General features: G+C 44.3%; 4 protein-coding genes and 1 non-coding gene across 18 annotated transcripts; 2 read left to right on the plus strand and 3 right to left on the minus strand.

The window, feature by feature from the left end:
* Window positions 1-10,594: 10,594 nt before the first annotated feature.
* On the plus strand, window positions 10,595-17,423 carry CD40LG (CD40 ligand). Its single transcript, XM_066339859.1, has 6 exons — window positions 10,595-10,881; window positions 12,641-12,778; window positions 13,994-14,036; window positions 14,335-14,391; window positions 14,673-14,735; window positions 16,615-17,423. The coding sequence occupies exons 1-6, from the start codon at window positions 10,726-10,728 to the stop codon at window positions 16,980-16,982; spliced, it is 825 nt and encodes a 274-aa protein (XP_066195956.1). The 5' UTR covers window positions 10,595-10,725; the 3' UTR covers window positions 16,983-17,423.
* A 3,592-nt stretch (window positions 17,424-21,015) lies between these two features.
* ARHGEF6 (Rac/Cdc42 guanine nucleotide exchange factor 6) lies at window positions 21,016-59,504 on the minus strand. Of its 5 annotated transcripts, XR_010745805.1 has the most exons (23): window positions 59,008-59,504; window positions 57,929-58,012; window positions 50,655-50,739; window positions 45,937-46,064; window positions 45,319-45,520; window positions 42,717-42,787; window positions 41,457-41,551; window positions 40,705-40,800; window positions 39,775-39,897; window positions 38,352-38,490; window positions 36,427-36,486; window positions 34,151-34,297; window positions 33,214-33,300; window positions 32,172-32,250; window positions 31,171-31,304; window positions 30,786-30,911; window positions 28,028-28,048; window positions 27,127-27,220; window positions 25,926-26,015; window positions 25,120-25,219; window positions 24,258-24,312; window positions 22,458-23,346; window positions 21,016-22,329 (listed from the first exon to the last, which is right to left on the minus strand). XR_010745805.1 is itself a non-coding variant. In XM_066339224.1 (22 exons), exons 1-22 carry the CDS (start codon window positions 59,170-59,172, stop codon window positions 23,206-23,208), a joined length of 2,322 nt encoding a protein of 773 aa, XP_066195321.1. In that variant the 5' UTR covers window positions 59,173-59,504; the 3' UTR covers window positions 21,016-23,205. The 5 variants fall into 5 exon arrangements, 4 of the variants coding, with proteins under 4 accessions (XP_066195321.1, XP_066195322.1, XP_066195323.1 ...); XM_066339224.1 differs by having other exon boundaries at window positions 21,016-23,346; XM_066339225.1 differs by lacking the exon at window positions 28,028-28,048 and having other exon boundaries at window positions 21,016-23,346.
* A 7,479-nt stretch (window positions 59,505-66,983) lies between these two features.
* RBMX (RNA binding motif protein X-linked) lies at window positions 66,984-78,904 on the minus strand. 8 transcript variants are annotated; one of them, XM_066339130.1, is made up of 9 exons: window positions 78,812-78,904; window positions 77,414-77,540; window positions 77,109-77,215; window positions 71,511-71,682; window positions 70,324-70,440; window positions 68,416-68,530; window positions 68,162-68,287; window positions 67,982-68,085; window positions 66,984-67,477 (listed from the first exon to the last, which is right to left on the minus strand). In XM_066339130.1, exons 2-9 carry the CDS (start codon window positions 77,520-77,522, stop codon window positions 67,170-67,172), a joined length of 1,158 nt encoding a protein of 385 aa, XP_066195227.1. In that variant the 5' UTR covers window positions 77,523-77,540; window positions 78,812-78,904; the 3' UTR covers window positions 66,984-67,169. The 8 variants fall into 8 exon arrangements, with proteins under 8 accessions (XP_066195227.1, XP_066195232.1, XP_066195226.1 ...); XM_066339135.1 differs by having other exon boundaries at window positions 67,982-68,070; window positions 77,414-77,543; window positions 78,812-78,898; XM_066339129.1 differs by having other exon boundaries at window positions 77,414-77,543; window positions 78,812-78,898.
* LOC136374678 (small nucleolar RNA SNORD61) lies at window positions 77,289-77,362 on the minus strand. Its single transcript, XR_010745957.1, has one exon. It is a non-coding gene; the product is annotated as a small nucleolar RNA SNORD61 (small nucleolar RNA).
* A 3,465-nt stretch (window positions 78,905-82,369) lies between the features above and the next one.
* On the plus strand, window positions 82,370-108,467 carry LOC136374162 (transmembrane 9 superfamily member 2-like). 3 transcript variants are annotated; one of them, XM_066339401.1, is made up of 17 exons: window positions 82,370-82,572; window positions 82,944-83,011; window positions 84,345-84,438; window positions 86,021-86,148; window positions 86,373-86,502; window positions 87,457-87,584; window positions 88,754-88,865; window positions 90,999-91,078; window positions 91,967-92,075; window positions 94,996-95,128; window positions 96,231-96,350; window positions 96,506-96,563; window positions 98,839-98,998; window positions 99,655-99,806; window positions 99,915-100,026; window positions 100,444-100,615; window positions 107,833-108,467. In XM_066339401.1, exons 1-17 carry the CDS (start codon window positions 82,456-82,458, stop codon window positions 107,898-107,900), a joined length of 1,941 nt encoding a protein of 646 aa, XP_066195498.1. In that variant the 5' UTR covers window positions 82,370-82,455; the 3' UTR covers window positions 107,901-108,467. The 3 variants fall into 3 exon arrangements, with proteins under 3 accessions (XP_066195498.1, XP_066195499.1, XP_066195500.1); XM_066339402.1 differs by lacking the exon at window positions 84,345-84,438 and having other exon boundaries at window positions 82,510-82,572; XM_066339403.1 differs by lacking the exons at window positions 82,370-82,572; window positions 82,944-83,011 and having other exon boundaries at window positions 84,435-84,533.
* The last annotated feature ends 33,394 nt before the right edge of the window (window positions 108,468-141,861 follow it).

A 141,861-nucleotide genomic window follows, 5' to 3' on the forward strand; every position in this document is an offset into this window, starting at 1 on the left:
GATGTATGAAACCTTCAAGGGCTACTCATGAATGCTGTACTTTAATATCCCCAGGACAGGTATGGAATTTCAAGAACATTTAATTTCCCATGCAGAGTTCTGGCCTTTTTCCTACCTGAGGCATAATTTTATAAATTACTCACTGGCACCTTCCTACCCAGCAGGAACCACTACACTGCAAAGGGCTCTAGTGGCGGCTGTTAGGGAAGAAATTTCCTCCTTATTCTGGGATGGGGCAGAAAGTTGTCCCATCCTATGAACACAGATTACGCACAGGATGTCAAGAGGACATGGCAGCAGAAGTTTCCAGGGCGTATTGCTTCTCCTGTGCCAGGCAAGAAGGGTCCCCACCCTGTGGTATGCCCCCACCTGTGTGAAGGGCTTGTAAACTATGCTTCTTCTCAAGTCTGGAGAGATATATCTCAGGGTTTTGGTAAATCTGTTTAGAGCAAAGAGTGATTATCCACATCTTTTCTGTATGATAGTGCCTTTGGCCATCACGAAAGAGAACCTGGAGAACTGGTGTGGATATCAGCGGGGACAGTGTTTGGCAACTCCTGAAATGGGCTAAAAGGACATAGTTTGTCTTAGAGATGTTGATCAAATCTGGCCTTTCCATACAGCTCTTTCCAGGCGCTTTGGACCTCAGGCTCTATTCTCCTGGGAGATGCCTGTCCGTCCTCACCATACAGGGTGGAAATACTATTTTTACATCTTCTCCTTGTGGTCCCAGGTATGTGAAGGAAGGTGATGTGAGAGCTCTGGGTTTATACAAAACACTTTCAGGATTATTTGAAAACGGGCTCATTCTCAGAGACCTGAACCATGTGCTTCTACCCTCTAGGAAAGCTCAATGGGTTTTCTTTCATTGCAGACCAAGAGGTTCTTTCTTGGTAAAGTCTTCTGAGGCTGCTTTAAGCAGTAGCCAGTGCTCAGGAAACGAACCTGGCAAACATTAGAAGGAGATTGTGTAATTGCATGGTTTTGTGGTTCATGATAGTTTTTCATGGGTGGGCACTGTGGTGTGAACCTACTTTTGGTTCCACTGAAATTTTTTTTTTTGCCTTGCAAAACTTTAAAAAAACCCTGAGTCCTCTTTTCAAAGAAAGACCCCAACAACCACTCCAGAGTCTGCATGCTCTGCTGTTATGAAGAGATTTTTTTGGTAAATTTGGCTTCCTGCACCAAATCCAGGCTGTGACCAAGAGACTGTCATCATTATATATTAGTGCAATACAGCTTCACAGCTATGTGCTTGTGGCAGCACCAAGACTCAGCATTTCACTACATTATTAGTAGCTGTAGTGATTTCGCTCAGTTCTTGGTAAATTAGGGTGAATTCCTGGATGAGAAAGCCAGGAAGGGCAGCCAGGAGCTGCATTGCAAAGCGGAAACTCAAGGGTAGCTCGTGGGAGGGGTGAGACCTTGTGGTGGGTAGACCTTGCTGCCAAGATGCCCACCCAGAAACTCAACAAGACAGGGGAGGAAGGTTATATGAAAAAGTTTTGACATAAGGGCTTGGATATTTCTCTGCAGTTACCATCGTGTCCAAAACAGACTCATCTTGGGGAAGAGGGGAGGGGGGGAATATTCTGCCTATCCTGCAGCCTCACTTTGAGATACAATACACTCTGAAATTACATTGCTCTGCAGATTATTGTTGGCATAACGATTATTTTCTATATAGGCTGAATCTATTTGGCTGTTTATATCTCTGAATCTTTACCCAGCAACAGAGATGCCTCATTTCACCATTGATGAAACTGAGACCAGGTGACTTATCTAAGGTATCATAAACAACCGGACACAAGTAGCAAGAGAAAGGGAATGTCCTGCAGTCCAAATCTGTCCATCTGTATGACCAGACCCCAAAGGCAAACAGGACCCACATTCTGGCTGCCTCATGGCCTGTAAAGGGATGTAAGGAGGCTGATGCTGAGGGAACAGATTAGGATGTGCTCTAGGTTTGCATTCTTTTCTGTCCAACCACTGAACCTGGTTTCCAGTATTGTTCCCCCGATTACTGTTATAGAGATGACAACACGATTCTTATGTGGGTAGGTTTTCTTGTGGCTCAGCAAAATGGTGATTGTTGCATGTTCATTTACCCCTGCCTGAACATGGGGGAGAAATGGTCCATTTTTCTCTGTCCTTAGGCTTAGTGCTTGTAGTGCATTCCTTGAACAGGGTGTCTAGGGTTTTCCTTTCACTGTGTTTTGCAGCAAGTGGCCATTCCAGCATTCAAGCCTCTCTGACTGCATCACCTCTGTGTAATACTTCTCTCCAGCTGTGCAGGGGGGTTTAGGCCAAAGATTTTCCACTTTAAAATAAAGTTGCTTTTCTGCTAGAAGAGAACTACAGCTCTTGGGATTTGGTAACTCATTCAAGTGAGTGAGAAAAAATATGTCCAACAGCCAGGGCTTATTAGGGACGTGGTCTGGAAAGAAAAGGTGTGGCCTGAAAAGTATCTATGTGTCCCCAGGCCAGGTCTCATCAGCCGAAGTAAAGGGCATGGTTGTTCCAAGGGGACATGGAGATGTGCTGCTGGGGACTCTGGATGAGCCTGGGCACCAGCAAAGAAGCTGAAATCCAATGGCCCTGCAATCTGATGTGGTGATCTGGACCTGTAAGTAGCACCCACCCACGAGGTGTCTGATTTATTATGCATGAGTTATGTTTGCAGGAGTCTTCTTCATGAGAAACTTGTTCCTCTGGTGTGACTTCACCCTGGGGGACCTGCATGTGGATAATCATCTTAGTTTGGGGGGGGGTTGGTGTTTAGCCCCATCATCTTCTGAAACAGAGAGCTTGAACAAGCCATGTTTCTCTGGTTTTTCTGTACAATTTTTTCCCATCTTACAGGAAAGCTCTGGCAAGGATGAGGCAGCTGACACATTCAGGGATTTCCAGCCACCAGCTCTTCATAGCCTGAGTAGGATGGGGGGCTCTCATAGCCTAAGAAGGTCTGGGCATGGGGATCCAAGAAGGGCTGGTGCTCTGCGAGTGCTACCTGGATGCACCTCTGGCCTCTATGGTAAATGTGAGAAGAGCTGAGGTCTCTCAGCCTCCGTAAATAGACAGTGAGCTCCAAGGATCACCTTGTGTCTGCCAGTAAGAGCCTCTGGTACCTAGAAACTGTAGCAGCTTTGCTCCCAGCATCAACAGGATGCAGGAGCTGGGGCTGCAGTATCCTCCTGGAGATGCCCTGCTTGCACATCAGAGCCTTCCTGGCTGTGATCCACCCAGGGTGGAGACACCTCTGATGGCTCTGATGGCTGAATGTGCTGCTCAGATGTCTGCACTCAGCCCACAGTCAGGAGTTCCTACAAAAGGGAGGACTTCTGTATGTGGGTTGTCTATGTTCGTTTGGCCATAAGCAGAACCAGCTAAGAAAGGTCAGTGGTCAGCCCAAACCCAGACCTTGCACCTCCTCTGGTCATGGTGTCAGGGCTGCCAGGCTGGCTTGGGGATGTCACTTATTCTTCCCTGCTGTGACTGCCAGTGTTTGGGCTGAGCACACACTGAGCCAGCCCTGCTCTCATGGACTGTGGGGAAAGCCATTGTGCACCTGGACAAGACACTCACCAATCATGAGGTGCTGCTTCCTTGCAAAGGAAACCTGCACCTGAGGTCTCTTTGGACAGAGGAATTCCTAAAACATGAGTGCTTTATGAAAACCAGACTTCCTCTTTTCTTTAAGCAGCTCTTGTCCCTGGCATCAGTAGAAAGAACGTTGTTATGTCAGCAGCAGCTTTTGCAGCTTTACTTTGCTCTTTTCCCCACAAAGCCCTTTGCTCTGCAGCCTGAACTTTGACCTCATCCCTGGGTCACTGGGCAGGTGAAGCAGCATGTGAGGAAGAGTGCAGGGCTTCTCTGGCATCTCCTGTAGCATCACATCCCAGCATGGAGACCCTTCATTTTTAGCCACAATTTTCCAGGTGGCTGTGTGAGGCAGGGATGGAGGTATGGATGGGGCAGGGAGAGGAGCTGGAGGAAAACAGTAGATGGCAGAGTTGTTCTCTGCTCTCTGCTGTTCCTCTCACAGGTTCACAGGGATTTTATGGTAGATTTGTTACCAAGATAATGCCCCAAGGCTGGAGATATTCAGCCTAGCCAAGGAGAAGGCTGGGTCTGGAGCCAGGGTGAGCATTCCCACATAGCCCGCCAGTGCCACAGCTGCAACAGGAGTGGAAGCATGAAGGGAAAGGCTGCATGTGATGCCAAAATGACCTGCTCAGAGCACCCTGGCTTACAGCTCCAAGGCAAAAGGGCTGTGTGACATCACTGTAGTGTCTATACATGCATGGAAGGCAGCACTGCTCTGCTTTTGCATTGCTTTGCAAGAGATTCAAGATTGGTTTGGCTGCCTCTGACTTTGCATGAAGTGTCTTAGTTGGGTTCCCAGCCTGACAAGGATGCATGCAATTTTCCACCGGAGCACAGATTCCTGCTGCTCCTGGCACTGCCTTCCCCATGGGGTTGGTTAGTCCTAAGCATGGTGCCATTGCCACCATGGCAGCTCAGGTCAGAGCAGTGTTCCTTGTCTGCCCATCATACCTTTGGCTGCTCACCCAGTCTGGCTCATCTCCTGCCACTGACAGCAGTGCCACTCTCTCCTGCTCACCATCTGTGTGGCCCCAGTGGGATCCTAGTTATCTGGACACTGGAGCACAGTCTTTGGGGTCCAAAGATTGACGAGGAGAGTGGAGAAATGACAGCAAAGGCTGAAAGGGAATGAGTAAAGAGCCACAGATGTGACTCCCACAGTGGTGAAGAAAGCCCTATGATGAGAGCCCTGTGGAGCTCAGTGTGTAAACTGTTTGGGGGAATATGAGTAATTTGAACTTATATTGCCTTGGCAGGGGGATTGTGGTGTGATGGAGGGGGCCAATGGAGAAGAAACAAGCCAAAGATTAAACTAGTGGCTGCAAAATCTACCTCGAGATATTACTCTGGTCAGCATCCAGATAATTTGCTGTGGGGTGTGTTGCTTTACAGCCCCAGTGGAATAACCAGGCACAGCCACCCCAGGACTCAGCCATGGTGAGGGCTCACTGCAAACCTCTACCTCTGGAGACAGGGAAAGGAGAGAAAGCCTGAGTAGAATGACAGCTGGTTGAGGTCGTGTCTTACCCACCTCCCAGGACATGAACCTACACAAAATCCTTGGGAACCCATCTGTCCCAGCACTGCACATGGCATCTCCTCCTGGACTTTGTGAGAATTGTGAAACTGTCTATGGGGCACAAAGCCTTTAACCATTGCCATGTCCCAGTTAGTGGCCAGGGATCCTTGTGGGATGGTGGGAGCTGAGGTGGCTCTGCTGTGGCAAGGCTGGATAGTGGCAAGGTTTGTTTGTGGAGCCCAGCAAGTGCTTGGAGCCAGTTGCAGTCGTAGCTGCCAGGGCCTGAGCCCCACAGTGGTGAGAGGAACGGCAGAATCCTCCCTCTCCTGCCGAAGCCTTTGGTTTGTTTTTGTGTCCCACACGGATGCTGAAGGGGCAGTCCCGTCTGCCTTTTGTCCCGACGGGGCAGGCAGGGAGGAAGAAGAGATGCAAAGGTGATGTAGGACCCTCCCCACCCACCCAACGCGCCGCGCCGTGGGAGGCAGCGGTGGCACTGCCGTCCCTACAGCCTCCCCGGGTTTTGCTTTCCCCCACTCCTCTCTTCTCCTTTCACAACATGAAAAGGCAGAGCCTCGCAGGGGCGTTTCTCTGAGGTTTTGATGGGCGCAGGCCCCTGCACCCCGTGCAGGGAGAGCAGTTTTCAGCATTTGACCGAGAATGAGGGAGGCACGGGGTGTTCTGCTGCCTTCCGCCGTGACTCAGGCAAGAGGGGCTTGTTTGGCAAGGCCGCGGCTGTGGGCCTCTCCACACTGGCCTCTATTTTTAGGAAGCAGGGAGAAGTAGGTGCAGCCTTCACAGTAAGAAGTTTCTAGTGGCATTTGTGGTTTTGCAGCTATAGCAAAGCTCAGCATCAGCAGTTCCGAAGCCAGGTGCTCTCTGTGGTTCAGCACAGCAATGCTGGCATTGTCACCCAGATGTGGCATGAAAGCCAGATGCCCTTTGGGGCCCTCTGTCTTTTCTGGGGTCACTGGGGCTTGTTTCTTTGCTGTTTCCTGCTCTCCACCCACCTCAGCCCCCTAGGGAAAAGCCTGACTAGGGGTGCAACTGTGGATTGTACAGAAGGCGAGGGAGGAGAGGGGTAAAGAGGGAAGGAGCACAAGGGGCAGTGACCCTTGGAACAGGGCTGCTCAGAGCACCCACTGTTGCTCTTTCTCTACTGTTCTTTGCTGCTCTGGAGGATGGCAGAGAAGATGTCTGGAGGAGCAGATGTCTGCTCACATCTGCAGGGAAAATGCAGTGGAGATGATACCATACATCTGATCTGATCTGCCAGCTGGGACCACCTGTGTTCACATCCACTGGAACTTGGAATTTTGCTCATCTCCACATGGGTTTCTCCATGGCTGAGCTGCCTGCCATTGCCACCATGGCGGCTACGACCAGCATATTCTGCTCTTTTTTTCCTCGGGGAGATACTTTCACAAGCAGTGACAGGTTTTTCTCTCCCTGAAACTGCTTTTTGCTGCTCTGGTCTCCAAGAATTTTCTCTTATTCGTACTGAGGTGGATAATGAGCAGAAACCGCAATGCAACCCTTCCTTCTCCGGATGCTGATGATGTTTTCCGCAGTTCTCTGGCTATTTCTTTTCACTCTTCCTCTCTGATGACAGGGTTATCCTGGAGACGTGAGAGATACAGGAGAATGAAAAATGTAAAGTGAAAAAGCAAGTGGCAGAAAAGTTCATATTGCCCGTCTGCCCTTGGCCCTGGGCTGAAGGGACATAATTTAGGTTTCTCTTGTGGATTCCTTTCTGCATCCCTCCCACAGCATTGCAGGCAAACTCCTTTTCTGACTCATAATAAAATCTTCTTTTTGAGTGTAGTTTTCTTAGCATTGCACAACACCCAGCTTTTGTTAATTGTAAATACCTAGTTGGGCAAGCAACACATTTTTAAAAGCTAGTCGAGAAACCACAGCGGGCACCCAAAAAAACCCAAAAAATCACTCTCTTCTCAGCAGCTTTCACCTTGCTGCCTTCAGAGATGCTCCCAGCCCTTGAGAGAACACAAGCGCAGGCAACCGGATATTTTCTCAGTAAACAAAACTCAGAACCCTGACTACAAACGGAGACAATTTGCTGATCAGCGGAAATACCACAACTAGAGCAACAGGAATGCAAGCAATGGATCACATTTTCCCATTGTCTCACCCAGAGCTTATCTGGCTGGAGGAACTGTGCCAGTTTGGGTTCACAAGTAGGTGGGCATGGTTACGTTCAGAGAGTTTGGTGGGAGGTGAAAGAAAACCCAGTTGGTTTCTTGGTGATGGGCTTGTCACTGGGTGAAGATGTGACTTCATCTTCCCCAGGATTATCCTGTGAAAGCAGACTCTTCCTTCTGGTGTTGGGTCCTCTCTTCCTTGCCCATCATCTCTCTGGATCATGCCCCACTTTCCCTAAAACTATGTTCCCTGCTCTGCTATGCTCCCCCATGTTCCTACAGCAGCCAGACAGTCAGGGATATCCATCCCCCCAATCCCTACTATCCATGTGATGTGGCAACAGAGCATGTCCCAAGGGGTCAACAATCTCACACAGGCTGCAGCAGGTCCCTGGGTTGCCTGGGTCTGAACAGCAGTGGTGGCAGAATGGCTCACTGGGGGTCTGCCTGCCACAGGGCTTGGTCAGCTCCTCCTGTCTGATCCAACACTGCTGGCAGAGCAGCCATGGTGGTCTAGGTCGAGGCAGAGAAGCCTCAGGACTGAGTGCTGCAGAGTGGACAGCTCCCGAGGGTTGGTCCTTGCCAGCTGCAGCAGCAAGGGCCTGGATTGCTGGTGTGGAGCAACGGTTTCCTGAAGAGGAGTTGCTGCTGCTGAACCTCTGCCAGGATACCCACTGTCATATTTTCCACCTGGTTTCTCCCATCAGGGTGCGGCCAAGGAGCAGCTCAGTTTCCTGGTTTGCAGCACATGCTGGCCAACTGGTGATGTTTTGCACTGGGTACCCAAAACAGGAGCCTTTCTCCTCACCAAACCAGTCAGCCCCTCCAAGGCTCCAGCCTCCCCATCAAGGTGCGTGTGACAAGCGATGTGCTTGGGCTTTTCAACATTTCCTACAGGTTCTTCTCATTTCAGTGAAGCACGTGGCTATACACACGTGTGTTTGGAAAGGTTTTGTCTGATGGAGAAACCAGGCATCAGGAATAGCTGTGCAAAACCTCTCTGCAACACTCAGCACTGTGGTTTCACACATTACTGGCTGCCTCTGTCCCAGCACATTTGGGAACAGTATTAAGTGATGACTTGACATGTAATTTAGTTTCGCATGTAGTGACTTCACCCAGATGTGTTAAAGGAAACTCTAAAGAGCCCTGGAAAATGCTGGTGAGTGTGATGGGGCTAAAGCAAAGCATGAGGGCTTTGGGGAGCTGGTGCTGCTCCCTACTGTGACCTCATGGCTGTCTGCTGTCTGAGGTATTATTGGGAATTTTCAAATGGCTTTCTGCCAGTGGAAAAACTTGCCATGGTAGGGACAATACACAGGAGCTTGATATCAGACCAGATGCATGAGAGGAGGCCAGGCTTGGCTTGTCCAAAGATTATGGCAATTTTAAGACAAAAAGAAATAAAATCAAGAACTTGGCAGTGGCCCCAGGCCCTGTGTGGGCTTGGTCCTCTGCACAGCAGAGCCGCAAGCCTGAGGGACCTGGTCCAAAGCTCAGTTGTGCTGAGGAGACCCTCTTGGGGGCACAACTAATGTATCCCCAGCACCGTTTGGGTCACCTTGCTGCTACTGGGAGGACACTGCTGAGGAGACTGAAAAGCCCTGGTGAGCTGAGCAGCAAGGCAGCCCTTGGATGGTCAGGGTGTGAGGGCAACCCTCAGAGTACAGGCATCCAGGGGGATAGACTCCAGCAGCTACTCCCTCCTCTAGAAGGCAAAAGGGGGCTGACCATGGAGCTGACAGCCTCTTCCCAAAGGATGAGCCCTACCCCTCACTGCAGAGGTGTGACAGTCCCGGCAAGCTGAAGGGTTACATGACTCCAAAACACCAGCCGGGGCTTCACACCTGAGCTGTCCTCTTCCCCTGTCACTCAGTTGCTGCCCACAAAGACCCTGGAGCCATCCACACTTGTGATTAGGATGTTATATTTAGTAGCAAAGTGACCTGCTAAGGTCAAACCCTGACTCAGTTGCAGAAGTGTTTGTGCTTTGTTATCAGCATTTGCATTTGCAGCTCACAGCACCTTAACCACACAGGGCAGGATGCGGGAGAGAAGGCAGAGAGCAAAAGCAGATGCTGGACTCCATCTTGCAATTCTCTAAGCAGCTCCAAAAGGCACTGTGTACCTTCCTCTCCTAGGAGGGTGCAAGCAGGACCTTTTCAGGACCCTCTTGCCTTGGCAGGATCCAACCTTGTGTTGGCTGTGCACATCTGATAAGAACATCTCCTCTAGCACACCACATTCAAAGCGGTGATGGTTGATGAAGCCTACAAACCAGTCCCCAGCCCTCTCCAACGCATTCGTGCAGCCCCCCTCCTCTGTGTCCCAACAACCCCCCAAATTCATCCTCTTTACATGGAGAAAATGAGGTCTCTCCCCTGTTGGAAGCAATGAGGACCCCCTGGTATTTACTGTACATTTTTTTAGCAGTGTCACATGTACTCATGAATGTTGGATTGCTGAAGAGCTGGGGGCAAGACCTCAGCTCCCTGCAGCCAGCTCAAGAAGGGTCAGGGTGCTGAGGGGACATGGGTTTCTCAAAGTTGCTTGGCAGTGATGATGGGAGGTCAGAAGCTGTCAGGAGTACTTGGCATTCCCAAGAGCCCTTTTTATGCCTACACACATAGATACAGGTAACAGGGATCAGGAGGGCAGGGTATATGAGATGGCTTTTGCCCTTGGGTACAGGGTGAGCCCCTCACTACGGCATGAAGAAAACTGCTTAAAAGCTGTCTCTCCAGACTGATAGCCAAGCACGAAACCCAAGTCCCACTGTCAGCTGAGGTGCATGAAAGCTGTGCCCACACCAGGGTCACAGTGTCTGCACATATGATCCCTTCTTCTAGATCATGCAGCCTACCAGGTAGAGCCGCCATCCATGGGGAGCACAAGGGAAAGAAGAAACCAGCACAACCCACCTGTCTCCACCAAGCATCTTCACTGCAGAAATCATCCTTCTCTTAGGGGAAATGAAAAGCAAAAACATTTTTCCCCTTTTGAGAAACAACCAAATTTCTGAGTGCTTCCCAGCCCCTGGCAACCCACAGTACTGCTCAGCAGCTCTGTACTTCTATCCAGTCTTCATTTCTTTTAAGGCAACTTGCCACAAAACTTTTATCCACAGCAGTAAAAAAATCCCCACCAGAGAATAATTTGGAGTGATTCAAGGGCAAGTATGAATATAAGAAATAAGAACCTCTCTCTGTTTCTGGTAGAGCAGTAGGAAAAACCATGGAAGTGCAACAAAGTCTAAGCAACTTTTTTGTTGCTGTTGTTGTGGGAGATGGCAGTGAACAAACCTACCCACTACGAAGAGCTTTTTCCAGGAAGTGTAGGTTGCTGTAGCCTGTATCCCCTGAGCAGCAGGCGCTCGCTCTACAGTTCTCATGCTACTTGCAAGCAGCACATTTAGAGGAGCCCCAGCAACGTGCACAGAGGATGAACGAACCCTATGGCCCTGAGGCACCCCGTCCCATCAGCAGTACATCTCCTGGCATCATGAAAATGTTCATGGGCTTCCTCACTGTATTTATTGTAGTGCAGACCATTGGGACCGTGCTCTTCTGTTTGTATCTTCACATGAAGATGGATAAGGTAAGCGGAGAGAGAAGGTTGTCTCTGTCTCTGCTGGATTGCTGGCATGGTTTCACTGCAGGTCTGGTGAGATCTGCTCACCAAGAGGATGAACACAGTGGAAAATGGTGCTGACCACTGAATGGAGATAGCAGTATCATTTATCACATGCATGTTCTCATTTCTGCTTTAGTTTGCCAGAGATGTATGTGGGAGAAGAGATCTGCTCCCTTTGCTAACAGAAAGAGACATTAAGAGTAAACCTGGCAGCTGATGCCTAGTCTATGGACAAGACGGTGTGGTTTAGACGTGCAAGTGGCTATCTTAGGCTTGGTGGTGGTTTTCCTGATTTTGTAGCACTTATTAGCACTGTGACACTAACTAAGAGGCTGAAAGGTGCAGAAATGAAATTTTCTTTTAGTGTTCTGGCGATTTTACCAACATGTCCCTTCAGACACTGGCTTTCAGTTTAGGGAAGAAAAGACTGGACCTTAGTACTTCCTCAGTTTTCAAAGGTATACACTACCAGTGATCCTGTCCCATACTTGGGACAATATGTACCAAAAAATTAAAGTCTGGAAAGTTGTTCTTGAGGTTGGTATGGCTGCAGCTGCACTGCATGATGCCTAAAATTACCAATCTAAAGCTACTTTCCTTCAAGCAGAAACAACTGCTAGCTAAAGAAATATGTGCCTAAAATCTAGACTGCATGTTTCTTACCAGATACAATGATACGGTGGATGTTACTGATTTTTACATGTGTCATTTCAACTTAAATTGAAATTTAAGTGTGTGGTTTCTGATCTACAAGAGTGAAGAGCAATGTTGAACTTAGGGGGGCTTTAATATCAGGGGGCTGGAAGGGGACTTCGCTGCATGGAGGTTGCAGGCTGTCCTGTTGGTGTGTGTAGAGGGAAATGTGACTGCAGGGGGACATGGCTGAGGATCAGAGGCAGCTGAAATGCAGTCACAGATGCAAGAGGATTTCAGTTGCCTTTAGAGCTTATGGCAGGGCTTCAGATCTGACCCTCCACATCCTAGTGCTGCGTGTGCTGAGCACTCTGCCCGGCTGTGTGTCCTCATGTCCAGCTGCACCTTCTCTTTACCACTTAATTGAACATTAGCTTTTTACAAGGAACAAAAACCCAATGAAACAACAAACAGGTGTAAATTTAAAAATCAGTATTTGGATGCATTTAATTATTTTCTTACTGGCTTTCTGATTTATTTTTTTAATCTGAAGATCTTGGCACAATTCAGCCCCAACCCACATGTTTTGTTTAGCTGGCAGTGCTTTTAGTCAATAAGTGAGCACATAAAACTTAAAGCCCCTCTGTGTGGACAGGGCAGTGAGGGGCTGAGTGAGCATCCCAGCTGCCTTCTGGGGCCACTGGGGAAAGAGATGCAAAGCCCAAGCCCCTGAGCCACCTACTGGGATTTCTGTGCCTTTAGGAAAAGTCAGAGGTGGACATTAAAATTAATTATCAAGGTGATAGAAAATAGATCCTGAGCAATCTTCTCTCACATAGCATTGTCAGTCAGGAGAGCTCTGTGGGTTCAGTTCTCAGTGGATGAGGGCACAGATGCTGTGCTGGGTGTCTAGTGAGAGCTCTTGTTGCCCACAGTTTGTCTGCCCACCTCATCCCAGTGCTGAACATCCAACTTTGAGCTGTCCAGCGTGGATTTATTACTGACAGGAATGCAGTATGTCTCTCCTGCCAGCTGTTGCAAGTTTCCTACTAACATCCCATTGACCCTCCCTTCTCTCCCCTGTCAACAGATGGAAGAGGCATTGAGCTTAAATGAAGATTACATCTTCATGAAGAAAGTACAGAAGTGTCAGACAGCAGAAGGTCAGAAGTCGACATTATTGGACTGTGAAAATATTATAAAGGGCTTCCAGAACATCCAGTGGAAGGTACATGATGTTGAGTGGATAAAGATTCCCCTGAAGTGGGAGAGGGGCTCCCAGTCACACACAGAGCTTCACCTCAACCTTTTTTTTCTAACCATGCTCTTTACTTTAGGGCTGTGTAGCACATGCCCCTTTTTATACTGTATTTTTTGCACTATATTGATACGATTGAAATTTCTCATTGATTTTTTTCCTAAAATGCTCTTGATCCAAGCTCATCCTCCTGCAACTTGCCATGGTATGTTTGGAGCTTGTGGGCAGAATGGAACTGCAGTCACATTGGCTCTGCTCCCTGATTCTGGTCTGAAAATAATAGATTTTCTACTGTCTGGCACCTAGCTGCAGTCTTGTGCTGGGTGGCTGTGGGGATGCTCATGGCCATCTGCCACAGGGAGCACTTTCCCACCCACTTTGCCCAGGTGTCAATGGCAGTGCAAGGCTTGGGCCAGGAAACAGAGCTCCTGCCAACCAGTGAGGAGGTGCATGAGGGTGCTGTGCAAATTGCCACCCCATGGACTCAGGGATAGCATCTCTAGTTGCAGCAGTGGCTCCCCACTTTCAGATGCAAAAGAACCATTTTGCATTACAGAATCTTCCTGGAGTGGCTGAGGCTTGCCCAGCCAGGGATGAGGTGCTCTCATGCTGCTCAGCCCTGAATTCACTGCTTAGTGAATTCACAGTGGCTGTGCTGGCCAGAGTAGACAGGAGAGGAACATTACTTCCTCATTGTCACTGTCTGATGACAACAAATGCCTCAGCTAAACTTGCCTTAGCTAAACCTCCAGGTTAGCAGCAGTACCCAACAGACTACCAAAAATTATGTCTGAGGTAGGCCATGCTCAGTAGTCCTGAAAACCCCAACTGCAGGATAAGGATGTGCATTGGCAGCACTTGCAGCATGACTCTCCCACATGAAAAGGAGTTTTTTTCTTGTTTGTTTACCTTATTGTTTTCAATAAACTTTACCCATCATCTTAACTGAATAAAACCTAAGACCATAAAGCCTACAAACTCCCTGCTACAAATAGTCCATGGTCATGTGTGAAGCTGGGGAAGGTACAAGAGGGGGTCTCTGGTTTTGGGGATCCTTTGTCAAGAGCTAGTAGGGCTGTTCGAGCCAAACATCACCAACCCCAGCAGCAACCAGAGCATCTTTCATATAGAAGCTTTCAAAATCATTGTTTTTGAAAAAAAAGTGTATTTTTGTTGTTGTAACAGGACAGACCCTTCAAGGAGCAGCCCAAGTTTGAAATGCAGAGAGGTAAGTTTCATGGTGTAACTAGTGCACGTTTGGCTGCTGTGGCAGGAGGAGTTCCTTGGCCTGGGAAGAGGTTTTCTTCAACAGTGCAGGAGTTTCTCAGGGTATGGTGTGGAGGCATGGGATGGGTTGGGGTTTAGAGCATCCCATGCAGATTGGACTGAGCTTGGTGTGGGCTGGCAGAAGGGAACACTGGGCACTGTTGTCTCCCCAGAGCAGGCAGTTCTGGGTGCCAGAGTAGACAGTCTGAAGTTGTTGAAATTGAACCCAAAATTAATCCTGTGGCCCTTTTACATGGCAGGTCCTGAGCACCATGAGCATCCCCATGTGACGCACAAGAATGAGATATCTGTGGCAGGTAATGTGTTGGCATATCCAGGTCCTGTTCCGATGGCAGGCAAGGTGTCACTGTCTCCTCTGCAGGCTTCATCCATTAGAGCTTCACCTCCGGGGCACCTGCAGGTCTTTGCTGAGTGGAGGCTGCATCCTGCCTCACTCAGGGTTGGGGTGGAATCTGGAGATGATGTCTTGGCCTGTAGGGAAACATTAAGGGAGGGAAGTGCTGCAGTCCCTGCAGAGGAGCACTGGAGAAACAGTGGGTAGTAAGGCATCAATAACACTGGCCTTTCTAAATTGCAGTAGAGAAGAGGGAGCCAATTGCAGTTCACCTGGCAGTTCAGCCGAGCAACAAGGCAGGCTCAGGTAAGACAGACTCACTTGGTCCTACCTCAACGAGGGAGCCAGAGGGGCACAGCAGTGTGCATTCCCAGGCCTGCCCTGTGGCACTCGAAGGGTAGGGACAGGGACAGAACAACTCCAGCATGAAAGTGTGTCCCCAAAACCCAGCAAACCTGCCAGTGGTCACATTGCCTTGTGCACTTGTGCCACATGCAGTTTGCACAGCCCAGCTGTCCTCAGTAGCCCTGTGTGTGCCTTCCTAGAAATGCAGCATGGGAGCATTTCTAATCTTCCCAGGGTTTTTTATGAGTTGAAAACTTTTTATCTTTGTATTTAAGGAAAACAACCCCTTCCTTTTCTTTTGTTTTTAAAATGGATCTGTTTGCTCTCCTGGTCATCTCTTGCTGAGGTGGCTGCCGCAGGAGGACTCTGCTCACATTTGCATCTGCCGATTTAATCCTCTTCTCACCTGTAATGGTGCTGGTAGCAATACAGGCTAGTTGCAACCTAGGGCTCCAAACTGCTTTAGTCATGTTGCAAATATTCACAGCCATGGCCACATCAGGTTTGAGAAATATATCTGAGTCCTTTTGCATTTCTGCATCCCACTGCATTGACTGTGCCTGCTCTCGCTGCTCTGTCTCCCAGCGTAGCCTTAGCTGAGGGACTTCTCACAACAGCAAGGATTACCAAAGTGAGTATGAGCTTGCAAGGTCAGTCACTCCATCTGGCAAGGATTTCACAATCTGAGTACTTCTGAATTAATTCTGGAGTAACTGACAGTAATCGGCAACTGCTCTTTCCATCTCTGACGCGTTTCACCCAGAGCTCAGTCTACCTGTGGAAAGCTTAGTGTTAGATAAGATCAAAGAAGTAAGAAACCCACTGTGTTTTAAAACTCCGTGCTCAAGCACTTGTGGAGCCTGTAAAGCAGGGTCCAGAGAGCAGCAGTTGCCTGGAGGTCAACTCTGTGTGGGGAAACATCTCTGTGGGATGCTTGGTCAGGGCCCATGGGCTGCATGGCTCTCCCAGGACTACCCATGGCACACTGTCTCTGGGCTGGAGCAGTTGAGCCCATTATTCCCCTCAGAGCTGAGTTGGCCCCTCCGGCTGCTCTTCTAGATATCTCTATAGGCTGGGGAAGGCAGAGGTCCAAATTCCAGAGGTCATAGCTGAGCTCATCCCCTACAGCCATGGCTTCCAGGTCTCTATATAGGCTTATCTGCACCAACTACATGAGCTACCCTGATGGCGCCAAAAGTCTCCCAAAATCCATGGCAGCACCTGATCTGCACGGGCATGGTACTGGCAATGGGAAGCAGCACTCACTGCATTAAGCCCTTGCAGCTCTCTACCCAGTCAGGGATAACTGTGCAATGTTAATTTTTCCTCCTTGGTAAAGTCTCATCGGAAGCTTGAGAGGATGAAGGACTCTGGAGGAAAGGCAGCCCCCATCTTGGAAAAACTGGGATGGGAGGCTCTGAAGAGCAGAGTTGCAGCATATTTTGTTAGTACTCTAAGGGCTTGGAGGGTGTCCCACTGAAGTCTATGAAGGCAGTAAATGGAAGGGGCACAGTGTTTGATCTGTTGTGGTAAACACAAGCAATCTTCCTCTTTAAGCATTTTGACCTAGCTGAACGAAGGAAGCTAAATGCTCCTCTACTTACATATTGAGTCAAGGCTGACAAGGCCAGAGATCAGCAACATGGCTTAAACCTGCTCTAGCCTTGGGGAAAGGTCCCTGCTCCCTTGGGCTGGGGCTGTGTCCTGGCCTGGGTACCCCACTAACTGCACACAGACAGACAGAGACTTTGAGGCCACATGTCTGTGGGTGCCCCCCCAAATCAGCCTGCCAAACTGGAAGTCTCCTCTGAGCTCACCTGCCATGCTTCTCTCCCTACAGTGCTGGAGTGGAAGGAGACCATGTATGGCCCCACAAACAGCTTGATATCCAACAAGGAGGGGAAACTGAAGGTGGAAGAAGCAGGGCTCTACTACATTTACTGCCAAGTCAGCTTCTGCACCAGGAAAGTGCCTTCGGCACCCTTCACCCTCTATATTTATTTGCATATCCCTAAGGAGGAGGACCGGGTCTTGCTGAAAGGACAAAAGACACAGAGCACCTCGAAGTCCCACTGTGAACTCCAGTCCATCCGTGTCGGAGGTGTCTTCAACCTCCGGGAAGATGACATGGTTTTTGTCAATGTGACAGACTCCACAGAAGTGAATTATAACCACGGCAACACCTACTTTGGCATCTTCAAGCTGTAGTGAGGAAAGGGCTGTCCTGAGCTGGGAATCCAGCCCAACTTTCTTGAGCAAAGTGCCTTTTCCCCCTTATTTATGTTCCTCTGCCTCTCTATTTTTCTTGTTTCTTAATATGTATATTTTGTTATTTATTAATGAGGGCCAAGGGGCCCTGAGAACTCAAATGGAACAAAGTTTGAAGCTGTTATTGTTAGCTCTCAGAGTTTTTTCTTTTGCAGCCAGTGATTTGGTACAAGCTGGTGTTGTGTGTCAAGGTCCACCACACCCCACATTCCTGGCAGGGTCGATGTCCCTGTTATGTCACAAGAGCTTTGTTTACCAAACTCTACCATCAATGTTTCTTTCCTAGGAACTAGGATGGCTCAGGGCACTTCAGCCAATCTGGGTTCGTACATATCTCCAGCATCAATCTGCATATAAACATAAATGGAAAAAGATAAAAAGGCTTAGGAACAGAGATCAGTAAGCCCAGCACTGTCTTTACATGGTAGCTGCTGGTGAGGCAATGTTGCTACCCCAACTGTCTGCTGTATCTGGAGAACCCTCTTTTTTCCATCCATGCTTGTCTGTGAAAATCAACCAAGTTCCTCAGAGTGCCACTGCCTTGGCTGGGTTCATACTTGGTGGCAGTTGCTCTGCACCAGAGAGATGAGTGGTGGCTGAGGGAGGACTGCAGATTTTAAGGCAGAGAGAAGGTAGGGCACCAGTGGTGGTCTGCTCTTGGTGAGCTGAATCTGTTCATCAGGCTCCTCCTGCCTCTGCAGGCAGAGGAACCTTTGTCACTGGACAGTTTCACTCCCCTGTGGAAGGGGCACTGGGCACCAACATCAAAACTGGAGCTGCATCTTCTCCTGAGACCCCCTCCTACCCAAGGAGGAGGACCAGGAAAACACAGGGGTGGCAGAACCACCTCCTTCTTCCCTCCAAGGCACATGTGCAGAGCATCTTCTGGCTCTCCTCAGTGAGAGCATGTCCACAGCGGCACTTCTCCTGGAGCTCCAGGAAAGCAGGACTGTGCAGGTGGGCAGGAACCCCCTTGGGCAGGAGGTACTTGGGTATCACTGCACACTATGGTCTTTCCAACCCTATTCTCCAGCTTGGTCTTCAGGGAAGGTGATTAGGGCACAGGGATGTTGATGCAGCACTTTAAAAAACATTTGAAGATGACACACATGACAAGCCTGGAGTTTTTGGTTATACAAGTCACACTTTGAGTGTTAAAGTTTGGAAATAATCCTGGATGCCAACAGGTTTGCAAATGCAGGAGCTTCCAGGACAGGCTTCAGGCTTTGTTGTGCTGGAGGCTGCAGGTCTAGTCCTGACACGGTGCCCAGATTCTGCCACTGGTGGGATAGAAGGGGCATTCTTTGCACAGCTCATTGCAGAACTGGGTGCCCAGCACAGCTCCCTCCAAAGTCAATAGAGCTCAGGGACTGTGTGGTTTCACTATAATTTAGTAAGTATTTTTTGGCCGTTCTCCAAGACTGCCTTTTTTAGGGGATGGATCACTCTTATCTGACATCTTGTATTTATTTAACTAAACCCATCTTATATTTGTAATCATAGACACTGAGTGCCAGAGGACTGTGCATGGCTGTAGCTGTGTTTTGCAACATAATTCAGTGTTTGTGGTTCTCCCTTCCACAGTGTGGGGTTTCTTCCACTGATCACCCCACAATTAATACAATTTATGAATTAAAACATAGGTGGCTCTGTATGTTTTGAACACTGCTCACCTTTCTCAGCCCCAGGCAGAGATTTCACAGAATCCTGTTTGGGGTTTGGGGACCAAGAGGAGTGGCACTGTGGGTCACACTGGGGACAACCAGTCCCAGGAGCCTCCAGGGGCTGCCATTCCACCATGCTCCTTGAGGCATGTTGAGGTGCCAGGGCCAGGCAGAACTAGGGACATTTTGGCAGGAGAAGGAAGCAGAGAGTCCCTGTCCTAGGAGGGCAGTGAGACACCAAGGCTGAAGACCCCAGCACAGCTGTGAAACAGAGGGGTCAGGACTAGTTTTTACACGATTTAGGACACCTGACTGAAAGAGTATTATTCCTGCCTGTCCTAAGATCATGGAACCTGCAGAAATGTCTCTGCTTGGGAGCAGAGGGATGGATGGAGCTTTGGAGCTGCACATGCTGCATGTGGGGCTGGGCAGCTGCTGCCTCCCATGGTGCCCCATGGTGGTGTGGGTCTGACCACATCCCCTGCTGCTGCTGAAACACAGCCAGCCCTGAGGGCTGGGCTCCTAGAGGCAGTGCTGAGCAGCCTGAAGAGCCACAAACCTCCATGCGGGAGGTGGAGGTGCTCGGTCACTGTGGAGTGTAGCTGGAAGCTACAGGGGAAACCAAAGATGGTGCAAACTGGCATGGCCTGAGACAGGGGGAGAAGCTTGGAGTGAGTGGGTGGGGAGGAGAGAGCTGTGAGGGGCATGTGTGTGGCCAAAAACCTCCAGGAGTGGAAAACCTGTTCATCATGGGGAAGGAGAAACTGTGATCAGTGCACACTTTGAAGCCTCCTGCAGCCCCCAGCCTTAGTGGCCAGGAGCACCTGCCAGAGCACCTGCCAAACGACTGAGCAGGGATCCAGGAGCTGCAAGTTGCATGGTTGAGGAAAATAATTAGAGAGGGGAGGAGAAAAACAGTCATTAAACAAGTCCATAAATTCTGCAGCAAGGGCGGCAGATGCCAACTGTCACCTCCCCTGCCTGTGGGCTGCCTGGCCAACCCTAGCCCCTGCCCACACCACTGCCTTTTCTCAGGCTTTTGTTTCTGTCCTCTGTTCCTTGACTTGCCAAAAATAGCCTGTGGGATTCAGATGTGACGGAGTGTGTGAGAAGAGATGTGATGCAATTGCTGCCATCCAGCCGTGCCCTTCTCCCCCAGCCCTCCCTGCTGCTGGCACTGTTTCCTCTCCCAATGGAAAGTTTAAATATCATCAATACACTGATTTTTCCCTTGATATGAGGCCTCTATGTTAGTTCTCAGGTTATGGATTTTACCACTTCCAAACTGATTTTTGGTCTTTCAGAGTTAAGAAGGGCTTGACAGGGTGATGAGTTTACATCAGCAGGACTGGCACGGGGGTTGATGGATGAGCAGTTGCAGGAATAAGCAGCAGCATAGTCATCTGCTGGAAGAGGTGTTTGCATGGTTCAATACACACCGAACTCACAAACAAAAATATCTATATCTATATCTATATCTATAGCTATAGCTATATCTATATCTATAGCTATCTACTAGGCTGCTCCAAGTCCCATCCAATCTGGCCTGGAACACTTCCAGGGATGGGGCAGCCACAGCTTCTCTGGGCAACCTGTGCCAGGGCCTCGCTCTCACAGGGAAGAATTTCTTTCTAATATACCATCTAACTCTGCCCTCTGGCAGTTTCAGACTTCAGTGTATTTACATGATGTACCCAAGGCCACTGTTTCATTTTCCTCCTGTTAGTTTCCTACTCTAAGTGCTGTTTGGGGAAGGATGGCAGGGTCCAGCCCTCCTGCCCTTGATCCTCCACTTTTGCTGTGGGCTGAGACTGCAGACAGAGGCACATCTTTACCAAAGACTAAAAAAACCCCAGCCTGCAGGAGATGTCATGTCCAAGTGGTGGTAGACCAAAGGAAATCCTGTCACCACACCTAATTGCCAGAAAAAAAAAAAAAACCAAAAACAACGCACACTAACTTAAAAAAAAATAAAATCTCAAACAGGCAGGAAGTTCACTTACATACAGCAACTGCCTGGTGCAGCAGAGCAGTCTGCTCTCCATAAAGCATCCTTGTGAACAGAGTCCACGTAGGGTTTGAGGGATGGAAATTCATCTCCTGCCCTGGGACCAGGTGCCCTTGGCCTGCTGCAGGTCTGGGCACTGGTGGGATCAACAGTTCCAGTGCCAGCATCACCTTTCAGACCAGTATTCCCACCAGTAAATCAGAGTTATGCAGCTGCCATGGCATTCTGAGGAAATCAGGATGCCCACAGCAAGCCCTGGCTTTGCTTTCATGGCGGAAACAGAGGAAGCAGCTCCAAGGGCTAAGAAGCAACTTATCCTTCTTTATTTGTTGAAAATGTCAATTAAAAAACTGTTCAAAATAAAAACATGTTAGAAAAGTTGAACTTGCATAAGTAGTTTACAGTAAATAAACCTACATGACAAAGATACACCGGAAGGCAGCTGACACAACATCCATCTAAAGACAGACTCACTGGAACCTATTTACAAAGCACTGTAAACAAAGTAAATATGGAAACTTTGCTGTCCATCTGGCATGGCTTCTTTTCCTTTTTATTTTATGTTCTTGTCTTTTTTTGGCTTCTAGCTCTTGACAAAAGCTTGTTCCAGAAAGTCCCAGGTGTGCCCTCCATCACATTACATCTCACAAACATGCATATGTACGTAGCACTGGTTTCAACTGAGCCTGGGGGCAGCAAAGACACATTTCCCCCCTCTCCCTGGAGTGTCAGTGACCCTTGGTTTGTTCTGCATGTCAGCAGCCCAGTCCCCAGCCCAGCCTGGGGCAGGCAGCAGGGCCAGGCAGTACCCAGGGGTCTGGGCATGGCCTCCCTGAGCAGCAGTAAGTGCAGCATAGGTCCAGCTCCTGGAAAACTATTCACAAGCACACCAGGGCTTGACTGCTGACCAAACCACTCAGCTGTGTGCCCAGGGAGGGATGTGCCATCCAGCTGGGATGCTCTGGGGATGGCAGATGTAGCCAGACCTCTGTTTTGCCCTAGAAATAGCTTAAAGAGGGTTTCTTATTACACTCCTTGAGATGTTTTGGAGTCTACATCTCCCAAAACACTATTTGCAATGTCCTGGCTAAATTTTAATGGCAAAGAGGGAGTTGTAATTATTGCCTCTGTTATGTCCTTCACAACCAACATAATGGTGCAACTGTAACCCTGGGACCATGCTGCCCTGTGAGATAAATAAGACATCATTAACAGAAAGTTATTTTTATAATGCTGTTAAGGAAGGAAGGAAAACAACAGTTCTAAACTAGGGTATAACACCAAATAAGAGCTGATACATATGCATGTTGCCTGTGTGCTGTGTTTGAGGAGCTATGCAGGGATCTGTGAGGGTGTTGCACATCCTTGCTCCAGGAGCATTCCAGCTCTCATCAAAGCATAAATACCTTCCCTATCTCAAGAGGGAGTTCCTATTCCCTAGCAGAAAGCCCCTGTGGGGCAGTGTGGGGAGAAGTGGCCGCTGGCTACATTCCCAGCCCTTGAGAAGGAGCAATGGAGAGCATAAAGTGGGCAGAAGGGAGCAGGGGACCAGCACATTTGGGGTTGTTTTTTGTTGTCAAGCAGTGTTTACATTTCATATGGAGAAAAGCATGTCCTGCAAGAGGAAGCATAGCAAAATTATAATCTCCTAGGATACCTGGACACTCGCTGTGAAAACAAAGCAGAGGGTAAGAATTCTACATCATGCATAAGAAAAGGGATGGGGGACAGAACAGCAGTTACCTGTTGTGCTAATCACGAGCTGTAAGGAGGCAGCACTGTGCAAAATATCTTCCTATGTGCTCTGACAGGTGCTCCAAATCTGGCTTCCCCAAGGAGTTCAAACATCTTCATGTTAATTGCACATTTTAATCAGTATCAAGGCCACACAGGAACCACAGTATTGCTGGGCTCTAGTTCGCTACAGTCAACTAATGGGGAAAAAGAAGATGGATGGGAAAAGCTTCCCCAGGTATGATTATCTGAAAAGAGGAGCATGGTGCTTTTTTTGGTTTCTGCTCAATGCCACCTCAGTAATGTTTTCATTTAATAAATAGGTACTGGTGCTTTTGGAAAGAATGAAAGCATTAAAAAGTGCTTAAGCTTCTTCTAGGACACTGATGCCCAAGCCTTTGTGAGCAACAATCACTAGCAGAGTTTATATTTGCTCCCAGTAGCAGGTACAATGAGGTATTAGTTGCTGCAGATGAATTGTGAATCAGGGACCACTTGCTTACTGGTTCAGTTGTGATTGATTGTTTCTGCTTTATCTCCCCAATGAATGGAAGGAAAACTATTATTTTCTCTATGAATTTGGGTTTTTGGGGGGTGTTTTTGGTGGGTTTTTTTGTTTTTGTTTTTTTTTTTTTTTTTTGGTAACAAAATACCCCAAACCAACAAAATAAGGAGCAAGAAGAGGCAAAGGATCCTGTTCCACTTCCCAAAAATACACCTGAGGTCACACACCACTGCCAGCAGCTTCTCCATGAATTCAGGCGATCAGGGATGACTTGCGTCCCGTGTCCTCCCTGCCGCACTCATCTGTCTGCTTCAGTAGCCTTCTCACCAGCTTCTCCAAGTCCTTCCTGGATTTAAGCTCTTCCTCCAAACACTGTTTCATCCTTTTGTTTTCCTGCAAAGTGAAAAACATAGAAATAAAGATGCAGTTAATGCCCATGCACTTTATGCAGTGAGGTACTTCCCTGCATCTGCTGCCTGATGCCTCAGACATGATGAAGTAACAGAGTCATTTGATAGGAGTTTGTGAGGATGAAGAACATAAGTGGATCAAACCACAAGTAACCCAAATAGACCCTTACTACTTCACAGACCTCCACAGAAGTTCCCTGACTTCGGGCAGGCAGAAACATTCTCTCAGAAATCTAATTTTAGCTTGTCCTGAAGAGCCCTTTTCTCCTCTGATGGTTTCTCCCACTTCCAGACTTGGGACTGGAGGGAAAAGGACATATTTCCTCTGAGTGTACAAGAACTGGTGTCCACCAGACCTCTATAAAATGAATGGTCAAGGTGAAAGGGCTTTTCGAATAGGGGGAAAGTTTCCTGTTACCACAAAGACCAACTACTCCTTCCCTCTTGCTTTCTCTGGCACGCATACATGAAAGATGACAGGAAATGTCTCCAGCTGTGCAAGGGAAGGTTTATGTTGGATATTAGGAAAAGTTTGTTCATGGAAAGGTTTGTTAAACCCTGGAACAGTCTGCCCAGGGAAGTGATGGAGTCATCACTCCTGGAAGTGTTCACAGAATGTGTGGGTATGGCACTTCAGGACATGATTTAGTGGTGAACATAGTGGTGGTGCTGCCTTGATGGTTGGACTACATCATCTCAGAGGTCTTTTCCAGCATTAAAGATTCCATGATACTGTGATTCAGGGAGGTAAACCAGAAGAAAACTAATGCTCATTCAGGAATTTGCAGGACTGGACCAAGATCAGCAAGACTTCCTGAACAAGCTGAATATGACCCAGCACAGATCGGTTGGCTTTCACTCAACTCCCAGGACAAGCAATCCCACCCAAATTACCTGCTTCAGTTCTTTGACTTCATCTTTCAGTGCATAAACTGTGTCAACAAGGCTTCTGAAAAAAGAAATTAAAGAAAAAAGAAATCAGAGTTGGTGTGCAAGAAAACAGTGACAGCATGGGAAATGCTGACAGGAAAGCTGCATCCAGATTCTGCTTCCCAAGCATCAGGCTGCTGCCTGTGAGGGGACTCTGGAAACACAGCCCAGGAGCATTTATAGGCCACTGGTCTGAAACTCAGGGCTCTTTTCTCAAACCTCAATGCTTTGAGTTATCAGTAAAGGTCTGTGGCTTTGGCTTTCTTGTTTATGCTATAGCAATAAATAGCAATGACTTTAAAGATGGAAATGCCTGACAATCTTTTGTAAAGCAGCCTTGATTCCTTGAGGTTATGCTGCAAAAGGTCAAACCTGAAAGGAACACAGTGACTGGCCTGGAAAGAGAGAGGCTCAACACAGTCATCCAGAAGTTACAGAACAGGCTGGGAGCACTCACAGACAGTTGCCAGGCAGGCTCCTGTGAGGCAGCAACAGCCCAGTACATCAGTAGTTAAATAGTAAGAGCCACTTGTTTGGTTCTGTCCTTGCTGGCCCCATTATACTACATCTGGATAAGCCATAAACCAGGGATCCAGACTCCCAGAGGGATGCAGCCATGTCAGTGCAGCTGGGAAAGCAGCTCTGTCCTTAAAAAAGACAAAATGGGAGTTGAAATTGTCTGGTTCTTTGCCAGAACTAAGGCAGCAGTCAATGACACCAGGCCTGCTCCTCTGTGGAGACACAGAAAGAGAGATCATTGCTTTTTAATGCCCTTCCAAAAAGAGATACAGGGATCGATCTGTAAGTGGAGAGCAGCTGCACTTACTTTTCCTCCATGACCATCTGGCCATTGCTTCGTGTTTCCTCTATGATGATTTTCTCTTCCTCAGGAAGAAGGACTTGGGGGATGGAGTCTTTACGGGAGCCTGTGTACAAGAATTATTCATGGGGGAGAAAAAGGCGTAATCTTCTCTGGTGCTACATCAGAGACAGAAGCTCTCATTCTTCCTGCTCCACCATCAGCCTGGGGTAGGCTGGAGATGTCAGCTACATCCCACTAACCCAGAGCTACAGCAGCAAGCGGAAAATTTTCATGAGTACTCATTGCATGTGAAGTTACATCATGACTTATAAATGAAATCACTTGACTAGGGCCAAGAGCCCCCCAAAGAACTATGACCTCTCTTTTCTCTATGTAGCATTATTTGAGAGTTCAGTGATTGAATTAGCTGACATTTCACCAGCAATGATAAAGAGTTGTATTCCCAGAGCTGAAGATGTTCATAAGAACCTATCTACCATGATGATAAGTTGTTCTTAAACATGCAGCTGATTGAGAGATAATATTCATGCTTCCTTTCTAAAGCTATAAGCAGCTTCAGATTATCATCAGGTAATCACTAGTGAAATAGAGTGTCTCATCTGCCCTCCTACCTGCTTCATTCTTTGTGCTTAGAAGAAAAACAATGGCAACTAAACCACTAGGTAGATAAAGCTTCCTTATCTCAAAGATTGAACACTGGTTTCCTAGCATGAGCCTCACTGCTGTATGATGCAATATCTGTTTTTTCCCGAAGGGGTTATCAGTGTTGTGGGCAGAGTGGGAGCTAAACAATGTGGTTGTGTGCCCACCTGAGCTGAGAGCTTGCTGGAAGCCTGCCCCAGTACAGTATGCCTCAATCACCTTCAGGATCTGAGCATCCTCCTCCAGAGCAGCAGTACCTGCAAAACAATGCAAACAACAGCAGGCACAAAAAGCAAGGTACTCTAGCGTTGAATCTCCTAGTCTTTTCTCCCAAGTCCCTTAAGAGATCATGCTGTTTCTTTGGCTGACTGCCTCTGGGACTTTGACCAATCTGTTTTGAGGTCCTTTACATTTTCTGGCCTTTGTGGCATCAAGCACCATGACCAAATGATGTGAAAACTCATCTCTAGCTAGTAATCTTGGTAAAACTCAGGGGGTGATGCCCTACTTTGTGCGCAGGCAGCAGCGGGAGATGGGCAAGCAAAGCAGCCCTAGTGTGGGAGGTCTGGAACAGCAGCACCAGAGCAGGACTTTGGAACATAAAGTGTTAATTTCCAGCCTCCACTCAGTGCCGTCTTCTCAAGGGAGAGAGATAATCGTGGAGCTGTGCATGGCAGCTGAACCACAGCTGGGTGACCACAACCTTTTGTGTAAAGCCCCCAAGGTGTGCCCCAAGTGGGCTTTAGGAAACTCTCAGCACACCCCTCTTTGCAGGTGAACACCCCTCTTGGGATGGGGACCTTTTAGTTTCCTGATTCCCCATGGACACTATTCAAGGACCAGGTAAGGGTTTGTCCCAGCTGTCCACCCTATTTTGGTTATTCTTGATGTGCAATTTAATGCAGTTTTTAACTACTTGGAAGCAGTTCATTGGCTTCATGAATCCAGAATAAGATGACCCACAACCCATGACCTCCTGCTAGCAATCATGAGGAGGATGGTGGTGTGTCTGGCAGTCATAACTGGGAGGGGAGAGGGATCTGTCAGAAGTTGAGGACCAGTGCACTTCCAGAAGTCTCCCGTGCTCAGGAGAACATAGGCTCACAGTGAGAGCATCCTGTCACATCCTGCACTGCAAGAAAGGGTGTTTTTAAAGTCCTGTGGAGATCACGGAGAACACAGAAATCTCCAGAAACGAAAGTAAAATAGAATCACAGAATGGTTGGGGCTAAAGATCATTTAGTCCCAATCCCTGCCATGGGCAGGGACACCTTCCACTAGAGCAGGCTGCTCCAAGCCCCATCCAACCCGGCTTTGAACACTTCTAGGGATGATGGGGCAGCCAAAGCATCTCTGGGCAACACTTACTTTTCCGAATAACAAACTCTTCATCAGATGGTTTTCTCTCAGTTTTCCTTTTTGGAAGAAACTTCTTCATTGTTTTTGGACTTTTGCTGGAATCCTACAGAGAAAGAGACTCATGTGTTTAACCAGAACGAAAGGCAGCTGGAACAGTGGAGCAGCACGGCTGGGTGCAGCTACCCATGCTACACACAACACGTTAGAGAGCTACAAAGCAGACAGTGACAAAGTTGGGGAAGATGATAGTTTTCACCCTTCACATGTACCAGCTGTGACCCACTGCTCTCTGGAACAGCAGCTGGAATTGCATCTGCAGGTTTGGGCCAGGACAGGCTCCTCTAGTAAGTTCAACTCTTCTCCAAAATCCTTTAACCAAAAAATTCAAATACATTCATAGCTCTTTTAGTCTGCTTACCAACTCTGTGGTCTGTGCTAGAAAACCCTAAAATGTGATTTATTTCACTGACTTGATTTCTAATATAAAAGAGTTGGCAAATAGCTCTGCTTCTAAATTCCCACAATTTGAGAGTATAAATCCCACACAGACATATACATAGAGAACAGACAGACATACACAAAGTTACTGTCTGCTATGACTCCATGAGTAAGAAACAAAAGTTTTTATCTCCTTCACTCAGTTAAAAGTCTTGCTGATTTTGAGAGAATTACTGTATTAGTAGGTTACATGCAATAAGGATTTAAAGAAAAGGCATGCCAGGAGGGTTAAGTACCATAACACTAAATCCTTTCTGAGAGTTATGTCAAAATATATTTGCCAGTTGTTACTGACTCTGATAATAACTTACTGATACAACAAGGCAAAGTTAGGGTCATGCAAGCACAAGACGCATTAACAGGAACAAGCATTCTGTGCCACAATAAGCCAAAGAGATGTATCTACCCTTACCTTTAAGATATAAGACATCCTCTACAATGAATATGCAAAGAAAGAGAAGATGAGTGTGAGAGACTGATGATTTTTATCATCAGGTCCATTAAATCCACAATTCTAAACCACACTTCAATGTTAGTCCTGCGATTAATGCAGCACACCCTCTGTGCTGGTTTTAAAGCACTATCAACATGCAAAGGAGCACCTTGTCATGCAAAACTGAAAATTTACATGTGAGATGCAGGGTGAATGGGCATTAATACACTCTAAACACACAGAGAACATGCCTCCTCGGTTAGTAGTGGGTGTCTGTGGATGCTGGTTGCCTAAACAGGCACTGAAAACTGCAGGAGCCCCGTGTGCCTGGCCCCATCCAAGCCCCAGGGAGTACTCAGGGTCTGTGCTCAACACCAGTCATAAGGGCCCCAACCCAGCCCAGTCAGGATGCCAGGATGCTCTGCCCACTCTGGTGACAAGCTCCTAGGACTCTGTCTGCTCAAAGGGGACCTTCCATCCTCGCTGAAGACCTGACCATGTCAGGCATCAGCACTGCAACACCTCGCTGCTCCATTGGCAGGGATGGGGAGCTCCCTGCACATCCTGTGGAGGATTCTACTTCTGCATCCCATACCTGGGATGTTTGATCCAGGGAGCCACTAGGCTCTCCTCCAGGTCTCCACAGCAAAGTCCTGAATGCTGATGTTATAAAGCCTTCACTTCATGCAAAGCAGCCAGTTAAAAAAAAGTAGTAGAAGAAACGATTTTTAAATCTTTTTCCTTTGCTAAACTGAATCCAGACACAGTACTTTACCCACACAACTTACCTGTTCTGTCATTTAAAATGATTACTGGAAACAGAACAGGAAAAATGACCCAATTTCAGTGGAAATAACAAGAGTGAGGTGCCATATACAAGCAGAGTCTGAGGTTTCCTGAGCACAGCTGGGTACAAGGAAGTGTGCAAGACTGTGCCATTCCATCCTACACTACGAGAAGACACGTAAAGTAACACTGGGTGTCTAAAAATCTCTACTCTTTCAGTCAACCTGTCTAACTCACTTCCCTGCAAGTAATCTTTAAAATTTGTATTCCTTCATTAGATCTTCATTATAGGAAGGTGTTTGCATGGAGCTGTCAGCATTGTTTATTTTGTGCTCTACTTGACATTAAAAAAATTAAAATACAGGGAAATAGGGAATCTGTTTAGTGATTAAGCATTCCGGAGGGAGAGATGAGACAGATGTGGATCTGCTTGGGCCAGCAGCCAGACTTATTCCCATCTGTCCTCGTGAGCTTGTATCCATGAGTCTCTCCCCAGGCTCAGGCCGGTCTGACTGAGTATCAGGCTGTGCCTGCCCAGCTCTGCTGGACATGTTGGCCTCTGGGTTTCTACTGACATGGTCAGCACAGCTTGCTCCCACAGAAGCCACATTTGTGGTCCTATGACACCTTGCAGGATACCACCCAGCATGCTATCTCCCCCTTGAGACTCATGGCAGGCTAGGCCTCTGTGGCAAAAACCTCCCCCCTGGTTTCGACACAGAGAGTTTAATTCCTGCTATGAGTGGCAGCGGACAAGAAACTGCAAAGGACCGTGCTATTAATGATATCACTCAATCTGTGGTTTTTCCCACAGAAAAATTTCTCTTCTACCTCAAACCTCTACCTTTTAATTCACCATGCAAGCAAGGAAAGGTTTAGCCCCCATTAGGAATTTGGAACATGCAAAGATTATGGGTCATTTTCAGTCTGCTCAGTTGGTATTTAAAAAATTTAATTCCCAAATGTGTTACTTTAAAAATTCTAAGAAATAGATGCAACAAGATGCAATGAGGCTACTTAAAATCTCTACCTGGAGCAGCAGACCCACAGTCCTGCCAGCTGCCAGACTCTCCATCCCTAAGTGTTGGGAGGGCTAATGGGGTCCAAGCCCCCTCCCTGTCCCCATCCCCATTGGGGCAGAAATACTCCCAGGGCTGCTGTACCAAGAAAGCAGCTGACTCAGATCCAGAGTGCTCACTCAACAAGGGGAACGTTACCTCAGGTACTGGTGAGTAATTCCAAAAACTTACCATGAGGTAGGGAAGGAGAGCATTACATTAGTGGTGCAGGGTGATACCAGAGCTAGGCTGTATTTTGGGTTTTCCCACACCAGCTCCCAGGCTGGGATTCCTGCAGGTGAAGCCATCCCTTAGCTGCTCCACCCCAGCAAGACATTGCTGTGCTAAAAACCCGGGTGGGTGGCAAAGGAGGGTCAAGCCTCACATCCTGCTCCAGCCACCAAAGTGGGGTGGAAGACACAAGAAACATGGGCAGGTGTTTCGCCTCTTCCTCATGGTGCACTATTGCTTCTCAATCCTGTACCACTGAGCTGCTGCCACAGCTGGAACACATTCCAGCAGGGAGCAGGCCCCTGTCCAGGCTCAGACCATGGCAGGAAAGGAGCTCCAGCACGGCAACTGCCAAAAGACAGGGCTCAGTGGGACACCCAGCTGTGGGACTGGTCACATCCAGCAGCTGAGGGTGCTGGCCATGGCAGCCAACAGCAAACATCCAGTCTGCACACACATGTACCCATGAGTTCTGTGTAGCACAAAGCCTGGCACAGCGACCAACATCCATCACAGGACTGAGACCAGACTGGCAGAGTCATTTCTCTCAACATCCCCAAGAACCTACATTTCTGTGCCCTTGCTGTGGGATATGAAACCTGGACACAAGGTCTATGGATTGTGTGAAATCAGGGTCCAGGACAGGCAGGTGGGATTATTACCTCTTTGTAACTCAGTGCTGCTGATGGTCTGAGTGGAGGAGCAGGACGGAGGCAGCTCAAGCTCCAGGGCTTGAGGATTTTTGGGGGTTCCAGAGGCCCACGGATCTGCCCAGCTGAACTAAATGTCTGAGAAAATAGATGAGAAGCAAACCAAGACTGTTACCCATCAAACAAGGCAGAGAAGTGGAGGGGGATGGACCAGCGTTAAGATGCTGAGACATCTAAGTTGCAACAAAAATAGGGCAGGATACATGTAAAATGGTACAAGCACAACACGGTCAAAAGCAAACTGCAGGATGTGTCGTTACAGCCGTCATGTTACCTCAGTGCCAGGTACTGCTGAAACAGAGAGCTCAGGCAGCAGAGGACAGGGGGTGACACTAACCGAATGAGGGCTCCAGGACTGTGTTTTGGAGACGGTGCTGCATGTCCCTTTGGTCAGCCTTTGCAAGTGCTCAAGCCATTCGTGCAAGTCCTGGCTGGTGCTGCAGGACACAGTGATCCGTTCCATCATGTTCCCTGTAGCCGAGGGTTAAAGAACTGTCTTTAGCAAGTGGTAGAGACTCAGGAGGAAACACGGGGTGAGATCAGCTTGGCACAGCAGGAAATGGCTCCTCAGTTTGCAAAGCCCAGTGGCTCCAAAAAGGCCAGGGAAAAGACAGAAACAGAAAAGCGGAATCATTAAGGTTGGAAAAGACATCTAAGATTATCAAGTCCAACCATTAACCCAGCACTGCAAGGTGCACCACTAAACCATGTCTCTAAGAATCTCACCTGCAATGATGACGTGACTGCCCGTCCTGCTCCGGGCAACCACTGACAGTACAGGAGCTGCAAGAAATGCTAGTGGAACCGGTGAGATGAATGTGTGAGGTTTATTTAATGTTGAACGTCATTAAACACAACGCTTCCATGATTAACAGGATTCTGACACCAAACCACCAGTGCAAACAGCTGCACAGCAACCCAGGCACTGAGCATGAAATGACTGTGTACAGCCACAAGTAATGAAATAAAGGGGAAAATGGGATGAAAGCTCCCTGATGACTAGAACCATTAATCTGTCAATAAATGAGGTACCCAGAGCTACAAGGGATGGCTACTGGGTACAGACAGGGCACACCAGTGCAGAGCAGTGCTACTGGGCTGAGAGATTTGTCCCATGCAAAATACTATGGTCTCCAACTGCAGGCAGAGGCAGAACTCCAGGGAACTTGGAGGAGATTGCCTCAAGTAGGACAGAGGTGCTCAGACACTCAGACAACACATGGTAAAAGAGCAGGAGGAAGATCATGGTGGGGGGTTAAGGGGAAGGACGACCAGTATTTCCAGTGGCAACTGTTGTTTGCACAGGGAGGACTGCCCCAGGCAGAGGGCCCCACTGACCTGTGATTTCAAACATGTGCTCATTCCCTTCAGCATCTTCCAGCTTTGTCAATGTCATTCCTGTCAAAGGCAGCTTTCCCTGGGAGAATTGAAGAGCAGTCAGTGTCTGCAGGTGTTTTTCTGCTTGTTTCTGCTGATTCCTTTCTCTTTGGAAATCGTCAATTAAAATTAATTTGTGAAAGCTTCAGACTGCATGAAGAGTCTCCCTTAATGTATGGATCTAGATTTCCCTGCACAATTAGGTCAAACCCCGGAGATGAGGCTCCCATGACAATTGAGTCATCCCTGCCTCATCTGCCCCCCTTTCCCTTCATTCAGTGCAAATCTTTTTTACAGTCAAGTCAGAAGGATCAACTTCCCCTGGCTCTTTCTGAAAGCTTTCCCCTCCCTCTGATTTGCATGCCGAACTGCTTGCTCACCTTACTCCCACCGATGGGTCAAGTAAGAAAACCCAGCAAAATATTTCCCAAATCTTTCTCATCTCCCTTGCTATGACAAATGACACATCAAAACAAGAGCATGCTTTTCCTGGCAGTATTGATGGTTTCAGACAGCTGGAGAAAAGCCAAGCCCTCAGCAGCCATTGGATGGTATGGAAAATGGTAAAGCACAAGAAATGCAGTGTTATACATTGTACCTCAGGAGGGGAATTTTCATGCTCTTTGCAGTGGGCTTTATGAATATTTTCCAGAGATGGCACAAAACTGAGAGCCAGCTGGCTGGTCAAAACTCTATAGCTAAGTCAGGACACCTTACACACACCCCCCACTCTCAAGAACAGCCTGTAGAACAACAGGTTTTGAGGTTTTACCTTCTTTTTTTTCCCCCTAATTTCACAGCATTCATTTACCACATGCTGCTTAACCAGCTATTAGGACAAAGGCATTGACTATGATGGCACATGGTAAGGCCAAGTCCTGGTCCCCAGCCTGGGCATCACAACAGAGAATCTGAAGGATGTAGAGGACTTGAATTTGACAAGAATGATCAGATTTGTTTTTTTGCACCGAAGACCTTGCAACTTCAAACTACGAATGCCTACCTGATAGATGAACCCACTCATCCGTGGGCTGGCAGACAGCATCAGCAAAACATTGGAAAATAACAAGAAATACCGCTCCTCTTTCTCCTGAGGGAATAAGAATTTAGGTTAGTCCAGTCTGCAATGCATCAGAAGCACCTGCCTCTAGCAAACTGAACCTGTTGCAACTGGAATTCCAGCCTGTGAGACCACCTTCAAAGCAACTATTCTGGCTTTTTTTTCCTTACAGCATCTCATTTATGCACCAGTTTTCCCTGCACAGATTTTTGTCTGCATCCTGCTAATCCTCTTCCAACCATTGCAGAGTGCCTCAGAAGGCCTTATGTCCCCCAGCACCCCACATCCTAAACAAGAAAGGGACTTCAGGAGTAGATGCTGCACAGGTTTGTTTTAAAGGTCTTGCCTTCCCAGGGACCAGCAATTCAGTGCTAACAGATACTTTCCACACAGAGCATGCAGCACATATGGCTTTAGCACCACTGGGGAAGGTCTGTGTCAGGCACTGGTGCGGTGCATTAGGACCAATAGGACAGGAATCACTCCAGCTAGTTCCAAAGCACAGTCAGCTCTGGGATGAGGCATCAGAGCAGCCCCTGTGCTGCACACAGGACATTTTCTAGTCACTCTCATTTCTCAGAGTAAGTCACAGGGGAAAAAGAGGGAAATTAATTTGCTATATGACACCAAGATACTTCTTTCCTTGAAAAGTGTGTCACCAAATGCCTGAAGCTAAGCCTACAGGGTGCCTGACTCACTCCAAAGACATGCACAGTTCCATTGCACAGCTCTTCCTAAGGTAAAATTATTTATTAGCATTATTTGTCATCAGTCTGTAATGGAGAAGCAGAGGAGCTGCTGCCTCACATCACTTACCCCGGGGAGCAAGTAGGTATTCAGACACAAGGTCTTTAGCCAGCAGAAGGAGCACCACACTCACCTCACTTCCCCCTGACTGCACCATGACCTGGGACATGTAGATGACGTTTCCCATCATTTTTATGTCCTCTCCTTCCCAGCGCTGGATGGATTCAGAAAGGATTTGCAACTCAAGTTGTTTTCTCTTCCTCAGCTCCTGGCATTGCGACTAGGAATCACAGCAGAGCTTTGTCAGCTGAAGGGCAGGAGCCAACCCAAACCATCCCAGTTTCATAAGCAACACTCACACAGCCTTGTGGGCTGAGGGATGGTCATGTCATGGATCAAGAAAGCCTGCTTTGGCTTTTTATTTATTAAAAAAAATCAAATCTTAGTAATTTATGGACTATTGATTACATTCAAATGTCCAGGAAATTGCAAACTGCACTGAGTAAACTTTTCTTTCCAAACCAGCCCTACCTCAGAGAGTTCAGGGTGACAATTTCCAAATCAAGACAGCTGCACAGTTAAATGTATCTAATTTTGCTACTGCTTAGAGGGATTTTACCCATTTTGTCCAAACAGCAGAGTTGAACTTGTAGCACTGCAAACTCCCCACAAGTAAGATGGGTGGATATTTTCTAACCAAAATCTGGGAACCCAAAAGCAGGACTGGGCAGTATTGTAGGTTAGCACAAAAAAGAATCTTCTGAAAATACTGTAATTGAAAAGAATGGACCACTGCTGAGCAGCTGGGGACTGAAGAAGCTCCAGGGAGCGACCAGTCTCTCATCAGCTCTCAGCAAGAGAGGACAATGCTGACTGAACAAAGTCTTGCAAATCCAAGCAATACTTTCTTTATCCGACCCCTCCATGAACAGGGAGAATTTCTGCAAAGCCAAACCAGGGGCATTTTCACCAACTGCTTTTTTTTTCCAAACCCCTTTTCCTGACAGAGATTTTCCTCCTTTCCAATTCATTGACTATGCAGCACTTCAAAGAGAGAGGCTGCACTGGGTCTACACAAATGTATATGGTCTGAAACCGCATACATTTGAACCAAACTGTGGGAGTTTACTCTGGTTCTACAACAGTTGTACATTTTGATGGCTCCCCAAGTGTCCAAATCCAATGTTTCCAGGATAAAAATCCAAATATAATCCACAGGAGTCCATCACAGTCTGTGCAGAGCCACCGCTGTGAATCACAGTGGCTCCTTAGTCCCTTCCCTGCCTTTGCTCGGGAATATTCCTCGCCCCATAACATGATCACATGCCCATCACAAGAGGCACCTCTTCCAGCCTAACTTCAAATCCACACTAAACCTCTTTAGTTGTGTCATAATGACATTAAATTACTCATCACCCAAGTACTCATTTCAAGTAAAACGATCCAGCATTTACAAGATTTCGTAAAGATTAATGACACCTTGTAATTTAAATGAGTTATTCCCCTACTAGCTTCCAGAATAAATGGAAAGAGTGCTGAGCTTCTAAGTAAACGTAACATGATTACCCTTTCCTGTTTTCTATGAACTTTCTCCTCCCATCTTTTATCTCCACTGCTAAACACTTGCATCTGTCACAAACGTGTGACAACTGTTGTGCTAAAGGAAGGAAGCTGGACTATATCTGGAGTAGTTACAGTGAAAGGTTCTCTGTGGCTACAAAGCAAGAGAGACTAAAGCATTTTTAATAACCGATAAAAGCTTTTCCAGGTAAAACCTTTGTGCACATGGATGGCTTTTCTCCCTCTGTTTCAATTCAGTGCAGCAGAACTTTGAGGGGTGCAGGCGACAGAGTTCACAGAAACAGGTTTGCTATCTCTGACTCATTCCTTCTCTCTGTTCCCACACTGATTGCCACGGCACCTGGAGCCACAAATTACTGGAATGTGGTCCAAGTCTCCTGATGCCTGTGGAGCAAACCGCAGCGAAACAAAGAGCTACCCCATGGGCTCAGAGGGGAACTTCCCATTGGCACCAGCATTGGGGTCAGTCACAGCCAGGCTACCCTCTCCCTCAATGAGCAAGAGGTGGTCTAGTTTCAGGTGGCAAATGATTAGGGAATGGAGGCAACAGGAGATGAAAGGGACCCTGCTGCCACCACGGTCCACAAGTGGCTTTCAGTGATAGAGGAGAAATTTGGAGAGCCACCATCTCTGCTCCGGAACCATGGAGCCACTGCGCAGCCAGGACCAGCTCTAGGCTTGAAATGTGAAATTAAGTTTCTTTGTAACCCATATTTTCCATTCAAAAAGACCTTTTATCCTAATGAGGAGACAAATGTCAGCCTTGACTCATTCTTTATGAAATGGAGACCCGAAATGGAGTGCTCTATTTTAAGAATTGCCACCTACCACAAGGGACTTGAAGGATGTGACAGCTTTCAAAACATCTTCATGATCTGCATGCGCCTCCTAGTGAAGGGAGAACAAACTTCTCAGCCATCAGCAGCAGTGGCACCCACCCTGAGCATCACCCACAGTCCCAGGACACGCAGGGCTGAGCATACAGCATGGGCTTCAGGAGGGGGTCGAAGTCCCCCAGGTACCTTCCTCACCATCCACTTCAACATCGCATGGCTAAAGGCAGCTATGCAATTCACTGATAATGAGGGAATTAATGAGTTTAATGAGTGTGAAGTGGTCAGAGCAAAAGTAGGTATGACTGGGCTTAGAACAAATCTGACTTGCAAAGAAAAAAATTCAGTGAAAACAGGCAGTGGTCCAGGGTGCACCTTCAGGAAGGAAACGGACATTGACGTGCCAGATATTCCAGCCACTGCCCCATCAAGGGTGGAAATCCACCAGCTTCCAGGGATCTTCACCTCTGAGCTTAAGGGAGGGCATGTCTGAGCAGAGAGCTCTTGGGCCAGGTAAAAGCAGAATGGAGTTCCTTATCTCTGACCCAGCTGTACATTAGTGCTCTCCCAGAATTTTCTCCTGGATCCAGGGCCCTGCTCTTCAGCACCAAGTTCTCATACCAAAGAAATCGTCAGGTGTCCAGGGTGTGATGGAGCTGTCCCTGCAGCCTGGGATTTCTCATCGGGAATGTGGGATGAGTGGCTGCCCTGAACACACCTGCCCCCTCAGTCAGCTCTGCAGCAGTGCAGGGAATGCTGTGGTGTACATCCACACTGCTCATAGCCATCCTCTTCCCACAGCATCACAGCTTAAACCTCAGCCTGACTGATTCATGCAACAAAACTCCCACACCCAGCTTAGAAACGAAGCGAAATAGGTGACGTGTGTGTCCCTAAATCCACTGCTGAATTGCCTGCAAAGAGCAGGCAAAGAGCACAATGCATATCCTGCAAGGAGCACATTATCCCTGCATGGGTATGGTGGCTGTAGCCAGGCTCAGCTCAGTCCCTGCAGCTCAGTGCAGCCAGGTGAGAGGATACAGGTAGGTCTGGAGTGTGCCTACCCCGCAAGCTCTCATGCCCACTCCTATGCAGGAGTGTCCCTGGCTCAAGCATAGGAGTTTTAATCCTTTGGCTTGACTGTAGGTCATGGATAAGTGTGCTGAAATAACTGGCACTTAAAACTGGATGAGGGGGAAAAGTAAGCTAGCTTAAAAACAGACTGTTACTTCTGTTTTTTTCAGCCCCTTGCAGCACCCCTGAGTTTTCCCTTTGTTCAGCTGGAGTGCACCAGCAGTGAGTAGCAGAGCTCTAATAGCAGAGATCTCTACAGTCCCTGGGGCAAGAAATGTCCTGAAGCAGACCTGCTTCTTGCCAAGAAGTCTCTGTGCCCCTGGCTGCTCTCTCCCTGCTCCCAGGGACTAGCTCTCCACCTGTGTCTGTGCTGGCTGCCAGATCCATATCTGTGCAGCTTTGCCACCACCCAGGAGCACAGCCCAGGGGCAAGGGGTGGGAATGTGCCTTTGAGCCACAGGAGTGAGTGGCCAGGCTTAGGAATCTCATCAAATGATAACAAAAACACAGATTTATTCTCAGCTGTGCAAATAAACAGCAGCTGCAGCCCAACCCTATACTCTGCCTTCACTTGTGCTGGAAATGGCCCATCTTTGAGGAAGGGCTGGGGTGAAGAGCAGGCAATGAGTTTCCACATTCCTCAGACTCTTCCACCAGATTCTCACTTTTAATCTGAAAGGTGAATAATGTCTGAGGGACATGGGAGATCTCCTTGGAGACATAGTGAGTACTTTTAGCCACATGATGCTCCAATACCAAGAGGCAGAGATGCCTCTTGAAGCTCAGGGAGCAGGTCTGGCAGCATCAAGGGGCAGAGCCTGCCCAGCAGCCCCACACCCCACCTACCTCCATGTGCCTCTCCAGCTCCTGCAGCAGGGTCACATATTTATCCAGCCTCAAGAAGGGTTTGCTGAGGCTTGTGGTCAGGATGAGGATGCCTGGACTGGCCGCACCCTGGCTCTCCATGAACTTCTCCAGCTCATCACTATAAAAGAGACAACAACAACGAGCTCTCAGAGCTGAGGGCTCTGTTTTGCTGCCTTCCATGATCTGCTGATGGCCAGGGCTCTGCTCTGAGCTGGTGTAGTGCCTCTTTAAAGGCAGCACAAACTCTCCTCTGAGCATCCCCAACCCACCACCAACTCCATGGAGCAGGCAAGGAGCTTCTAGCCAAGCAAGACCCTTATCCCCTGGAAAGCAGGAGAGGATGCTATGTGGCCACAGGTGTTGGAATGCACAGCCCCTGGGGCACACTGGTGCTAGCCACTGATCCCCCAGCACAGCCAGGGCCAGGTGTCTGGTGGGTGGGGAGAGGAGGAGGGGGCTGCACAGGCTCGTGCTGTGCTGGAGGAGGCTGCAGCAATGCTATGGGACCCTGCTGGAAGCTGTGATGCAGGTCTTTGCTTGTACATTTCTCCAGAGAACATGGCTTCTGTGTGTCAGCACATTTGCCAAAGCTGATTCTTGGGTTGATTTAGGAAAAGGAGTCAGACTGAGAAATTGCATGGAAGAGTAATTCACTGGAGCTAGGCTTGTTGTTACATTGAATTAAAGCTGGATTTCAGCAGGTAAGTAAATACATTGTGAGTTCCCACTGCAGAATGGGAAGACTTAAATACTAGGAATGTGGTGCTGGCTTTCCCACCATTGCAGAGAGGACAGCTAACCTGCATTAGGAATGACACAGTGGCAGCATCTTGGCTTGGCACACTTTTGAGCAGGACATCACACAAACTCAAGTGTCTACTAATGTGGGTCATGTTGAAGAAAGGTGTTATTAATGTGATTTACCAGTGACTCTGAAAATCAACCATTTGGTTGAATAGAAGCTCAATTAATAAACTGGGTAACTGGATGACTCAATGACCATCCTCCTTCTGCAGAGATGTGCCCTCCACCATGGTGCCACAGGGGAACACCCTCCCATCTGTCAGTGTGTGAGCACTTGAGCACTGGGTCTGAAACAGCATCTGGGTCCTTTAGCAAGTAACAATCACAGAAGATGCTATTGTCAGAGCCAAGGCTGCCTGTTTGACCCAAGGTGGGAGTCCTGTATGTGCAAAAAGGGCCTGTGAGATCAGCTCTGAACATGGGCAGTGTGAAAGAGTCTGAAAGTGCCTGAAAGGCCCTGCTGAAAAGCCCAAAACCACAGCAGTGGGAAATATCCTTGCCCTGTTGTCAAAACACAGGTCAACAGCCATGCCAGGCCAAGTACTAATAACAAAAGTTACCTTTCTAAAGGAGTCTGAATGTCTTCTCCATCACTCACCTGTGCTGTGTGAGGACATTCACTGCTGAGGGATGGTTAGCACAGTATGTCAGGTACAGGGAGCGGAACTGGGGCATCAGGCTCATGAAGCAGCCTCCCACACGCTGCTGGTTCTCGGGGAGTCTACAGACACCAACACACCACCCACATTAGGCTCTGCAGCTGCACCCTGCAGCCACAGCATCTCTGGAGATGCCCAGGAACTACCCACTGCTCAGGGAAGTTCCCAGGTCATCTCATAACTGCAGCACTGAGCAAAACACCCCCCACACCTGCCACCTGGGGAGGACAAAGAGGGGGACTCTCACGTGGGTCTGGGCTCTTGTGGTGCAGACAGTGAGCATCACAACCCATTATCAACCTCAGACAACCTGTGACTCAACCTGCTATGTATCACCAACAGGACTACAGTTGGGATGATGGGGATGTGGATGTGCTGGAACTAGGGGCAGTGCAGGGGTGGGTCCCACTCTGGGCTGCCCATGAATATGAAAGACTGAGAAAGAAGGAGAAGCCACAGCCTGAATATTCAGGCTTTCCCAATCTCTTTTCAGCCTTTAGCTAGGGCTAAACATGTGTGTCAGCTTCCCTGCAGGAAATTATCACCTCTAATAATTTGCTCTTTGCTCCCTGGCAATTCCCATCTTCTTGCCTGGCAGATCTCCCACCCCGCATGTGTCTGCATCTTTGGATTAGGCACACTTTTGTTCAGCTCTAGTGACACTCTTTCAGCAGAAGCCTTAATACCAGCAATGTCAGAGTTCCTTCTACCTTCTCTTCTGCCAAAGCACTGCCTGCCACCTTTCCTCAGCCCTGTTATTTTCTTCTATATTTAAGAAGTCTAAGAGGAACATTAATGAACATGTCATTCTATTACTTTTAGCTATAGTTGAAAAGCTTAACAACCTCAGTGCTATGACACAAACTTACTTTGCAACTTCTTCCAAGGCTTGGTTCAGTGTTTGCTGAAAAGCAGAGATTTCTTCCATGTTTCCCAGCAATGCCATGATGTCCCCAGCGCTGAGCCTACAAGAGCCACATTGCCAGTCACCATCAGAGAAAAATTGCTCTCAGGAGCATCCTGTTTTTATTTATCAGCAGCCCTTCCAGAAAGACACAAAAATATCTCCTTCCCTAGATACAGCATGGGACAGAACACAAAATTCATGATCTGTGAGCTACAGACCACAGTCTCCTGAAGACTTCTGCTGTCAAGGATTATCTTAATTGGATTTTAATCACTTAATCCTACTAATCTTCTCAGACCTTTAGCTGTCTAATAGACATAGACAGATGGGATTTCAGCCAGAGGTGGGGAGGGAGGTAAGTGCACAGACACGGAGTTTTGTCTTCAGAGATTCATGCCATGGGTTTTCCTGCAGGAGGAGAGTCCTACAGATAAGGGCTTCTTTGTTCCTTGAGTGAGGTTGGATGTTTCCAAAGCTCACGTGTTAGTTTCTGTCATCCTAAGAGTCACTCTCATACCACCCTCATTTTGGCCTACAAGGCTGAGGGCATGAAAAATTTTCCCACACGAAGATTTTGGGAAGGGAGAAGTGACTGAAATACAGAAGCCTTAGAATACCACTTTCTAATCTCCCCTGACTGGACAATCCCCTCTGTCCATGACACTCTAAGGCTTCCACAATGTTCTCTCCACCTCAGATCCCCTTATATCTTACTTATCATAAGACTGGAGGGGTCTTAAGTAAGTTCCCAGAAGTGACTGTAGTTCCTTTGCATAATCTCGTTCTGTTTCCAGAATATTTTGCAACACCTAGGGTGAGAGACAGAGCACTGAGGAAAGATCTTTGCACTAGAAAATTAGTCAAAAGAACACAACATCAGCTTCCAAGACTGGAAAATCATGGAAGTGTATTTTAAATCCAGAAATTACATTTCTTAATGCAGAACCCAGAACACTCAGGAAATATCTGACCTGGTGGTCAAATATTGAGATTTTACTTTGCAAACTTGGGGAGGGCCTGGAAAGCAGGTGTTAAAGGCTGCACCAAGGATGGCTTCTGTGGCACACCTCGTTTGCCACTTTGGGGAGGTAATGATCTGGGTTTGGTCCTGCTAGCCCATCTCAGCAGCTAGTTTGTCTCTGGCCACACAGCAGGCAAACTCAATGCCTGCACACTCCCAGTCAGCACTCCAGTTTCTTACTGTGGAGACAGTGGAGGTGGTTTCCAGCTCCCTGGACACACTGTTTCTGCTTTGCTTGAAATACATTTAGACATACTGATGAGCAGGATTAAGCTCCAGCACTGAGAACCAGGGATGCTCACATGAGGCCTCCTCACTCACTCACACCACAGCCTGGATACAGGGGGAAGGTAAAGCCTCTGCTTTGCCAGATCTCCTCACTTTGGCAGCAATATGCAAAGGAGGGGGCGTTTCCCCCACCCCTTCTGCAGCAGAAATTCATGGTCTGGCAGGCTGTGAACCTGCTCCAAAGCCAAGGTCAGTTACAAAGGCAGGCCATGTGCTGTGGCAGCTGCCCATTCTCTGAGGGCTGCAGCTGCTGGCAGAGGCACAGGACAGGCACCTTGGGGTGTAACACCTCTGGCCAAACCCAAGAAAAAGGCCAGAGCCCTGATTTGGCTTGCTTACATTGTGACATTATTTCCCCACCTTTATCAACAGGAAATGCTGCCCCTCTTCCCCTGAACTGATCTGAAAACTGCAACCTCTCCTTAATTATCTCAATTGTCTGCTTCAAGTCCCTACTTTTGACATCTTGCAGCCACTTTTATTTGTGGTTTACAGTCTCAATGGCCTAGAATCAAGGTAATGGAAACAGCTGCATTTAAACAGAGTCACATCCCCAATTGTTACAATTTTCTTCAATGATTTTTAAGGGAAAGAGCCAGAAGATTAATAACATAGTACTTATTAAAATGTATGATAAAATGTATGATCAGCACTTTAAAACTTACCACAGGGTAATAATTCTTTGTCAGCTGAGTGTTTTCTAGCCCTTTCAATGCTTTGGGAGAGAGTGGTTTATCTGTACAAAAAAAAAACCCAGGAATAAATTACAGTGCACAGCTCTCATTATTCCATCAGGAAAAGACACCAGCACATTATGTCCAGCAAATGCAACTTCACCCTTGTGACCACAAAACTTCAATTGCAGGGTTTGTTTCCCTATTTCATAAAAAACTAGAATAAAACCAGTGGCATGTACAACACTGACAGTGACCAAGCAAGTCACATCAGAAGCGTCATGCATCCTCTGCCAACCAACATCCAGGTTTGCCCCAAAATCCCTGGCAGAAGCCCAGTATCTGGCAAAGTTTGGAACAACAGTGTTGCTTCATCTGGGCCACTGAACTTGGCTTTAAAACTGGGTGTCTGTCAGAAATGACAGATACTGTGGTTATTTCCAGATGATTCACAAGGCACTTGAAGCCAACCCCAATCAATATGCTGACCTCCCATCCCATAGTCACTTGTGATGAGAAATCTTTCTCTGAATGAAGGTAGATTTAAATGAAAAGCTCACAAAACCCTGGAACAATTCTCATTCTGCATGTGATAAATCTCTGTGGATGCCACCAGCACTGTACATATGTGCATACACACACACGGACAAATCCCTGCTCCAATTTCCTTCCCTAGAGAAGCCCCTTCCCTTTCAGCAGCATGGCTTTCCCAGTAACACCAGCCCCCTCTGGACTGGGACAGGCAGGCAGTGCAAGGTGCCACAGTCCTAGCCACACTGCACATACTGGAACAGCTCCATGCCACATGGAGCAGCCAGGCTCTCCCGGCTCCCTGCAATCATTCACACAAGGCAATTACTTTCATACTGATAGAACAGGAGAAACTTGAAATTGGTAAATTTAGCCTCTTTATGTATTGTCTAATTATTGCCCTTGTAGTGCTTCCTGTCGCTTCCAGCTAAAGGCTCACAGGAGCTCAGCTCCACAGTTATGTCACAGAACCACAGAACATTTCCACCCAAAGGGCACACCTAGGATACAGCAGAGGTATGGACACTGCTGAAAAACAAGTAACTCCATTCAGAATGACAAGTCTTACACTGTGTAGGTGGGAAAAGCAGCTCCCTGTCAGCTGCAGCCCCAGCAGCACTCCTGGGGCAGGGAGGGTTTACTGATGGTCCCTTATTCCTCACTTGCAATATGGACAAATCTCCTGACGACACAGACATAGGGCAATGAACCCTCCTGCCATGTGAAATGGTGAGAGGATCTGGAGGGAAACGCTCCGCAGACAGAAAAATCTGATGGGCTCTTACATTACGATCTACAGGAGACTGGCCCTTCACTTCAGTGAGGTACTGTCATGTCATGCAGCTCCCACCTGACTTTCCCTATACAATTCAAGTTTGCTCTCCTTTGTTTAAAACATCTCTCTTCTCCCCACACTGAGTTAATTAGTGACTCCTGAGTTGTGCCAGACAAGCCTTCAATCCCTGCTGCAACTTCCTGCTCCAGCTCTGACATAATTTCCCAGAGGGAAACAATGGGAGATGAGATATCCTAACAATGATTTTTTTAACTTAGAATTAAATAAAAAATTGAAATTATTCTGAGCGCTAAATAATGAATTATTTTTCTTCCCTCCTTTGCTTTATTTTTGCAAAGGTAGAAGCAAGCATATCTAACAGGCTGCACATTTTGCAGATATTTTGCAGACCCCTGCTGGCATCTCAGTGTTTGAGGCCAGAGCAGATCCTGAGCCACAGAACCAGCACCAAGCACACAACTGGTCTCTGTCTATGGTAAGTCCTCAAGGCACATTAAGGAGTTAAGTTGAATTTTGCCAAAAAATAGTTTAATCTCACACAAATGCCTGGGTAGAGGTGAGCTGCTTGAATGGACATGTAATGCCACAGGGCAGTTGGCCAGGGGCCCCACATCATCATCACTCTACGTCTTGGTACAACCACACTGCAGAAAATGTTAAGGACATGCAAGACAAATAAAGACAGATATCATCAGACAGATCATCCCCTCCCTCTTCCTTTCAATATTGCAGCAGAAGCATCTGGGGAAAAATGTACTCTGTGAAATCAGCCATAATTATGGACCAAAACAGGGACCATGCCCTGTGGCCATGCAGTTTTTGTCAGATTCCACACTGTGATGGTGAGCATCCATTCCATTGATGCCTGAAAAGCCAGAATCAAACACAAATACATTGCCTGACCAAGGTCTCTAACAAAAAGCTAGTTCTGTGCTCAGACACTGGAATGACCTGTTGGTTCCCCAGGGCAAAGGGGACCCACATCCATCTCTGTCCTCATCCTCTGACAATATACCTGCTTCCATGCTGCTGGGGCTTGGGGGCAGAAAGAGAAAGGCACAATGTGCTGAAAAAGAGGGTGAAGCAGCTCTCAAGCAATTAATCCAAAATGCTGCGTGTTACCCTTCCGTTCATCCTTCCATTAGCCCAGCTGCCTGAAGTACACAAACGGTCCCTAATAAATAGCAGCAATTTCCCAAAGGCGCAAGGGTCCTCACTGCATTGTGCCACTGTCATTCAATCAGCCCTTGAAAGCAATTTGCTTACCAGTGGATTTGATTTCTCTGACGTAGTTGCTTGGGAACCAGCCTGTTTTTCCATTCAAGGTGCCTTCCCACCAGCCCCCTTCTTCAACTCGGGTGACATAAATAATGTCTCCTTTGTTAACAGAGAGCTCATCCTCATTGGTCTGTTTAAAATTGAACCTGGCCTTTACCACCAGCTGATGACTGCCATTCTCGGTCATCTCCTAAGGCAAGAAACGTGGAAAAACATCAGTAAATAGCAAAAAAAAAAAAAGCAGAAACCATAAGGACAAGCCATTGTTCTTCTCTGTTGTGACAGCTGTCTTCTCAGTATTGCTCTATATAACAACTAGTAATATCTTGCCGTTGTGTAAACTCTCCCTTCAGAGAACCACAAGGTCCCTCCCAAGCATAAATTTAGTTTCCCATTGCAACGGGTAGCAGATAAGAATCGCTCTTCTCCTGTCACACAGAGAAACACTGCAGTCTGGAGAAGCTGTGGGACTCTCTCCAGCTGAGACAGCAAACCTATGATGGAGATCAGGAGAGAACAACCTCTGGTGTTTACCCAGAGGTGCCAACCACACTCCTCTACCCCCAAGGCCATCAAACCCACGACCACACAATAAATAAAGGGTACCACAGGCTTGGACTGCCTCCGTAACACCCTTGCTGACTGGGGAGCTGTGCCGTTGGAGTCACTCTGGGCGTCTCCAGCCGCCGAGTTAAGAGAGGACAGATGTGAACATGGCCTTTTTGAGAGCTGATCTGGGGAAATAAAACAAACTCAAAGTTTTACCCAGCTGTCCACCATCCCTCCACATCACAGCAAAGCAAAGAGTAAAGCCCATAAAGGAAACAGGAACAGAGCATAACAGTTCAAAGAGCATCTATCAGAGAAAGACAGCCAGTGCATCGCATCTGCAGCATGGGTACTCCCAGCCAGCAGTGAGGGTGGTTTTCTGGGCTGGGATAACCCTTCAATCATGGAAGAAGTTGAACTGCATCCCAAGGCACTCCTAGGGTGTGCCAGCTCTGCAGCCACACATCCAATTGCAGTATTTCTTTGAAATCCCCCTTTAAACTGTAGAAAGGTAGGACAGTACTCAGTACTGTGATTCCCCACTGGGAATGTTTCTGAAATCCAAGTAAGCACTGTTGAAGGTGTGTCAAAGTTTAGCTCTCCAGCGAGTGCTCTTAGGTCACCTCTGCAGCTGCAGTGTGGGCTATCCCACTGAGTGGGGAAAAATGCTGAACAGTTGGTCAATACAATTGCTCCTCTGTTTAGAGGAGTCCTTCTGGGTTCATTATCCAGCTGGAAGAGGCTAGGAATAATTTGATTGCTGTCCATGTTGCCATTAGTCATGTGAGAGAGGTTTTCAAGCCATGCTGAGGAAGGACAGGGGTGTCATCCCCAGGAGATGAACTGCCCATGGAAAGGCTCAGATCATCCCAGCAGCTCCTGGAGCTGCCTCCTTCACACAGAGCTCCTTGCTTTGCAAACCAGTCTCTTGTTTCTGTCCCCACCTGATGCTGGAGGCAATGCTGCTGCTCTGACACATCTGTTTTCATAATTAGTGACTTGTTTCTATATTAATACTGAAGAAATTGCCAGAGGGTAAAAAGTTTCCTGGTCCTAACTGTGTAGAGACTGAGTCAATAGCCTCGTTGCTAAGAGGAGCTCCAGCTCCTGCAGGATCTGGCAGTGCTCAGCCCCTGAATCCTGTTGTATGCTGCAGAGGCATAAAAACATGGGATTCAAGCCATCCAGCAACTCCCAGTACTTCACTGCTACTGTACCCCACACCACACTGTGGGACATCACTCAGATCACCTCCTTTCTGTGTTCCCTGGTGCTCAAAAGACACAACAGCAGATATTAACATTTCAGTAAACTGTGAAGGATTTTTAAGATTGGTCTTGTAGCTTCTCTTCAGATTTTAGAACATTTCTGTATTCCAGAGCTGCAGTTTTCCACCTGCAATGGGGACTTTGCACGTCCACGGACCTCAAAAGCAGAACAGAGCAGTCTGCAGGGATCCCTGTGCTGGGTGTGCATGTCCCTGGACCACATTTGGAGTTCTGCCTTGAAAACACTGCAAGATGAGAGGGTGGCACAGCCATGAAATGTGCACAGAAATCAGAAAAAGCAAACTCCAAGGCTGCTTTTCCTCCATTCTCCTCCTGTCTGAATGTCAGCATGGAAAACTCATTCTAAAGGGGAAGTTTGGTAGGAGTTACAGGAACCCATCTGGGCTTTTATTCTCCCCAGAGGACTTTTGTTTCAATAGGAAAACACCTCATTCTTACACTGGACCTAGAGCAACAGAAACGGTGAGCTCTTGGGGAAGGGACTTGCTCTATCTCTCTCCCACCCCTTGCACAGTGGGGACCAGGTCCATGACTACGACTTCCAGGTGTTGCTGCCCTACAAAGCCCAGTCTAGCCAGTCCAGGCTCCAGCCATGGACAACATCCATGGTAAACCTTGTGTGCTGTCATTGAGTCAGTTTTCTCTCTTGCCCTGCTCGTTACACAATTGCCTGACAACTGCATGGTGATTTCCCAGCTTCCTGGGCTGTAGCAACTGCTAAACCTCTTCCCATGTAAAACCCACTTTGCAAACAGAGTGGGTTTTTCTCTCTGAAGCATCCTGATATTTGAGCAGGAGTGGTTTTGACTGCTCTTGGTGACTCAGAGGCCAGGGGCGTGGCTGGCTGCCAGTGTGGGATATTCTTCCCCTGATTCCTTCTGAAAGGGAGGGCATAAATCCTGAGACCAGACTTCGCTTATTCGAGTCTTCAGCCACAGTCATAGGGAAATTACTCCATTACAGTAGATTTTATGACTCTCCCTGCCCCTCCCAATCTTCCAAAGCTTTTATAAATATCTGCAGCAACCTAGAAACAAATGTAAAACTGCCTTTGACAGTTTGGCAGTGAAGCGTATCATTTATATTGCATCATGACAGTGTCCTATTTTATGCCTGGTCCAGCACGGAACACTGCTGCCATATGTTGCTTAAACTACGGTTAAAATAGCTAGGTTTTCTGCTCACATTCCTACACTATTTTTGGCAGATAAGCCTTGTCTGATCCAGCACAGCTGGTTTTCCTCCCCTGCCCTCTCTTGCAGACAAAAGCATCAGGCTCTGTATTCCTGTGTTTTGATGAACAGCTGCTGAACTACAAGTTTATCCACTACAAATGATGCTTCCAGTTATTGGCATAAAAAGACCCATGAAGACACGAGGATTTGGACTTCAAATGGATGATCAGAAATACATTCCCACAGCATTTCCTTAGCTGACACCTACTTCCCTCTATCTCCAACCAGGGTGTTGGGATGCAGCAGTGCTGCAGTGTTGGGATGTGCAGGCATGTCAGAGCCTTGGTGGCAGCAGTAACTGCAGTAGCTGGTACCAGGTTTTTCCTGATGCTCCACTCAGCCCATGGCCCCTGGCAAAACAGACAAACTGGACCATCTGCAGTGGCAGTTTGTAGGACATAGGCTCCTGCTCCTCAGGAATTTGGCGAAGCCACCAAAAAGTAAATGTTTGAGACATGTATTTATTTTACCCTGTACTTTTCCCAAGGGTACTCTCTGCCTGAGCAGCTAATTATATCGAGGCATTGCGCTTTTTAACATTTAAACACAGAAAGCATATGTTCAAACAGATGTTTGCCATGAAACCAAGAGCATCCCAGCCTCTCCATAGCCTCGTCAGTAACATATGACAGGAACTATTTCCCAGCAAAGCCTTGTCCCAGGATGAGCTGGCACATGGGTAGCTGGAAGGATGGAGCTCGGGCGGTAAATAAGGGGATGGATGTGCAGATGGCACTGCAGCCTTGCCACCCTGTCAGCACACACCCCATCACACCCCTCCAGTCCAGTAACAGGAAAGGACAGAGGCAGGAGAGTTTCTCTCTCCTTTTGCTTTCAAAACAGTGAAGCAAGTATCAACACAACATAATAGCAGCACTTGCAGAGGTTGCTCCTGGTCGAGGTAACCTACATTTTTATATCCCCCCCCACACTGAACTGCAAAAGCTGCTACACAGGGTCAGTGGGTGCTGCTGGTAACTGAGTGGTGAGAGGCTGGGAGGAGGTGCTGGGGCTGGCTGAGGCCAAATTCCCATTCCCAAACTTCTATGGAGTGAGCTCTCAGCAGAACTGAGTCCTGGCTGCAGAACAGCAGCCTCAGAACCTGAACTTCTTCAGAGCAGCATTATACACAGAGACACACACACACACATGTACGTGTGTACAAATCATGGGGGGTGTGTGTGTGTGTGTTTACAAATATACATTATTATTATTATTAATATATTATTATAAGAAATATTATATATGTTGATGTACAATATAGACATGATAATTTATACACCAGTTTATATAATGTATAGGCAAAATGCAGTAAGACAAAAGGAAAGCCTTCCCATGAGAGGAAAGTAATGAGTTTTCATTTTGAAATTTCCTCCTTTAAATGATCTCAAATGTAACCTGCAACAGGGAAACGGAACTCCTCTCCTGGTGCTGGACTTTGGTGGGTGTGCAGGAGTCTGTCCTAATGACCTGTATGACAAGAGGCTGTGAACTCTTCCCACCACCAGGCAGACTGCTCCTCATCACCTCGGAAAAGGGACCCTGATCCCCTTACCTCTCCCCAGAGCAACTGTTCTCTGTTGAACTACTCCTTTCGCAGATTATGCTACTGAATATAATTTTAAAGCAATCTGTACGGAACAGCTACATATCTGGGATGAAATCAGGATGAGCTGATTTGTTTTGCTTCAGCAGCCTACTCCTGCTCCCAGAGATACAGGACAAGCCAGCAGCCTGATTCCCAGATCCAGGAGCCTACTCCAAGGAACCAAGGAGAGGAGAGAGAGAAAAACATCAATACAATTGACTGAGCAACTAGCAACAACATTTGTTTTGACATTCAGGAAAGGTATTAAGCAGATGGAGCTGTTTTTCTCTTCAGCTCTAAAACACACTCTTTAAAATCTGATATCTGCCTTTTGGAAGGTGCATGTTAATTTACATTGAGGATCTCTTATGCTGACCTACTTTGAGATCCCTTAATACTTAATGCTCAAAACTGAGCATAGGCCCCTCAGTGTAAACTGAGCTCTGCAGAGTTCACACAGCAACTCTGAAACGTCACATTTTAACCTAGAGGTTGTAGAAGCCTGAAATGCCAATCCCACCATCCACCATCAGTGCTGGCAGCACAATTTGACAAACCTCCAGAAATCACCGTAAAGTTGGAATTAACAAAAATTAAAAACCAGCCCTGCGTACACATGAGCAATTTTCTGAAAGGACAACAGAAGAACCCTGTTTTTCTTACCTTCAGTAGCTTTATTTACAGCTGTTAATGTGCTCAGGATCTTGGAGAACTGATCTCCAGTGTACAAATCATGTGGGTCAAATACCTGTGAAAGATTAATTCAGTCAGTTGAGCCAAAAACATCTCACACTGCCTGCTGGAGCCACCCATGGTACTGGGGGGTGACAGTGAGCATTAGGCAGCCCCCATGTCTCTGCAGGGAAAGGGTGTTTATTCAGAGCTGACAAGTCCCATTCCCTTTACAGCCAGAGAACTCCTGGGGCACCACTGGCAGGCAGCGTGGGAAGGGCAGGGGAACCCAGAAGCACTTGGAGTGTAATGCTGGGAACAGGGAAGGAATCAGTGCTGTCTGCAGAGCAGAGACAACTCTGAAAATCACCGAGAAGGTTATTGCTGGCCTTGAGGAAGGAAAGATTTTGTTGCTATTTTTGTAATCGAAAGCTGAAGAGATTGAGGCTGTACATACAGATCTATGTATAAACACACACATATTTTCCACAGCAGAATTAACACACTAGGAATTTTTGCTATTGTAATACATAGTATATTTACGCTTTTTTATAGGACCCAGGTATCCTATATACAAAAATTTCACGCTAAAGAATTTGGTGTTGTTTCTCCTCAGTGGAGAAACAGAAATACATGGTTAGCAAGGGCTTGTTTTCCATTACTGATAACCTGAATCTTGCACACTTCAGAAATCACCACCAGTATAATGAGGGGCAGTTTGAGTTTCCAAAACATTTCAACTCTCTCTAACACCTGAAAAATGCTCTCAACTTCATACAGACTGTACAAATCCTACCATTAACAAAGCAAAGGCAAGAGATACAAAAAATCCCTCCTGTTGGGACCATGTCACTGTCTCTCATCCCCAAATACACGTCTTGCAGATGGAGATGAAAGAGGCACCAATCCACTGAACAGGAAAAATGATTCTGAAGCCCTCCTGGCAGACACTATCTAATTACAAACACTTCCAACACACTAAAGAGTGTATCTTACTAAATAAGGACACAAGTCTTAATTACTTTAGGCCAGTAGTGCTCTTTAAAACAGCCTTTTCTTGCTTTCCACACAGAGCTCCTTGAGTATGCTTGGCATATTTCAAATAGGAAGGGGAGTGTCCTCTCTCACAGCCCTAGATCCCTAGATCCTCTCCCACAGCAGCATCTCCTCCTCTTAACAGACACATCGAAGTCCAACACGGACAGTACAAAGGCTGCTCTTTGTTGAGAATGTTTTCCAATTGATTCAGCTACTCAGTACCGAGAGACATGCTTTACCCTAAAGAAATTTGATCCACGCTTAGCATGGGGTCAGTTTGCTGTCACTACAAATATTAAAACCTGTAGCTCTGTTCGCATCAACTACTCTGCACATTCCAGGGATGTACCCACCTACCTTGGGCTGCTTCTGAGCTGATCTATCACCTGCACCCACTTGGGTTTGCTCCTTTGGACCATGCAAGTCCCATCCTCTCTGCCAGCATGGAACCAGTTTTCCTGCCTGTTACAGGCAGTGCTGTCCACGCATAGCCTTCAGCCCTAAGCACCAGCGTTCCCATCTCCGTGGAAAGGGAGACAGTAACAGAGAGCCCGGGCCTGCGCTGATCCTGCTGGCAGCTGCTGGAGCACGGAATATTACAGCTGCACAAGGGGAAAGTAAACAGCCAGGCTGGGTTGTTCACGTGCATCTCTCTGGTGTGTCATTTTCTCAGCCATACCCTTTTCCTTTCAATTCAGTAATTAAAAAAAAAAAAAAAAAAAAAAAAAAAAAAAAAAAAAAAAAAAAAAAAGAAAGTTCTGTCTTGAATTAACACTTCTTTTTCCTAAGGAGCAAAATACTAAAACACATCCCAAATCCTTCAATGCAAAGAATAATCCTGTAAGCTCAGAGTCATCAGGATGACAAAATCCAGATGAAAATGGTGGGAAGAAAGATATGCAAAAAAACCTAGCACAAAAGCAAGTAATAACATTTATAACTTCTTCATGGAGAAATTGTCTGGACCAGCTACTGTGGAACAGTAGCGATGTGGAAACCTCTTCTGGGTCAGTTACTGCAATGTAAATATACTCTGCAGCTTGTTCCAGAATAAATTTCTCATACAGAGAAGTCCTCATTTATGAGCTAAAAACTACTTTTCCCAGCACAATGCATCGATAATTCCATTCATAACTAAAAGACAAGCTGCAGATAGAAGACAAATAGAAGCAGAAAAGGCTTTTTCACTTCTAACACATGGAAGATCAGGTGGATGTAATTAAAACCGCGTTTAAATCTACACCTGTCATCTGACGATCTCCAATAAAACGCTATTCTGACTTGCCGAATCACAGACTGCGGCTCCCCTCGGAATAAAGCTCCGGCTGCCTCGTCAAGCATGGCACCGGGCAGGAGAGGCTCTGCACTGCCGCACCGCCAGCCTCCGCCACAGGCAGCGAGGGGACAAGAAGGAGCTTCGCGACCAGAGGAGCGCCCGGCTATTCGGGAAGGACAGGAATGGGAGATCCAAACCCGGGTGCGGCTAGCAAGTTTGGGCTAGCACCCAAAATCCCAGTCCCGCGACGGGAAGTGCAGAAAAGTTAGAGGAAGCCGGGTCGTGTTTCGAGTCTGAGCTGTCCGCACTTGGACAACCCCCGGCAAACCCCCAGGTGGGTACCAAGCCCGAAGCCCGACGCAGCCGCGACCCCTCCAAACCTGAGAACGGGGGGCTGGAGCTGCCCGTCCCCCCGCGATGCGGAGCTTCGGGCGCTCGCTGACCCGGCTGCTCCCACCGGACCTGCCTCTGCCTCCAGCGGGAGCGGCGGCGTGGCCGGAGCTCCGCCAGCATCGGCGAGACAGAAACGGGCGAGCGGCGGGAGCGCCGCTGCCCTCGCGGAGAACAACCACCGCGCCGGCTACGGGAGCTCCGCCCGGGCGCCGACACCCCTTTCCGAGGGGACAGCCCGGGAGCTGCCCGGAGACACTGCTGCCGAGCGGGCAGGGGCAGCCGCGGGCCCGGGGGATGGAGGCGGTCGGTACTCACGGCGGCGGGCAGGCGGGCGCGCAGCCCCGGGGCATGGCGGCAGCGCGGGCAGCGCTGCGGAGCGGCCGCTGCGGCTCTGACCCGGAGCCGGATCGCGGCGCGGGGAAAGGAAGGGAAGGGGAAGTGACAGGCAGCGCCGCCGCCCCGCTCCGCCCCGCCGCCCGCTGCGGGACGCGGCGCGGCCGTGCGGCCGCGGCTCCCTCCGCCGGCCGCGGGCGGGAGGCACCGGGAGGCCCCCGGGAGAGCGGCAGGCAAAGAGCAAAGAGATGGGAAAGGGAAGAAATGGAGAAGGAAAAGGTGACAGAAAAAAAAGTAAATTAGGGAGAGGAAGGCAAAAAGCGAATTAGGAGAGGGGCAGGGCGGAAAGGGAGGAAAAATTAAAAGGACAGGAAACGATGGGACAAGGAAGGAATACCCGATTGGAAGAGTAATTGCAGTAAGTTTGCGCCACTGTGAAGAAAAACACTGCAGAAGGGCCCATAGATGAGGCACAGTTCAGTTGAGGCAGTGACATGTATCCTCTGCTGCCTGTGCCCATCTGTTCGGGGACCATTCTCCTGCAGGGAACAAAAAAATCCCCAGATACTTCAGCCCACCAGCAGGCTGCAGTGTGGACGAGGACTGAAGCAGTGCACTGATACCCAGGGAGAAGCCCAGCAGTAAGTCCCAACCCCATGCAGGGACACCCCACAGACTTGGAGCCAGGGGTCTCTGGGACACTGGGTCACTCTAAATTCAGACAGACCCATTCTCCAGGGGTCGTGCTGGTTGGTGCTGGGCAGGAGCTCTCACTTCTGACGTTATCCAGCTAGGAGAGGTAATGTCACTTTGGAGTGAAGCCAAAACAGCAGGTTTTGAGAGTGCACGGATGGGGAGCTGAGGGTAAAGATTTTTTACCTGCTCTCCCCTATGCCGTCAGTACAGGTAGTTTGTTGGAGGTTGCAGGCACCTCCAACAGCACAAATAACCTCTGTTATTTGGTCATATGGTAATGACCCTCTGCATACTCTATGATCATTCTAGCCAGCAGGATTTATACCAGCTATTGATTTATCTTGTGTATACTGTTCTTAGTTCACAAAACTCAGACCTTGCCAGAAGTTTCATAGTTGTTATTAACAATAAACTGCTGCTGCTGAATTAAGGTCTTGTGCTTCTTCAGCAGCAAATGGTGCTTAGCTATTCATTTGCTGTTGTTATGTGAACACCGGTGTTAAGAGCAAAAGCAAAGTTCCCATTTGTGTCCTCAAGAACAAGCTAGGCCAGTTTTCTCTTTCATCATGATCTCTTCCCTGTCTCTTCTACACTAGACTCCACCTGGTCATCAGGACAGAGCCCTTTGTTGTCCTCTTTCCACCTCAACCCACCTGCATCCAGCTGGCATTGCCTTAGCAGTGCTCACTCACTGGACCAGTTCATGGATCAGATGCAGAGCTCAGATGTTGAACCCACAGTGTAAATGAAGCACATCCAGGATTCCTGCACTGTTCCTCAGTCTAAACCATGAAAGAATCCTCTAAGGACACTTAAGCTCCAATGAAATGCCCATGTGTTTTGTCTAGTCCGTTGTCTCAGCAGAGCTGGATTGACAGATTTCTTGTAACTTGGATCAAATTCTAGCACTGAAAAGCTATTGGGAAGTTTTAGACACAGTCTCATTGTTTCACCTCATTACAACACTTGCCCGGTTGAAAGGATGGAGTGATTTCCCTACTTGCCATCTTTTATAAGTAACACACATGAAACTGTAAAAGATTTCAGGTTTCAGTCCTGGGCTGAAGCTAAAGAACAGTTTTGTTATTTATACTCTGACATGAGATGGATTCTTCCAGCTCACATCTCCAGACTGTAGAATGGCTTCAACTTAATGGAGCCAGCTCATAGCAGAAAGGTCAGTGTGTCCTTCTACCCCTTTGTCCAAAGGTTTCACTACTCGTGTAAAGCAAGAGAAGTTGCTGTTTGCCTCACTGTGTCTTTCTTCCACTTCCTGAGTTACCAGGACAACAAAGGGTTCACTGTGGCATTTGGAGAAGGGCAGAATTTGAGAACCATCAGGGTTTGATTTTCATATCCATGGTTTGGGTAAGCAGCAGGATGGCTGTCACAGAATTCAAGTGTATTAAGCCCAGACCTTTCCTGATGTTAGCCTTTCCTTAGGCTATGTTGCTGAGGCAGAAACAGAAAGCAGAACCGTATTCTGTGCTCATGTTCCTTTTACCTAATACCTGATCACTGCAATTTAAGTGCTGATATATCTTGGAAGCAGAAGGTTTTCTCTCTTTTCTGATGCTCCAGACACACTTCTAGAGAAACTGTGATGCAGTAAACCCCCTCCTAAAAGGCACTGGCCCTCACCAAGGCAAACTAGGGATCAGGCATGAGAGATGATCACCCATAGGAATGCTGCTTAGAGTCTCCTTGTCAAGATGTTCCAAACAGAGCAGCTTTTAGAAGGAACAGATGGCAGAGGCTTTGCTTGAGAGGACTCAGAAAAGCTGGCAACACGGGAAAAGAGTCGGAAGGAAGCATAAGCACTCTGCCTGTGCCATGTCTTGCCCACCATCTCAGCTGTCCTACCTTGAGCCTTCTGCATGAGGTTACAGAGAGGAGCTAGGAACAAGAAAAATTCATGTCTTTGCTTGGCGTTCTATTATGACAATACTTCGGAAAAAAGGGATTTTTTTCTTTTTACTGCAAAATTTAAACTCAAGCTAGGTTTGAGGTTTTATCCAGCTTTTGAGGTCTCCTCTTACAGCAAACAGGAGAGGCACACATGAGCATGAGGAAAGTTACTGAAGGCTCCAAATATTTCAATGAAGTGGGTTATAAATCAGAAGAAAAAAGATGTCGGAAACCTTCAATTTATTAAAGCCAAGGAAGAAAAGGCACGTGGAGGATCAGAGGAACACCTAGAGATGAACACACCATTTTGCCTGTTTTGAGTAGCTGAAAATTGTGGAGTGTGACTGCAAGATTGCAGAATGAGCTTTCAAAGGTATGAGATGGCACTGCACAACAGGTGAGGACTGTTCCCCTGCCCTACTTTTAGCTGTTTAAGTTTTATATTTTTAAAAATATTTTCCACCATAACCATTTGATCATTAGTTTGCAAACAGAAAAATAAGCTCTCAGAAAAGTGAAGGAAATCACATGGTCAGTACCAGAAGACTGGCAACAACTGATTTCTGATGTGATAGGCCTTCAGGGATTATAAATATCTCTCTCTATATATATGCTCTTCAACTGTGCTGCTGTAGCAAGCTTCAAGAAATGCATCACTGGGCAACAAAAGACCAAGGAGACAGTTCTGGAATGAGCACATTTTCATGCTGATTAGCTAAAAGACTATGAAGAGAAGAAAGGCCCTTTTCTTGTTTCGACCTTCAAAGGAAAAAAATGCAGCAACAGAGCTATTGTGGGTTGGACTTTTCTCACTGTGATGCATGTTCTGTATAATGCCCAAGGATGCTGTCCCTGCTTCTGGCAGACTTTGTCTTCAGAATATTTTTTTTTTCCAAAATCTTGAGCATATTTCAAACAAAACAGTGCTGACACTTAGTTACAGGTTTTTTTGCTGTAGGAATTTAAGTGTGACACAAAAGTCTTTAGATAGTAAAAAATTTGATGGCAAAAATAATTGAACTCTGAAGTGATTAATTTAGACTCTGATCTTGCAAATACTAGCTATGGTTAAGCATAAAAATCTACACAGATAGGATCAGAAACAATCACAAAAAAGGCATTTTTTTACTTCATTAGAGTAATTTTTTTGTGTGTAAGAAACAATTTAGTATGTGTCCGGCAGAATCTTACACAGCTGCAGGGGATGAAAAAATAATACAGTATTAAGAATACTTCACCTTCCCATTAAAGCAAGGCTAAAACATGCAATTCTTTGTAAAACCCAAAACCAAAACAAAACAAAACAAAAAAAAAAGGAAAAAAAAAAAGAAAAAAAAAAGAACATGTCCAGGCTGAAGTCTATTTAAACAGACCTCCTGTTACTGCTGCTGTGTGCTTTATCTTGGAAGATGAGAATCTGTTAAACTCACAGTAAATATACTGTTCCCAAATTCCCCAGACTGAATATTAATCATCCATGTTCTGTTTTATGTTATTAATAAATCAAATTCCTCAAGATGAGGAATTGATACCAACCTTCTCCCTTTGATATTTGGCTTCTTTTCAGGAGGCTGATCAAACTAGCATGTTACAATAAAAGAAAGGATCTAAGTTGACTTACCTCCACTTTCAGAAGTGCACAGCCTTTCAAGAACTCTTGAATATTACTGATGCAATCAGCTTCATTTTTAGGCTCCAGGCAATACTAAAGAAAGAAAATCCACGGCTCTCATTGCATTGCTTGTGCTGAGAAGGCCTGCATGAATATTGACATGTGCCTTTTATACTGAATTAGGGAAGCTTCTTCAGAGGGCGGGTGGGGGTGGCAGGCAAGCTGTTGAAGCAGTAAGAAAGCCACTGGAGGAAGTGATGCACACACAGAAAACGGTCGGCATCTTGTTTTGAATGCCAGCATACGACAATGCCCTATGCGACAGTGGGAAATTGGATGACCTTTAACAACATGCTGCCCCGAATCACCACATGTAAGATAAGGAGCTAGCAAAACTGATTTCTGCATAATGAAAGGCTCCTCTTTTATAGGGTGAAGAACCTGTTGTGTTGTTGGGGATTTTTTAAAGCTTGTGCGTTGCCAGTTCCTATCTCTCATTGGAACCCTTCCCTTTTTTTTCTCCTTCAGATTCTTATCACACTTCCGGACTGTGAATACAAGCCTTGTGAAACTGTAACAGGAAGCATTCACATGGCTTCAGTACCAATGGATTTGCTGGTCTTGGAACAGACTAAATGGCACACATGGAACGGTTGTTTGCTTATTCCTGTTCCAATCTGCTTCTCCAGTGCATTTCCTGACTAACAAATCATTTTGCAGTAAGAGTTCTGAAAAACTGAATGCTTACAGTTGTAATTAATTGTATTTATGTAAATACTGATACACTGCATATCCTTCTATTCAAAATCAAGATATTCTCATCTCTGGTAGGCCGAATATTTCCTGCCACTGACTGAACATGTGTGAGGCAACTGTAACCTTGCAGGGTTGTTTTTTTTTCTGGATGTAGAAACAAAATCAAAGAACTAAAGCTACAATCATACTTGGCTCTCAATTAGAAACTAAAATGTAAAACACCTCTTTGAAGCTCCTTTCATTTACAAAGAAACTAGGCCTCAGAATGCCCAGGGCAGAGTTTCACTGAGCAGGGCAGTCTCAGGGTAGGGAAATACATCAGAAAGCATTACCTTTTCTGCAGATCCCGGAAGCAGCCGATTAATGAGTTTGCAAAGCACAGTTCCATCTTTCAGAGAAGTTTTCAGGAACCCCTCTGGATCATCTACTATTTTCTTAGGGGAATTTAAGACTCCTAGTGAAATAAGCCAAGTTACAATCTGTTCTTCTGGATTCATGGCGGAGAGTTCTGCCACCAGCGCTGTTCTCCTGTACAACAGAGTACTGGAACCCACATCCGTGATTACATCTTCCTGCTGCAGCTCAAGTGTGAAACTACTTTTTTTTTTTTTTCTTGGTACAGAAACTAAATCTTAGTAACTCCTTTTAGTTACTCTAAGGTAAAAAACTGTTGCTAAAACAAAACAGTTTCTAGCACTCATCAGGAGACAAGGAAACCAGACTGTTAACTACATTTTTGCAAAATTATTGAAAATGCATGTATTTTATATGACTAGTTATTACACCAAAAAAAATATGTCACTTAAGGACTTCCTCCTTGTGGCAGCTGACACCCTATCACCAAGTACACTTGGTCTTAAGGTTATTGCCCAAAAGAATAAATTTCTTAATTCTGTAAATAACTATGTATTTACAGTGTTAAAACAAATCCACAATGGTGATGTTTTGGAAGAGTGTCACACTAAATAGAGAGTTCCAACTTTATGTGGCAAACCTAACTATTAAAATTGCCTTTTGAGTTAGTCTTTTCTTTTGTCAGTTTTGAAAATAAATTCTGATCATGTACTTCACACATAAATAATGCTTCTCTTCAACTGCTGTGTTGAAGAAGGTAAGCCTACATATAATCCAAAATGGTCATCTAGAAGATGATAATCTCTCAAAACAATTATCTGGATAATTTCAAAAAGGTCAGGAATTTAAGTATCCAAAGCTGAGAATAAAATTCACATCTATTTTGTCTTACTAAGATGTCCCTTTCCACCACCACTTCAGGATCCACTCAAAAGTAGTTTTCCACCCTGCCCAGGGCAGTATTAACCATCACTATTTAGCACAGCAAGTCAGAAGAGTCCAGTCATTTTTATAATTGTCCTTTCACCAGAACAGATGGAAAATTAAGCAATTCTGTTGATGATGAACATGGCTTGAAGCAATCCAACAGGAACAAAGTATCCCAGAGACCAGAATTTCTTGGTTACAATGTTCTGAGCTAATTCCTACCCTGTTACTTAAAACAGCTGTTTTCAAGAACCCAGTGTTACCAAACCACTTATGATTTAAAAGGTTGAGAAAAACAGAGGAGCAGAGGGATGAATTTTACAGAGTACATGTGCATGGCTTTGCCTCCACTTTGCAGGTCTTATGACTGGTACTGGCACCTACCAACAGACCAATTTTAAAAGCCAATAAATCAGATCTGTTTAGGGTTAGACAGAATTCTGACCTTTCTCAGGACTTTGGGATGAGTTCCAGGTCGCTGTAGTGTGGAAACACTCCTAACACATGGCTGCAGGCACTGAGAATAAAGTGGGCTACAGGTCAGTCACAGCGCACTGCTCTTCGGTGAGGCCCATTTACAAATGCATGGTATTTGATAATTAGGACTAATTGGCAATTCAGTTGCTTTGGGTTTTTTTCTAGTTGTCATGAGCACTACTGCTTTTGCAGAAGGAAATACATACAGTATCCACTTTCCTAACTCTTTACAAATCTGTAGGTAGCCAAGACAACTACTAACGCTCATTTATCAATGGGAACATGCATTTGGCTACATAAGACACCTCTGTCACCTCATCAGAACGCAGAAGTTTCTGATGTAAAGAGAAGTACTTTGAACACTGGGAGAGTCGCACACACACTTCATTGAAGTCAGCATTACAAACCCGAACACCTAAGTACTTCACCCACTCCCTCCTCCAAAGGAAACCTTTGGTATAGACGGGTGGGTTTAGGTTTCTGATTATTTCACATGCAGCTGCTGCAGACAAGTACATACTAAAGTCTGCAACAATTAAAATACTTTCCACATCTGGAACACTTACCAACTGCTTGAAAGACATGCAGGTATGGATATTCAAAAAGTCCAGAAATGTATGGACTTTCTGATTAGCCACTTCAATCCCAACCTCACATCCTTTAGAGTCCTTTCTAAACACATTCCAGCTTGTTTACCCACTCCCACACCAAAAGCCCCTAAGGAAGGAATGGTGTCTAGTCTGGTCTTCAGAAAAGCTTCACCTCTGGTTATTTGCTGACAGCAACAAATCAAGTGAATTATCGATCATTTCTTGCAAGGTCAACTTGGTTACAAATACTTATTTATGGCCTGATTTATACTAGTGATGATTAAATAGTACAGTGTTTCTTTAAAAGGGGCAAAACTTTCCTATACCTAACTACAAAGTGATTCTGGCAGCATACACATCAGAATATCACATGGCTGGGAGCAAGGTAAGAACAACAGTCACATGTTCAGAAACCATTTTCTGAGTGGTTCTTCTCAAAGTCACATATGTTTAAGTAATTCACTCTTTTTTTCCAGCAAAGGGAAAATACTTAACCACAAAAAACAGCACTGGAGTATTTGTCTGCTGCAGAATCTACTGATAGATTTTAACTGGTAGCTTTCAATGATGGAAGTCTGACTCTGCATGAGCAAATACTGTAGATCAGGGTACATTCTAATTAATTAGGATTTTAGGCAGGCAATGATCTTTCAGTAAGCTGTCATTTTGGCACTGGACTTCAGGCCAGATGATCCCGTTCAGCCTGAAAAGCAGCACTTAAGACTATCAGCTAATGCTGAAAAAGGAGTCTGAAAGTACAGAACGTCACTCCTTCTTACAGGACAGATACCGAGATCACTTTTTAACAATAACCTACCAAGATGGAACACCAGCAATCTTTACCACCATCCAAGTGTCTCTGGGTAAAACATAAGTTTTCTTTTTAATTAAAAAAGAACAAAAAAAAAACCCCAAACCCATAATACTTGTTAACAGTGAATTTATTTGCCCTGGGAAATACTGCAATTCTACCCACCTGCTACACAGATTTACTCCTAGAATCCGCAGCCTATAACTTGAACCGATATCCTTACCCTACATGTAAAGTTTTAAATCTGGAGACAAGGTATGCATCCTTTTTCTTCTTTAGCTACTCACTGTGAACTGAGGGTTGTTTAAATGAGGTCAGTTTATGTCTATCACAAAAGTCACTTTAAATTTTATTATCCATGATTGTTTATGAGTCTTCTGCACGAAACACCAATGCCTGAGGATTCCTCTCACACACTGACCTATCAACGTGTATGTAAGAGAAAAATGCATCAAAATCAAGACAAAGTTTTGAAGGAAGCACCTATTCCCAAGAGATGTAGTGCTGTCCAGTGTATACGGAGGAATGCTAATTATTCTGGTCATTCATCACTAACTTTGTCTTAGTACACCAACACACCTCTCCTCTCATCCAGATAGGGACAAAACTGTTAATATAATATAGGCAGAACTTTTTTTGGTTTCTTGGTGAAGTCATCTGCATTCAAGAGGACAAAGACTCACTTCTATGTAACTTGCTCTTTTTATCAGCATAAATGGCTAGCACAGACATAAAGGGCAACCCAAGTACTTCACTGCTGCAGGATGTGTGTGCAATGTACAAGAAACCAGCTAACTCTGGACTGCTGGGAAGTGCCAGCTACGGCAGGCTGTGGTTGGCTTCCACCAGGAATTTATGTTTGTCCAAGAGATCAGAAGTGCTACTTTCAAAAGCAACTCCTGAATGCTTACACAATCCTCTAGAAAATGGTGGGCAACACTACACTCAAAAGTGAGGCTGTATCAGTTGTGACTTGTTATTCTTCGCTTTTTCCAATGCATATCCACTGCTGCACTGCCACCTTCCAGTCACTGTAACTGGAAAAAGGAAATGCAAGTTAGTACCCTTTCACAAGCCAAGAGACAAAAAAGTTAACTATCTTTGATTTTATTTATACAATTAATACACTTGGATTATCTGTTCCAACAGTACGAAAGAACATAAATAGCTAACTGCAATAATGAAAATGCTCTGAAGACAAGTTGTATTAAGGCATACTCCCTGTATAACACTGTCTCCAGGGCAGGTACTAAGTACTGCAATTCCTGCGTGTATTCCCCCTTCAAATTCTACCCACCAGAAAAACCCACAAGCTCTTGGTAATCTCAGAATGCTACTCAGGAATTCTGTGGTATCTTGGTATACATATACTGATACTAATCTCGAAGTAATATTGTGCTATAAATTAAGTAAAACTTGTAATCAAGTGAAGGTAAACAGCTGGCAATTCCAATTACACCGTGGTTTTCCAAAGGATATTATTACCTTCCTTGCCACAAGTTAAGGTCCGTTTACTGTTCCCTTAACATTGCTACCATGCCTGTTAAGAATCTGGAAACATTTTGAAGCTGAAAAGAAGGCTGATAAGAATGCACTTTTGTCTCTAATACCTGTATTTATTACAACATGGTCACAACAGATTTACCAAACTGAAACAAAGCACCTGTTTTTTTTTTAAAGGGAAGCTTCTTCACTTTTCCCTACTTAAGCTTCAGCTTTCACAGCTAACTGAGAATTGAGGTGCACACACGTGAAGTTTAAAATGTTCTGATACAACCTAAACGATGATTTGTCACTATCTTTTGAAGTTCCTAAAATGCTGCATATTAAAGACAGCATTTAGTCTCTTCATTAGAGGATTCAAGACCTGGATTTGGGTCAAACTATAAATCTAAAAACTGACTCCTGATGGTTTTTTGCAGGTGGATGGCGGAGTGAAGGAAATGCTACTTCTAGACCTATTTCCCTAATCCACTTCAGTGACACACTAGTACTTACATCAGTGGTTTTTGAATGAAAAAGATTAGATTTTCTTAACCTTTAGAAACACTTACTGTGAAGTGTCCTTTCAGTAAGTCTCAAATTTAAATATTTCAACAGTCATGTCTTCAAAGGAAAACAAAGACAAGTACAGCATTTGCTGGCTGAAATTTTATCAAGTGTCAGGGGAAAAAAAAAAAAGCTGCTAGGGCAGTAGTTTTTGTTTTGCTTAACTACATGCATCCCCTGAAAAGAAAACACTTGTGATAATTCTCTATTTTATATGAGACACAATCCAGTACCTTGAAGCAAAGTGTATTTTTCCCTAATTATTAAGGTAACAGCAGCAATTTATCAGGAGTATTTATAAAGCATTACTGGCATATTCTGAGAAGGGCATTGCACAGTTACTGAGTTACTGGTACTGAGACTCTGTACAAGGAGAATGAATTGTAATCCAACTGAGGCTACAAACATCACATACTATACAACAGAACCTATCCTTCCCACAAGACCGGATTTCCCTGATAACAGTGACCACCTGTCAGATAAACCAACTGTACAAACTACAGCTTTTTCTTTGTCCCATTTGGAAGTTAGTTCTTGAAAGTAGAATTTGAAACTCACAGCAAAATAGGTCCTTACACTTACACTCAAGAATTACATAAAAGAGTATACATGCTTCTTTACATAAATGCTTCTCTCTGAAAAGGTAGTTGCTCTTATCCTTTACTCTCTACAAAATTTTATCAAATTCTGCACACACTATAAGTAATTTACATTTTTTTAACTAGTAATTATTTAGTAGAGAAATTTTATTTTCCAGAAAGCTGGATTAGCATGACAGCCACTACCACTTTTTCCTCATGAGTTTTCAAACAGGAAAAAGCCCCACTTTCACATAAAAACTGAAGACAGCTGCTCTTGAATCTTCTTGAAAAATAATTTTAACAGGGTAAGCTTCAGAGCCATAAAACACAGCTGTTAAAACCATTCTGGAGGCACCTGAAGTCTGCAACTAAATCCCAGGACCTGTGCAGAGATCAATTCCTAATCCAAGGTTATACCCAGTCTCATTGTTCATCCTCCGTATCTAACAAGACCAATTAAATGTCAATACTGACATTTATTATTACAACTCTGATTTTTATTGTCTGCTTTTACATACTCAGCAGTTTATGCCACAATTTGAAGTACAATTGTAAACACTGTACCCAGATTGGCTGTGTTTTTGAATTTAAGTAGTGTCTTGCTGCCATTCCCAACCTGGTTCATTTACAAAGCTTTCTTCAGCCTCCTCCTCTGAAATTTAAACGGAAGTCAAAAACAACACTTAGCCATGAAGAACATTGATTCAAAACTACAAACACCATGACCAGGAAACTTCCTTTCAGCTATTAGATTGCTGTAATATTTACCTTACATATTGCTACAGGCACCACTCATGTCTGCCATCAACACAGATGAACCAGTATTATTTCAGCGGTATCTTCTACAAGTTATCCCCCTGCAATTAAGAGAAGATAAAACAAATGGAGAAAAATGTATTTTACAGCACAAGTTAACCTACAGTAACTGCCCCCATTTCAAAACAGTGGCATAAGTTTGGTTAGCAGATTATTATTCTGTTCCAAGTTTTTGCTACTTCTTTAAATGGTGGAGATTCACTGCCTTAGAAGGGACTGGAATGGCTTAGAGAGAAGGTTGCATGGCTTATGGATTCTCATTCCTTTTCAGTGGTGCACTGCCATGTTAAATCCATAAGTTGAACGACAAAATTTACTGAGGACTAAACAGTAGTACAAAGGTTTTGGGTTTGTGGTTTGGTTTTTTTTTTTTTTTTAGTTGGAGGTCTTCACGTTTACTATATTCAAGAGTATCTTTTGAACTTCATGGCTTTACCCGAGTTGTAACCTGCCACAGGCTCTGCCACGTGTACTGGGTATCCCTGCAACGCAGTGTCAAAATAAACAGAGTCAGGCATCCAACTAAACGTCAAGTTTGCATTTCTTGCTTCCAACTACTAATAGTTGAGCTGATACTTGTCACCCTAAAACAACTCCTGATTTCACAAGGCTTAAATTTTGTTAATATGCTGTATATACAGCCTCTTTAAGCATCTTCACTGAGATATACTGGTCACAAAATAACCCCTCCTCCCCACCCTAGATGGCAGGCAATATTCTGTCTACAGTGAACTGCATTACAGCTTTAGTTTCAAAACTGGTGCCATAAATGGTTTTTTTTTCAAGAATTGTTGAATTTGGAGAATTTTTAATGCATTGGGGAATTTATTTTCCTTTTTTTTTTCCTTAATCTAGACAGCACTTCCATTGCCATGACATGCAGCTCATCTTACTGTACTAGAAGAAGGTAACTTGTTTCAATTTTGACTTAGACTGAAAAACTAGTTTGCTTTGCTTACCATCTTTGCTGTTTCACAGGCATTTGATGCTCTTAATCAGCTGTGGAATGCTGAAAGATTCACTTATTTTAGGAAGCCATAAGCCTTTGAGAAGTTGGAGAGAAAGACTTCTTTGCTTATCTTATTTTCTCCTTTGGAATCAAAGATGTTCCTTTAAAAGTGAAACACTACAGAGTTGCAAAAATTTGAAACAGTATGAGTAAGCATCGTTTTGCAGCTTCTTTGATGGAATTGCTCAATGGTTTGTGGTTTGTTGTTTTTTTTTTTAACAGTATTTTGTAGCTGACTTACATGAATATGATGTTTTTGCAGGGGAGATCTTTTTAAATTCCCCATGAAACAGTAGGAAGGCAGAATTTAGTATTATCCACTTGCTTTTTCAGTTTAAGTGAATGAAATCCTCTATTTTTCTTTAAATATCTGAAGGCATTTTGTACTGGTAATACTGTGACTTCAAATTCTAGGCACAACTGAGCGTTATGTGGAATCATCCCCACCACCCTCCAAATCACAAGCAATACTTTCAGAATGAGATGCTGAACATGTAGAACAATCCATCTCCATGTTAGATGGTTGAATGTTGTGCGGAAGATCTTAAGAACAGCTTGTTCCATTCATGACGAAAATCAGATGGAATTGTGGCATTTCAGGGAAACTTTACTTTGAAAATTACAACACTAGTACACAGCTCAAGCTCATACATTTAACATCTGTTTTCTGAAAGAAATGTTAACAATTTTGAAATGATATTAAACATTGTTTAACTTTTCCTCACAAAAGCATAAAAGTCATGGAGGGGAAAACTTAACAGGCAACAATAAAAAAAGGTTAAAAACAACTTTTCCTTTTAGTAGTCCTCTGGTAGTAAAGATAGAACAGCTTCGACGTTTGAGAAATAATCTGTCTTGGTCCAAAAGTTTAAGAGTGTTTTTAGTATCTGCTTCTGCCTCCACCTCTATCGGATCTGCTTCCACCACGGCCACCACCTCTGGGTGCCCCGCGGCTTGAACTACTGTAAGAATCCCGAGGAGGTGGATAGCCCCTTTCCATAGATGGGGGGAGACCCCTGTCCTGTCTTCCAACACGATCACGGCCACTTGAGTAGACATCACTTCTGCTGCTTGAGTAACTTTCTCGGCTTCCATATCCATCTCGTGTGCTGCCGTAATCATCATAGCGACTGCTTCCACCATATGATGGCGGGGGCCCTCGGGCAGGTGGAGCACTACGTGAGTTACCTGCAGGGTCAATGGTCAGGTAATATGGCAACACCATAAGTTATATAGAACAATGTCAAATCTGAATTTACAGAATTGCTGTATTAAAATGTTTACTGCTACTCTTTTATATGTATTGAGATGGTTTTAATATAATCTGTCACACTAATGGTATTTTAAGTGGGGATTGTGTATCAGGCAGTGAGTAGATTTAAAGACTCTGAAGGAATGAAGACGGTGTTTGTTTATTCAGGCAGGCTCTTTAACTGGGTATTCCAGGACAGCTTGTTATTTTAGAGAAGAAACTCAGCCGTATTTTCCAGAGACAACTGTCATTCTGAATTGTAGACTTTGCTTCTTTAGCTTAGAGCTTATTTAACAAGATGATCAAATGATAACCAACTACTGCACTTTCACTGTAGGGGAAAAAAAGTGTGCCATTTCCCCCTCACACACAAGCAACCTAGTCAAAGTCAGATTTTACCACACCTGTACACTTATATGATCCGCAAAATGGATTCTTACCGTAACTCTCATATGAATCTCTGTAGGAGCCTCCACTTGGATGATCTGAGTAGTCCCTGTCACGTCCACCACCGTATCCATCACGATCACTATAGGAGGAAAGACTACTAAGACTTAGTACAAATCACTAATATCACAGCAAGAATTAAGTGACAGGGAGAAAACTCCAACAGTAGGTACCTATATCCCCTGGAGGGGTATTCATCACGTGAACTGGAATGACCATAATCACGGTATGCGTAGTCTCGGGGAGGTGGTGCGTAGTCCCGGGTATCCCTAGAACTGGGATAATCTCTGCTCGAGTAACTACAAAAAAAAACAAAACCAAACAAAACTGAGATGTTAGCCACATGTCCTACCGCAGAAGGGCTGGAATCAAGATCCTTCTCCAAACAAAAAACAGTTCAATAGAACACAACAGTGTAAGAATTTACCCGTCTTTAGTGCTATAGCCATCATCTCTTGGGGACATGTAGACATCTCTTCGTGATGGCATTGGCTCTCTGCGTGGGGGACCTCCATAACCATCTCTTCCACGTGACACAGGAGCTTCAGAGAATGAGACCATTTAATTAGCCTTTAGCCATGCAGAACACTCAAGGCAAGTGCTTGTAAATAGTTTGAAACAATTTAGTAGTATTTCCGGACCCTACGTTTAGAAGGCTTTACATTTCTGCTTGTATACTTTCAAAGCAGCACTAGAAGAAACATATTCAAATTACACCAAATTGTTCCCAACACCTACAAAATTATATTGGTGTGGTGGTTTAGCATGGATGTAAAAAGTTTTTTTTTTTTAAAGAAGTTCTAGCATAGATTGTGATTGACAGGTTGGCTGACAAAAGGGAGTGTTTCTACACTTCTGGAAACACAGTCTTGAATCTCAAGTTCTGGTGACTTTTTCCCTTTCCTTTTCCGGCCACCAGAAAGGTAACACCATTTCGTGAGTCAGGGTTTGGGCTGGGCCCCCTGGGGCCAGGCCTCGGAGAGGAGCCCTGCCTGTGGGACAGCGGCCAGGGCTGGCCGTGTCCCCTCTGTCCCCTCCCGGCTCCTCCAATGGGTAGAGGAGGACTGCAGACCAGCAGTCTGGCCCTGTGCCGGGACCACGGGGGCCGTGCTCTGGGCCTTGGTTGCCAGAACCGCTGGTCCGAAGGAGGAGACTTTTAAAAAACTTTTCTCCTGAGCTCCAGGAAGCTGATCCAAGTTGCTTTAGATCTGACCAGGGGTGGAGGAGGTTTCATCCATCAGCGTTCCTGAGGATGTGCGCTCTCTCTCTCTCTCTCTCCCCCCACCCCTTCCTCCCCCCACCATCACCTGCAGCCTTAAAGTTCTGAGACTCCACTGAGGAGGGGGAAAAAAAAAAACCTCTGGGCAAAGACTTGAACCCTTTTCCCTCCTCTGTGGAGGACAGAGTGATTTAAAATGCAGAGAGACAACATTAAGACAAAGTCAGTGAAAGAACTGAGGAAAACTATTGAAAGATGGGATGGAGGAAGTGGACATTTTTGACCAGACTTCTCTAGATGTGAATTATGGGGAAATGGACTGTTTTTTGTAATATCCTAATACTGATTGGAGGAATGCAAGTTCTAGCCAAAGGGTTGTGTGTATTAATACAAACGCATTTTAATTAAGAATTTTGATTAGAATATGTCCCTGGCTCCTGGGAAAAAACAAGGAAGTTTTTATTTCTTTTGAGATAGAAGTGAATTTAAAGATGGAAAAGAACCCCTATTTTGTACTAGAAAATCATTCTTAAAATGACACCCCAAACACGTGGAAGCCCATAAACAGTGTGGAAAACTGTTATATGAGTGAGACTGCACAGAATCTGCAAAAATTCTGGGCGATTACAGATCTGTGAAAGCCACCAAACCTCTTCTTGTGGCGTGTTCTCCATAACCCTAGAGAGGCTCCTCTCCTAAGGTGATGTAAGATCATGTTTAAATGGTGGCAACTGACTGAAAACCATGGTTTTCTCTCTGTAGTGAGTGGGAAGTGAACAGTTTGGAGGGGGAGGAGAGGGGGAAGGTGTTTGAATGTCTCAGAATGTCTCAATTCTTTTGCTTCCCCCTTTTTAGTGTATATTAATAAAATCTGTGTTTACTTTTAAGTTGTGCCTGTTTTGCCTTATTCTCCTGAAGTCCTATCTCCCAGTTGATAAATAAAATTTAGTCAATGTAAAACCACGACAACCGGTATGAAAGGAAACAAAGATTAGACAAACAAAACACTATCCCATAGCAGACTGAAGCTAGAATCAATGACTTGCACTAGCCCCTAAGGGGAAGACTAAGGTGCTACAGCTGACTAAGCAATTATTTAAGTCAGGACGTCCTTACCTCTTCCTCCCATACTACTGCTGCGCACTGGTCCTGAAGGTGCAGATCTTTTAGGTGGAGGGCCTCCACTTCGTGGAGGTGGACCTCTCTTCATGGGAAGTGGCCCTCGAGAAGACCCTAGAATGATAAGCCATTAACCAATTAGTGCTCCTGTGATACTCACCTGCATTATCCTAAAGCCTGAACTACGACAACCTGAAGGTGCCGTTATTACCATTACACGATCAACCGTAAACCTCTAAAACTAGACCTCAAAGCCTTGTCTTCTAGCCACTATTAAATGCTACTGGCAGAATTGAGAGCCAAAACTTCCCACAGCCTAAATTCCTGTCAAGAACTGTCTTTTAGAACTTATTCAAAAGCTACAGGGTGTGACACAAGGGAAAAAAGACAGCTGATATATGTAATCAGTCACAGCTTAAATTCTTTTACAAATTACTGTTCTCAGAAGACAAGAGCCACCTGGGAAGATGTACTAGAGAAGAGCCCACAGAGAGGGAACAAAGGTACTACAGAGTCTGCAGAACCTACTATACAGACTTGTCAAGAAAGAAGTTTCACTGTTTCCAGGGGTTCTTTTTCTGCATTACAGCTTTTATTGTTACACCTCAGGTTCTGCTTACTAGCTCTTTTAAGTGAGTTTTGGTTTGATACTGAAAAGTCTGAATAAATAGCTGTATATTAATGAATATCCAGTATCAAGTAACGTACTATCCTTACACTTTAGAAAGCTTCAACTCAACAAAGTTTACATGCCCTAACTCTCACTCTGATCTAGAAGGATCAGCCCTACAATTTTCTCAGTTTAGACCTCTTGCTACTAAGAATGAAAGGCAGTTCCCTTTCCCTGGCAGTAGAGAATCACTTTTTCAACTTGAATACCAGAAAGCTTCCTTTCTCACGTGCATGGCAGGAGCTCTGCTTTTCTTTCATAGGCAAAAGTCAAGTGGAGTGTTAGTTGAAGAAAGGAATCTTCACATTTGAAAGCCTTTTCTTAAGGTGTACTTGCCTAATCAAAAATTTGACTAAACTGCTGAGATCGTATTTCATCATTTTAATAAAGAACAACAAGGAGTGCACTATTCAGGTGTTTGACTTTTTTTTTTTTTTCCAGTAGGATTATTGTCATCTTCCAATGGGATTGTCTTGTGTTGTCGAAGTGTATAATGAGAGAGGTCAATACATACCCAAGTGACTCCCTCTTGAAGGTGGTCCTCTCGCGCCACTTCCGCCTCTTGCGCCTCTAAGGCCCCTGGGAGGACCTCTGCTTCGGGGAGGGGGTGGCGGCCCACGCCTACCACCACTTTCAAAGGATGGCTTGGTTGCTTGTTCCACTTTAATTGCCTTCCCATCTAATGACTAAAGAAGAAGCTGCTTTACTTACTGCTCAGTCATGTTTGTATTTCTTAAACCAAGCCCCTCTTGCTTCACTATTACAGGGCTTCCATTTTATAAGTTAGAGCAACTCTAGAACTGATTTCGGTCTTCAGTATTAGTCCCCAAGTACTCAGCAGCATGTTGGGCCTAATTTCAATTTCTACAGTACTTCATTCTTGTGGTATTGATGGCAAAAAAAACCACAGAGCAGCATCAGAAAGGACTTTCAGTGAAAACACAGGTGTCCAATGATTACGGCAGCCCCATGTCATTTATTCTGTAAATGAAACATGATATATGATCTACAATTTATTTTCAATTGCCACTTTGGTACTTTTGTACCATACTAGGAGTGCACCTGTAGTTACAAGATTAAGCTGAAGGTAACTTAGCTTCAGTTGGGATTTCTGGCAATGGGGAGGCCATTTAGCACATTTTCTTGACGTCCTGATAAAACGGTGATCGCTGAAGTATTTAGAAGTTATTTCAGCATCTACACAGCAGACTGAGTATGAAAATTCACCCCTTTTTTCTAGTGTTTCAAGCTGGGTTTTCAATCAAGGTGACTGTCACAATTTACTCTATTATTTGCTTTTCCACAGGGAAGGTGCTTTGTGGTTGGAGTATTTTTGTTTGTGGATTCTGTTGTGTGGATGTACCTTTTCTGTGCTATGAAAATAGTAGAAGCTTCTTCTGGAATATAGACTTGCAATACCAGGAACTCTGCAGCCAACTAATATACTTTAAACACGAGCAGAGTAACATGTTTAGTAATTCAACCTAGTTAATAAATTTTTTGCATGATCTTTAGACACCACATTTGGGTATTATAGCAGAACCAAGATCACAAGCTCTGCTAAAATTAGGTTACTACATGCCTATCCTGGCAAACATGGTGTATTAGCCTTTTTTAGCAGTTAAATATTAACTGCTATGACAACTAATTAATTATCAGGCAGAAAGTGTTGTTCATTGCACTTCTTTGCTGCAATAAATGAACACAAACATGACCGGTAGTAATGTCTTAATCTGCATTGCTAATACTGAGTATTCTTTGTTCTCTATCAAAATCTAGCTCCCTGAAAATTTACCGTAGTAGCACCATGTATTTTGCCACCTCCTAAGACTTGTAGTGATTGTTTGAAAACCTGTGTGTACAAACACAGGTCCAACTTGATCTGTTGTGAGGGAAAAAAGTAAGTAAAACCAACAAAATCATATTTGTCTTGGCTTTGACTTAATGAAATATTTTATTTATGGAAGGTTTCTCTAGAAGCCTTCTAGCATGACAAACTGAAACATCCCAGGAGTGAGCACCAGTCACTCTAATGTCTAGAACTTCTCAGTTTGCATCATATCGATTTGCCATCATAATTAATCTCTCAGCTTTATACTTTTCAAGCAGGAACAGTGGCCGTGAAGCCTTAAGCTTTGCTATGGCCACTGCAGTCCTCAATTTCACAGCACATTCTTGACGGAATTATTAAGTTTAGAAAGGTAACACTGTCCCCTTCTGCTAGCATGGGTTCTGAAAACCTGGATGCTAGGTTTAAGTTTTTTGATTTCTGTGATGTAGGAGATACAGTCTTCCTTGTAATTTCTCCTATTTTCTTCTGCCTTGCACTTATGCATCTTATCTTGGCAAAAGATAGTTTCTTTGCAGACTGCTTTACACAAGCAGTCTTAAAAAGCTGTTCTATAGGTCCAGAAAGACCTTTCACTAGGTACAAGAAGATTTTTTTGCTGTCAGAAAATATTTGTCAAAGTTTGTCCTATTTCAAAGCAGAGGGGACATTTTATGATTTTATAGCTCTTATCTCACCAAACATAGAAGTCACACAACCCATCTCAGAACAAGGAAATTTTTTTCAATGAGCTCAGAGCATGAGCTGTCAACACTCATTAGTTTGTTTTTATAACCTTGATTCCGAGTGTTATAGAAGAATTTTAATATGATATAAGCATCAGAAAGTGAAGTCACCCTGGTGCTAAAAAGCATGGAAATAATTTAAGCTACAAGCCATTTAAAACAATAATAGTTTGGCAATCAATGTCTCCTATGTGTGAAATTAATAATCTGTACAGATCTGTAAAGTGAGCCAGGGAACTTTAACCAAACACAATTAAAGAACTATCCTGCAAACTTCCACATTTTAACAGAACAGATGAATGAATTTGCATTATTTTGGGAGCGGGGCAAGAAATCAAGTATTTCAAAGAAACTTTAACAGTAACTTGCATGAAGCTAGTCCTAACACCACACAGGGCATTCCTCTTCAATGGATCACTTCACTGTTGATGCTGCAATGACTCCATTTCTCCACATTCCTTGATGGCACATTAAGTCAATTTCCTTTTGCCATATATATCCAAGAAATGAAGATTCATTTCTTAAGAGGCCAAGCTTCTGTACATTGTATCACTCTTCACAAAAAATAGGAAGCACTTTCCATCATTTAGAGGAAGACATCTTCTGTAGCGCTGAATACAATTTACACTGTAGGGATGTAGCATCTGCTTCCATCTTCTTAACCCAGACCAGCTGGCTAGGCAGGTCTACACTGTAATAAAATCTTTGGTGTGTCCTGATCTTTTGCCTGAGGTCATATCCTCTCTTTAATTATCCATTTCATCTTAAGAACGTAGAATCAGAATATCATGGTAACAGCCCACTGCACTGAACAACCACTACAGACCTGGGAGTACCCACATTTATGTCCAGGCAAGCATGTGTGCGTTCTGTGGCATCAAGATGTAGACTTGAATGCCATGAATTAAGAGTCTTCCTGAGGAAGGCTGGTAAGCTGCTACAAAGTACTTCTGCATTTCTTATGCACTGCTCACACATGATAGCATTGATTCCATTTAGTAGACAAAGTAATTGAAGTAAGAAATCTCCATCCCAACTCTAAAATAATTATTTCCTTATCTCTTTCTGCAGGACGAACTTATCTTCAACAAGCAAGCTGTGACTGGTTGACGCTTGTCCCACTGGAGAGCGAAATACAGGTTTCCATGTATCACCCCTCACCCAAATTGGTGCAAAAGTCTGGATATATTTTCATGAACAATTTCAAAATAAAAACTCAAATGCAAATTGATTCTGGCAGAATGTGCTGGCATCAGCCTCTTCTACTGGCTACAACTTCAAATTCCTTCGGGATGACAGAATGAACAGACAGGCAATGCAGAACTCTTCCCTCAGCCAGATAGATCACCCAACTCCTTACAGACTACCTGAACTGCAGTCTGCACAGTGCTTCTGCTGCTGTTTCTAAAGTGCATCAAAATCTCGAGAATGCTTCAATCCATCTTTTCCAAATGGACAAAGAAATCTTCAAGTTGTGATTTATGACAATTAAATCTTCTCACACCAGGCCTCAGACCCTGCTCTTCCTCAGACCTCGACTGCGGAGTCTTTTGGGAATGCAAGCCATACCTGTTGTCCATAAGGCTTTCTGAAGATGAGAATGAGAGACCACCTCATGAATAGCTTTCATATCCATGGTCAACGCAAGCTGGACCAGAGGACATTCTAGACCAAATCCCATTTGAGAATGTTCTTTTCATATGCTACTTGCTGTTCTAATTCCAAAGCAGGTGAAGGTACTTCTAGATTTACAGTGAAGACAAACCCATGAGAATGATGATCCACAAGGCCATTCTTTCTAGCTTTTCTTGACAGTATTGCAGATTGTGCATTCCAGGACAAGAAGACATGACTTCAGCCACAAACTTTGTCTCATTTAGCTATTTTATCAAGCAGTACACTCTCAAATGTTTCCAAAAGTGACCAAACACATGCCACAACAATCAAGACCTAGAACAGCTGGTGATTATTTTCAGAGAGATTTTGACTTGCAAGCTGCACTCCACAAACATGCAGATTAATGACTGAGTTCCTTTCAATCTGACAATTATCTATTGGTCCTTAAAATTACCTTATGTGAGGGTTCAATTACCATTTCAGAGAAAATAAAGTATTTAAGCACAGCAGTAAACAAGTCTTCAGAAATGTGGCAAACTAGACAGTGGAAAAATAAAATTAAATAAAAGGAGCACCCTGACAGATGTTTAGGCTGGTACAGAAAAAACATCATCTGAATTTGCCACTCTCTGCCGTGAAAAAACTTACAATCTTGTTTAAAAAGGAAGAAAGTCTTCAAAGAAAGTAACCCTAATTGTGATAAGGTTGTCATGAAGCACTCAAACATCAGTACATGGAGTACAAAACCCACTACCCTTCTATAACACATAGCCTGCTATAACATAAATACAAGAGGTTTTACTACTTGTGTTTATGAATACAACACTAAGCTCATTGTCTTACTCCTGAAGTTGCTTTACTTACTGACTGCAATAACTAACTTTTTCTTTCACTTCAACTTCTTACACTAACAAGACAAACATATCAAAATCCCAAGTATCAATTCATCAGAATCACTTGATGCTTCTTCACTTTACTTGAATGGCTTCTTAAGAGACACTGCTTACAAGGCCAGTGCAGTGTGACCTCAATACAACCATTCAGATCCGGCATGGAAAACCAGAGTCTGCAATTCAAGTGACCTAAGATGGCTTTAACTGCTTAAGAGACAGCATCTCTATGAAGACAAGCAGCTGTTGAGCAAAAAATTGCTGACTTACACCTACCTTTCCAAACACGTACCACAATAGATTCAGACTATAGCAGCCTACAGTTCTTTGACAAACTTTCCTAGTATTGTCTTGGAACTTGTATTGCAATTCCTGCATTTTTATTTTTAGAAACATTACACTTCTCATTTCTCTTACAGCTAGACAACTGCATTTTAGTAAAGGAACAAATTCAGTTGCCAGCTAACTGCAAAGCCATTGCACATTAACTGGGAAGATGCCCCTCACACACACCAAGGAGATCAATGATGCAAGTCACAAATGTCAGATTATCAACAGAATACCAGACAGCTCATCAATGCTCCAGCACTCAAGGGAAGTCACAGTAAACCCATGTTAAGGGAACCACAAATAATTTTCAGGTTAAGTCACTTCCCTGAAGTGTAATTTACACAATAGTGCATTCAAATTTGATCAAAAAGAAAAATCCAACCCAAAAATCATTACTGAAACATGCAAGAATGAAGAGCTGATTGTAGAAAAGCCCTCCATCACTGATTAAAAGAAAATAAGAAAGGAGAGTGTAGCTGACTGCCAGCCAGACTTAATTTTCTATTGTCAAATCCATGAACAGGAGAAATAGATTTCAGCTTCATGGAGACAGAAAAATTTTGTCTAATATAAAGTTATTACTTGTCTGCGCAATATTCTAATCCATTCTCTTTCCGACTATTATTACCAGCTGATTTACCCTAAAGATTAATTTTCCTGATCAGTACCAAATGCAATATATAATTGGTCTTAATTCCTACCTTTCCATTCATATCTCTGGCTGCATCTTTTGCATCTGCTGGACTCTCAAACGTGACGAACGCAAATCCTCTGGACTTGTTTGTTTCCCGATCTTTCATCAAAAGGACTGTAGAAACAAAGTCACATCAGCCTTTCCTGTAATTCCCTGTAAAGAACACTTAACCTTTATTCAACCTTTTAAGCTCAGAACTTCTTAGAGGACATGTAAGCACCATCATTTCAGATGATCAATGCCAAAAAAAGTCATCACAGCTATGTTGTTGCTCGTTTTTACTATTACCATCTTAACAAAAGTTTTCTTTACCTTCCACAATGCGTCCATATTTGCCAAATACAGCCTCAAGGGCTTTCTCGTTAGTCTCTGTGTTCAGGCCCCCAATGAACAACTTCCCAGGACGATCTGCTTCAACCATTTTGATTCTGTAAATGACCTACTAAAAAGAATGAGGCCATTATTAACAAAACATCAGACTGCAGTAGAGACGTCACAGTACATAAATGACTTCTGTCCTCAAAAGTACAAGCAAATTTTCTTCGTAAAGATGTTAGGTAAGAAATATGAGGCATAAAAAACATTAAGTAATTACAATTTTTTGTAACGGAAGCAACTCGAAGTAGTATTAACAGTTACTTCTCCACATTACAGTGTATTTAAAAGACATTGAATAGGACTTTGAGTAGAGGAACAAAGCACTGTTAAAATGAAGTAATACTAGTGAATGAGATAGCTCTTCCAGAAGTCCTGGGGTTTTTTGCCCCGGATGACAATTCTAGCACACCTTTCGTTTAAGTCCTGGACGTTTAAAGTAATTTACTTAATACGTCGTAGTAATACAAAATTACTAACTCTTCAAACCATCTTCGGTCAATACTTCTAATTCAAGCTCATTCTTTGTATTACTTAAAGTACATGAAGCCTATACTGAAGCCCTGGCCTACACAACATGTGAGACCGAACAGACACCAGACCACCACTACAGCTCTATACAGCAATGTCACAGCTACAGCCGCGGGGGCGGGAGGGTTAACATAGAAAAAAGCCCAAGAGCCGAAGACAAAGTCAAACCTCTCCGTGCCTGGCAGGCCGCCCGGCGCCTGTGGACAAGGGCTGCCCGCATGTCTCTAGCGCGATGGCGCGAAGGCCCGCGCCAGCTCTGGCACACACGGGAGCGCGGACAAAGCACCCCCGGGGGAGCCGCGGCGGCGCCGGGCCGGGCCGCAGGGGGCCCGAGTTCAGCCGCGCTCCGCGGCACAAGGAGCGGCGCCGGACCCTCCGAGGGCCCAGGCACCGCCACAAAATGGCGGCCACCTCTGGCAGCGGCTCCGCTCCGTCCCCTCGACCGGCGGCCTCCTCGGCGCTCACCCACCGCGCAACTCAGCCCCGTCCGGACACATCGGCGCCGCGCTCCCGCCGCGCCCGCCTCGCTCTCCCCTGGGATGCTGAGAAACCACCACACCTAAAATGGCGGACACCGCACCTCACGCCGCCGTAACCCTCCTCGCCGCACCGCAACTGCACGGGTCCCGCCGTCCTAACGGGAGCCGGGCAGGGCGGGATTGCGCGTCAGGCCCAGCTCCACCGCGCCTTCACTGCACAGCGAGCGGCACTCCACGCGGCCCGTACCCCGCGGACCTTCCGCCGCGGATCCCCGCAACGTCCCGCGGTGCCGCCCGCAGAGCCCCAGCCCACAGCCGCACTCACCTCCACGCGCGCCGACCTGCAACTGCGCAATGGGGGCGAACAAAGGCGCTGCGGGCCTTTATAGCTTTACGTCATCGCCGGACAGAGCCCCGGATGCGACAGCGGCGGCAGCGCCGAGCCCGGTAGGGGGCGCCCGCGGCCCGCCGCGGCCCCGGGGCCGGCGAGAGACTCCCGCCGCGTCCGGGGATGGCGGGGGCCGGAGCGGACGGGGGGGTAGTGGGGTCCTGTGGGGACGGGAGACAGCGGGACCCAGAGGGGACCGGGGAACAGCGGGGCCGGAGAGTCCCGTCCTGCCAGGAGCGGGGAGCGGGCCAGGGACCGCGAGAGGCGAGAAAATAACGGGGCCGTGGCGAGGGCGGGGTACAGCTTTGTTTGCAGGCTGCGCCTCATCCCGGAGGATTGAGGCCCCATGTGGAGTGCTGTGTCCAGAGTTCTGGGCTCCTCAGCACGAGAAAGAAGCTACTAGAGATAGTAATCATCACTCAGATTAGATGTCCGGATCATCTCTTACGAGGAGAGATATGGGAGCTGGGGCTTTTCAGTCTCAAGAAGAGAGGAATGAGAGGGGATCTCCCTAATGAGTGTAAATATCCTAAAGCCAGGTGCCAAGGGCATGGTGCTAGAGTCTTTTCAGTAGTGCCGAATGACAGGATGAGGAGCAATGGTCATAAACTAAATACAAGAAGTTCCACCTCAACATGAAAAAGAATTTTGTATTGAGGGTAGCAGAACCCGGGAACAGTGAGGTCATGGAGTCTCCCTCTCTGGAGACCTTCCCGTGTCACCTGCTCCAGGTGACCACGTCTTGTCAGGGGGATTGGACTGGGTGATCTCCCAGAAGACCCTTCCAATGCTAACTGATTTTCTGAAGCAGCAGAACTATCACTTCTTTGGAAGGAAAAATCACAGTACTATCTGTTTAACTTTGAAGTTTGTGCAGGAGCTTAACCCAGTTCGTAATTTGATTAATACATGCACATGGCAGCACCCCTTCCTTGGAGAATAACAGCAAACCAAAAGTGTGATTTAAAATTAAATGTGTTTTTGATGGCACTAAGTTTTGCCTTTTTTGTTCAGCTTGATTTGTTTATTTATACTCAAAATTCAACTGTGATTTTCTTTGGCTGGCTAAACCTGACAGTGGAAAAGTGTAAGGACATCCATGGACGGCGGGGACAAAGGTACTCTGCAGACCTGAGATATTCTAGAAACACGTGGTTTTATTGCAAGGGTCGTGGGTAAACAGGGCCGGCTTTCAGCCACCAGCCTCTGCTGAAGGGAAGCCCAAAAGAGAGAGGGAGAGAGAGAGGGGGTATGAGGTAAGGGAGGTAAAAAGCTACAAGAGGCAAGAGAGGTAAGAAGAGTGCCGGGGTCAGGGTGGTAGGAGAGAGGGAGGTAGAAGAAGCAGAGGGAGAGAGCAGGCAAGAGAGGGGGCAGAGAGGCAAGAGCGCAGGGAGAAGTGCAGGGAAAAAGAAAGCGGAGAGAGGGGAAGGAGCAAGAGAGTAAGAGCCTAAGAGAGTGAGAGGTAAGAGAGTGAGGACCTTGTTACAACACATTATATCTCCTTTTGTGTTGAATATTATAATTTACAGTGACAAACTGGCGCAAGATACAAAACCCACAAACTTTGTATGCAACCTATGAGAACTACTAAATTACCATATTATCCTATATTCTAAACTCTAAAGACTGCTTTTCTTATCTACTTTTTCCTTGATGCCTTGGCAAGGTGGAGACGGACTGCATTCTTGGGTGCTTTTGTTTTCTGTCCATCAACCTATCTCCAGTTAATCACTGTCTTCCTGCCTGCCATGCCTACACCTCAAAGCTGACCTTCATTTCTATTTCACTCACAGATTTTATATCTCAAATATTTCTTACCAGACAGTCATATCCATAAGCCCTTCCTGCCCCGTCCTTCCCAAAAGAAAAGTTAGGAGGAAATCTGCTCATGCAAAAATTGGCTAAATTTTTATTATCTGAATCTGTAAATTATCTAAATTTATACTCATCAGTCATCAAGGCCTATTTTCTTGGTACCACCCAGTCTAATCACCATACAGTCTTTTAAGTTCTCCCTCGCACTTCTTGCATGCAGTTCTCCAGACCTTTATTTCTGTGAAGTGTGACAGAGTCTGTGGACTCTAGGGGCACTGCCCAGTGCTGTTACAGTTGCTCATCTGCATAATTGCTACATTCTAATAAGAGAACATCAGATGCTATCCTTCTCTTCAGTTTTCCAGTCTGTCAGATACTGATATTCAGCTGCTGGGAAGCAGAAGGAGATATTGCCTCAGATTAGCTCACAGATGTGCTGAGAACACAAAGTAGGGGAGCTCTCAAACCCTACTCTAAGCTCCAGTATATACTTGAAGATGTCACCTTACAGTGTGGGTGCTCAGACTTTCTGGATGCTGTTACTGTGAAGGGGAAAAGGGACAGATGGCCTTTATAAGGAGGTGGGAGGGAGCTGCCTTTGATATCAATGCAGTTGCCGAAGAACAGCATTATGAGATACTCATACAATTACCATATGAAGAAAAGCTTCGAATTCTAGTTTCAGTACAAAAGAATTTGAACTTTAAAGCCTTCCTGGGATGGATAGTGAAAACTAAAGTAAATTGTTAGTCCTGTAAGAAATACGCTAAAAACGACCTTCATCAAGGTAGAGCCTCTGTGCTTCTCTGACCCACATTATATTTATTGACTGCCTCACAACTGAAAGGCAAATGCAAACAAAAGCCTCTTTTCTGCTTCCGCTGCTTAAAAGAATAAAATATTTCATTGATAACTCCATCCTTCGTTTTAGTAACATTTTGTTAACACATACTGTACATGTAGTTCGGCAGAATTAGCATGAACATAATGACATTTGAAACAGCATTTGAATACAAATGCTGTAATTGTATTGATGCCTTGAGAGGCTACCTAGAACAGAGGTTAGACAGTGTTAAAGGAATAAAGTAGGTATTTATTAAAAAGACCCTTAAAGACATTGGAATGCGTTGCCCAGGGAGGGGTGGAGTCACTGTCCCTGGCAATGTTTAAGGAAAGAACGTAGTACCCAGTGGTCTGGGTGGCATGGTGGTGTCCGGGCCTGTGTTGAACTCGATGCTTTCAGAAGTATTAATCTGGAAAGAGATTCTAGTATCACAGAATCCTAGGATGGTTTGGGTTGGAAGGGCCCTTCAAGATCACCCGATTTCAGCACCCTCACACACAATCCCCCCCCCCCCCCCCGCCCATGGGCAGGGACCCTTTCCCCTAGACCAGGGTGCTCCAGCCCCCGTTCAGTCTGCCCTTGAGCACTTCCAGTGACAGGGCATCCACAGCGTCTCTACGCAACCTGCGCCCGGGCCGCACACGCTCCCAGGGACGCCTGTCTCCGCCGTACGCCATCTAACTCCGCCCTCTGGCACTGGGAATGCCCCTGGTCCTGCCGCCGCCCGTTCCTCAGCGTGCCCTTCCCCAAGATGGCGCCCCCAGCGCTTCCCCGCGCACCGCGCAGCCGCCGTGGCCCCGGCCCGGCCGTGACGCGGCCGCCCCGCCTCCGCCTGTGCTGGGGCCGCCTCCGCAAGGCGCTGCCCGGGGCGTTCGGGGCTGGCGTTGCGCCTCATGGTGCCTTTGCCCGTCCAGGCTGCAAGATGAGGCTGCTAGCTGCCGCACTCTTGCTGGTGGCGCCTCTCGGCGCTGCCTTCTACCTGCCCGGGTTGGCGCCCGTCAGCTTCTGTGAGGAGGGCGAGGAGACCGAGAGCTGCAAGGTGAGAGCCCGCACGGGCGGGCCCGGCGCGGGCCGTCCTCTCGCTCTGCCCCGCTCGGGGCTCCCGCGGCCAGGGGGTCCGCGGGGTATTCCTCATCCCGGTGCTCGCGGGTGTCCTCCCGCGGGCGGCAGCCGTTGCACCGGGAGGACAGACACCCCCAGCTGTTACTCCTTTTTCCCGCTAAACTTTCCAACCGGCGCTGGGAGGACGCTTAGCTCCTTGTTCCTGGTGCGGCCGGGGCCTGTCAGCAGCCAAGGGTAACTCCGCCATAGGGTAGCAGCGTTTGCTGGTTAGCCACGTATTTCGTAGCAGCCTCACGCTTGTTTCTGAAAGTCCGTATTTTCATACTTTTTTCTCCTTTCCTGTTTCAGTCACTAATTGAGCTCTTCGTGAACAGGTTGGACTCCGTTGAATCGGTTCTGCCGTACGAGTATGATGCGTAAGTACATCCCAACACGTTTCCAGAAGTGTTTGGAAAAGCGCTTTTCTGTTACCGTAAGGCTGCCAGTATTTGGGCTGTAGGGACGGAAGAATGAATCCAGTGCTCAATGGAAGGAATGAAGAACAAGAGGGTAGGAAAGATGAAGGCCACACCTGTGCCACCTGACCTCTGTTATTGTTAGAAAAAAGGCTGCAGAGTTTCTTATGGGTGCATTCTTTTGAGCTGAGTACAAGATATAGTATTGACTGTTTGACATATTTGAAGGTTCTTTCTGCTAGGCAAATCTAGGACATCAAATGCTTTGAGGTCTTTTTTTCTTCCTGGTAATTGAAAGAAACTTGGAGACCAGTCACTGTTAACTTTCCTTTTTTTAACCAAAGTTCTGTGGCTAATTCTTGGTTTGTTGGTTTTGGTTTTGTTTAATTTTGATTTTTTTATGTGAAAATATCTATCTGCTTTTGCAGATATTTATAGGCCTACAAAGCGATGATAAGCAATATGATTTGCAGTCTTGCTGTTGAGCACAGAAAAGAGAAGGTGCAGGTATTTTAGTTCTTTCCTTGGGCATGCAGCAGTAGAAGCAAGACCAGAGACCAGCTAAAAAATCTCCCCATCTCTATTTCCGTTAAACTTCACGGAAGCCAGTGAATTTAGGACCATTGATTGAGGAAAAGTATTTATGTACCAAAGATAAGTATGGGGTTTTTCTGTTGTTATGTTGGGGGTTTTTAAAGTAATGTGTGCTATCTGTGTTTAATGAAAAGCCAGAATGGTTACACTGTCCTGTATTCAACCATTTCAGACTGTGTGTAGTTGAAAAGAATTGATGAATGGTGTGACACTGTAGTACTAGAAGCACTTTCCTTCTTTGAAATGTGTTTCGTGTTAAATACTATTCCTAAATATTCTTTAAGAAAGGGGTGTAGTTTTTCAGAAACTTCTTGCAAGAGAAATGGAGTCTGTGGCACAGTCTCTTTTTTGCAACAAAATGAAACATTATACTTTTTGTTTAAATTGCCATTTCAAAAGGGTGGGTGGACTAACAAAAAGCATCATGCATTTTTGTTAAAGATATGCTGGAATATGTATTGAAATTGACATTAAATTGTTGAAATCGTTAAATTTTCAACAGTTGTTGAAATTGATATTAAAATAGATGCCAACTTTCTTTGCAGAAGCTCTCAGATTTTTTTATTACCAGTGGCTGAACTGTAAAATAAATCATGACAATTACTATGATAAGGACATAATTTAAGAGCTTGTTTTACGCTGGTATTTACAGTTATATGTCAATTAAAAATAAAAGGAAACCTTTACTACTTTTTTCCAGTTTTGACTTCTGTCAAGATAAGGAAGAGAAAAGACCGTCAGAAAATCTTGGACAAGTGCTGTTTGGGGAGAGAATAGCATCATCTCCATATAAGGTTATTTTATCCCTTGAAGTTGATCCAGTTTAAATTTGATAGCTGTTGTTCTGATGGCTGTAATCCATAGACATAGCTGAAGATTTGATGACTGGGTGATTATTTTTGTTCATGTTTTTTAATATAAGCACTGTGGAGTTTATGTAATAAAACCCAATAAAACTTCTCCCAGCCCAAAGGCATCTTAGGTTGCTTAATTCCAGTTAGGAAACTGAGCCAGTGATCGCCCTTCTTGCCTGTTGCTCTGTGGTAGAGAAGTCCAGAAACTATATCTTAGGTAGTTATTTAATAACTGGATGTAAGGTGTATTAGGTGATCTGAGACAATTTGTTTATTAAATGTAACATTGGACACTATAAAGTGATAGTTCAGGAACTGTTTTGTGTGCTTGGTTGTAGTACTGGGCAACTTCCAGAGTGGGAAGGGGAAATTAGGTTATGGCTCACTTGCAGCTTTTCTCTGCTTGTACATGCTTATCATCTGTTGTCTGAAAACAGATTTTTCAGTGTTGGTGCATATCACTTGCAACCTTCTGTAAAATAATTGTATGGAAATATTTTGCGGATTGGGCCTGTGGTATTTTTCTGTATCATGCCCTGCATTAGCAATGACCAAAGGTAGCATATCTAAAAAGCTGTGCTGTCAAATTGAGACACTTCTTAGCAGTGGAGGAGTTGTGGCCAAACAGTGGCTCTTGGTGTTTGAGAGCTGTGTGGTGTTCAAATACAGTTTTCAGACTTGGATTTGCCAGTGAAGCTGAAAATTGTGCTCTGTGTGTGTGATAGTTGCTAGATAATCCAAATCCCTGTGAGAAAAAGGGGCAGCAGTTTCTGGATCTGCTGCTGCTCAGTCAAAAGGGACCTGATCACATATTTTCATTAGTCCGTTAAGCAGGCAATGTCCCTTCCCTTATATGAACTGCTCTTAGAAATCTCCTTGATTCTCTGAGCTAATGTAATTTTAAGTCTTATGACTAGTGGTCACAAGAAGCTTTTAAGTATGTAGCATGATGGGTCATTTGGACTTGATGCATACTGAATAGATTAAGTGTTATAACAATTGTTTAAAACAGCTGCACACTACAGTAATTAGAAAATGCTGTTCATGGTTAGTATTTGGGCTCTGATAATAGAATTTTCAGTTGTGTTTTAAGCTCACTGACAGGTAAATATTAACTGGGTTAGAAGTTGGAGATGCAGATGTGAGAGTGTTTGTGTTGGGTGATGTCTAGGCCTGCAGCTTAGATGTTGTGCAACTTGTGCTTTTGGCAGCCTTATCTAACTCAGTCGTCATGGGGAAAACCAGCTAAGCTAACAAGAAACATTGAAGAAGGGCATAGTGAAAGTCTGTTTTAGCAGATGATGAAATTGTCAAAATAAACCAAATTGGTAAAAGAGAAAGCAGTAACTTTTCTACTACTTTTCCATTTTCAGTCTTCTGGGTTTATGCTTTAGAAACTTAGAGTGAGGAGGTAAAGTAGCTAAAAAAACCTCCCTACTTTCCCTGAAAAAAACCCCAAAATGCTAGAAGATCTTTGAAACAAAATTGAAGTGACTTTTTTGTGTATGGTTTTTTTTACCAGTTCACTTTTAAAAAACGAGAAACTTGTAAGAAGGTATGTACAAGATCATATGATCCAGAAAACAGTGCTGATAAAAGCAAACTGGCTTTTTTGAAGAAAGGAATGCAGTTGAATTATCAGCATCACTGGTAAGCCTAGACACTTGCTTGAGGTTGGGTTTATCTTCTGCTTTTGGGCGTTTGTTATCTATGTTTTAAGTGGTCCCTTTCTTCCTTGTGTGTGATAGTCGTCTCTCTACTGTGCATCTTGTAGGCACTACTGAAAAGTATGTGCACTACATGAATGTGAAATGTCACTGTGAAGTGAGGTGCATCCCTTTCTGAGGACGTGTTCTTTGATGATTTCTGTCTAGGATTATCGATAACATGCCTGTAACGTGGTGTTATGATGTGGAAGATGGACAAAAATACTGTAATCCAGGATTTCCAATAGGATGTTTTGTTACTCCAGATGGTAGAGTTAAAGATGCTTGTGTTATAAATGTAAGTGGTGGAACTTTTTTTGTTAGTTATAGGGTGGTTTCATTTGTGCTTTTACTTTAAGAGTTCTTTTCCTGAGAAAGAACAGATACATTTGTAAATATGCTTAATGTTCAAACTGTGGGCACTGACAGAGCTGAGTGCTGCTAATGTGTGTAGTGTCTCACTTACACAGTTGTCCCAATAAAATGTTCCTACAGGTCTTTGACCAATATAGGTTTTATAAAGCTATAAAATAATGGTATAGGTGTTTAAAAGCCTTAGAAGATTGAGGTTTGGTTCACAAATTTCATGTGTATCCATCCTAGTAACTATTCATTCTTTGTTTATGTTGTGTTCATGTGCAAGATGTTCTTTTATCGGTATCAGATAGAAGCTTTCTAGTGAAGTCCTAGAAATGAGCTCTGTATTCTAGTTGCAAAAGTTATGTCTAGCACAGTTTACAAGTTAAATGTGTCAGGGTTTTCCCGGATGGCTGAAGGATAACAAGCATAGCTGTGACAGGGAAAATTATAGTGACAGTTAGAAATGTGTCAGTCATCCTGGGAGTTCCATTGTGAACTAGTACAGTTACAGATAATAGTGATAGAGTTTTATTCCTCGTGGGTGAGAGATAACATTCCTCTTGGTGAGGAGAGAGCTTTCCTTGACTCTGCTCTACCACTGCTTTTGTGCAGTGAAGTCAGTTCATTTGTATGCAGTAATTCTGATGCTTCTTTGAAGTGTTGCATTTGTCATGCATGTTCAGTTTACTCTGTCTGCAATCACCTTCCAAGTCAGTTACTCCTCAGGCTCCCCAGACTCTTGAAAGTGATCCTTTATACACTTACTTTTATATTGAAGTGTTTCCCTTTGTTACTCCTTTATACATATACACCAGTCTCATTTTAAAGTTCTTGACTTCTTGCGCCCTCTCCTGTTGGAGGGTTTACTCAGTCTCCTGATCATGTTTTGTAGTCAGAGTTTAACAAGAAGAACACTTTCTACCTCTTCAACCACGTTGACATAACAATCATGTACCACAGTGGGAAGGATGAAAACTGGCCTGGTGCAAGACTGGTGATGGCAAGACTGAGACCACAGAGGTAATTGTGCATTAAAGCAGCAGGAGTCCTAACAGCAGTTCCAGAGAGAACAGTTCCTTAGAGGTGTTGTTGGTGTTAATAAATTCTGAGGAACTTGTTATTCTGACTTCTGCTAAAGCTTTTGGTGCGCTTGTTTATGTCTTGTACTATTTACAAGGACAGTTTCATAGCTGTAAAGGCTACTTAACTTTGCTTTTAAAGTGTGCCCCAAAGTCTCTTGTGATGGAGACTTTTAGAACCTGACCCAAACAACAGAGCCTTTTCCATGTTTTGGTTGATTTATATCTGGGTGTGCATGTTTTCAGATACACATGAGGAACATTTTTTTACTGAGTAAAAAATGAGTTTAACTGAGTTTCCCATGTCAGCTCTGTTACCTGTCTCCCAAATGTACTTTGGATGAATGTACAGGTGTACGTTTTCCCTGTGTAACTTTGGATGTAGAGGTATAGGTGAAATACCATGTTAACACTGGTATTCAGAACTGCAGATGACAGCAACTAATTTCCTAAGAAGACTAACTGATTTTCTCAAACAGTAGCTTCTTAGGTTTTGTGGTGACCAGAGTGGAGGTGCAACAACTCAGAGGTCAGAAGAAGACTGAAGCAACTACTTTGGCCTCTAGTCAATCTGTTCACACACAGTTCATATTTATCTATATTTGAAAACTGCAGTCCAGTTATAAAATTTCTAAGTAGGTCTTTTTTTAATAGCTAAACTTTCCTCTCTGTTCTGTAAAAGTTAATAAATTACACTACTATAGTTTCTGAAGTCGTACATACGTGTGATGCAACGTGACTTGATTGTACTTGGGTTTTCTCTTGCAAAGGTACAGTATGTTTTTAGTGAATTACACTTGCCATGCAAGTTCATTCCTTCCATGGGTGCCAGGAGGATTCTACCAGTCTTATTGGTTTTTCATTAATGGTTTATCAGTAGCATCCTGAGTTGCTAAAAAATTATAATTTGCCTTTTCCCTGGCACTGCAGCCTACAAGGGGGCAGTCTGGTTGCACGTAACCTTAATGTTGTCATCTTCTGACCAGGTGCTTTGCTTCAATCTTGAAGCTGTCCTGATGGGGAGTATTCATGGTTTGAGCACAATGCTAAGTTTTTTAAAAGAAAATTGAAGGTTTTAAAAGTTTTTATTTAACTTCTTTTCTCCATTAGCTACAAGCATACAGATGAGAACAACTTAAGCTGTGAAGGTCCACCTATGGAGATTCCTGGAGAATTCACAAATAAACTGAATTTGGTTTACACTTACTCTGTGACATTTGAAGTAAGTATTGTTTATGTTACATGAATACATAATTCCCCAGAAGAATGAAATCAAAGCTATCAGATAACTTGCTAATAGCCGTTACTGGATTACAGCAGTGTAAATTCCATAAGGATGGTCTTGAGAAATATTTTTCTGAAAATCTTAAATAAGTTTTTTGTTCCTGTAATTTAAGTGACGCCATGAAAATACAAGTTAAGACCTTTTTGTCCCCTGTATTCTATTACTAATAGAAAATTAGTAGATTGAATAACTGGAAGAATTGTCTCCCTTGAGGTAAACTCTGCTTTCAGATTCCAGTCAGAGTACTGAGAGTCTTATGTTGAAGAGCAGTTTATCTTTATATTTGGGGACATTTCTTTATTAAATGTTGACTGTAAAGCTTTATCTTGTTTGGTTTTCTGATTTTGTGTGGTTTTTATTTCATTCACTGTCTTTTATCTTGAGGAGGTGATAATTTATTTTTTAGAATTAATACTCTGATGTTTACTAATACACTAACACTTTATTCAGCCTGTAATGGCTTAGGAGGAAGTTGCTTTCTACTAAATGAGTCTTTACCTCAGCATGGAAAGTGAGCTTCCTGTGGGTATGACAATAATTTGATTCAAGGTATTTCAAATTTTGGTACCTCTGTTCCAGTCTGTCCTGAAGCTGTGGTTGTTTTTCTGATGCAAGGCACCAATCTTAGAGGGTTTGGCTTGAGACCACCAGCTTGTTTTGTACAGGCAGTGAAGCAGCTACGATATGGCAACAGCTTCCGTCCTGCCAAATTGAATTTGGTTTGAACCAGTGACCTTGAGGTGCAAGGCGCAGTAGCCTGTTACTTTTTCCTTGAGACACCCAATCCTCTTTTGACTCTGGCTTTCCTACATGAATGAGCCTTCTTTCATTAACATTTCTGTTTAAATCTCAAGGTAAATTGTGATTCAGAACTTCAGTGTGAACTTTTTCTGGTTACTCATGCAATGGGTGAGGTATTTGGGTATCTACTCTTTCTCCTTGTTGTGGAGCAGGTAAAACTCACATCCAGTGGGTCTGGATACTTCCAGCAGATGGCACTTCAAAACTGCTTATTCTCTCTGTCATCCATGAGCCTTGATTTCAAATAATACCTCTTGTGTGTTAATTTTTATTAGTAGTTTCAAACTAACTTTAAAAGGGGAGTTTTTGTCAGTGAGAAGTGTTTTTAGATAGGAAAATACCTGTTTCGGTAAGCCTGACTACATAAAGCAGTAAAATATGTAACTGTTTTATGGTCTTTTCTATTACGGCTGCTGATTTCTGATGAGAAAGTTATGGTGTCTGCTTTCATTAACTGAAAAGGACAAGGTATTTAGCACTGTCTGAAAAGTATACATCATCATAGCTCAGTGTTTAGTACACAGGTGTACAAAAATGTAAGCATGAGAGCAGTTTGGTACTCAGGTGTGCAAACTTAATACCATGTAAGTAAATGAAGAAATTCAGCAGAACTTCATACCAGTCAGGGGATAGAAATTGGTAGCAGGACAACATGTGTGTACATCCAAAGAGAACAACTGGGGACAACAAGACTTGTGGGTCAGAAAGAGTCTTCAATTGTACACATCTTCAACTGCAGGAGTATCTGAAAGTGAAAGTTGTCTAGTCTACCAGAAATCAAGAGTGGAAAATAGTCTGTATCAGCCAGCACTATGGTAGAGACTGAAGAAGCCTGTGCTAAATGCGTTAAAGGTGATGAGAAAAACCTATTTCTAGTTCCCCGAAACTTTTCTCTGGAGTATGTTGGACAAAGTTGAAGTTTCAAGATCAGTGTGTGATGCTGGGAAAACCTTGTAGTGATGGCATGATTGTTTTTCAGCAGTTGGGATCTGCAGGCAGCTACATCCCAAATCATGGAAAGATGAGGCTTAGTGGAGTCTAATTTAAAGGTAGAAGATGTGAATAGGACATTTCAATGAAAAGATACTATTTTTGAGTCTCCAGAGATGAATTAATGCAAGAGAGGTCTTACATCCAGAGTTGATACCAAGCTTAGAAATGGTTGCTGACTGGAAAGTTTGGGGAAGGGATGTGGTATGCTTATCCCCTTTCGGAGACCACAACAAACTTGTACTTGCTTCTGTTAATTACCATTTCATTTCCTTATAGGAAAAGAATAGTATTAAGTGGGCTTCCAGGTGGGACTACATTTTGGAGTCCATGCCACATACGAATATCCAGTGGTTTAGGTAAGATTTGCATTTATTCAGTGAGTAACTTTGCAGGGAAGCACAAAGGTTTCTTAGTTGTACTTCTAGGGAGATAAAACAAAGTCTGTAGGTTTTCAGTCAAGAAAACTTTTTGCTTTCATATGTGAAGTAAGTTTCCATCTCTTGGGAGCAATTGTATTACATAATTTTGTGAAAGGAATGCATCATCAGTATCCAAAAGGAAAGCGGCTTCTATTGTTTTACTTTATCATCTCCATTATAGAGAAGTTTTGAGTCATTGCAGCTCCACAGCATTCTTATTGTTACTGTCAGGCTTTGACTGCCAAGTACATATGTATAATGCATGTTTGGTACTCAGCAGCTGCCTTCAGTAAATAGGTCTTTCTTTATGAGTTAAAGATTATGTGAAAAGCTCTTGCTTATTTTCTCTCCATAGCATGGGAATGATCCTAAGTAAGTATATAATTTGTATTGAAGTGTTAATGTTTTGCAATGTACATCTTGAAAAGGCTAAATAAATTGTTCTCTACAAAATATTAAATGGCACAATATCAGTTTCATTGGGTGATAGATAGAAAACCTACTTGACAGTCTGCTTTAAGAACTGTGGCTTAAACTGTGGTTTCACCAGAGAAATTACTTCTGAGCTATATAAGGAGGAAAATAAAGAAAAGCAATATGTAATGTCATCAGAATTGGCAAGGTATCATGAGATACTGTTTCTGTCTCTAAGAAGTCACAGACTTCTAAGATGTGTACCTTTACCTTCTCAGAATGAGAAAATACTGAAAGATTGGAATGTTTAAGGCTTTTCCTCAGATCTGAGCTGTATATGTAGTATGAACTGGTATGTGTCCTGAAACCTGAAAAACTGGATTCAAGGTTTGACTTTTTCTTTACCCACAGTATAATGAATTCCCTCGTAATTGTTCTCTTCTTATCTGGCATGGTGGCTATGATCATTCTGAGGACTCTTCATAAAGATATTGCAAGATACAACCAGATCGACTCTTCTGTGAGTAAAATTTACTGCTTTTACATGAGCACATTTTTCTGTTCGTGGTGATATCTGTCTCTTAATTTTGAGTACAGTCTACAGAGATCTATAACTATGATGAATTTTATACATGCTAATCTTTGGAGGTTAAAAATTATTGGAGATAATCTGATTAACAGAGGTTGATACAAATTGATGTTACCTGTGGCTGGAAACTAAACAACTAAACTTTGTTTAGTTGGGAGATCATAATATTGCAGTTCATGTGCAACACAGCTCTAGCTGTGTTAGAACTACTTGGTGTGTCTGTAAATGATATTTTATTTTATTTGTAGATACAATTCCTGTGGTAATCACTCTGTTAAACTGAGTCTAGTTTAAATTTGTGAGATGACTGAAGCCTGTTGCCATCCAACTGAACCTGTTGTGAGTTCTTTTGGGATATGTACTCGTTAAAATGGGAAAGTGGCAGGCTCCTAGAGTGGAAGAGACTATAACTGATTGTGAGTTGAAAAGACTTCACCGGTAGACTGAGAGTAATTTTTACTCAGCCCTTTTCTCATTGGTAAAAGTGGTATCTGCAACTCAAAGATGAGAAGTAATGTCAGATGCAACAAAGGTTTGAACTTTCAGTCTTGGTTCTGTCCATCTGGTTAAAAAACTACTTCAAAATGCACAAAAAGGTTTCATACTGAAAATAAACCATCTGAAAATACTTCTATTCTTCCTTATGGTTTTAATATTGAATATCTTTTGTTAATATAAATCCAGACAGTGATTTAAAGTGGAATGATTTTTCTCACATCCTTTGACTGGTAGTTTTTGTGAAGCTTCTGTTTGATCTCTCAATTAAATTTGTTCAATACTTTATACTGTGTTGTCTTTGTTAGTTGATTATTCCTAATGTGGTAAAGAGCAAGACTTGCAGAAGCTTATTAGTTTTTATGGTAACAGCAGGGATAGGTGTGACTTTCAGAAAGCCACAGTTTTTTATTTTCTTGCAAGGTGTGAGGGACTTGAAGATCTGTTGCAGTTCAAGAGAGCTTATTTAAAAAGGTGTGAAATAATTGTGCAAAAGAGGACCTGGGCTGAAGAAGATGCAGGGAAGGAAATTAGTATCTCACATTTAGGGGATGCCGGTAATTGTACTTCAAAAGACATCGATGCACCAGCCAGTGACTGTGGTCTTAGAATGTGCATTAATGTTTCAACTGATGCTAGCTGGCTTTTAGTGTGATGTGGATTTAGTGAGACATTCGAAGTGTTCAGAAATCATTAGATTATTTTTAGGGTCTTAGGACTAAGAGAGGATTCCTGAACTGAAGAGAATTCATGTCAGTATGTTTTCACCAGTGAGAGGTAAAGCTCTTGTTTGTTTCTTCTTTTTTTCTTTTTCCTTTTTTCTAAAATCTCTTCAATAATTACTGCTTGAATGTAGGGGACTTTAATATTTGCTAGAATGTTTTGAAAACTAAGTTAAATTACTGGTAAGATGAGGATTACTGCACCTTTGAAAAGTTTAGAGTAATTTTGCTCCAATATTTTTTGAAACTCTATGGCTTACTACTTGATTTAGTTGTACAGTTCCTACCATTATCTTGTGTGTTAAAGGTTAGCAATATGAAATACTGCTGAATTTCTTGAAATATTTTCTGTGTTCTGTCAGGACATGAAGTACTAAGCATTTGTTCCTGCTTAGCGGTTCCTGCTTTATTTTGGAAACAGATTTGCTTCAGGTGGTAACCTTTGCAGGTCTTTCATTCCTTAATTACAATTACCTGGGAGAAGCCTCTCTTCTGTCTTACCTCAACAATTTTCTCGTCGCTATCAGAATTAGTTCAAGTTCAGACTTACAGGAAGTTTTATATTTATGCTGCTTTGACCAAATAAATCTTTCTTTGTTGGAAGAACATTGATGTGTTGGAATTATACCTGGATATCTGATACTGTTTTCTATCAAGTATATGGTGTGATTTTGTATTTTAATCAAGGTTATCTTGTGTTTAATAGTTTTCAATTTTTGTATTCATATATCAACCTTCTGAGAATAATTTCTAGCAAGCAGAGGTATCAGTATGGGGAAAGCAAAGACAATCTTCCAGAAAAAGAAGTTATATCATTTTCTGCAATTAAAGGTGCTCTATGTCATTCACCAGTGTGGTCTGCTTGCTTTCTTACCTTGTTTTTTGGCAAGCTTTAACTCTAGGGGTAGGCAGTCCTTTGAACTGAACTCAGTATTCCTACATTGAATGGAAGCTGTGGCTTTTAACTTTAAGAAGGGTAGCGGGTCTTCTTGTGAGATTGGTTATCTGTGGTTGTGTGCATTAGTTTTGTTGTTTGGTTGTTTTTTGTGAGGGGAGGTGTCTGTTTTAAATTACTTTATTGAAAAGTTTTGTTCTTCAGCAGTGGTTCCTTAGAGCCACTGGACTGAGGTTTCCCCCTCTGCATTCCATCCTTCCATCCATTCACCTCTGGCAGTGGGACATAGTGTTGATACTTGTCCCTCATGATTCCAGGGAGCAAACTTCCTTCTAGAGTACAGAGAGTACTAGAGTACAATTCTTTTCCAGTATTGTCATTGAGACCAGTGGGCTTTGAAATAGGAACAGAAAAAGATAAATGCATGAACTAGATTGAAGTTAAAGCTAAGCTGAGTGCTTTGTTTTAGTTTAAGTTTAAAATGATATTCTATGGTTTGACTAATTACATTTGCTTTTTCTTGCTTTAGGAGATGAGAATTTCCTTGATAAATCTTGCCTTTTTCACTGAACCGTTAGGGGGTTATAAAATCAGTGAGTGATGAATCAGATGCAATTAGTCTGGCTTTGGATCTTAACTGGAAGCTAATCAAACTTTAAATATGTATTTTGCATCTTGTTTGTGTTAATTCACTACTGCATTATGTATTGCTGCTAAAGACATTGTTGATTTTATACAGGAAGATGCCCAAGAGGAATTTGGCTGGAAGCTGGTTCATGGAGATGTGTTTAGACCTCCAAGGAAGGGAATGTTACTGTCTGTCTTTTTGGGCCAAGGAACCCAAATTTTCATTATGACGTTTATTACTTTATGTAAGTAACTTTATTAAGGTGATGTGTATGTAATAAGTAATAAGGTGCAATATTATTAAACAAATGATTGGAAATGAATTTGAAAATGAAGTCCTTCCTTTAGTAACATAAAATATTAATGCAATTTCATAACAGTAATTAGATAGCTTCAGTAATGCTGTTGTAAGCATTGTCACTGAAAACATTGTAATATCTGGGCTAATGCAGATTCTTCATGAATTCAGAAATCAAACTTCCTTCTTACAAGTTTCTTTTTAGTCTTCTTTTTCTTTAAACTGTATTTAGAAAATACAGTTGTCATGGTGTAAATTATCCAAGGGTCCAGTAATGTGAGTTCAAAGATGTGGTTAAGGCTTTAATGTTCTGGGAACCCTTTCTGGCCAATATGTTTGATATCAGCCTGCAGCCATACAGAGATATGAGCAAGAGTGCACACCGGTGAAATAGTACTGACACAATGTTGAGGAAATGAGAGCTTACCATAGATAGCTATAAATGCATGTGATTATGTAACCTGTCACGAGATGCTATTTTAATATTGGTTATCTGTAAAGTTTGTGAGCATTCATTTTCTTACTGTACGGTAGCATTGGAAAGTACACTGACACTTATACAAAAGAAGAATCTTTCAAATTTCATTCTCCAGGTTTAATTCAGATCTTGGTCTTTCATAGAGGAGCTGCTTTTTTCTATTTATTGAATGATACTGTAAGGTTACTAGAATTTTCTTGATAGGCTTGTCTTTCAGTGCTGATCACAACTCTATATCTTGCTTAGCTGTGATAGTTTCCTGTGCAATCAGTGTAGTCGTATTGAAAAAAAAATTATGGTAAGAGAAAATGGTTTTGTTGTATTGTGGCATTTTATTTTTCAGCCTTTTGGCTATGAAAACCTTCTACTTAAGAGATGAGGTGGAAATAAAGCTTTTGAATGAAACAGTGCCATTAAGGGTATGTTCATGTGATGAGGTTGTACCAGACCTTATGCACTCAGCCTTCATTTAAATATGTGGTAATGAAAGGGATAAACCTTCACAGTTATCTGTGTTATAGGGGTACTTTGACATGCGTCCACAAATAGCTAAATCTTTTTGTTTCTTTAGTCCTAGCTTGCCTTGGTTTCCTTTCTCCTGCCAACCGTGGTGCTCTGATGACCTGTGCAGTTGTGTTGTGGGTCTTACTGGGAACTCCAGCTGGTTATGTGTCCGCTAGAATGTATAAGAGTAAGTACATTTAATGTGACACATGTTAAATTCAGAATTGCTAGGCTGAATATAAACTTCCAGCTGGAGCTGGTGTCTCAGACAGCATATCTGCTTCTTGCAGCCATTCTGCAAAAAGTCTTGACCCTGAAATTGTTTTTACTTTCTCTCCTCAGCATTCAGAGGTGAGAAGTGGAAGACCAATGTCTTGCTTACAGCTCTGCTCTGCCCTGGGTTAGTATTGTTTCCCTTCATTCTTTCCTTTATTAAGTGTAGACAAATCTGAAGTGGAAAGGAGTCAAGGAAAAGCCAATTGTTATGATGCTTTTCTGTGTCATTTTGTTTATGGTACTCCCAAGCTGCTGTTCCTTTTGTGCATTGCCTATCTGTGAATATAAAGAAAGTGAATTCTGAGGAGCTGGATACCTGGTAGTCTAGAACACAGGTGGGTTCTTGGCTTCTTGTTTTGCTGTCAGTTGTAGGGGTAGGAGGAACAGGGCAACTCTTGCCAGGTTGTGTCACATCCTTTGGTAATCATTGCACCAGAGCATTGGGCATAGTGCTGGGGTAATCCAGTTTGGTACTGCAGTACTCAGTATGTTCCAGGTAATTCTGGTTATAGTCTTCTTTCATAAATGTAGGTGGTGTCCAGTTTGGGATATGGCTGTAGTGTGTATCATACTATACAGTGTGGCCAATACTGTCCTGCTTGGGAAGGCCAAGAGCACTTCAACCTTTTGTTTTCTCATAGCTCTTAGGACTTTTTGTGAGAGTTAGTGGGGATAGGGAGCAGAAACAACTTTTTTCTTCAAGTCTTCCCTGTTTCTTGGTTGCAACTTTGAATACATTAAGTTATCCCTTGACAAATACTCATGGCAAAAGTGGAAGAAAAGATTATAAATTTCTTAAGGTATTTCTTCCCCCAAAAAACTTCAGAATGAATAAAACATAAGTCGGCTTCAAGTAAAGCAGAATGTCATCAAATGAAAGGTAATGGACTTGATAACAAGCAAGTGTAGTATTTCTGTGAGAAATCTTACTTTTAAACAGAACGTGTGCTTCAGTCTCCCTGCTGTCATTTAGATGTTATCAGGAGAGAGAAGAAAATACATATCGATGGAAAGAATACCATGCTGATCAGTTAAACTCCAAAATAAATTGAATTTCACAGAGGAAGTAAAATAACTGGGGCTGATAGAATATGAACAGATAACCTGATTACACTAGTTCAGTGCTAGTTCAGTGAATTTGCATAATATCATAAACAGCCTAAGGCCTTTTTAATCTCAGTAGACTGATGGGAGTTCGTATTTGCAGTATTTTTTTAACTGTGGAAGGGGTAAGTGAGATCTGTGTTATGAGTCTACGTAGATGACAAAGATTAGAAAGACTTCTAAAAATGATTTTATTTTTATTTTTTGTTCAACAAGATGCTTACACCAGGGGTCGCTTGGGTGTGCTTATTGAACAAGTCTGTTCCCCCAAACAGTTGTGGCAAATGTCAGGCCTCTTCTAGGAAAAAGAGGAGCCTCTCTATTGCTCTAATCCTTCCTCCTTCCTTTTTAAATTAAATACAGTGAAAGGATTCATGTTTGCTTCAGGGCAGCTTAAATTCTGTCTCAGGGACACTTTTTTAACAAAACCTAGACAGTGGCATACTTTGCAGGACCCTTTCTGAGGCTGAATTTTCTTTAGTGTATCTTTTAATCCAGCAATTAACACAAGCTTCTTTTTACATGGGGTTCCTTGCAGAATGAACATTCTATTTTGTTTTCAGAATACGATGTTTGAAATCTTCATCTCACTGATTCAGCAACACCTTGATCTCATCTCTGAGTTGTTTTCTAGTTTTTGTCCAGGATGTTTAGAAAATGAGGCCGATGTGTTTAACAGTGGAGAGAAAAGCAGTCTGGAGACAAATCATAGCTCATGAGTCTTTATTTAAATTCTCCAGAAGCACAGGCTACTTAATATATGTAACTCCGTGCCTATACAAATATTTCTGTTGTAGAGCAGAGCCCTCTTTAATCCCCGCTTCTCTTTGTGACATAAACTGCAGCAGACATTAGGTCTGTTGTGAGTCCTTGGGGCTTCCTAAATAGGAGATTTTGCTATCACTGTATTTATTCAGAAGTAATTTACTATTTATAAAGGACATAAATAAAGGAAATAGTTATGATTTTAATAGGAAACAGGGTTCAGGTAAGGAATTTTTAAATTTATTCTATATTTTTTCATTCTTTGGATTTTTTCGGTGGGATGTTTCTGTTACTTTTTTTGGTGTTATGTACAGTCTTTATTTAAATAATGGTTTTGCCATAGGTACAAGCACTGGGTGGTGGAGGCATTTTTACTTGAATGGCACCAGTGGTGAAAGGAACTAGGACTGTTGGGAAATTGGAAATTTGAAAGAAGCTACATTTATTTTAAATTATTTACATTTTGTAATACTAAGTGATATTTATTCTTTCTTTAATATTTTAATATATTTTCTGATTTTATTTTTCAGGATTGTCTTTGCTGATTTCTTCATTATGAATCTCATTCTGTGGGTGAAAGGCTCCTCAGCTGCCATCCCTTTTGGCACTTTGGTTGCTATCCTTGCTATGTGGTTTGGAATTTCAGTCCCACTAACCTTTGTTGGTGCCTATTTTGGCTTCAAAGAGAAGGTAGGACCCTTTGCATACAGATTTAAAATACACCTGTCCTCTGTAATTGAGCCATTGAATCTCTAAGCAAGAGTTCTAGACAGGATCTGATTGGATTGAAACATCTGTGACCCCGTGATTGTGAAACAATATTTTACTGCCTTGATATTGAAACAAGAGTGTGTATTTGTAATGTCACCAAACAGGTTTTTTTCCTGTCCATTCACTAGAATCAGATTTTAATAATGTTCTTGGAGCTCTTACTTGCTTCGTGTACTTCAGCAATAACTCTGTAATATTGCTGAGTTTTGAAGCAGTGCTTCAGAGAGGCTTCAATTTTGTACTTCACTAGTTTGAAGTAATGCCAGACAGCTAAGAAAAAGGTGATGTTACTGAATTTTTTTAAATTTTATTTTGTTTTTAATTAAGGAATGAACAGATCTATGTCCTTCATAGTCTGCCTTGTTTATTGGCCATAGTTGGAGTGTCTAAAGCACATGTGCTTTTTCCTAATGTTGGACATGAAGTTTGTAGGTCTTTTTGTTTGATAATTTGTGATGGCTTATGAATGAAAATGTAGTTATGTTTATCAAATCTTTAAATGCTAATACTAGACAAATGTAATCTTATTTATGATGTAATAATTAATATTTTATTTCTGTTATTCTTTTCTGCAGCCTATTGAACATCCAGTGCGTACAAACCAGATTCCTCGCCAAATCCCAGAGCAGTCATTTTTCACAAAGCCATTGCCTGGTATCATCATGGGTGGTATCTTACCCTTTGGCTGTATTTTTATTCAACTCTTTTTCATTCTGAATAGCATTTGGTGAGTATCACTTTTTCTTTCCCTCTAATTATACAGGTTTGATAATACACACAGTGAGTTTGAACATCCCAAAGCAAATAATATGTTTTTATTTGTTTTTACTTTTAGGTCTCATCAGATGTATTACATGTTTGGATTCCTGTTCCTAGTTTTTATAATTCTTCTAATTACGTGTTCGGAAGCTACAGTTTTGCTGTGCTACTTCCATCTGTGTGCAGAGGTAAAAGTTACAGTTGTGATGTAGATATGTCTTGTGGCTGGAAGATGTTAGACATACAGGTGAGGTATTCACATACACTGTGAAGTGCTGGACACTGTGAACTGATTGCAATTTCAGCCTTGGAATGCCTGTCTTAGCCACTCTTCTGAAATAGGCCTTCTGCTTCAAAATCCACTGCTGGCAACAGATAACCAAAAACGAGCAGCTTTGATTTTAGAGTAATTTCATCTTCCTAATGGAAGCAATACAGCTGACTTCGAAGAAAGAAAATACCTACATGCCATGTTGGAATTTTTCTGGTGAACACATTCACAGAATTAAATGTGTTTCATACAACAATGTTGGTTTTGCACCATCTTACCTATATTCCATTTCCTCCATAGTGATTCTTAGTGAGTGGTTTATTGTTTCTTTCAGGACTATCACTGGTGGTGGAGGTCATTCTTGACCAGCAGCTTTACAGCAGTTTATCTCTTTATCTATGCAGTCCATTACTTCTTCTCCAAACTCCAGATAACAGGAACTGCCAGCACCATTTTATACTTTGGTTATACAATGATCATGGTCTTGATTTTTTTCCTTTTCACAGGTAAGTACAATGTTCAAGCTAAAATTTATATAGAGGGCTCTGGTTTTGAAATGAAAAACATTAGGCGAAATTTAGATTACATGAAATATTAAATGCAATTTATGGCTCTTTGGCAGTGTAACTTATATGGTTTGTGACACCACACAGCCCAGTAAGGTATTTTTTACATTTTCTTCCTAACTTGAAATTACATTTATTTATGGTAGAATTAATTTTCCTTTATTGAATATTATGTTAACAATGACTTCAAAGTATTACATTTTCAAAGGCTTGTTCTTGTTTGCTTTGTTATTGAGTATTAACTTGATTATGGATTTTGTAATTGGTTCTAGAATTCTGTAGTTAAGAGAGAATTTCACTCTGTCTATGTAGGATAAAAGATATTTTAAGCCTTCACATCAGCTAGTGAAGGAGGCTGGTGATGGGGAAGATGTGAATGTTGGCAAGATAGAGTTTTATTATTGTTAGAGTTGTCTAACCTGCTCATTAAACCACTTCATAATGATGGGAACGCACTTTGCCTGGAGGAACAGATTTGTAATATGGCTCTCCAGTGTTAGTTGTCCAGCTTTTCTGATGTAATTCATGCAGACCGAGTGCCTTCTACAGGATTATTTTAATGTTCATAATCACTTGACTGAAACAATTATTTTGAGGTTGATTTGATGAAAAATCTGTGCAAAGTTTACCATGTGTTAGTGAAAAAAGAAGCTCTTTTAAGAGCTCTGGCCTTGAAAAATAGCCATGAGTGTTTTATCTTTGTGTTCATCATACTGCTGCTGTTGTATATGTAGATTTCACATGTGAAGTCAGATCTTGTAGGAGTCAGTGCTTGGCTTCATGAAATACTGCAATGACAGAACTAGAGAAAATGCTTGTTCATATATGATGGGCTGTTCATAAAAACAGCTGTGATAGTCACTCCAAAGATTTGTAATGGAGGATTTCTCTCTGCATGGCATGGTAGTGTATATTGCTACTTTTTAACTTCTTCTGCCTGTTTGTTGAAAGCTGCTGTGATTATTTTGTGTTCACTTTGTGAAATGCATCTTTTAGATAAGTGCAGTTAAATGCAGTTGAAAAAGTGTGGCTAAAATAGGTAATGAAAGCAAGTCTTAGCGTCAGACTTCAGTTTTGTCAGTGTAGCAGTGAGAAGGACCTTTTTCATCCTTGTTTTTTCTACTGCTGGTTGACACAAAGCAAAAAAATCCCTGTTCATAAAAACCTGAAGAAAATTCCTGTAGGTGTTTGAACAAAGCATTATGCTGTAGAAATGATATTAAATAACAGTAACTGTCACTTACTGCTGGTTTTTGTTCTTTAGAAATATATCTCTTCTAAGAAGGACAATAAAAGTTCTAAAAAGAAGCAGGGGAAAAAAAAACAAGGAGGATTTAATTTTTTCCTCTTTTTGTAATGATTAGAAAGCAAACATGGAAGTCTGCATATTGCCAGTTAAACCTCTGCTTAAATCGTGGTGAAACAGACAAGCTTCAAATATCTTCTATAATATCTATCTATGTTTAAAAAAAACCCAGAAATTATAGTCTAAAATGTTTTAATGACTTTTATACTAAAGCAATATGTTAACGTATGTCTGGGTTTTAGCGCAGGTTAGTTGCTATCCTGCCAATTTCAATATCACTTGTAATGTGCAAATTGATAGAATTAAAAATGTCCCTTTCATACATAAAATGATAATTGAAATTGTCATGGCAGCGACTGAAATGGTGTTAAAAGCTTCAGATATGCTGGTCCTGGAATTTTTGATATGAGGGCCAGTGAGGTCCCTGAAGTACAGTAATAAACTGTGCTGCTGTTATTTTTGCAGCATCATGCTTCTCTTTTGAGAAGAACCCACAATGGTGCTCCCTGTGCTGTGTCTGTAGCTCATGAGGAAAGCCACTACGTGGTCCTCCATTTTCTTTTACATTTAATAGAACAGCTAGTCACTAGAAAGCTAATGGGTACAACAGATACATGGAGTGTATAATAAATTCTTGCTAATGCAAAATACTGGGATAACTTTCTTTTCCATATTTAGCTACGTGATAGATTTTTGGGCCTGAAGTGTAAGCCATCCTGGACAAATGGCACAAACAGGAGACACCTAGCTTTGCTTTGTTTTGTAAAATATTCCTTAGCAGACATTGTTTTAGAAAATAAGGATTCAGTCCATCGCAGTTTCTGGAGGCAATGGGGTTCGCTAATGTAATTTTGCGCACTGTTTGCATTAATAGTGTACCAAAAATGGGACCTTGATCTGTTCCACTTAAGTTAGCACTAGGTATTTTGGTTTTCTCTATTCTTGCCTACTAGGTCTTAGCAACTCTGACAGAAATATAAAGGGCAGTGTTAATACCTCCTCTGTGGCAGTGCGTTGTGTTACCCAGGGCATTACCAAAGGGATCATAATGAATAAGTAAATAGGAATTGAATGCTTGTATGGCAACAGCGACAGTAATATAATCTGACCAGTGAAATCTGACGGTGTGCACACCCAAACCAGACAATTTGATTTTAATGTACAAAGTGCAGCTAATCTTTCAAGAAATAACAAGTGTGGTTGGATGGGGATAGCTACATGATTACATGTATTTTATTCATAGAGGCAAAAAAATGCTGAACATAGTCAAAGCATGTTTCTTTACAGTGACCTCTATTTTTGAACATCATTTTCACTTGTGAGTTAATGCCATTTTCAAAATTGAGTTTTGATCTTCTGGGTAGATTGTGTTTAGAATCTGAGATTCTGAAGCACCCACCACTGTGCAGTGATTGAAACCAGTATGATACAGAGAGCTTTTAAGGTACATGAGAAGTATCAGCCAAGTGCAGAGTGCTTTTCTATTTGCTTTTTTACAATCTGCTCGTGCTCTGAATTCTTTTTTCTTCATTAAACAAAAAGGCTAGAAGATGAGTAGAGCAGAAGAGTCTGCTTAATGTATTTTGTATTTCATTCTGTGCAATAATCCTTGTTTCCAATTTTGAATTTAACTTGGTTTACTAATAACTGTCCTTTACTCAGTTCATTGCTGGCTTTGTGTATAACTTCTTGTTTCTGTGTATCAGAAAGGGGTAGTATATATACTGCAGACTAGTCTATTCAGCAGAATATAAAGCTGAGGACAAGATGATCAAAAAAACAATGGAGGTGTCAGTGTCTCCCCACTAAAGTAGAAAGGGATTTTCAGACATATCTTGCTTCTTGGCTAAAGAAGTGTCTTGAGTCATTTTCGTATCTGGGTTTGTGAGTTTTAAATGCCTCCTGCAATGTATCTTTTACCTGTACTTCCCTAGAATTATCAATGACATGCAGTGAGCTGGTGTGCACTGGGATGCCATCACTTCCCTAGGCTAGTCAGGATTATTTAAAAATGTAGAAACTTAAAATATGCAGGTCACCTACGTAGGGGAAAATAAAGATATCCCACAACAGTGAGTTCTTCAGTGCAAACCATTCAGGTGTTTTTTCATTCAGTTTAAGTTGGTAAGTGGTTAGGATTGGGTAGAGTAAACACTAGCCAAGAAACTAATTTATTATATTGGATTAAACCAAACAAAAAGATTGTACAGGCTCATTGGAGGCGTTGTTAGGCTTGGTGCTGGGTCATTTGATGGAGATGTGCATGTTAAAGATATAAAAACCTTAAAATATAAAGGAGTTTAGCTCAATCAGAAAATAAATCTAATGGTCTCAACTCTTTCAGCTAATGGGGTATTTTATTTATTTGTTTGGGGTTTTAGGTTATTTCCTATGAGCTTTTGTTTGTTTGTTGCTTTGTTTGGGTCTTTTTGTTGTGGTGGTGGGTTTTGGTGGTGGTTTTGTTTTGTTTAAGTACTTAGTGCTAGAATTTTTTTAAGAGCTTTACCAAAACCACCTTTAGGTATCTGTTCTCTGTCATGTTGTGTTCATTGATACCTGTCAGAGAAGCCTGAGCTGCAGCGGTGTGCTTCTTGTTGATGGTGCTTCAGAATTTGGGTTTCAGTTTGAATGTATTTTGAAAGAGACGAATAAAAGCAACATCCTGGTATGGTCTTATCTAAACTTTACCTAAATACTTTCCTTTTTCCAATGAGAAGCTCATTTTTATAAGGGGTGATTTTAATTTTGGTGCAAGATGAGCTTAGAAAAATGCTCAAGGTGGAAGTGGTACCTATGTTTTTTAAGAAAATACATTTCAAGCCATGCAATGTGAGATGGCAAGGCTGGATTTTAGCTAATGCCACTAAAAATAGCCATTTTACTGGGTAGAGGTACAGGTGTAGGAAACAGGGTGTGCAGTTACCTGTTTTAATATTGGCTTTAGTCAAAGTAGTTAAAAGGAGAATCTGAGAACCTGTATACTTGTCAGCACCAGCCTAAAGATCCGGTAGGAAGTGCTCAAATCTGGAGCAAGTGACAAGTCTGTGAAATGGGCTGAAACACAGAAAATGCAGAAGACATTCTGGCTACAATTTTCAAACAAGCCATGCCAGTTCAGAGCTATTTTTCTTCCCCAATTTCTACTCATTTGCAGATCCCTTTGACTGGCATATTTACTACTATGTAAGAAATCAGCAGCTTTTTTACTGCCTTACCTTGACGGGCCTTAGAGTGTTCATGGAATCACAAGCACCCCAAGGGCTGAGGTGGAAAACATGCTGAATTTTAGTGGGACCAGGCACTGTGCTGTGGTTCATGTTCTTAAAAATTAAGGCAAAAATTGTGGTTTTTTTGCACTAACATAAGCATATAGGTGAAGCAACTGTTCAGGGGAACCTGAACTATATAAATAGTATTCTCTTACTTTACATTAATTTCTGTCCAGTAATACTGATTGCAATGTCAACACAGTTCTGCTGACCTGAGCCTTTAGAAGCTTCTGGTCTGTTCAGCCCACATTATTAAAAAAAGAAAAAAGAGCACTAAAACCAGTTTTCAACCTAGTTTGTGCTAGCACCTTTAAACCATTCTGATCTTAGAGCATCACGTGACTGTTTAGGAGAGGTACCTTTGACAGATGGTGGGGTCTTTAGTTTGATGTTCTGGTTTTGATCTTTCTGGTCCTTAGAGCTATCCACATACAGAGTTAGTATATATTTGCTCATGGGAGGGAAGAGAAAATTACAGTGCTGGTAAGCCCCAGTTATTGATGTAGAGGTAGCAGCAGAAGGAATCTGTCCTCACTGGAGAAGGTTCTGAGGTCCTGACTATCTAAGGCTGTGTCTTGGTGATGAATGTTGCCTTTCTCTCCTGAGTTCATGATTCAGATCTGGTATCTGACAAACATTATCACTTAAAAAGTGTCTTACTCTGCTTCCAGTATATTGGCAAAAATTTTGATAAAGTTTGAAAAATGAGCAGGGTGTACTTGGTCTTTGATTTGATAAACAGACTTCTTTTTTTAGGAGGGGAAGATGAAAATCAGCGTTACTGAAACCTGTGAAAATCTGTTTATAGATAAAATGCTTGTTCACAGTGTGAAGTCTTCGAGTTCTGGTATGACTAAGGAAATGTTTTATAGAAAATGGATGTGTTAGAAAGATTCAGACTAGGAAGGATCGGAGGAAAATACGTGGATATAGAGTGTGTTCTCATATTAAGTTGTGGCACGCTCAGAAAACTGCTGTCATTCTTAGGATAGTTTTACGTTTTTGTTATGACAGTACACTTTCGTTCTAGAACAGCAGATAAATTTTTTAAGGTATCTAATCTGTTAAACATTTGGAAGGAACTGCTTTCAAAGCCATAAAAGGCTCAGAGTGGGCTATTTTATAAAAACAACCAGGAAGCAGAGGCTGAGAACCATTATTAGGACAAAACTGTGAGAGTAAGGCTTAGAGTAACAATGCTGGTATTGGAGTATTTTACACAGCAGGAAGGAGTGAGATATGACCACAAACTGCAAAGACTTAGTGATGTCAAGCCTACAAAGGAATTGCTTCCCTTGTGTGGTTGGTGTCTGTTGCTGTCTCCTACTGTGTCAGAGAATAACAACTGCAAGCTTGGAAGGAAAGGGTAATCTGTGGTATAAAATAATAGTAGGTCAAAAAGCCTTTAACTGAAAATATACATGGTAGCATGAGGAATATAAGAATTGGCATACAGATAATAAGCATCCAAAGGTGGGTTGCTTGCTTGGGAAATGTGTAGATGTGGTCTGAAAGACAGAAATGAAACTAATGTAAAAAACCCAAATGCCTAATAAAGAATCTTCTAGTTATTAAGTCAGTCACAATAGTGAAAGATATTGGACCTGACGTTAATGTGGGCTATAAAGACAGAAAAGGATAATATAAACCTGGAGGAGCTGAGTGCATGACCTTTTGAGTGCCTGCAGTGGAACTGGGAAGGGCTGTCCCAGAGCTGGCATGTAGCTGTGTCTTTGAGAGGGAATTCAGTGCAATTGAGATCTTCCCTTTTTTTATCTGTTAAGTGTTAATATCTCTGTGGCAGTTTGCAACTAGGTAAAAGTGTGAGGCGCAGTACATTGCTTTCTTTAGAGGCTGATGACTGAATTAGTTGCCTGGGACTCTGTCTCCTTGCATATTAAGTTCTTAAAGTAATTTAAAAGTAAATGTGATGGACAGTGTCTTTGCAGTTGCCCAATACTAGTGACTGTTGGTGAAAACCACAAATTTGTTCATCAGTTTAAAAACAGGAAATTGGTATATACCAATCTCATTCACTGTTTTGGTTTGTCACTGCTGCTTTCACTTGCTGCTTGCTTTCAGCTGCTGTAGCACTCAGAGCATTCCTTTGCCAAAAGGAAGTAATAGGATAAACAGAAGAAGAAATTTCTATTCTCAAGTATAAATAGAGCAAGATGAATATAAAACTGGGACAGGTGAATTTTTCCAAGGCCTAGTTATGTGTTACAATTCATAGGTAGCAGTGAAATACTGTAGACCTAAATAAAAGCAGATAGGGGCTGACAGGGCATGTTTATAGAAGTCGGTTTGTGAACTGGTGCCTGTGTCCCTGCTCATAGTGGTGGCAACACAGTTATTGGCTTAAATGTACATGAAGTGGCCTGGTCCCTAAAAGTCATCTTCCGTCTATATCAATAACCTAGCCTGGGGATGAATGCACTGTTAAATTTAAGAGGTACTGTTTTTCTGGGTAGTTAGCTGGATTACAATATTACATTCTGTCCTGCTGGGAAGTACTTGTTAGATTTCTCTCTCAGGGCAAACAGGAAGATAAACTAATCATTTTTACTTTGTCATTTCAGGGACTATTGGATTTTTTGCCTGCTTCTGGTTTGTAAGTAAGATTTACAGTGTTGTGAAGGTGGACTGAAAAGCTTCAGAATGTTTTTTTGAACATATCTCCCTTGCTGTTTGATAATTTTTACCATGTATTGAGAAACATCCTGTGTAATTATTCTAATTTGTAAAAGTGGAAGACCAGACCACAACATAAAATACAGATTTTTATTGAAGAAAATGGCACCATTTCCATTTTGATATAAACAAAAATGTTTACGTCAGTATAATCATAAACTTGTTAATTATAGTAACTCAAAAATTATAACCAAAATTTGATTTAGGACAAGTAAGAATTCTAGTTTCTTTGAAAAGTTGAGTGCATTATGCGGTCCTCCCGCTGAATTTCCTTATGACTAGGGTTTGGGGGTTTTTTTGTTACCTCTTTTGGTTACCATTTATATACCATGAAAGCCTGGGACTGTCAAGTAAATCTATGTAAAATGTGAATTTTTTTAACTTAACTATGATTGTACATATTATCCTGCACCTTCTTTACAACTAGGTTATCTTCTTACAAATGTACATGCATTTAGTGTAATGTAGACTTTATTAAAAATATCGACACTGGTTTTTGTTCAAATAAAACTGCACAACTCCACCTGATGTGTTTAATTTCTTGTTAATTAGATCTTCACTACTTGGACACAGGTCATATTGGTTTGACCAGTTGATTGTCTTTGAGTTTCATATTGTTTATAAGCAGTTTGATTGTGGCTTTGACTGTGGGTTGTGCAAGGACTGGTGGGTCACCTGAATCGATGGCAGTAGGATGGGCAGGGGTGTCTGGACCTGTGTGTCATCTCTGCTTTCTCCAACTTAGCTCAAAATATTTTTTTTCTGGGCAAACCATAACTTTCTATCAAAGATTAACCCCCTTTTTCTTCTTGTTGCCGTCTGAAACATATGTCTCCTTCTTCTTTACCCTGTGAAGATTCAATGAGCTTGTTGGGAAGTTTAGACATGAATCTAGTCTAAAATGAGCTTGGAAATGGGTGTTTCATAAAGGTAAAGCCTTTTTTCCTCCTCTGCAGAGCTTGTGCTTCAGTGCTGGATTACATGAGATGGAGTATCTTAATAACCTCTTCAGCTATAAGATGGCTGAAGAGGTTATTAAGATACTTCTCTCAGGAATGTCAAAGTTTTAAAGAGGCTCTCCAAAATCTTGCATTGGCCTGGAAACTGAGCAGAGTCACTGCAGACGTGTAATTCCAATGGCTGCGTTACAGATGCTGTTGGAGATGAGTAGGGGGATATTCACTCAGATTAATGGCTGAAATACTCAAAGCTTATTAAATGGCATATGGAAACATTCATCACTGGAAGCTACTTTTCAGCATCTAAACCCACAATTTAACAAGACTCTGTATCTTTTCATAGTCAAATAAACAAGAGGTAACTGCAGTTAATGCTTATTATCCTTTTGATAATGTAACCTTTTCTGTGAGGTTTTCAAGTCTCACCTCTGTGCGTAGTTTTCCTTCCAGGTTGTTGAAATATTGGGACAGATCACCTGGTTCAGGTGGGATGACTGCCAGGCCACATCTTTTGAACAGTGCTGTGTGTGGCATAAAAATGAAGTTTTAGACAACTTCAAAAGTGTGAAGCATTGGTGTACCAGGAGGAGCTGGCTACAGTAAACATAATTCCCAATGAAGTTCAGATATGCTCTTGATGGCAACTTGGCCTGGCAGCTATTTTCCCCTCCTACGAACAAAATCTCTGTTTCCCTTCTGTTCCCTTACAGAGGTGGAAAACAACAGCTCTTGGGGAAGATGAATCAGGGAAACCTTATAAATATGATTGCTTAGCAAAAGATTCTGAAAATATGAAACCTATAACGGGGATAGAAATGAAAGCTTACTTTGAGTTGTAGGATACTAAGTCTTAGTTACTATATAACTTGAAAACAATGGTCTAGTTAGCTGAAGGAGAATCCCTTTTGATTGAGCAGAACCCTTTCTGCTGGCTAAGGGATCCAAAGGTCAATGTAGCAAAACAGAAGTTTAAAGAGTAGTTTTTAGAGTTTAAAATATAACACAGTATGGTAATATAGTAGTTCTTAGAGGCTGTATGTAGATTCTATAGGATTTTGTGTCTTGTGTTGGTTGGTCACTGTAAATTAGAATATTCATCACAATAGGAGATATAATGTATTGTAGCAAGGACCTCGCTCTTCCCCTTCCTCTTCCCCCTACTCTCGCTCTCTCCTGCTCTCTCCCCTGCCCTTTGCTCTCTCTCTCCCTTCTCTCTCAGCTCTCACCCGGCTGTTCTCTCTCCCTCTCTCTTTGGGACTCCCCTCCAGCCCAGGCTGGTGGCTGGAGGCAAGGCCCTTTTACCCACGGCCCTTGCAATAAACCCACATGTTCTAGAATATACAGATTGGCAGAATTCCTTGTCCCAGCCGTCCGCGGACTTGCCTACAAACAGCATTGCTGTCAGAGAAATCAGGTTGTGGTTGGTTATAAGCTGATTCAAGAGCAACAATGTATTAGAGATTTCGTGCTCTTGGAATTGATGCTGCTCTGTTTATATAGGCCCTTCCTATTAAATGTTATATTTAAAGTTGGGGGGAGTTATTGGATACTTGCATTACATGAAGCTGCTTTTAAATTTTACTTGTTCAAAGGGAAATTAATTCATGAGCGAACTTGGAGCTACAATTGCCATAAACTCCCAGCACGAAATTTTGCCAGATTAATAAATACACATTTCAGAAGAGGCAAAGTAAAATGGGTTGTAAAATTGTATTTATGGTGCGTTTACTGTGATTACTACTGAGCTAAAACATAGAAAGTGAGTTGAATAGTTTCTGAAGCTTGCCAGTAGTCCAGAGCCAAAGCCATGAAGTTAAATTGATTGTTCTCAAACTGTTATTAGTGGACCTTAATGTGTGTGTGGTATTTGCTGCTGCTGCTACTGTAGAGCTGCTACAGGCCCCAGCCAAAAACTTTAGGTCAGGGTCACCATCTGTTCTGGTATCCCAAGTAGCTACAATTCAGGAGTTCTCACTTTGGTGCTTCATCTTCCTCATCTTGATGCCTCTGTTACAGGCTGCACACACTAATTAGCTTTGTTCAGACAAACAAGGGAGCCCTCAGACTTTCTGTGAAATCATTAGTGCCAGGATTTTATAGATAACATTAGTGTCTGCAGAGTTTACCCAAGGTAATTTGTGTTCTATTTGCAACTTGGGGAAAGCTCTTAAATGTTTTCTATCACAAAACGGTAAAACTGGGAGATTTATTACAGGGACAGAGATAACAGGAAACTTGGGCTGCTTTATTTATCACAGAAAGATGGGTTAATCAGACATGTACATGTATCTCTCATATTCTCTGGATTTGTTTCCCTCCTGCTCTTTGACAAGCTGAGCAGTAGATGAAAAGTCCTGGGTGCCCTGGCAAAAGGTTTTTAGAGTCTAGGCAAGAAGAATTCTCTTTTTATATCTGTGGAGGCCCAGGGGCTACCACCAGGGTGGCTATACCTCAATCCTGAAGGGGCCAATGCAAACAGGCAAGAACACCCCTACAGATTAGGGTGAGGAAAACCTTCCTACCATGGGCCTTTGCAGCCACTTGTTAATATCTCTTAACGTTTTGTTGTTCTGTTTGTTTGTTAAGATTATGTCATCCTGTTCAGACCTCATTCACCATATATGCACCCCTCCTAGAATGTTCTTCTTTCCCCTGAATCCCCCTGGCTCTGTCTTGTGTCCCACAGTGTTCCACCCTTGGTACCGTCTTGGTTCCCCTGGTTCCTGTTCTCCTTTCTGCACTACGTTTCCCTGTCCCTATTAAACCTTCACCCTCAGATCCGCCCCATTTGTGTTGTGTATAGCCCAGTGCCCTTGGCCCCCTCTTCGTTCTCGTCCCTGAAGCTCTGTTTTGCATCCCTGGACTCCTGTGCTCTTTCTGTTTGTGTTCCTGAATAAACAGTCCTGGATATCCGAAGGAGAGCCCGTCCCTTCGCCACTCCCTCAGCGCCCTCACAGCCCCACCGTCCCGGGATAGAGACTCAAGTTGCTCTTTAGGACCCTGTGACAGCACTGGTGTTGTGACATCGTCCAGTGGATGTTTATCTTCCTCTGGTAATAGAGAAGAGACAATACACAACTAGCTCTTGAGCAGGCTGCAACTCCTGAAGAAAGGCAATACAGGGAATCCCAGTGTGTGGATCGAGAGCTGATGCTCCAGACTGCGCTGGAGCTCTCAGTGGGATGTCAGCACCTCAGAAATGCTCGTCCCAATGCATGATGGTTGCAGGTAAAAAGACATAAACCAAAGAAACTGTTTAGAAGGCAGATAGGAATGACTTTGCAGGAAAAGCTAGAGCTTGGTGTCTCTGAGCAGGTGGGATTGATAGGCCAGAGCCTGGCCAGTGGAATAGACCTGGGAAGGGCATCCCGGAACTGGCTGTCCTGGCTGTTTTGGTTGGCTCAATAAGAGATTCCATCTGCCTGGAGACCTCTTCCCACGACTGTCCTGAGCCCCCGGGCCTGCTGCAGCCCTGCCTCTTCCTTAGGGGTTTTCTGCAATACCAGTGTGAGTAACATCTGAGCATTTTCGGAGGGGTTGTAGGGAAATACTGTGACTTTGGAGGAGTGGTGACCAGCAGGAAGTAGTTTTCCCAAACTCCAGAACCTGTGGCTGCACTTAGCTCATCTGACAGATGCTGCTCATGCTGTTAATTTGTACGGCCTGGATGTGCACTTGGGTTAGACTTTATCTCAATTAAGAGGCAATCTATCAGAATGGAAGGGGCCAAAGTGTGGTTTTCCCTGAGCTTAGCATGGGGTAATTTTCTAGCAAATTTCCTACTGTTGCTGGCACTGGGTGTCTTAGGATGATCTCCATCCTGCCTGTTACAGCTACTCTTTCTAGACCAGTCATCCATATGCCATGGACAATGTGGGATGCAGCTAGTAGAGGTTTTCTGGTTCTCCCAGGCAGCAGCAGGAGAGTCCCTCTGGGTTTCTTACTGGAAGTGGTCTGTGAATAGAAAGAGAAGCACTGTTATCTTTGCAAGGCTCCTGTGATGTTCAAGGAGGGTGATATGACTGCATCTGTCCAGGCATCCCCCTGGCACAGGTGTGGGTGGGATGGCAGTGAGAGGCTGCCAGACTCAGGGCTGTGGGGTCATGCAGGTGACTGTGATTCCTTGCTCTCCACGCAGCCTCAGCTAGCTTCCAGCTTCCTCCTGTCTCCTCTCCAAACACCTCCTTTGGAGGCTGCATCTGCAGGAAAGCTTTGGTTAAGAAGGAAGAAAGGAAAAAAACAGATGCTTTATCCAAAGCAGCTGCCCGTCATCCTCTGTGCCCTGCAGGGTGAGCTCATACTGTGAGAAGAAGCCTATGGAGACTGGGGAAGCTGAAGCAGAGGTAGAGGAGAAGCAGGTCTAGCACGTGTCTCAGGGGATGCATGGGCAGCTTCTTGCAGGACAGGCTGGGGAGATCCGCTAGCATCAGTGAGAAAGAGAACTGAGGGAACTGGTGTTGACTGTGCAGCTGAGGGTAGTTAAGCAGCAAAGCGTGATTTTCTGGGATTGTTAGGGCTTTCAGGTATGCTGAAGAGGCAACTGGGAAAAGAAGTGTCCTACATTGTTGTCTGGAGTCTCTGCTGCTCCTGGATCCCAAACAGCAGGAAAATATGAGTTAAACAATCCACAATTTCTGAACTTCCGCTCTCTGAGGGCAGAGGGAGAAAGGGGAAGCATTTATGGCAGTAATTGTGCCATTGACTTGGGGTAGAGGTTTTCTGGGCAGACGTGGGCTGTGTGGTTATCTGTAAGGTGTGAGCTGGCTCCTGAGGCTCTCCTGGGGCACGGAGTGTCTCTGGGCAGGATGGTGGCTGTGCTGTGGTGTGCCCCTAGGCTGTGATGCTGCTGTCACAGCATGTCTGTTGTTTTCCACAGACCATGTACCTCCCCAAGGGCTGGCAAATAAATGCTGTCTGGAAAACAGCAGGACTCTGATGCTGCAGGTGCAGTAACAACTTGTCCTGTGCTTTGAGAGCAAGAGGTTTCGTGGTGAATTGGGACATTTAAAGCAGGGGATTAGAGCCTATTATCTTCCCAACAGTTGGGGTTTTTTCTGTGCCTTGGGTATGAAACCAGGAGGGTGGCCCCTGTCCCCTAGTTTCAGTGTTTGTCCCTCAGAGATGGAAGGACAAGCCTGTCCCTGCCGGGTGGCCAGCCCGTAATTGCCCAGGAGAGGCTCTCAGGATATATGTTCTGTTCAGCTCCTCTGCTGTCACACAGTGGCCTGGTGCTGTGGCTGGGGCAGACTGTCTGTATTGTGTTTGAAGCTTGTGAAAGGGCTGACTGGGGTGGCTGTGGGCACAGAGAACTGCAGAACCTGTAGAACAGCACTGTGTTGGATGATGTAGGGAGGAGGATGCCTTTTTGCCCCCAGATTCCTCACTCAACCCTAGGGAAGATTTCTGAGCCCCTGAACAGATCTATAGCATGTGGATCAAACCCAGTGGGTGTTTTTTATCTCCAGGTCCCTCTCTGCATGACGGGTACCTCAGTGTGTGGTTTGTAAGCCCAGGCATGCTTTCCTGGCCCAATGCTGGTATCCTTCAGGGAGCACAGGGTGCCTTCCCACATTGTTAATAACTTTAAACCCCTGTTCCTGTGTACTACATACAATGCTCCTTACATACTAACCAGAGGTGACCAGCCTTCAGACACCTGCTCTCTGGGGAGAAAACCCCACACCAGTGTGATCCAGTAACCCAGCTCCTCAAGATCTTGCTGCAGGACACATGGAACCAGGTTTCTCTGCTTCTTACGTCACTCTTATTCCAGCCCTGAATGACTCCCAGATTTCCTCCTGCTCTTTCCGTTAAAGAGTTGTGCTGCACTGGGACAGACATCTTGGCTGAAAGAGTCTAGTTGCTGGAACAAGGAAGAAATTCCCATTAGAGTGTTTGCTACTGATTAATTATTGCCTATCACTGCTGGGAAGTGGAAAGGCTCAATTGCAGTGTAACAGGCTTACTGGTTCTGAGTAACTTTTGTTATTTACCTGAAGGTTGGTGGTTACTTGTTGCTTTTAAGGTTGCTGTTCCTGGGGACATGGGGAGGCATGAGCCCCTGTCTGTGTCACACCTTTTTTCTCTTTTTCCTCGGTTGGTTTATTGTTTTTGTTTTTGTTTTGTTTTGTTTTGTTTTTTGCAAAATCTTGGGGTTTCCTGCTCATCCTTAATGGTTTTAGTTGGTTTAAAATTCATGGTGTCTCCCTTACCAATCAAACTTTGTTCTCCAGGAACCTCAGAGCAGTAACCTCAGAGAACTAATTAACCTGCCAGACTGCTCAACAACATTAGAAAAACATTTATTCTAACTAAATACAGGACATATCTCCTGCCAAGTTTGGTTGTTTTAAATTTAGAAAAGGTGGAAAGCTGGTGAGGAGAAGGGGAGAATTCTCTGCATCAAACTGGAGAACTGATAGTTGACAAGCAAGCAGTGGTGATTTATGGCTGGGTAATTTTCCAGCTGCCGTAATTTGTGTTAGCTCAAATGAGAACTGATGGCAGTTTGAGCTAATAGCTGATGCAGTGAGGACCTGGCACATGGTAGCTTTGATCTCCTCAGCCACAGGAGCAGGCGCTGCTCAAATCACCCAGGCTTCACTGCCAGAATGCAGAGAAGCGGGTGACTCCAGCTGCATGGAGGGATGGGTGTGTGGGAGGAAGGAGGGAAAATGTGAATGGATCCAGATAGGACCCAAGCCCACATTGGGGCCCTCAAATTGGGTGTTACACTCTCTATAAGGTCCTATTTTTTCACTGAATTATTTTCTCAGCTTTAACGCTGATAAAAAGAGGCTTTTAATTCTGACGTTGTTTGTTTTCAATGATTAAGAGGTATAGTAAGACAATTGCTGACAAAGTGCATTGCGTATAGCAGAAATAGTCTTTGTTTTGAGGTTTTCCTGTGTCAAGGTTCTTCAATGGCTCTCATTAGGAAATGCAGCACATGCCAGCCTTTGACAAGCAGCAGTGGGAGAAGTGTAACCTAGCAAGAAAAGTGTAAAATATTTAAATATAAATAATTTACCTTGAAAGTTTACTCTCTGAATGTTTCTTGCCACAGTACCTGATTAATTACCATGTTATCAAAGGAGTATGCAAACCTATAAGCCGTGGGTTTGGAGTGGCTTTACAGATAAACCTTCCTGATGGGAGGAGCTGTAACTTCACTATTATCAGTTGAGTTCACTTTTGAATTTTGACTTTTTTTTTTTTTTTTTAACTAATAGTCGATTTTGTGTAAACCGCTCAGCAATTAGGAGTTGATTTCAAAGATCATCCTCCATAAAGTCTCTTGATCATATTTTATGGTTCCTGTGACTCATGGATGTAATCTTGTATCCCTGGGATATTCATGGCATGCTTGTCTAATTCCCCACGGTAGCTAATCTCACTTCTCTGCCTTAAAAAAATATTAAAATATCTTTAAAGCAGGACTGGGAAAAAAGGCAACTTTTACAGCCAATCTCCAGCTCCAATTGCTCCTGCTGGGGAAATCATAATGATGAATTTGTGACATAATTTCTGTGGCAACATGCTGGGATTTCATAAATGGGGATGATGATTATAGAGCAGGATCAGGTGAAGTTGGATTGTGATGGAAAAAGCTCTGATTCAAATGCAAATTGTTCAATAATGGCATAGGGGATACCAGAAATTACTGGCAATTTATTTTATTTGGGTTAAGCTCTTCATTCAGTCTTCTTCAGTTGGAAGTCACTCTTCCAAGGATGTGAGCAAAAGAAATGGTTGGAAAACACATTTTTCTCCTCTCAAGAGAACAAGATTGTTCTAATTTAATAATAATTAATTAGTTAGTGTAATTAATAAGGATGTTCTCTATTTCAATAATTTCTCCTATTCAAGACTCTCCAAGTGCCTCACAAACCCTAATTGATTCCACCTTAATACTCCCTGTAGCAGGACCACATAATTTACCTCATTTTCTGGAGGCAGGGAGGTGTGTGAGCCAAGCAAATTGATTTAACCAGGTTAAATTATTTGCCCAAGGCCAGACAAGGAGCTGAAGTCAGGAAAGATCTGTGTTTTGGAGACCAGTTGGGTTTTGGCTGTGGGAGAGTGGGTGCAGCTATTGCACAGCCGTGGGAGTGGGGGCCATACAGTTGCAGCCTCCAAATAAATCTAGTGGATTTGTATTGTCCAGCACATGAAGCTGGGAAAATGAACAAGCCCCGTGGGTGCACATCACTGGTGAAACCAGCTGAATTGGCTGTTCATTAGTTACTGAAACTGGAAACAACTTGGTTTGTTTTTTGGATTTTCTTTTCCCTTTTCTTTTTCTTTTTCCTCCAAATCACTTGGAATTTAAACTGTTTATCTGAGGATTAAACTAATTGCTTCTGCAAAATGCCATTCCCACACCATCTAGTGTACATCTGTTAACTGGGGAGGGATAACTGAACCAGTTGCCAGATGGTCTCTTGGATTTGGGTGGCGAGAAGCCAAGGAGCTGCCAGTTGGTGGTTTGTAGGGTTCTAGCAAAGAAGTCACGCTACGTGTGCATTCCCCTCAGTTACTCTTCTCTGCCTTAATGAAGATGCTGCCTAATGCAATAAAGCAGCCATTAGCCCCCTTCCTGCTCTCCCTCCTCCGAAAAAGGGGTGAGTTTATAAGCCTGATTTGTCTGACTGAGGCAGGCTTTTCCAGGAGCTCGGGTTCTCCGCACGCTATGTGTGCAAAGGCACTTTCCCAAGTGTTCAGTCTCATGTCTGCTGCCTGCCTGTTTCCATGCCAGAGTGGAAAGATGCTGTTGTGACAAAGTTGCTCCTTTTATAGCTAGAAACACCAAAAAAAAAAAAAAAAAAGGATTAGTCTTGATTATCAAATTACATGTATGTAATTACACTACACACTATTACACATGTGTAATTACACATATGTAATGCATATTGGCCCACATCACAGTGACTGTTTTAAGCACTTCAACCTGAGGGCTGGAATGCTGTGCTTTGTTTTTAAAAAGCATGTAATATTTGCCAGTGCTTGGAGTAGGACACAATCCGTGCTGTGCTGGAAAGAAGTGTTACACCAGAGTCTGAAGAGACTGTTCATAGTAAGGTAATGCAGGCGTCCTTACCAACACTCAGAACATATTTTTCAGGACTGGACCAGAACTTGGGATGCTCAGGGGTGACAACTAGGTGGTGTGCTTTGCATGGGACTGCTGCACTGGGGACACACAGAACCCAGCCTGTTCCTGCTTCTGACCATGCTCTTGGCATGGGCTGTGGTGCCCATCAGGTTCACAATAAGTTGTGGAGTGAAAAACACCCATCTTGAAATGAGTTAGTGATGAAGGGGCTTTCTTCTAGTTGAGGAGGTCTGGGGTGGTGCAAGGTGGTGCAACTTTTTTTTCCTCTTCTGCCAGCAAAGCCTTCCCTGCCCTAAAAACTCACAGGAGGGAGGAATTTATGGCTGATTCATCCAAAACTATTTGTTGGAGGAAAGTCAAATCAATGGTTTCTCCTCCATTCTGTTAAGTGGAGCGACAGCATCTCCAAACTCACCAGTCTTGGGTCCAGACTGTGGGGCTACACTCCCAGGCACACCATTTGGCCACATGAATGATTGCTCTAGATGCATTGCTAAGCAATTCCTTGTACTTTGAGAGGTGAGTTTATTTTTTTCTTAAAAGGAGGAGTTTGGCAAGGGGAAGAAGTGGTGTGTGCTCCCAGGACTGGTCTTACACCACTTGCAAAGCTCTCCAGAGTGGGTTCTGCTGGTGAACAAATCTCCTGCATTGCAAAGCAGTGGCTGTTTCCAGATGTGGCCAGTGCCGAGCTGAGACCCCATCTGTGGGGAGCTGCCCTGGACACATGCAGGTCAAAAAGCCCTTTGCTTTGTCTTGGAGAAATGCTTGGCCAAGCTGTGCACAGTCTTTGTTGGGGTAGTGTCCATGTGGCATCACTTAGTGAACAGCTCTTGGTGGAAGCAGGTCTGGGGTTTGTGAGGCAGCTTGTGTGAGCATGGGAAACAGCCCTGGCTCTGTGGACCTTTCTCCCAGCTCACTGGGGTGCCCTGGGCACATGCCTGGCAATTCCCTGGCTGTGCCTTTCCTGCACTACAGGAGCACAGGGCTGGCAAAAGGGTGTGTCTGATGAGAACAGCACCTGGGTACACAGGGAGGTGTCTATGCTGCTGTTCCCAGACGCATCCCTCTGCTCCTCCTCTGGAGGAACAGTGTGTTTCCTGCCAAGCCCTATTCTCTGGGGGAATAACACTCTGTCCTAAGGCTGCTGGGAGCAAGCAGCTGCCTGAGCCAGAGATTCAGGATATGTGAGGCACCTATGCCTTTTCCTTTTGCTCCAGCTTTACTGTGAAAATTCCTCTAGAAAAATACACCTGAACACTTGAAATTTGGGCAGAGACCTGGGCAGGAGCAGGGAAGGGAAAGAAAAGGTCTCTGATAGAGCTCCCTCTAAATTTCAGTTTAGGTTTCATCTACCCCAGCCTTGGGAGTGCCACAAAACTGGTGTGTGGATGCAACCACCACTGTTGTCTGTGTGTCACCATTGTCCCTTGACTGCTGCAGCTCTCCTGGGACCATGTCAAACCTGCTCCCCGACCTCTGCTGAGGCCTCTTGCCCATTTGGCTTTGTGCCTGCTTGGCTTCTCATGAACATGCAACACCAAGGGAGGACAAAATATGCATGTGGCACTGGGGAAAGCAGATGAATGGAGATTTGGGCTCAGAAGGGAGTTTCATGTGCTGTCTGCATGCAAGGATGCGATCAAGACCTTGTCTGGAATTGCCAAGGAATATAAAGTAGAAAATAGCACACTTTCTTGGGAATGGAGAAAGCAAAACAAAACGTCCTAAGCATGATCCATCAGGAGCACAGAGCTGCTGCTTCATGCTCACAGAGAAGGGCCCAGAGGCTGCCCTTGGATGTATCACCAAGAGTAGATACAGCAATGTACAAGCTCCATCAGAGGAGTCACACACTGCCCATCTTTGAGAAGGGAGCTGGTGCTTTCTCAGCCAATTCTGAGAAACAGAAGGTTAAATATGGCACAAGATTTTATAGCTGTTTTTAAGCATGAATCAAAGAGATAAAGGCAAATCAAGATGTTAAGAATGTGCACATATGGAAGAAGCTCCTTTGTTGAAATTACAGGCACACAAATCCAGAAAAGCCTCATGGGTTAGGTCTAGGTGCTGATTTTGGTAAGCTTCTTAATTGGCATGATCCCTCCTTGTCCGGGTTATGGGGGAACTGACCTTCAGAAACCTGGTTCAGGGCTGAGCACTGGCAGTCTCCGCGGCTGGGTAATGGCATACGAGGGGCCCTGCTCCATAGGGATGTGACACAGGGCAGAAGACTGAGGGAAATGGTCAGGGGCACAGGACAAACCCCTACTCTGAGTCCGGATTTCTCAAGACAACACTGAGCTAGAATGCTTAAAGAGGATCCTTTGAAACTGAGTGATGGTGAAACACTAGCTTTGGTTTCTGTACCCATCCATTGCACTTTTAGGAGGGTAGATGTTTAACCTAGTCCAGAAGGTCAGGTTTATTGCAACCCTTGTGCAGAGAGGATCCTGGGAGGCCGTGGGCAATTTGGGAATGCCAGGCTGGTTCTAGGCTGGTGTGTGGCAGTGCAGGAGGCATCCTGCTGAGCTGGGGTGGGTCACTTCTCTGCACATCCCAGGCGTTAACGTGCAGGGAGATCTGGGGCAGCATCATGCAAAACTCTGTGTCTTTCACACAACAGGCTTGATTTCCGCGAGCTCATTTGGAACGTGTTTGGAGGTCAGATGAGAAATGAAGCAGGATCAGAGCCAGACTGAGGGAAGCTCCCATTTACGTGCATTTCTCTCTTTTCCAAAAGAGGTCTCCAGCATGTGCATGTGCAGCAGGGAGAGGTCTGGGCAAGGAGCACACCCTCAAAGCAATTCCAGTTTTGCCTTTGGGAGGATGTGCCTTATATTTCACACAAACTGAACTGGGTCCAATATGCTCTGCATGATAGAATATAGCTTTGTGAGCACGTTCATATGTGAGACTAGCATTAGTAGGCATTTGTGCTTCAATTTATGCTAAAAGCCAACAGATGGGGAAAGTAAATGCCAGGAAACCAGGCCCTGATCAGGTGGCTTGAGCTGTGCTCATACTGTATTTAGACAATAGGCCGTGTTGCATATTTGGAGTCTGATCTTGTGAAAATGAAACCCTGCTGGTGCTAACCCACAGAGACTTTGCACACTGGGAAAATGGCCAAATTCCTCTGGAAAATGGTGAACCTCCAGCTGGGAGAATTAATGAAAGTTCACTTTTGCCAAAAAAGCAGAATTTCATCTCTTTGCATGAAAAAGATTGGCTCTCATTGATGGAGATTCCCCCTCTCCTGCCACCACATTCTGCACACACACAACAGGAAACGTGACAGTCAAATACCCAAACCCACTGCAGGGACACAAGTAATTTGTTCCCTGTATCTGCAAGGGGTAAGGTGAGAAGTAACAGTTTGGGCTGCTGCAGGAATTGGTAGGCTTCACACTGAGAAACCCTTCCTAAATGTGAGGGATGGGATTGCCCAGGACATCTGTGGCACTGTGGGGTGAGAGCAGCATAGTGAGCATGTTTGCAGCCATGCAAGTTTATACAGTCTGTGTTGAAGTGGGGGACGAGACTAGGGCATCTTTTCTAGCTCAATTTCTGTGATTTCTAGCACCTTCCACGCTGTCTGTTGGTCAGCTTGGGCTCAGCTCCTGGAGGAAGGTGCACAGCTCACCTGCTCCCAGCACTGGCCTCCTGGAGTTTCACTGCTTTTTAGAAAGCCTCATAAAGATTTGCCTGTTCATCAGTTGAACCTGGCTTGCTTTTCATGCTGGCTTAAGTGTCTCCATCCAAAATGAGACCAGGCTTTTACTCTTCGCACCAGCTGTGTGAGCTCCCAAAAATGCTCTGCCCTCTCCCACTGCCCAGGCTGGCTTCAGGAAGACCAAATTCACAAGGACTGCAAGCATGGGGCAAGGTCTCTAGAGGGAAACAACTCCTCAGTCCTCTGTGGCTCAAGACTTCAAGAGAATTTCGACCTAAATAACTTTCCCAGGCCACTTTTTTTTCAAGCTTTCTTCTCTAGCTTCCAATGTGCAGTTTCTGAGGTGGGCCTGCAGTTCCCCTGCACAAGGCCAGCTCTTCCCCTGCCCTGTCACAGACTGCAGGATCTCTGCTGGTAGCACAGGCAAGGGAACCACCTCAGATGAGCACCAATCCAGGAACTAGTTTAGTTTTTAAAGTGCAGCAGAGAGCATTTCAAGGATTTTGCTCTTCTAGCAGGGGCGTCTGCCTGTTTCTGAGCAGGAACCTGATCCAAGTCCTCTTGTAAAGCTCCTATTTTCTTCAATAGCCCAGTGGTTAAGTGCCTTGACAGTATCTCTCAGCCAAACTGCCTGATAATCACAACCTGACAAAGAAAGGACGGTTTATCTTCAAATACAGCAATTATATGCAGAAGAAAAATAAGTCAGCATGATGCTCTGCTGTATCTGGCAGCCCTGCTTAAGGAGGATGGGCAGCAGGACAACCTGAAGGATGGGTTAGTGCTGTACTGGGGTTGAGGGCTTGTCTGAAATCCAGCCTTTGACCTTGCCCCACTGGATTTTGTTTATCATGCAGAAAGGGGGACAATTCAGGATATTTATGAAATTCTAATGTGAAAGGGAACAAAATGATCTGGGATCACTGATCACATATTATTTGGATGACCTTTAGTGGGTTGCACTTAGGGAAGTTTGACAAACTTCAAAAGAAAGACAATCTTTGGGCCTGAACTTTTAGCCTCTTTGAACAATATTGCTGCAGTTCCTAAGAACAAGCTGCAGAAAGATTTTTCTCCTTTGGAGAAAGACAGGTCACAGTGCTGTTGGAGCTGGGGGTAAGGGAATTCATTCCTTCTCTAGTGCAGGTGTGGAGCCATCACCCAGTCCTTGCTTGGCTCCAGCAGGTTGAGTTCGCTCAGCTATGTGTTCTTTGTTCCCTGTAATGTAAGCTTCTCTGCTCATCTTAAAAGCTAAAGGTTGAGGACTTAGGGCAATTGATGAAAAGGAGTTTTTGGAGCCTGGTGCTGTTGACATTCAGTTGATGGCAGGTGTGTACAACACTCTTGTAGGGTGAGGGTGGCCAGGTGGGACCTGCCCACATTGTCTCCCCTCAAATGCAAGAGCTTCCCTGCTGCTGGATGAGTGCTTGAGTGGAGGTGCAGCCCCTTTGCCCTGGGCTCCTTGCAGGTCCTTGGCCACTGAGGGCTTTGGGGTCACAGTGTGGGTCCAGCAGCAGCCCTGGCTCTTGCTGCCCACTCCCCAGGGCCTGGCATCCCACTTGCAGCTGAAGCACTGGCCTTGGGACCTGCCTTGCTGGATTTAACAAATGTGGGCTGTAGGGGGATATGAGAACATCTTTAACCACTCCAGAGAGATTTGGGTCGTGCTTATGACTTGAATGTTTACTTAGTGAAGAGTGACTTGCTTCAGCCCCCTTGCAGCCCTTGGGAACCGCTTGTGGAACGAATAGCAATTGTTCTCTGCTCAATTACTTATATATAAGTGAATGCCTTGTGGTGGTCATCCCCAGAATGGTGCATAATTTATGCACTTAACTGATGGTTACACCAGAAGGGTCTCACTTTCTTTGCATGGCAAAGTATGGGGGAAAGATCCAACAAACTGTCCTGGGCCTTTGGCAGAGAGGCTGTATGGGAAGCTATTGTGCCCAGTGCAGTGACCTTGAAGCATATTGAGCATATTAGAATTGCATGTTGACTCTGAGATTTCAGTGTGACTGCATGGCAAAGCAGTTACGCCAACGAATATGTGATAATGTTTTTTATAAATGTGATAATTAGATAAAAGAAGAGGGAGTTGGAGTTTAGACTCGAAGACACTAATTAAATTCACATTGACAAATCAACATATTGGTCTCATATGGATTAAAGCAGCTCTGAAATGCTTCTTTTGTTTAGATTACACTAATTAAATTCACACGTTTTGCCAATCCATAACAGTTACCTTGAAGCACAGAAGGCTGAACCTAAAGCTCCAAACGCACGTCGATGAACGTGCTAAAGTGAGAGCATTTTTGCAGAGCAAATAGCTGAGGATTTTAAGAAATTTTGAGACTAATGTTTGTGAAGTTTTTATACCCTCACAACTGAACACTTGTCAGAATGATGCATGCTCTTACTTAAATGCTGAGAGCTTAACTGCAGTTTTAAATTATGCTCAGTGATGAGGTAATAAAGTATTTCAGTAAATATGTCTCAGAGGAGAACTTGAGAGAGAAAAACCCCACATCTATTCCCAGTAGCCAGTCTTTTCAGGTCAGTATTTAAAAACCATAGGTCACGCGTCAGAGAATTATGAGCTGCTGCTGGCAATATTTTAGGAAGTTAGGACTTCATAAATATATCAACTACCTGATGCAGGGCTGCCCCACAGCAGCCACCACTGACCCAAAGCCAGGGGACAGGAATTTTGAAATTTAAACTAATATTTGCATTCTTTCTGCTAGGTTAAATCTGAAAAAACTGAGATTGTTGATGTGCACATTGCCCAGAAATGGGAAAGGTATTGTCAAACAGAAGCACCCTGTGCTGGGATGGTGGAGATGGTTTTTAGGGTTGTAAGGTGTTCTTCAGGCCTCCCCTGGCTGGAGAGGAACACAGAGGCATCACAGGGTTGTGGTTTGTGCTACACAGTCCTGGCAAAGCCTCTCTGTCATCTTTAAGGACAAAACTCTCAGTGTAAGCAGTACTGTCTCCTCTCCCTTAGGTGTGTGGGCCCTGCAATAATCCTGAGTCATCACCATCTCATCGTTAGTGAATATTCTATTTTCTGTCAGTAAACACAGTTTAACCACTTTACAGTTAAGCTTCTTAAGATTCATAGCTGATGAGGGAGCAATTAGAACGGGATTTTAATGAATACACACAAACCAGGGGGTTCCTGCTGGGGGAAAGGAGAGGTTCAGGCTCTGTCTAGAAAAGTGTTGTAGGCACATGGCAGTAAAATGCATTTAACAAGGAACTCTTTACTTTGGCACTAATTATGCTAATCTTTGCCCTGTTATCTGATTCAAATCTGGCTGTTGAATGGGCAACTGGACCTGAAACTCTCTGAACTGGGGAGGTTTCTACTGAAACATAAATGCGATAATTTACTGTATTTCCTTGATTAGAGGAAACTCACTGTGTTCCTCCCAGAAGATTTAATTGTTATAGGATTTGATCCAAGTTCAGGGAGGTTTGGGACTTTATTTTAAAGGCTGAACTTTAAATATGTTTCCAGCTGCAGGTGGAAGATGAGCCTGTGTGGGGCAGTGGGAAAGCCAAAGGGAAGGGCTCTGTGAGGGGTGACAGCACTTCTCCTCAGAGGCTTTTCCTCTCTGTTGTGGTGGGGTTTTTTGTTGTTGTTGTTTTTTTTTTTAATCAAAGCACTGAAATACTGGTAGATGGAGAGTGCTGTACAAATGTAAATTTCATTCACCTCTGTCAGCTGGGGTGCAGGTGAATCACAGTTCCCCTAGCAGGGAACAGTGTAGGAATGTGGGGATGAATGAGCACTGTGGGGAAATTCAGCACCTCTGTGGCCCTGCTGTCCCTGTTCTGCTTTAAATAGCCGAGGGGAAACTGCCCAGGGATGGCACTGTGCCCCTGGAGTTCTCCCAGCCCTGGTGGGTCACACCTTTGGGGAGAAAAGGGATGGCATGGTAGCTTTGACCTCGAGGAAGGTCCACTGGAGTCCAACACAGAGCAGCTACAAGTCCCTGTCACCTTCAGACTTCTATACAGATGTTGATTAATTAATCCTACCTCACTTGATGAGTTTGTCAGTGATCTGCCCTCAATTATCACCGGCCAGGCTGAGGAGTGGCTGGCTGCTGCCCCACGTGTAAAGTGAGAGCTGTTTCTGAGGATCTTTTGCTAGCAGTCCTCATTTTGGGGAAAAATATTGCTCTGTTGCAATATAAGTTTTCTGTCATCAGTCTTTGTCCAGGGTAGGATTTCTGCCTCGCTCCTGCCCTGCACGGATGGTTGGGCTGGCGCTGGTGCAGAGGCTGCGGCTCACAGGGCGGGGAGGTGGTGGGGATGGCTCGGATCAGGAAGAGGACAGCCCCTGCGCACAGCTGTCGCCTCTCTGGAGCGGGTGAAAGTTCCCGTTGAGCGCCGAAAGCTCCTTAAAGCTCTGTCTCTGTGTCCGCGCCCGGCGGAGCCGCGGCCGCCGCTGGCTTGCAGTTCTTGCGTGTCTCTGCTGGTGACAGTGTCGGCCGAGATAAACCACTGCGGCTCTCCAGGGTGGCGGCGCTGACTGCCTCTGTCCCGGTCCTGCCGGCGTGTGGCCATCCCGCTGCGGCCCCAGGGCGTGGGGACAGCTGGATGGAACGGGATTGGAGACTGGGACCGGGCTGTGCGCTTTGGAGAGCCGGTGGAGTTTGGGATGGGAGGAAGTAGGTGAAGAGGAGAGAAAGTGTTGGAGGTTCAGAGAAGTTTTACCTGCCTATCCAGGTGTGACATTATGCCAGCTACCCAATACTCAAGATAGATGCCACTGCAATTAGTTTAAAAATGTCCATTGTCCTGGAGGATGCTCAGGTCCTCATCCAGAGAGGTTCTCTGGGAGGTGGGCTGGTTCAAACCTCTGAATGCAGAGGTTTTGTGAGGCTGCACCAAAACAATCAATCTGAGATGGTCATATGAAAATTGGAAGTGGCAGCTGTCCAAGGCAGCTGCAGGTCTGGAGCCATCCAAGTGCTGGACAGCAAAAATGCATTTTTGTTTTTTGTGTTGGATCACAGTGGATACAAATCCCTGTACAGAACAAGGATGAGTCTGCGCCTTTCCCAGGATTTGCCATCCCTGTGCACCTCGGCTGTGAACACTTTTACACAATTACACCTTGCAGGGGGTCTGTTAGTGCCACATCCCCAGGCAGCATGTGGCGACAGCCTACCACTGGAGAGAAAAAGAAGCTGGACTCCTCTCGGCTGGTGACCAGTGTCCCTGGAAGGAAAAATGCTCAGCTGTGTGAAAGATGCATCAGAAAATTCCATAATGAGTGAAGGCAAAAAGAAACTTGGATGGGAAAGGATTAGTTGATGAAATAAATAATTGCACACTGCCAGTCTTCCTTCATGTGAGGGTAGTGAGTGTATAATTCAGGCAATGAGCAGAAGCCAAGGGCCCAACCTGCCTGCAGCTGGGCAGCAGGAGCAGAGAACTCCTTGGGACTTCTCTGACCCTGGTGTAATTCAAATTGTTGATCTTCCACAGTGCTTCCTCTGGAAAATCAGCTGCTCATAGTTGTTGCCTGTCCCATGCTATGGCAAATGTCTCCTCCTGCTGATTACCCCTTCACTTTGAAAATTAAAAGCACCCACTGTCAAGCTGAGGATGATGAGCCTTGTTAAACATCCAGCCTCTGCTGCTCTTGGTGAGAACTTGCACCTTGGGACACCCTGCAGCTGGCAGCTGTGGCATCCCCAGCCTGTGTGGGTGACAGGGATGTCACTTACCACACAAATACCTGCTGGTGAGGAGTGGTTGAGCATGCTTACATGCACAGCTCATTTTTCCTGAGGCATTTTAGCTGCAGTATGGCTCTAAAGATAAGTTTTCCCACCCTAAAGGAGTCTGGCAGGTATCACAGATGTCTTCTGGGTAACATAGCAACTCTCATTTTTGGCTATTTGCAGGCTTCCAAGCCCAAAGCTGTCCTTTCTCTTTCAGAACAAAAAAAACCCCACAAACCCAAACAACAACAACAACAACAAAAACCCCAAAAAACAAAAGACAAAATAAAAAACAAACAAACAAAACCACCACCAGACCAACAGAATAATTTACTTAAGACTCAAATTCACAGCAGCAAGTAAGATATAATTTCACCCTTTGATCTTCAAAGATCTCATCCAGTGTCTGCTGAAGTCAGTGAAAGCCACTCTGTTTGACTTCAATGAACATTCATAACATGCTACTCAGAAATATCCTTCAATTTTAGCTGTACATGTCTGAAGCGTCTCTGATGGAAATAAACTTCAGTATGTAAGTTTGGGTGTTTTAACATAATTTTATGTGGCATGAAAGTGTTTCATATTTGAACATAAAAGGAATAAAATTTGTTTTCCCTGAAAAACACAACTGCTACTAAAGAAGCATGTGGCATCAAGCCCAGATCACCTAGCAGGAGTTAATACAAAACTTGTAGCTGCATCAGTATTGCTGAAACAAGTGCTCAGTTGCTAATGAGCTGCCTGCCAAGCAGTGATGCTGCCATCTGAAAACCTTTCTGTTCCTTGGCATCTGCCTCTAAGAGAGATATGAGATATATAAACCCAGAAAATTATCTTCATGTCAGATTAAATCTGCACATAGTCCAGTATTTTATCCTACTATATAACTGGAACTATCTCTATGTAAATGCACTAAATAATTATGTGAAATTTGCCTTGGTTTGTGGGGGTGTGGCATTTTCCTACTCCATCCCTATGTGCATCCTCAGCACCAAGTGTTACTGACTAGTCTGGAGGGGAAGGTTTAGCAGCATGAGGAATTTGTAATAGAAATCAAATATTAGTACAAGCAAGATGATATCTTGCCCAAATGAGACCTGATTACATAATTAATCTTGATATAGTTATACATGATTTTGTGTGCATGTGATTCGACTACTGGATTAAAAAGCCAAGAGATGAGCCACTGAGATGATTTGCTTTCTAGAGAAATCCAGGCAAAGAGGTGAGAAAAATTTCCATGGGCTTTGGGATAAGTTTGAATTTCATCCTGCTCAAAAATCCTGGACCAGAGCTACCCATCATCCAGGCCACACACAGCAAAGCATTTCAGCACTGGAACTGGGCTCTCTGGTGCAGTTCAGCACATGCTCATGCATTTTGAACAGGGATGTTTTTAATGGCACATTAATGACAAACAGCAGGATGGTCTCAGTACAAGTTCTTCAGACATGCCATCACCTGATGGGATATTTTTGGTGCCTTATCTCCCTTCCAGCCTGGCCTCTGCCTCATTCTCATTGCACTATTGTTTGCACAGCCTTGTGCACCCCTTTCCATCCCACGGCATTTCCAGTCAGAAAATGGGAGCCCCAGGCTGTGGTCTCAGCCCTGGGTGACCCATCTCTTGGGAAGCTGCTCCCCAGCCTCCTCAGGCTCAGTGAGGGCTCTGAGGCAGAGGAGTCTGGAGCTCCTGCAGCCATGGAGAGGGATGCACATGTGTGCATGTTAAGGATCTGTCAGACTGGATCCCAAACATTTCACAGACAAAGTATTTCACATTTGGGGTGCTTGACATGCAATTTTCAATAGACTTTCTATTTCCTGATTTTTTTTGTGAACTAGTGATAATCAGAAGAGGGCAGATGAAGTCTCAGTGTTTGATCCTTGTATTTACTTTTCAGTGGAATTGTTCTCCTTCTCCTACCTGTTTTTTGAGCACTGCTTATACACTATGAAGTTCAGCAAAGCAGGATATTGCAAAAAAAGATAACCTCTGCAAAAATCACTGAAATTTCAATATGCATGCTTATTTATTTTACCTCCAGCAGGATAGTTGCTATTCTTCCCTGTACCTTAGAGTCCTTTAGGAATCTGGTGTAATGGATGAGAAGCCTCTAGAGAGTCTTTGAAAATGTAGAGACAGGCATGTGTTTGGTCCATAGGAGTGATGACAGAGAATAATCTGCCATTGGAATAAAAATTACTGGCATTTCTAAAGGGGCTGAGGTTGTGGATGATGCAGAGGGAATAGTGACTTGTGATTGTAACCACTATCTTTGAATTTTGGTTTTTAACCACCTGCCAACTCTTTGTTTTGTGGTGGAAATGGCATGAACACAACCATGCCCCCATATAGGATGTGATGCAGCAACATTTCTGAGATGTGAGCCTGAGGCTTTTCCGAGGATCCTACTTAATAAGGTTGATCAAACAACTATTTTAATTTTGATTTACATCCCCGAGAGTTATTCCATTCTTTCCCCACTCCTTAAAACCCAAGCCCACCTCAATGAAGCCCCCAGGGTTTCTGTCCCTGTGACAGCTTCTTCTTTGGTGACAGGCAGTGCAAATGTGTTTTCCCCAGCAAAAAGATGCAGGCAGGAGAGGGGATGTAAAAAGTTCAGGGGGTGAACCTGGTGAGAAGCCAGGAACATGGGTGATATTCCAGGGAGCAGTGGGGTGTGTACAGCTGCATGGCTTGGACTTAGTGCTTTTGGATGATTTTGTGAGTGGGGTTCCATTCTTGATGGTTTCAGAGGAATTATTCTGGGTGTGGGATTTTTATCATATAAACTGCATTCAGGGCAATGTAAGAGAAGAAGAGGAGGATGGAGCAGCAGGCTCTGAGAGGAAAGTGCTCTCCATAGTGTGGGAGATGAAGGTGGTGGGGAGAGGGGCCTGTGTGGATGGTACCTTGCCGTGTTTAGGTACCAGCCCCGGGTGATCCTGTAAATCTTACTGCTACTGCACACATGCAGAACACAATGCTGTTTTAGGAGAAACCTTGGGGACCAGACACAGCCTAGACGAGAGATGGATCCTGTGCCCCTTGGTGTTTCTGGTGTTATATGTCAGCATCAGCCCATGACACAGGAACCTAACCCAGCATCACAGCTGGAGAGAGTAAATGCCTCCATGTTCTCAGGAATGTTTTGGAGCTCCTGCCATTAAAGATTGCCTTGGCTACAGATGGGATCACCCGGCCAAAGCTCAATTTTAGTGGTGCAACAGTGACAACCAGTGGCCAGCTGGGCTAATCCGGGATGAATGCCATTCCTCCAAACCAGAGCCGAGTGCCTTGGGGGTCTGGCTCCGGAGGGGCCTGGAGCCACACTGGCACAGCTCTCTCCAGGCACTGGGAGATACCTCACCAGAGATGCTTCTGAGCATGGCAGGCTTGCATGTTTCCATCCTCAGGGTCATGATCCCACATCGCTAATGGGTGAAAAGTTAGTGTAGTATTTTGGGGCTGAAATTCTGCTACTGAGCACTCAGCTGCTAGAACACAATTTGAGGACATTTACTGTAAATGGTTGGAGAGGGCACAGCATAGGTGGGAGAAGGGTTAAGCCTCTAATGATGCCAGTTTACACTTGGAGTCGTGCCTCACCTCCAAAACTTTATTTCCTTATTGCACCCTTCTGTGCTGAAAATGGGCATGACCTCAGACACAGCACAGAACAGTACATGGCTGAATGTCTCATGTAAGATTTTGTTTTCCCCTCTCCTCAAACTCAAATAAATCATTTGGACCCCGAAGTGCTTGTCCTGCTCTTTGTGTGCAGAGAACCCCATGGCTGACCAAACACTTATATTGCAGAAAAAGCAGAAATTCCCCTGCCCATGTCCACCTGGGCACTCCTGTATCCTGCCCATAGCATCACAAGGACTCAGTGCTGTGCCTAGCATATCCTAGTGCAGTCTTTCCCCTCCCAAAAGAAGTTTGGGGCTGTGTGGGAGCTGGCTCCACATGAAGCTCCTGCTCCACGTCTGCCATCTGTTTTGGGCAGGCCGTGGTCCCTTTCCCAGGGAGGGGACAGCATCCCTTCCCAGGACTACTGCAGGGAGGACACATGGGGGAGGGCAGCCTCCGCTCTTTGCCTGCACATTTGGCAGTGCAAAGGCTGCTGCTCCTCGGTGCTGCTCTCAAATCTGTAGATGGCACAGATATGGATATCTGGTGACAGCACAGAGGAAACTGTGGTTCCCTAAGCACGGCTCTGAACAACTCAAGGACTGCCAGTAAGGTGCCATTTGCAAGATATGGACTTTTGAGAATTTATGACAAAGGTAAGACCCTTGTGAGCTGGTACAGGCAGCCCAAGGTTATTGACCCTTCTTGTGCAGTGGCTGGTGCTAGATCAAGCTGCCCCACAGGCACCTGTGGTGCCCATATAACACTTCGGGTCTCAGCAGGCAAGTTTTGCTGAAATCCAGAAAGCTTTGGGGAAAACTTTCTGGTCTTTCTTGTCCCAGTCCAAGTGTGTTGTGTGTCTCAGTTTGCAGCTACCAGTGATATGATGCTGATGTCCAACTGCAATGTTGGTCACTTTAACGGAGACTGACTGATCCATCTGTTTGTTTGATTGGAGTCTGGAGTTTATAAGACCTTAAATTGTTTTGTCCTTAGCCACTTTGACCTCCGGGGCCCTTTGGAACAATTCCAGTTTGTCTTGGACTTTTAAATTTAATAATTAATCTAGTAACTGAAGAGTTTGGGGTATAGGGGCATCCAGGAATGACGGGGATGCTCCCTGGTGGGGAGAGAGGGAGCAAAGCCCAGCCTGGGCTCTGGGATGTGCCTGAAGAGCAGGATGGAGCCATAGACTGGCAGCCAGGGTGCCCTGGGCAGGATCTGCTCTCCTCCTGCGCCTTGTTTCCCTGACCAGATTGGGCTAGAAGTAAAAAGTAAAACAGGAGGTGAAACCCTTTTATTTCTGTTTGTTAATCTTTCTTCTTCGATCTTTCTTTCTCCTTTCTTCCCCCCCCCCTTTCTTCCTTTCCTTCTTTCTTTTTCTTTCTCTCTCTCTCTTTTTTTTTTTTTTTTTTTTTTTTTTTTTTATTAGCAGGGCTCCTTTTTTCTCTCTCTTTTGCCTCAATAGAAAGAAAAAAAGTTTTGTCAGCACTCCTGTTTCTTTTGTTGTTTTCTTTTTCTCAGAAGTCTTTTCTGCTTTTATCCTAATCCCAGGCATGCATGAGGGAACAGTTGTGCTCTGTTGTTTGTCTGTTCTGGTAGTTTTGAACCAGTAGGGCTCCTGCTTTGTTCTCTTTCTTTTCTGAACACAGAAAGGTAAAAGAGTAGGAATAGCGATTGAAACTCTTAAGAAGAGAAACCTTCGATATTTATTTAGATTTAATTCATTTTTTGCCATGTTGGTAATAATTAAGGGATGATGACAAATTAAAAAAAAAAAAAAAAAAAAAAAGGAGGAGGGGAAAGGAAAAGGAAAGAAACCTCTTTTCACTCCCTTGAGATCAGAGTTTTGCTATCCAGAGCATTTTTAACTTGTACCCCTTGAGACACACGTTTTTAACTCTGTTGTCCAATTTATTCACTCCCTGGAACCAGACAACAATTTAACATATGCCAGGGTTGTTTCTTTTCCCTACACACAGAATTACTCCTTTGTAGAGCTGGCTTTATAATTTGAAAAGCAGTGTTAGCCTGGTTTACCTGATGCGATGTCAGCCTGACTTTTAAGTCACATCTTAGTTTTAAGCCTTATATTTATGGCTTTAAATCCATTTTGGCGCTTCTTCTTTTTGTGGGGGCATGTTGCAGAACTGTCACTAAAGTTTTTTTTATGATTTCCTAGGTATTCCTTTACTAGTTGGGCATGCTGGCTGAAAATTGCCTGAAATGTTTTAAAAAATTAAACTAAAACTAACATGGATCCATCTGTCTCTGCTTCATTCCTGCAAAACAAACCTTTTATGATTTTGGTATCCAACATGTGCTTGTTTTCTGTTGCCATGGAGATGCTGTAGGCCTGGATTTTTTTTCACAGGCTCTTACGATGAAGTTTTTTTTGAAAACTGTTTTGATTAATTTTTCCTTCACTTCAACTTCTCTCTCACTTAAACTGTTTTCCCCTTTTGTTTCCCACTTGATTTATGGCAGGTCGCTGTCATTTAAATAGATGCGCGTTTTGAAATTCCTTCTTTCTGTTCAAATGCAAAGAAAAAAAAAAAGAGAAAAAAAAATAACCCATGCAAGTCATGCTCAAAGACTTGGTTATTGTTGCTTGTTGGATTTCTGCTCTCTGTGGTTGTCGGGCCTAATTCAAAGTAATTCAGGCTACTCAGTGGGGGCAGTGCATAGCTCCACAGGAAATTATGATAGCAAAAGTCTTCCTGTAGAGCTCTACACTTGGCACTACAAAGTGCCTCGGGCTGCAGTTACCTGAATAGGGTTGAATTAGACCAGACAACCGCATCATCCCACTTCTTAATCTATTAGAGCGATATACAAGTGGCAATTGTTGATTGCAAAAATGGGATTAAGAGGCTCTTCAAGTGAATTGATTTTCTTGTGAGAACAAAAAGAGGAAAGAGAAGGCTCGTTTGAATCACACAGCCAGAAAGTTTCGTGAATGGGTTCCACTCCAAATGTTAGAATTAAAGCAACTAGTATTTCCCCATGCAGCATGCAGGTGAGAGGAATAAACTGCTGAAAAATAGAAAATTATGTCTAAAAGTTTGTGGCGCTCTCAACAAATCGTGGCTGTTCTCCCATGACCCCTCCCTCCCTCCCTGCTCCAGGCAGCAGCAACAACAAATCCTTGTTTCAGCCAAACACTTCATTGCTCTTGGTCAGCCCCTGTTTATTATTCTTTAATCTTTATTTTTACCCACACGTTTCACTTACTTATTTTGCTTTATCTCAGGCGAGAAATGGAGTGAGAGAACAGCTGATTTGACTCCTGCTGGTTTTCCCTGAAACTTTCCACTCATTTCTTCTCCCCACCAAGACCAAAGCAGTGCCATGCCTCTCCCAAGGGACCTCCAAAATCTGTTGCCTGTGCTGCTACAGAGCAATTCCCCATAGGGGTTTCACCCTGTCCCCCTGGTGCCTGCTTGTCTGCTCGGGGCTACTGTTTGCCTGGAAACCACAAGTTTTGTGTGGACATCATAAATTTCCCATTAATCTCAGTGTATCATCCCCTGGGAAGGGCAGAGGCTGGCATCTGCCCTCACTGGGAGGGGTCCTGCTATTTATTTTTGGACAGGTCTCAGTGATGTTGGAAATGCTTTCCCCTCTGCTGAAAGACAAGCTGGTACTGGGCTGCACAGGGAGGGCAGTGGTGAAGACAAGCCCTGACCTGGGTGTGTTGGAGAGCAGTGCTCAGGCAGGGCTGGCTGTCAGCAGTGTGGAGAATAGAAATGACACCCAGCAGGGAAAAGAAGCTGCTGGAGCAGATGGAGGGAGCCTGGTGCTGTCGTTTGCCTTGGGAAGGGACAGTGGGGAGCGTCTGAGAATCCTCCTCTCCCACCATAAAAGCATGAAATCATCTCACCCTGGGTGCTGGTGCCAGCACAGGGGTGAAGGGGATGATGGGCTTCAGAGATTTTGGGGCCGGGAACAAGCAGCTGAACTAGATCTTCCTCTGTGGGTTGGAGGGTTCATGTCCCTCCTCATCACAATATCACCAGTGCCTCTGCTCAGGCTTGTTATGCAGTTGGTTTGCCCTTTCTTTAAATTTGCTGTAGTAGGCTTGTTCCCTCAGCTGGACCCTGCTTGGGAAGGAAGGGGCTTGAGAAGTGTCTCAGAGCAGAAAGGGCTGACAGAGTCATTGCTGTGAACTGGAGGGGGCACAGCCACCAGGGAGACCCTCACATGGTGTTTTGGGAAGGGGCAGAAACAAATTTGGAGCAAAAGCACCACCTCAATGCTTCACTTAATGGTGTTGGGGTTTTTTTTTGGCGTTGTTTTGGTTTATTTTTGTTGTTGTTGTTGTTGTTGTTTTTTTGTTTGTTTTTTTTGTTTGGTTTTTTTTTTTTTTTCAGGGGATAGTTATGTTGTTGCAAAACTTTTTGTTTTGGGTAAGTGGTTGTGAGACAGGGATGAACTTCTATGGCATCAGAGACCCCTCTTGCACCCCAAGAACCCCCTGTACATGTTTAGAAGTGCTGCAAATCCAAAGGAAACAAGACCAAATGGGCCTCTCTCAGGAGGCTGCGCTCATATTTCCCTGAATCCTTCACCATGAGCAGTCACTTTGTATTTTCCCAGCACATTCCAGCCTTTCCCACCTCTCACTCAGCTCTCACAGTTTTAAGGGGTGCTGTTTCCAAACATTCACTTGCATAGGTTTCCCTTTTTCACCTCTGCTGCCCAATGGAAAGATTTTTCCCAAAGTCACAGTCACAGGATGCTGGGAGCACCCACCAAGTGTTAGTATCCACAGGGAGCAAGCAGGTGCAAATTCCTCCTTTGCAACAACATCACTTTCTCTAACTGGTAATTGCTCTGTATTTAATTACCAGAGATTGCACCAGGTCCACGTGGTGTATTTGCGTGCGTGCTATCAATTATGTCATAATAAATGAATTTCCTTTTCAGGATTCCCTGCAGCTGATGGCTGGGCTTCTGTTCCTCCTTGACTGTTCTGACTTTGAACAGGTTTATTCAGCTGTTGTCTGCTAAGCCCTACAGAAAAGAACAATAGCTTCTGATCTGCCTTTTATGGGTTATTGGAAACTGGTGGTCCGCACTACAGCTTTGGTCAGTGATTAACCAGAGTGAAAACAAACTACACAAGGCTAAGTTGATGTTGGAGGAGGAATGAACCCACTTCATTAAGGCTTTAAGAGGAAACCTTTTCTTCTTCAATGCTTGTTCACAACTTTTCAGGTCTCTATTTAATCACGTAATTCTCTCTAAGTAGGAAGAGAAGCTTGCCTCACAGCAAGAGGTCTTTTGCCACATGACAACTTAGAAAGATAAATTATATATAAATATCTTCATGGTTTTGTGGAAAGGAAACCAAATTCAGTTTCACTGCATGCATGCAGCTAATTTACCAGTTTCTTAGGTGCTGTGGGTATCCCAGTGTCCATTGCAGGTAGAGAAATGTTTGCTGCAATTGCCTTAACTTTTGGGGGGAATGTGTAGGGTGAGCAAATCATATCTGATCAGTGCCAGGCACAGGCAGCTGACAAGGGTGGAGGAAGGGGCAGCAATAACAGCGACTCTCCTCTAAAATCACTGAGACAAAATGGAAGTGCTCCCCAGGGTGGGGGTTTGTTCCGTCTCCTGGAGATATCAAACCCTCCTGCATACTGGGACCTCTTTGCTGTTGGCAGCCCTCCGAGCAGAAATGAAAGACAGGAGATTTAAGGGGATAAATTTGGTGCTGGTGAACATGATGAGTGACTCCAGCCTGTGAGGTCCGACCCTGGTGCTGTGCTGGGTAATCACACAAAGTGCATCACGTTGGGGCAGACCCTGGACTTTTGTTTAGTGTAATTTTTTTTTTTTTTTTCAGCATGGCAGTTAATGGTGGTTTGGAGAACATATTACTTCAACCCAAAGCACAGCCATAATAAATGAAGCCACTAGCTCCTCTGTGGGTATCCAGCAGCAGCAAAGTCCATTTTTTTCCACAGCCTCTGCTTTTCCAGAACTGCAGGCAGCAGTTCCTCCTGGCTATCCATGCATGCACAGGGAGGGATAACATGGGAACCCGGGGAAATGCCAGGGAGCTGCTTGCTGAACACATTCAACATTTTTGCCAGTTCCTGGCGGACATCAGAGATCTTCACCAGGTAGATGCCTGAAAAGCTAAAGGGCATGTGTTAAACTGGTGCTTGTGGGATGAGTGTGGCTGACCCAGGCTCCTATTTGTGTTGGGATAAACAGGGATGTGTTTGGGGGCCAGGATGAAGTAGGTTGTTGTTGGATGGATGCAGGTCACATGGTCTTCTAATCTTTCCCTCTAAGAGCTCCAGTGGTGGCATGTGGGAGATTCCACTGAGCAGAGGTGACTGCAGCCCCGGGCACAGTCTGGGACCTTTTCCTGCTGTAGGCAGGGCTGACCCACCTGGGTGCAGCAGCCTATCTCCCCTGAGGTTCACTCAACACCCTGAAACTCCCCGTTCAGCGCTCCAAATTCAGCAGGAATCCTGGATTTGAGTGCTCAAAATCCCCAGCTGTGGCTGTAGTTGTGCTCCCAGGATCTGGAGGCACAGAGGCAGGTGAGTCCCTGCACACACCCCAACACCTGCAGTTCTTCCAGGGCTGCTCCCTCCTCCTGCCACGCTGAGCTACAGTCCTGTTCCTGAACACTCTTCCCATCTACCAGGGTGGATGTAGCCTTCCCTTTCTGCTTGCCTCAGATGATGCACATTAAATCTGTTAAACTTTGTACGCACAGCACAGACCTTGATGAAAAGACACTTGAGGAGGAGAAATCTCTAATCCCAGCCGGACAGGAGATGAGCAAAAAAGTGTGACTTTGCTTGGGGCTCTCTCCACACATGGACAAGCCATGGTTAAGGTTTTGCCCTGCTCTTGGTGCAGCAGCGCACCGAGGAAGGATAGACCCATCTGGGCTAGGAACAGAAAAATCATCACTCCATTCTTGGAGGAATGCTGACTGCAATGAAACAGGCTGGGAAATACAGGGACAAAGAGGGTAAAATGTATGTACAGATCTCCCACTTCTCACGAAATCAAGAAAAGTAATGGGTGATCATTTTCTCCTTAAATTAAACAGCAGGGGCACAATTTTTCCTCCAGAGATTCATTGCAAAGCATGATGTTCCATAAAACTATCGTTTTGTTTTCACCAGATGTTTTCTAAATTGATTAATTTTGGGTACAGAAATGTTTAAATATTTCATTAACTGAATTCTTTGAACTCCAATTAGAGAAGCTTGTTGAAATAATTTAATGAAGGGCCTTGGTAGGAGTGGAGGATGGAGGAGGAGGAAAGCTGGGGTGCTGGGATGGGAGCAGCCTGGATTTGCAGCAGGTGAGAATTTGTCCAAATGCAGGGTATGGCTATTAAATTACACTACTAAGCTGTCTCAATTAATAATTAAAATGTATATTTAAATAATGCATCAAAGGAAAATGGCTAAATTGCAAAATTGAGATTTTTGGGGTGAGTTCATGTTCAGACTCAAGCTTCACATGTGGGAGGAATTCAGATACCTAATGTACCAACATGAAACGGGGATTTCAAAAGCTTTGCTTTTGTGCTAAAATGATGAAAAGAGATGTAGGAAAAGAGACTGCTCAGCTCCTTGGAGTGTTTGTGAACAAAATAGCACCTTTTTGGGGAAACAAAGGCAACCGTTCAGAATCTATCAAACAGTTTATGCCTCAAATGCTGCAAAAATTGGGCAGCAAAAAGTATGAGATCCTTTAGATGATTACACTGGGGGGAAGGCTGGGCTGCAGGTCGAACAGAGAACACAAGAAGCAGATGTGCCTTGGACAAAAGGATTATCAGACTAAGACCCATTTAGGAGTCTGCAGCTGAATGAGGAGGAGAAACTGAAGCACAGTGAGACTTCCAGCAGTGTTTCATATCTGGCACAGAGGTCTCCTTGGAGACAGTGCAGGGTCTCACGGCACCAAACCAAGACCTGCAGTGTACCTGGAGATGCAGGATGTATGCATCATTCCTCTGGTGAGGCCCAGTGCCTCCCTGTGCCCGTGGCAGCTGGCACTGATCAGTTCATGGCCATGACCAGCCTTTCTGGGCTTTTCCCAGGATTGTGTGGTGCTGGGTAGTGTTTGCTCTCAGACATCTCTGCTGGGCCAGGCCAGTGGCAGAGCTGCCTCGAGCAGGCACAGCCTCTGCCTTGGCTGGAGAAGCAGAGAGGCTGGGCTTTCTCAGCATCCTGCCCCTGCTCTGGGGGTGGCACAGCCCACTGTCACCTGTCCTGCATAAGCCTAGTTGGGCTCCTTCCCCTTTGGATGCTTGCAGAAAGGCAAACCTGCCTCCTGCTGTCAGCTCCCACATCCTCTCCCCGTGTCTGCCCGGCGATGGGGCTGGGTGGCAGTGGCATGTCACTGCTGTTCCCCTCTGGTATTGAGGATATCCCCACCCAAGCAGGGCTTGGGTACGCTGATGTCTGTCTGGTTTGACTCCAAACATAAACCTCTCTGGGGCTGAATAGTGGGGATTCCTCAGTGCAAAAGGCTGGCTTTCCCTTCACACATGAGGGGTTTGCTCCAATGTGTTTTGATGTCCTGCAAGGAAGCTGCTGCAGCATCAATGGCATCTAACACAGTGACACATGTAGGGCCCGAGGGCCCTGGGAGCAGGTTTAAATAAGAGCATTGACTCATCCCCCCGTGCACATGACTGGCCATGGCAGCAGCCCAGCCATCGATTGAGCTGTCAGTGTGTGCCCATGGACCACATTTTGGTCTTTCTGTCCTCTGCAAAAATGTCTGCTCTGGGTGCACTGGGCCTGATCCAAACCTTCGAAAAATATTTGGCTGCTCAGGAAGTGACTGGGGGGTACAGGACCTGTCCAGTGTGTGTATAATTACTGCACCATGGCTTTCTCAAATCTGTGGAAAGGAAATAATTTAAACTGCAAATCGTTTCCCTCCATAGCTGAGCACTGCACAAAGGAAAAAGTCTCTGTTCAGGGTTATTATTACACCCCGGGGCTTTGGAGATTTTGTTCCTAATGGAGAGAGAAGTAGGCAGTGTTTAACCAACAGAGGAAATCGTGTTTAACCATAAGCATGTCTCTCTAATTTCTGCTTACAGTCCTAATGATGAGTGGGTCTGAGCATCAAAGGCAATTTTGCTGATGCTGAGACCACAGGGATTTCATCCCTTTTACCAGGGGACAAGAAAAGGCACTGCTTTCCAAGGACAGACTTTTTCCCCAGACTGCTGCTGCTAGTCCAGGCTTCTCCAGATGGAGATGGCCTTGGAGGCAGTGGTCCAGCCTGAAGCATGATGACTGTGACCAGGCAACTCTCCCTTCAGCCTGCACACACTACAGAGCTCTCCAGCAGCTGCCCAGTGCCACCACAGTCCTTACAGCAAGCACCTGAGCAGGCCTGGATGCTCCAAGGGCACCTCCTCCAGCAGGGTATGGGAGTTTGGTTATCACACAGCAATGGTGCTCATGACTTTTCTCCTGTGTGCAGACGTTTGCTCATCTCTGAGGTGCCTCTCAGCATTCCTTGGAGCACATAGATGGGATATTTGGAAAACTGGACCCATGCACTCAACATGTGAAGTGATGCCCAAGTAGGCAGGCTCTAAGTGGGATGTGGTTATGACTGAAATTTATTAAGGACATCTTGGTGTCTATCTATTTTGGCTGCCCTTTGTGGCCCTGGAACCTCACTTTTCACCTGGGAACAGTTGGACAGAGGCTCCCAAAGGAGAGGGGTGTTGCACAGCAAGCAGCTGTTTGCACCTCTGTGGAAAGCATGCACTGGGAGAGTGGCAAAGCTGCCAGTCCTGGGACTGTGACTCTGCAACAGTGAAGATACAGCAGCTTTGAACCACGCTGGCCTAATGCAGTAATGTGCAATTTTTGTTTCCTTGTGAGTGGGTGAACTTTTTGTTCAAAATTTGTCTTTGCAGAATCTCTTTATCAGATGTATATAGTAGAGCGTGTTCAGGGAGGGGTTTGGACAAAGCTGGAAGAAGATGGATGGGTGATACTAGGCTTTTCTGAGCCTTGTGGAGAGTCTTGGATCTTTCTGGTGAGATGAGGCCTGGAGGGCCTCAGGGTCTGTGGGACTCCCAGGGCAGAGCAGAGCAGGGCCCTGGCTGAGCCCTGGGGAGAGATGAGCAGGACAGTGTAACCCCTCCATGTGCAACCAGCTGCAATCCCTGTGGTGAAGTTCATGCTCAGCAGGAGATGGCCTTGGGCTGATCCTGGCTCTCTGCATGGCCAAGGAGGGCTGGTCAGGGTTGTTAGAACCCCAGGGGTGGTCCTGCCTTAACATCAAAACCTCATCAAAACCTGCATCTGTGCAGAAATTCACAGCTCTGATAGCAGGGATGCTGTGGAGAGACCTTGCCCAGAGCTGGATTAACTTCAGACCCAAAAGGAGGGAGCTTGAGGGGGTGGGGAAATCACTTCTCTGGCCATGCAAAGCAAGCTTCTGGCTCTGGTGACTCAGGATTAGTGCTGCAGAAAGGGAGGGTAGAGGTATTATAGGGAAATGTAGACTCTCCATAGGAGGCATCCATACATCCTGATGGCATGGGGAGGGAAGAGGGCGACAAAGGCATCTGTGGCCCAGCCAAGTTCATAGAGGGAGCCAGATCCCCTCTGCCAGTGCCCAGGCACAGGTGCCAAACCTGGACAGGACAGGTAGAACAGGAGCAAACCTGGACAGGTGGAAAGCATGGCATGTGTACCTGCAGGTAACACCTGGAGGTGCCCAGCCCTGCTCCTACAGCACAGATCGAAGGGCTGCAGAGAGA

This window comes from Sylvia atricapilla, chromosome Z (assembly GCF_009819655.1).
Source record: "Sylvia atricapilla isolate bSylAtr1 chromosome Z, bSylAtr1.pri, whole genome shotgun sequence".
NCBI classification, from domain to species: Eukaryota; Metazoa; Chordata; class Aves; order Passeriformes; family Sylviidae; genus Sylvia; species Sylvia atricapilla.

Excerpts from the sequence above, each read along its gene's own strand:
- ARHGEF6 (XM_066339224.1), bottom strand. The coding sequence starts at position 59,172 with ATGAATCCAGAAGAACAGATTGTAACTTGGCTTATTTCACTAGGAGTC. Across the intron at positions 28,049-30,785 it reads CAGCACTGAGTTACAAAGAG|AGGATGTCTTATATCTTAAA; the intron begins GTAATAATCCCA and ends TATTCATTGTAG. Across the intron at positions 23,347-24,257 it reads AAGTCAAAGAACTGAAGCAG|GAAAACAAAAGGATGAAACA; the intron begins GTAATTTGGGTG and ends TTCACTTTGCAG.
- CD40LG (XM_066339859.1), top strand. The coding sequence starts at position 10,726 with ATGAACGAACCCTATGGCCCTGAGGCACCCCGTCCCATCAGCAGTACA. Across the intron at positions 10,882-12,640 it reads TTCACATGAAGATGGATAAG|ATGGAAGAGGCATTGAGCTT; the intron begins GTAAGCGGAGAG and ends CCCTGTCAACAG. Across the intron at positions 12,779-13,993 it reads TCCAGAACATCCAGTGGAAG|GACAGACCCTTCAAGGAGCA; the intron begins GTACATGATGTT and ends TTGTTGTAACAG.
- RBMX (XM_066339130.1), bottom strand. The coding sequence starts at position 77,522 with ATGGTTGAAGCAGATCGTCCTGGGAAGTTGTTCATTGGGGGCCTGAAC. Across the intron at positions 68,288-68,415 it reads GGCTATAGCACTAAAGACGG|TTACTCGAGCAGAGATTATC; the intron begins GTAAATTCTTAC and ends TTTTTTTTGTAG. Across the intron at positions 67,478-67,981 it reads AGATTCATATGAGAGTTACG|GTAACTCACGTAGTGCTCCA; the intron begins GTAAGAATCCAT and ends TTGACCCTGCAG.
- LOC136374162 (XM_066339401.1), top strand. The coding sequence starts at position 82,456 with ATGAGGCTGCTAGCTGCCGCACTCTTGCTGGTGGCGCCTCTCGGCGCT. Across the intron at positions 91,079-91,966 it reads ACGAATATCCAGTGGTTTAG|TATAATGAATTCCCTCGTAA; the intron begins GTAAGATTTGCA and ends CTTTACCCACAG. Across the intron at positions 96,564-98,838 it reads ACAGCTCTGCTCTGCCCTGG|GATTGTCTTTGCTGATTTCT; the intron begins GTTAGTATTGTT and ends TTTATTTTTCAG.